Genomic DNA, 120,621 nt, shown 5'->3' on the forward strand with positions numbered 1-120,621 from the left:
GTGAATGATTTAGATCCATTCTTTAGCCTAAATCAACAGTTCATCATAAAAGATAAACTTCGACAGATCTCTCATCTGGAGCTGTGCGGAACGTAACAGCAGCATTTCCATACCGTGGCCCCGTGTTGGTGTGCAGGCCATATCATCCAATCCGGAGAAATGTATTTATCTTATGCTGGATATCAACTTAATCTGGCCGGGTTTTTACGACGGGCGGCCGCAAAACAATGGCAATGAAAATGGTGAAGGTGGCGGAGAGGAAGAAGAAGACGAACACGATGAAGGACATGAATCAGACGGGTCTGAGAACGAGATGACTGAAATATGGCTGCAACCTTCGGCTCCGCAAATTGTCGATGAAATTTACAATGCAATGCGTGAGTGCCAGAGTTTGAATCCGGATCCAGGGGCAGTCAGTGAAGATGAGGATTATATGGAAGCTGAAGAAGATGAGCTGCAAGAGGTGGACGATATGCGGAACTTGCAGTTGGAGGGTAAGCGTTTCATTCTCAATTGTGTAGTTTACTCTGTTGCATGGAAACTAACTGTTTTATCTCCGCGGTAAAGATAACACTGATTTTATTTGTAGACGAGGATAAATTTGCCGACGCTGAGGAATAGACTGCAGTTGGCACCGTTTAGCTATCACGAATAAACCGTCGCCTGGCGATCGGCTGTGGGAGACGACCGTCGTTGGGCGCTCTATCCAGTGCGAGTATTTAAATATTTTGCTTTGAGCTAGTTTTTTAAATGCTATTCCATGTTAGTTCTACAAGAAACAAAAACCATGCCGAATCTGAAAAATATTGAATAAGAATAAAGCAAAACAAAAATAAAAGTTTTGGTTCTTAAGTATACAATCTCGGTTATCAATTTGGAACAGAAGATATGAGATCTGCATTTTAACAATTTTGGCTGCTATAAGACGTACCCGCAAAGCTTTCTGGATGATTAAATTGTATAACAAAAAATAATTGTCATCCACCGTACTTATTGTAACAATATTTGAGAATAATGTATTGACCCCTACGTTAAAAATGAACCTTGAAGGGGTGTACGACTTACTAACTACCACGCCTGCACCATATTCAGGACAAAATTTTAGCTATTAAATAGCTATAATTGTTTAAATTTTAAACAATTTAATCACCATATCTGATAATATTATATTATTAAAATAATTCGAATAGCTAGAATTTCGTCAATATTTAAGAAAAATCTGCAGCCGTCACTGCACAAGAGTCACGGTTTAAGAACATATTTTTGTAAATGTAAACTAAAATAAGATCAAAAATCCCTAGGCTTGGTTGTTCAGCCTTACGGGGTGTACTCCTCCAGGTGGTGGATGGGAGTGTGACTTAAAGAGAATCAAAGCTCTTTTTCTTGGTTTTTTGTAGAGGCTCTGCTCTTTTTGATCTCCCATGTGGGCGAAGTTTGTACGAAGTACGATTCTATATTCTATTCAAGATATCAACTGATTCTTGGGATTTAGTAATTCTCGGGTAAATTTTCAAATAGACCTAAGTGCCAATGAGAGATTCTCTTCGCGTCTCCTCTCTTCCGCTTTTTACGGCGATCCTAATGCATTTTAACACATCAGCTTTGCATAAAACGGTTGCCGGAGTCACTAGTTAGCTAAATGTTTTGAAAATTTCCTTTCCTATGCATTTATGTAGCCGTGAAAGACGGAAGAGGAGAGGAGACGCGAAGAGAATCTCTCATTGTCACTTAGGTCTATTTGAAAATTTACCGAGAATTGAAGAACACCATCTCGCACGCTTACCAGCCCACTTCTCTCGTCTGTCCTCTCAGTCTTTTTTTGCATTTGGAATAAACTTCCTATCAAATTTCTGCAGGTTAGTTATATGTGATTGCATAATTTACCTTTATGGTGTTACGATTATAACCATCTCCACTATTGTTATCATTCCTGCTACTTTCACCTGTATTGTTTTGGATGTCACTATTACTATTATATTCGCACTTCCTTTCATTATTAGAGTGAGTTAATTACTTATTTTCCATGCCTTGTGACTAATCGCGATAACGGTATTCAACTAACAACATAAAACCATCAAGTCGGACGGTAGCAACTCACCGCACATCTCCAAGTAACGTTCTACATGATCCACCTGATCCTTTCTGAGTTACAGAAATGAGCATACCGTTAAAACCGGTTGACTACCGCTACAAGCATTTACCGCCACCGGAAATAATATGAACGAGTGCGGGGCTTCCATGATAACGCATATCTTCTATCTTTCGCTACTTAGTTCTAGTAGTTTATCGATAATTCTGTGCGATAATATTATTATTGCTCTTGAACAATACTCCTCAAAAAAATTATACGGAAATTAACGCAAACAGCTACAATACTGCAATGACGGCATGTAAGGAAACAGCTGTGGCTCATGGGTGGTTGAACAACGCTGGGTTGCCGACCGTGATGACATGGGTAGTTGGAGAGACGACTAGTGTCCATTCAAGCGAGTAGTCAGTTAGTAGTAGCATAGGATATGGGTAGACATAGAATCCTAGAAAAAAAAACTTGTCAATCTCTATTACCACCACTAGGGATCTGGGCCATACCCGCTAATGCTCGAAAATGAGTAGCTAAGATAGGTGGTGCGAAGCCGAGGTAAGTAAATCCGGTATAAAATTGATTCTAAAGTCACATTCCATCATGTTATAAAAAAACAGCCTTGGGTTATAAACGTCTTTAAAAGACTAGACTTGATAGACTTCTTTATCGACAGGCTTCGCAGCCGATTATAATTAAAGTACATGACAATTACAGGACTAGTGCCACGATTCTACTGCTCACTACCTTTTTCTATATTGTCCATATTGAACCTCCATGTACGTGGGTCCAAGCAAAGTCATTAACCCACACTTAGAGAAAAAAGCTGAAACTTTCAGGAAAGTTTTGTTTTAGATCAACTAAGGAAAAACCGCAGAGATGTATTTTTAATTTTGTCCCTATGACCCGCAACGGTACACTGAAGAAATGCAAACGCAGGGACTTATAGGGGGTGGGAAGGTGGCATACAGTTTTTTCATAGCTTTGTCGTTCCGCAGTGGTTAGAACATTATATTCGAGTTCAGAAATACTGTCATTGACGTTCCCGCTTCCACCGGTTTCGCCTTTGCTATCCGAAAAATACCGGACGTGCTTTGTAAACGACGATTACGTGCTACTTAGCGCTAAACTACAGAAAAGAATCTTTGTTCATAATTTATCAACCACCGTTGCTTCTCCCAAAAATCGCAGGGGCGTACCATACCTATTGTAGCAGGCTTTCGGATATAATAACTACGAGCCCTCATTAGCTTTTACGGAATTCCTACAAAATGTACTGTCTCATGAAATACAATTGTGCTAACAAAATATATAATAGCGATACATGTCTAAATCATATAAGGTGACATAGCTCAAAACAAAAAGAAAATCATGCTCATATTATAGATTTTGTTTTTTTTTTGCAAAAAAGACAATTTTACAAGAGAATAGAATCAAAATAATAAACTCGAAAAGATAAGCATTCATTTGCATTTAATGTATATTTCCTACATTAAAATTGATCCTTTCTTTAGTATATATTCTGTATGGGCCATCTTTCGAATCGATTTTTCATGAAGGTTAAAACAAACCCGCCCATTATTCTGTTTAGTGTGCCAGTTTCTTGTCAGCACCGTCTCCCGGCCGTCTATAACTGTATCATCTCGCTTTCGTTCCATATTTACAAATTACAAAAAAACGCACAATTTCTGGGTGAGCTCTGAACCTGAAGTCGCTCCAACAAAAATAAACTGCATAAGCTGCACAACCTCTACTGTTATCAACAGTGCAGCTCATGCGAGCGGTATGATTCTATTATATTTTGCTGGTTTCTGAACAGGAAACAAACTAGGAAAACTGGTGCATTCTCATGAACAAATTAATCAACTGAATAAAATTTATGAAGATAATTGCTGTTCTCTTCAAACATTGTATTTTTTGGAATTTGACATTACTATTACTAATAAAACTAAAAAATAATGTGGAAAAGATGGAATTTCCACTACGCTTTGTTGTATAATTTTAATGTTAATATTCTTACTATAATGCACGGTCGCTCGTTCTCTTGCTCTCATTTTTATATGTAGGGGTGTATGCTGTGTTACTTGTCCCAATAGTATTTGATTTTATAAAATTTAAACCTTACATTTCTTTCTTCCCCGTTGCGGGATCCGCTTGACGTAACCTTGTATAAACTACTTATATATTTATTGACTGTATGCTCCAGTCTGCAGTTTGATAAGTGCTGTATTCTAGGCTTGTGGTTTTGTTTCCGATCTGTGGCTATAGTATCTTCATAATGGTTGCGTACATAATAAACGTTTATTAGAAACGGTACGTCGCGCGTATCCAGAAAGGGAGAAGCAATCACATAAGGGACTGCCGAAACAGTGCACCACAGATTAACCCTCCCGCTTGATATTCGTCGGAGTCTCCGCAAGACCCTTCACTTTCAGTCTATCGGCAGTTTTTAAGAATGTAGGCAACTGCTCATGCGACACGTTCACCTCTCCGGCGTACATGAATTCAAGGATCGCTTGCAGATGACTGTACGACACGTCTTTTAGAATGATGATCGGATGCTTAGAAGGATTCTCCTGTTAGGGATAGAAATGTTTAGATATTTTAGTCGACTTACAAACTAACGAAAAACAAAAATATCATCATGTAGGTATGTATATCTATAACTCCGCCGTCAACACCAAATGTAACCAAATGTTGCTGTGATGTTAGACAGAAGTAACAGGCAATTTTACAAAGTTATCAACATTTATTTATTTAATTTATTTATTTAAACTTTTAATACATGTAGGGTATGAAATGGGGAAGGCAACTAGGAAGAAGCGCCCAACATAGCTCTAGCCATCCCAAGCCCCTACCTAGCGCCTCCACGCGGCCATACCTGGAAATACTTCAATTTGTATAATTGAGTAGCCAAGCTAGGAGGTGCGGGGTCGTGCGGTTTTCAGTTCCTAACCTTACAAATGTAGTTTTAGGCAACCATTAAACCACACGACTTTAATTTCAAGTATTATATGATTTATACTAATTTTTTGGTAAACTAATCTATTTTCAGAGAGCGAAATAAGGCGCTATATCCTTGGCCAATTGCAGCCTGGCTTCTGGTCTAAATGCCATTAGTTCATCCCTGAGGGTCCGGAGTATCACTTAACCCTTATTAGCAAAGATACTCCCAACGACTGTAAATAAATCATTATCTATGTATATGGGAAGCGTTTGGTACGGGAGGTCCACGCTTTCTTCCTTCCCTTGATTTCAAGGAGTTTGATGGAATTAGGTATTTTTTCTAGTTCCACTTGATTCCTTGGAATTCTCTCTGCGGTACATGCTGCGCAGTTGGCCTGGCCGTTGACAAGAAAAATGATTGATTCAAGTAATCGTCATTTTCCAGGATGCCTTCCAGAATTGGCTGCGTTAGTGTGAGATTAGATTAGATTAGATTAAACTTTTAATACATGTAGATTAAGGACTACTCCTTTTCTAACTCAGTTTTACCTATTGTAATTAACTTTACTTAACTACTAAGTTCATTTGAAAACAACGGCGCAATACTTTTTTAATCATTTAGGTCAAATTCCTTCCAATCAGCCAACCAAACCAGGACACTCATGATGGAACCTTTTTCGAGATCGAATTTCTTTTATAACAATTGGTAGTTGGTTCCACCAAATCCTTGCTCGTACAATGATGCGATGTATTGAATTGGGGAAGTAAAAAACTTCTTGTTCTGGTATCTCTAAATGATTCGAACTTGTTTGACAGATACTGAGGCCCTTGACGAATGACTAAACATTTAAATATTTATTTAAACATTTAAATTTCTATAACGGCAGTTTTTGTACAATTAATGACGGCCGCAAGCCGCGAGAGTTCGCCGGCCGCTGCAGAATGGGCAAAATGAGCTCGTAATATCAATTAATTAAAGTCGCTAATTTGAAAAACAACAGGAATCGAATGGTATAGTCCCATATTGCAGACCTTGGGAAGATGTCCATTTTGCTCTATTAACCTCAAAAATCGTGGTGAAAGCTAATTAAATAGTATAAAAACTTAATTAAGGCGATTGAAACTAACTCATAGACCGTGGAATAAACTCCAATAGCACCAATTCATTTGAAAAACATCAGGAGAGTTGAATGTCACCGATTTCGTGCCGTGTGATGAATTCACAAACAGTTCATTTGGTCTGATTCTCTCCTATAGATCCACATAAACACGTACATTTGCTATTGCGTAAAAAATGGGTAATTTTTCAACGAGGAGTGACTTTAGAAAAGTTTAACACAGATCTTATTGACTCTACAGCAGCACCGCCCAGTAACGAACTAACGGAAGTAATTACGCTGAATCAACCTCGTTACCTCGCCGTGTAAGTTTTGCCACAAACGAAGCCCGTTGAATTTGGCTTCGACGTTCTAACGCATCTAAACCAAGCCAACAACAGAGATTGGAATACGGGGGTAAATTTTTCAGGTAGTACTTTAGCAGCCTATGCTGCAGTCGTATGCTGGCCAAAGGTGAATGAGGTAACAGCCCAAGCCAAACTAAAAAAAGTTCAGCGCCTGGCCTGCCTTACAGTTACCAGTGCCATGCGTACAACACCTACTGCAGCCATGGAGGCAATGCTATGCTTACTGCCTTTGCATCTTCATGTGAAGAAGGAAGCAAAGCTCGGCGCACTAAGGTTGCAAAGAAGTAAAACTATACTCGAAAGTGACCAAATAGATCATCTTCGCATACTTCGGGAGTTCAATTTGACACCCTTAGTAACTTCAGTCTCTGACTGCATGGAAGCCAGGCCCAATATGGGCGTTCCATATGAGATGATTGAAACAGATCGCTCAATGTGGAATAATGAAGGGTCTGATCTTCCATCTGGAACTATCTGCTTTTTTACAGATGGGGGTAATATACATCTGTGCAACAATATGCTTGAAACGAAAGTACAGGCATGCAAAAATCGGTATCTTCACGGACAACCAAGCAGCACTACTGACACTCAAGTCTGCCAAATGTGTGTCCAAATTAGTTTGGGAGTGCAGCACAGCGTTGAGGAAGCTCTCCCGCCAAAACAAAGTTTTATTACTTTGGGTGCCCGGTCACTGCGGAATCGAGGGCAATGAATTTACTGACAACCTAGCAAGACAAGGATCATCTCAGCAATTTATTGGTCCTGAACCGTTTCTGGGCACCTCCACATCCGCCGTGAAAGGCGAACTGTTGACATGGGAAAAGCTAGAAATAGCATCCCGTTGGAATCAAACACATGGGCTGTTGACAGGCTAAACACTTTATCTACCCAAACCCTGCAGTAGCTAAAAAACTACTCCATTTAATTCGTAGTAAACCACGCACAATCACGGGACTCCTAACAGGACACAGCCCCGCTCTTTATCATTTAAAGAATATCGGCAAGGTATCACCCGACACCTGCCGCTTTTGTAACTCTGAACCTGTAAATTCAGCGCATCTGCTCTGCTATTGCGGAGCTCTTGCATTATCAAAGCACAACTTCTTAGGAAGTTTCTTTCTTACTCCATATCAGGTATGGAGCCTAAATCCCAAAACGGTAATTGGCGTTATAAACCATGTAGTACAGAATTGGGACACAGGATTACAACTATCCCGCTCAACTCCATCAATGGGTATGAGCGGTCCGTAAACGGTGTCAGGGTGTCGACTCAAATCCAAAAATAAAATTCCCTGACTTTCCCTGATTTTCCCTGATGCTTCAAATATTTTTCCCTGACCCTCAAAACTCGAATATCAAGCTTATTTGGGCGATTTCTGGCTTAAGTTTTTAACCCTTTAGCATGGTTTATGCGAGCTGCTGAAAACTAAAGCTAGATTTCTTCATGTTTTAAGAACACATATCAAAGATTCTTAACCTATTTCTTACCAGCGTTTCGAAAACGCCCTCTTCTTCCCTCTTATGTTTGAGGTATCAACTTGAATCCAAAGAAACAAAGATTGAGAAATAATCTAATCGATCTGTTTTTGCACAAAGCTTAGATGTTATATACAACAAAATTACAGCCGTGTAAACATAACAAATCTTGCTAATTTTCAGTCAGCTCAAACTAGTAACTTTGCCGCTGGAAGGTGGACACATATCTGCGGTTTTTCAGTTAAACTAAAACAAAACTTTCCTGGAAGTTTCAGCTTGTTATCTTTGCTGCAAAAAGTGTGGGGTTAAGGAGATGATTCCCCAAAGATTTTTGGTACAAAAATGTGCGTTTTTCTGGCTTCGAGGTACGGCAAAACTTTAGCTAGATATATTGTTAGAAAATATCTAAATGGCATATATTTTAACCCTCAATGGTGGACAGTATGCGAAGTTAAAACTAAAGCTGTGTGTCATGATTTCGGATTGCAACTATCGAGGCTTGAGAGCAACATTGACTCGAAGGTAGTTCGGTGGCCGGCCGTTCGGTGCGATGACCGTATATGGGTGTTGAGAATTAAGGCAAATTCTTCAACTACAGCTTAATCAACGTATAGTTTCTGTTCTGTTTCTGTTTGCAGCACAAGGTGGGGCAGTTAGAGCCAAGTCTGTCCAGGGCTGAGATAAGGTGGTTGTGATAATGTTAAAAGAATCCGTGCGGATTACGCTAGCTCCATAATGTATTGGTGATTATGGATTAATGGGCGGAAGAAGAGTGACAGAACTTGGCTTGATATAATTGTGTGCTTGGTCAATATAGCATAAGATGGCTTGTACTTATCTTGTTTTCTCCTTCCTTTGTTTGTTTCCTCATCTTGTTCGTAGTCAATCCTATTAAACCTGAAGCAGGCTCCACGCCGGCCGTCCTCTTTATCGTTGTCACCAGTGTGGTCATCTGTGGCTGGTCTCTTGCCTCCCCTCACGGCAACATTATTGTTGCCGTGAGAAGAAGCGATAGAGATCAGGCAGAAAAGAAAAGAAAAGAAAAGAAAAGAAAAGAAAAGAAAAGAAAAGAAAAGAGGAATTTTTTAGTCAACATGTTGATTGCAATTTTCAAGTTAGTAATATCACGAGAATTCTATGTCTGTCCATCACCTATGCTACTACCGACTAACTACTCGCTAGGATGGACGCTACTCATCTCCCAAATACCCATGTCATCACGATTGACCCAGCGCTGTTCAACAACCTATGGTCATTAAAAGCCACAGCCGCTTCTTTATCTACCATCTTTGCAGTATTGTAGCTGTTGGCGTAAATTTTCGAATATTTTGTGCGGAATATTATTCAAGAGCAATATTATCGCTCAGAACTATCGAAAAACTACTTGAACTTCCGAAAAATAGAGCAGATGCGATATAATGGGGACTGGTACTCGCTCGTATTATTCCCGGTGGCATTAATTGCATATTTGTAGCGGTAGTCAACCGATTTGTCGGTATGCTCTTCAGACCGTGGTCAATTGAAATGATTCTGTAACTAAGAAGGGATGAGGTGGATCAAAAAGAACTTCACTTGGAGATATGTATATATGCCGTGTTAGGTCTTAAGTGCAAGCTGTCACTAAAGCAAGACTTAATAAGATGTTAACGACGTTGATAATTCTGTGAGGATGGTATTGAATCGAAAAAAAAATCCTCATACCACGGCCATATATTATGTACTATGACCCCATTTTAGGAAGTGGAAATGATTGAGGACAGCCCTTCGCTATCGCTTGAATCAGCCAGACAATCGAATACCTGTTTTTACTTGAAGAAGTTTTAACTCTAAAAAGATTTAGTTAGAAATGGAATTTCAGTTGAAGTCTGCCAGCATTGGGCAATGGACAGAACAAGATATATATCGAGGCTATAAATCTTTTCGAGTGATCCACTAAGTCCGACCGCGACGACAGCCGCAAGAATGGAGAGGAGCAGGCCGCCGGTGAGTTGCCACCGTTCGACTTGATGGACTCTCCGACAGAGGCTCATCAGCATTAGGAAGGCCCTTGGGAGACAAACAGCGTCATACATGATCATTTTATGTTGTTAGTTGAATACCGTTAACGCGGTTAGTCACAAGACATGCAAATCATTCTAAGAAAGAAAAAAAAATATAATTACATCCAAAACAATACAATAGAGGTGACAGTAACAGCAACGATAGCAATATTAGTAATAATAGTAATAGCATAGGAAACTGATACAGGAAACACAGCTACTGACTATAACTTCCTGCCCATTAATAATTGTAATTTGGCAGCATAGGTATAAGAATAATTGCCGACTCATCATAGAACACTCAAACATATATTCATTCGTACCTATACACCCATGCACACTCATACATGCATACACATGTATACATGTACGTGTGTGTATATTTTTCAGTGCTGTGCTGTCCATAATCGCATAACAGCCACAAATTCTATGGCAATCTCATAGAAAATGTCTCGATTACGCAAATAAAGACATCACATCATTTTTGAACACTCGTTCGTTCTAACTAGCGATACATTTTAATTTTCATGAGTAAGTCAAAATCTCATGAATGGTGGGTAGGATTTGGTTTCAGTTTTCTAGAGAAATTTCTGTGCATACCAGCAATTCATCTAGGGAACCGAGTAAGCCCTCCCGGTGCTTCGGCCCAAACGGATTGAATTTAAAATCAAATCCGTTCGATTTCGCTCCATTCCGCTTTACGAGACACATGCTACACATAAAGCTAAATTATGCAATACTACATACTACACATATATCCAACTTAAACTATAAACATTCTACATGCGGAACTAAGAATTTTTAGGTCGTTTGGCCGAAGTACTCGTCAAACCACCTACCCATGGGAGGGCTACAGCTTAATCAACGTATAGTCACCAACAAATCATAAATTCGATGATACTAGGGACGAATTGAACCGCCCAGTTAGCTTCGGAGACGATGCTGATCTAACAAGCCAGTTATGTTCGAATCTCGGCTAGCCGGTTTTTGTTAGATAGAATCAGTAGGATCGTTGCACTGACCCCGTAATTTTCCTGTACTCTAACAGCCAGCTGCGTAATCTGTCGATAAAGAAGGATAATGTCTAGTAACGGTTAATGCTCAAGACTTTGCTTTGCTTTGCTAGGGACGGATTCTATGACAGGTTCGAAAATAAATCCTTTCGAACCTGTCATAGAATGCGTCCCTAGCCCCCCTAGGGGTGCGCACGACTTGAAAATTCAAGACTCTAGCTCCCAGATCGATCCTGTTTAACGGTCAATACTTTTTGGAAGTCACAATATACAGTCTTTTCTTAGCGACTTTGACCACTATCTCGTCGTAAGATCCACGCAAGGTTATCGAAATCGGCGAAGGCTCGCTCTGAGAGGATGTTGCGTTTCAATATCTAGCGGTTTACGGCATATGACGTTGCAGTGGAGTAACCAGAAAGCTTGATCAACGAATCGCAGAACAGCAGGACGAAAGGGAATAAGACGTAAGTAGGCTGTGGAGGTTCCGCCATGGCGCCAACAACTACGAGGGAAGTGATAGGCACGACGTGGGGAATTCTGCGAGTCACATGACTCAATACGACAATTGTCACTCGCCGTGACTCGCCACGGCGAGTCGAATTGAGTGCTGTCACCTAGGTGACAACCGTGTCACCTTGGTAACAACCCCGTGTCACCTAAGTGACAAACCGTGTCACCTAGATGACAAAGCAAGTCACCTAGGTGACAAAGCGAGTCACCTCATTCGCGATTACTCCAAATTAGTAACGTCACTCGCCTCGCAGAATAAGGGTGAGTGTAACAGTTTGATGTCGAATGCCAGAAAACGACAGATGAGAAGAACCAGGCCAAGAGTCGCATGCTCACTGTGGATCACGTCAGAACAGAGAAACATGTAAGCTTTCTGCGTATTACGTAACCAGCTGAAGCAGTCCCGAAGGTTGCCAACTTGCATAAACGCAAATTCTACAGAACGTTATTGCTCCCGGTAACCCTTAACGGACATGAATCATGGACACTGAAGGAAGATGATCAATGCTTGGGGCTTCTGAGTGTAAAATTCTGCAATTGGTGAAAACGCTGTAGATCGCGTGTAAATAACAGTCTGCATCACGCTTTGTGCTCTTGATGTCTGCACCGTGAAGTGCGTGAGTGCCATTGCCGATTTCGATTTCGAGCACTACAGCGAGTGAAGTCTGACAATTGTACGGCGCAAAACAAATAAAAAATTTACGGCAAACTGAAAGATAATCGAATCGCCACTAGACAGGTAACAAGTTTTAATTCAACCGATCAATCTGCGTATATTTTACACGAAAATTGATTTGATTCCAAAGTTGATCAACAATATTGCCGGATAAACAAAATTTCCCTGATTGAATTTCGAAATTCCCTGATATTCCCTGATTTCCCTGATCCAAAAATGAATTCCCTGATATTCCCTGATTTTCCAGGTTTTTCCAGGAAATCGACACCCTGGGTGTACAGCAATCGGGGCCTGCCACAAAGCAAGATCCTGTTGCAAATACATGCAAATTTCGTTAATTGGGCTAATCTTATCACCGATTTTCACAAAAACTTTCATTAATTGGGCTGTGCTGTGATAGGTAACAGTTCAATTGATGTTCATGGCATCTATTGACTTTATTAGATCAGCCCGATTAAGGAAAGTTTTTCTCAAAATCGGCGATAACCGTAGCCCAATTAACGAAATTTGACTGTACATTGAAAATTGCCTTTAGTAGTTCAAAATAAATGATAAAGTAACCAAAAAGTAGAAAACCGTCAAAGTTCTCCACCAGTAAAAATGATAGGCGAGCCTTTGCCGGATATAGTAGACTTTCTCAAGACAATCTGCTTATACTGTTTTTTCCTTAAACTCAGTAATAGTAACAAATCTTCGGTTTATTCTGTTTATTCACAATACTGTGTGACAACTGCTTTTGTTTTTCAGGTAAGAAACACCTCTTCTTAGGTTTATTCCTTTACCCAATAGCGAATTTGTTTATTCAATCCGGGTTGGATCTGGATGAATTTTATCTGTCAGATAGGAGCAAATGAACACAAAAAATTCATCCGGTTCCAACCCGGATTGAATAAGGTTTTGCACGCGTGAGCATAACCTCACTTCTTTGACGTCTATCAGTGGTTTGTTTACATGGACTTGGAACATGGGTTAACATGTTGAAACTGAATATTGCTTAAGATCTTAACGGAAAGTCAGAAAAGCTCAAAAACTGCCATTTCGAGTAGTTTGGAGGGCGACACTGCTGAATAATACGATTTTAATACGTTTAACTCCAATTTATGCATATCGCGTTCACCTAACAAATAGTAAACAAACCACGAGTGGATGTCAAATGAGTGAATTGAGTTCATTCCGGTTCATTCGTGACGTCACCTTGCAAAACTGGCATCTAGTTACAAACCCTTAGGGTGATTAATGTATTTTGGACAGGCGTTACGCGTGTTCTATTTTGGACATTTTGAATTGATTTTGCCGTAAATCTCCAAAAAAAAGTACGCATAACGCCTGTCTAAAATACATAAATCACCCTAGTCTTCGTAACGATTTCAAACCGAAATGTTGAGATCCTTCAAATCGCTAAAGTAACAGTCGAGCAAGTGTTGTTAGATTTTGGAAAACAGCTTTCTAGGGAATGGGTCATTCTAGGGTATGAAATTTTGGGGAACGGCATAAAGCAAATTAATAATGAAGCAACAGAAACAATTACGGATGCCACTGTAAAGTGTGCTTCACTCTCCCACGGTTGGGGAATGCATGGTTCGTTCGGTAAAACAGGTTTCTACATGCATTATTAGTTAAGTGCAAGGTATGTATGTACTAAAGCATAGTTATAATACACTATTTCATGCATTATTTCAAAGATATTAGATAAATTAAAGTGTTCGAAGTTTGAATCACGTTTTGAGGTGTGATTCAAACTTCGAACAGTCCCGAATAATATCTGGTTTTCCGGGTTTTCCTTCGTGAAAATTGTCTGTCAGCTGCACAAAATCAACTCGCTATAGATGTGATACATTCGAAAATATTAGCAATTGACTACAGAGATACGGATTGAAATTAATTATTGTGTGTAAAAATTTAAATAACACTGTTAGATGGATTTATAAATACAGTGCTTAGGAAAAGGATAGAATTCCACTCATTTAAGTTGAGTGACACTAAAAACATTAAAACTTATCAAAGTAATGTAAATGTTCGAAGTTTGAATCAAAATCGAACTGTAACTTTTTAGTGTTTTTCAATGCAAAATAACATTTAATCCTCATTTTTTAAATTTTCTCACAAAAATAACTAATTTGTCATGCTATCAAACCATGTATGGGGGTAGAATAAAGATGTTTTCGAACATTTTACTTTGAAAAAAGTTTCAGCACAGCTCAAGTGTTCGAAGTTTGAATCAGAACGGTAGACACTTTACTACAAAACCGCGTTTAAGCATGTGCTAAAAAATAAAATTTTATTCTTGGCAATTTTGGCCGCTACTTTATATGGAGCCCTTCTTATGTGCGGCGGTGGAAACAAAACATCTCTTAAAAAATTTACAGATAAATTTGAGATTCTTTTGACGTAGGACTACGTCTTTGTTTACTATACTGGGACTGGGTAGCACTTTGTTAAAATGAAAATAGAAATGTAACGTTTAAATGAAAGATTTCAAATGCTAATAACTACTAAACTACTGAACGAAACTGAACAATTTATATGTCTTTGGATGGATAAAATGACCAGCAATTTTATAGGGGGGGTAAGAGAGCAATTTTAAGAAGGTCGTAAGAGGCGGGCGCTCCTATAAAAATGAAACACAAATTTCCTCGAAACTCGAGAACTAATCAAGCAAATGGAACCAAATTTGGCATGTGGGGGTTTCAGAAGGCAGGATTTTTTCCTACGGTGTACTGAGACCTCTTCCTTTTCTAAGAGGAGGGGGCTCCCATACAAATGAAATACACATTTTCTCAAAACTCTAGAACTAACCAAGCAAATGGAACCAAATTCGGAATGCAGGGGTTTCAGAAGGCAAGAATTTTTTCTATGGTAAATTGAGACCCCTCGCCTCTTTAGGAGGGCGGGCTCCCATACGAATATACAAATTTCCTCATAACTCGAGTACTAATCAAGCAAATGGAACCAAATTTGACATGTGGGGGCTTTTGGAGGTAAGATGTTTTTCTACGGCGTACTGAAACCCCTTCCCCTTCTAAGAGGGAGGGGGGCTTCCATACAAGTGAAATACAAATTTCCACATAACTCTAGAACTAATCAAGCAAATGGAACCAAATTTGGCGTGTGGGGGTTTTAGAAGGCAGGAATTTTTTCTATGGTATAATGAGACCCATCCGTCTTTTAATAGAGGGGAGGGAATTTTTTCTATGGTGAATTAGAACCTTTCTTCCTTTAAGAAGGGGAGATTCTATATAAATGAAATACAAATTTCTTCATAACTCGAGAACTAATCAAGCAAATGGAACCAAATTTAGCATGTGTGGGTGTTTGGAGGCATGAATTTATTTTGAGTTTATTTATTTGGTTTGAGACCCCTTACCCCTGTGGTAGAAGAATAAGGACTCTCATTCAAATAAAACAGAAATTAGTCATTCATAACCATTTCAACCTTTTTGATGCACACAAGTGATTTTTAAAAGAAATCTCTGTCTCAAAGATTGCAGGCGTTGTACTTATGAACCCCCGTCCACGTACACCTGTGTGCAAAATAATAGCAGTGGTGAGTTTAGCATTAGAGTTCAGAAAAAATTGCAATGTGGGAATTTATGTATTTGATAATTATTTGTTATTTAATTATGAATATGTTTTAGTCCACAATTCCTTTCAGCAACGTTTAGACGACCCATTTTGGCTGATTATACGTATATACCAAAAATGAACATACTTTTGTTAAATGTGAATAGATAATATTTATACCTTAAATGGTTTGTTTCAACGGTTATTTTATAATTCTTTTGAAAATTCTAATGAAATTGTGAGCCCTGCTATTGTTTTAGCACAACCCAGGAAAAACAGGTAGACAAACAAAATGATCCATATGCTCAATGAAGACAGTACGACAGTCGGGTACATTTAGTTAGAGATCGTATGCTACTAGCATACAACATCATATAGGTAGCATTCATGTACATGATAGAGTAGAAAAAATATAAACGATTTTTTAAAAATATGAGATTTTCACTGCTATTATTTTGCATACAAGTGTATTTTCAAAGTCACCATTGCATTCAATAAAGAATTGAATCTGAATATTTCGTTCTTCTCTTTTAAACATTCACTTAAACAATGGCACTCACAGATTCTTATAAACATACATATGCCAGAAATGCAGTTTACATAGTCTCTGATCTGATGATCTGATATAGTCCTACGTCACCCTTTCGTACAACCCTTAGGGCTGTATACCTTGTAGTTTTTACAATAACCTTTTACACAACCCAGTTACGAAAAAATGACACAGATAGCGCTTTACTATTAGACTTTTACATTTACGCTAACCCCTCATTAAGCGAGCAACGTACTTCTATCTCCACCAACGCTGGCGGGTTGATTTATGGTTACACACAAATTGTGCCTCTTCCTCCATCTATTGTAGTTAAACCACCTGACGAGAAGTTTAATCTAACTTGTTTACTAACCGGGACGACAAAACTATGCAGGTATTTGCTACTTGCTGCACGTTACGTTGTCCGAGTCCGTCCGCTAGTGTGCTAGCCACGATTCTCAACGCGGCTGTTTGGGGCGGGAAAGGATCCGTTCCTATCGACCAACCTCGTGTTTTTGTCTTGACCCTCAATGAGATCAGATTAAACTTCGTCTAGGTTTAATCGAAACAAATAATTCTTTACGTATTGGACGGGAAGCCCTTGTCACTTTTTTTAGTTAATGTCGAGGTAGTTGAATTTACAAGCGTACAAACTTGCTGTCGTGAGCCTAGGAAGCAAAATCATGCTTACATGTGATTGGTTGATTCGTTAATTCTTGACAGTGATTGATTTTTATGCCTATTTCAATAGTGATTTAAAAAAATTCAATGCATTTGCTAAACCAATTTTAATGCTTGAAAAAATTTCTGATCGATTGATGCAAATATTTCTAAAATCCATCGAAAAATGGCTGAATTAGAAGCGTGCAAAATATAACCACTTTTCGTTACATGTTCTTTTCCCGTACTTGTTAAATGCACCCCAATATAGAAAAGAAAAGCGCAGTTCTACGCTAAAAGGGTCATTTCCATATCGATTTTTTCACAAAATTTGGAATATATTGTTTTTCCAATAACTTTTCAACGGAGTTTGAAGTATCTTGTCACCAAGTATCCGACTTTGTACTCTTCTTTCAACTGCTAGAATAATAGCATAAATTTTCAGTGCCATGCGTCGATGCTGAAATAAATATTCACTGCAGTTGAAATGAGATCGATTTTTGTCTGCGATAATCTTGCAACATACAATAAACTTTGCCTATTAAATATCCGAGAACACGAAAATTCAGTAACTCTAGATAATCCACAATCTCGCTAGTTTTAGGCAAAAATTAATTATCTAAAAAGTTAGTCAATTTGAATTTCAACTTTTCGAAACACTGGTACTGATAGACAAATTTCGAAAACATCCGATCAAATGAGCACTACCGTTGTCGCATCAGCTGAATAAACTTGATAACAAATAAGCATGAGATTCAAGACATTATTCCCGGTTTCGAGTCGTTTTCGATTAAGGATATCAAATTTTCAAATTTTGTTTAATGACAAAATACTCAGAAGAATGGCTTCTGTTAAACAGAGAATATGTTCTTGAAACTCTTATATCGATACAACACTCATCCACGAAAGTATGCAATTACCTCCAAAAGAGATTTGAAATAGGGGCTGCATGCCGATAGTACCATCTTATGAGCTTTGCACGTTTGTCCTTCACACGCCAGTGTCACCTAAAATGAAGGAAAAATATTCTTACGAAATTTGCTTCAAAATCTAACTAAATGTCATACTTACGTCTGTAAAACTCTTCTCGTTGCGTAGATGCCGGAACGAGGTCACCATATTGGTTTGAAAATCATTCCACTTGAGGAAGTACTGTTGTTGATCTGCCATGTTTCTAACTTTTGAATAATTTTCTTCCTATTTAAAAATGAATCTATTATCCTTATCACTGTAGTTCTAAAGAGTAAGGATTGGGAACGCCAAGCTTGTCAGAGGGGTTGAGAAAGAAAACCAAAGGAAAACCAAAAAATAAAAGGAAATCTGAAACGACATGAAAACACAAAAAATAGAGATTTATCATTCAAAAATATAGTGAGAGACTGCTCTCAACAGTTAAACAGCGTAATATTTATAATGTGAAAGGTTGTCAAAAATGGTTGCAAATCGGAGAGCTAAATTATCAAACATTCACAAATCTACTTCATCCGCTGCCATGAACTGAAAATTAATTTACTTAAAATACACACGATACGCTGCACTAGGTTCAAGTCGGAGAAGCCTATCTAACGAGATAGCGACAAGGAGAGCCTCGTAGAAAGTCGGCAAACCGCAAATTGTATTTTGAAGGTGATGGCTGACTGAAGAGAGCTGCAATGTAATATTTTTCCTACATTGCCTCTCTTATGATTCGTCTTCGTGTGCTGATCTCAGACCAAAGCTCGCCTTTCCGCATCAAATCATTCTTTCAATCCAATCCAGACTGCTGCAGTGAAGGCACTAAGGCAGACGCTGAGCAACTAGGATAGTCTTAGTGACTATTTGTCTCCTCTCTTCGTATAAACAACGAAATGATTGAGACAAAATATATTGTGTAACATATTTTTGCCCGTCACAGGGAAAGCGGTGCCAGCAGAATTTAAGTGAAGTGTTTCTAGTTTCACTATACAATTGTTTCAATTGCTGTATGCTTTTGCAGAAAACAAACAATAGAGTTAGAGTAGAGAATATCAGCTAAGTGTAAATTTGTTTGACGGGAAAGCCACTTCTCATGCCAACCTATATAAAAACGACATCCATATAATGGACCTAAGCTGACAACCTCGTTGGATGTATTGTATTGTTAAATTTTGTTAATTTGAATTGGTTTTAGTATCACACAGCCTGTGCCAGGTAGACAATTGATGCGAAATTGTGAAAATAGTTAGTAAATTCCCATGAGAAAGTTGCTTAGAACACTATTTACATTACTCATTCTACTTTTGTTCAGTGTGTGAAGGCGTGGTGCCAATCGTGTTGTCCGTTCGTTCAGACCGTTTTGACATAAAGCCCTATAATATAAAAGTATTGCAACCTGAAATTCCATAGTTTCAGTAACACTGCCACAGGCTTGGCACGCTTTTTTCGCTTCGATTTTGTTATTTTGATTACTGTGCCTCAGCCAAGCAGAATTTAAAAAAATGCTTGGGAAATTTGTAGAATTAGTTATTATCTACAGTATTGCTGAAGGAAGCATTGCTATACCTTTTGTATTTATGGCGCTATAAGGCTGCTACCCCGTTTGTAACCACAGAGCACTCTTTTTGCTACCAACGGCATTGCAGCCCTACACCGGCGTAAAGATAGAACTTTACTTTGTTCATCAATATTGAGATAAATTACTAGCTCTCCTTCCCTCTTTATTCAAATTCTGCTGGCTGCTTGCTTGAGGAACAGTAATCAAAAGCGCAAAATCGAAACTAAAAGAGTATGCCAATCCAGCACTGCCATTTAACAAGCAAGCCAGTAGTCAGTTTATTCTCTAAACGATTTAAAATTTATTACATATTTTAAAGAACATCGTGGAAGTTATGTTCGATTGAGACGTATTTTGCAGTTATATCGGAACGGCAAGTTACTCATACTTGATATTAAAAGGCTTCATTCCGATCCTTTTCTGAGTCGCTGTTTGGTGCGAAACCAACTCTCCGGCGCCGAGCTATTTTTCATTCCAACAGTTAAATGTGGGCACAAATGAAATAATAGCCACATTTTGTTTCTAAACAGTGAAGCAGGTAAGAAATACACGACAGGAGAAAAGAATACATCATTTTTGTATGGGCCCAACATCGAGGGGCTGTCAAAAAACATGTGAAAAAATATTGATAACATAGAGCCGGGTAAAAAATGTTTATGACATTAAACTGCCGCTGGAAGCATATCTGCCCATGTTACAAAACACGAAAATGAGAAAATCGCACTCAAAGTTAAAAAACTGAGTTTTCTAAAATTATTTAGTTTTGATGTTATTATGATAATGTTGATAGATAATGTTGAAAAACTTCACTCAATTTTGTATACAGCTTGAAAACATTTTATATGAGAAGGTATATGCAGCGAGACAAATATGCGTCCATTTTTCCAGTGGGACAAATTGTTTTCAAATTTTTTCGAGTTTTTCTAGTATAAACACCATGTTTTCGATTCATATTATAAAAATACATATATAATTATAACGTTTGACAACAAAATGTCGAAAATGACCAAATGTAACATGGGACAGTTATGCTTCCACTGATAGTAAAGTGCATGCATGATTTTTTTCAGTCTTTTTAAAGCTACATAAAAAATAATTTGTAAATATAAAATAATTTGTTTACATTTTGCTTCCCAATCGAAAATTACTCCGGATTCAATTATTATGTTATTATTTAACTTATTATTTAATGATTGATTATATAAGAAGCGGAAAGACGTCAAAAAGGTGAGGCTATTTTGACTCGTGCGAATGATCAATATATGACGTACCCTTGGTTATTTAGAAAGATCTAGGGTACTTCAAATCATCTAACATAAAATATATTACAGTTGGATTTCGATTTTGGCAACAAAAGTATTCGTTTTTGGCAACACAAGATATTTTGCTTCCAAAAATATGCTTAATCAATCAGTTTCTGCATACATGCTTTAAATGACGAAGAAATGGTGCCCTCAGTATGTTCGTAAAAAAAGTTATGTGGTTTCGAACAATAACATTTTTATTGCCGTATGACTACGTCTTAGCGCAGGGTCTCAATAACTTATTTGCACCGAACGAATAGCTCTTAGCGGACTTTTTAAACATAAAATGGTTGCAATGGTTGATTAAAGATATTTAGTCAATTTCTAAAGCATTTATATTAAATTTTTTTATATTAAAAAAGGGTCTCGATTTTGGCGCGGTTTCGATTTTGGCAACATAGGCGACATGCATTTGTTGCCAAATTCGAAATCCTACTGTATTTCAAGGACTAAAGATCGAAAACAAAAATTAATAACATTAAACACAAAAATATACGATATTTTGGGATAGGGATACTCGCGTCACTGGTTATAAAACTGGCAGCTCTGCAACCTATACGAATGGCCAACAAAACAACCAACAATGCCATGCATCAATAGCAAAAACAGCAGCGATTCAAGTAATGATGGTGATGAAATAGAAATCCAAGGTCTTTCTTTACTTTCCATTATACGAATCACAAGGAAAAAATACCTTCAAGTTCCAAGTTTTTTGCTGAAGGTTTCGATAAGAAACATTCGTTCACGTACACTGTGATAAAAGACATTCTGAAAATTGCATAAAAACGGGAACATTCTCCATTTTCCTTCACATCACGCTTCTAATAATGTTTCTCCTGCTTCTTTTTCCTGGCATCAAACTTCATTATAAAATTTATTTTACACTGAATTCACGGAAAAAAATCATAACACTTGACTAAAAGGCAGAAGACAAAAAAGCTTCCTTTAGTCTTTTTTTACTCAGTGAGCCATTATTGTACAGCTCCTCCTTTCTAACTAGCATGGGACAACCGAATGCATTTTCGAAGCGAAAATAGTAAATATCGCAAACGCATTTTCATCACACTAGCAGCGGAAAACATTAAATATTTCTATGAAATATTCATTTACCTGTTCAAAAGTCGGAAGCGGGCACAGTTTTCGATAATTTTTGCACTATTTTAGCTGCTTTATTTTCACTGGAATTTAACGACGATGACAACGACGACAGCGATGGGACACTAGAATATGCGAACGATTGCAATGAAGAAAAAATGCTCACAGGAACAGTTCATGTTATCTCTCGCATCTCACATCAGCTCCGCCATTCTCACGTGATGTAACTTCAACAAATTCTCTTCTCCGATTACGCGAGTAGAAAAACCGACAAAGTGTGTATAAAATATAATGCGAGAAGCAAGAAGAACGTCAACGTATGCTGCATTTACGTGTACGTACGTATATGTGTTGATGCATCGTACGTAGCACCGGGCAGAAAGATAAAAGAATAATATAAATTATTTTATTGAAGTATACAAATTGTAAATTATAAAACTTTTTCATATTTTTATGCGTAGCATTACTATTTCTATTTGAATTGTAAATAATTAATTCATTCTCACCTTTGGTTCCTCCAGCACGTATATATAAGCGTTGGAAAATGATACTGCGTTTGAATTTATTATAAAGAGATTCATTTAATTATTATTGCTTTATAATTCCTGCTATTTCCTCATAGCTTTGAATGCCATAGTTATGTTACCTCGTATTATTCATTCATAAAAATATACCTAATTCGTTTCGAAAAATATTTTTTTCAATTAGGAAAACTAACGTATGCGAGAGGAGAGTAAAAAGCGCGTGTTTGTTCGCTGGCTCTCTGAGGTATGGCTTCTCTCCGAACTCAAGCGAAGGAAAGTGAGAACAAAAAAAATCGCCGACCTAACCAAACTTGAACTTTTTGAACAACACGGGATAGGAAACTTCGATCCAAAGTAGCTTGATCATTTGTAAGGTATATATATCTGTACTGCCTACTTAGCTTCGAGGTACGATGCTGGTCTAACAAGCCAGTCGTCGCATGTTCGAATCTCGGCTAGACGGTGCTAGCTTGATAGAGTCAGTAGGATCGTTACACTGGCCCCGTAATTTTCCTGTACTCTAAACAGCAGGCTGCGAAGTCTGTCGATAAAGAAGGGTAATGTCTAATGACGGTTTAAGCCCACGACTTTGCTTTATATATCTAGATAGAATTAACAAAAGGACGAATTTCGCAAATATAAACAAAACGAGTGAGAGTTATTTTTTGCTGGACCAGCATAAGAAAATCAACCCTCACTCGGTTTGTTTACGCTTGCGACATTCGCCCTTTTGTTAATTCTTTCTTCATATATGATCAAGACTGAAACGTGAAAACTAGCAGAAATGACACATTCGAATCGGGCAGATAAATTTCGCCTTACGGTTTTTCTGCCGGGTTTCTGTTCGATTTCTGCCAGAGGTTTCGAATAAAAACCGGCTTTGTACCGATTCAGCTTTCCCTCCTTTTTTGGAGGGTAGCAGCAGCGGATTGTAGCAGCAAGAAGCGTGCAATAAACAGGTTAACAATTAAATTATACCTGCTTTGTCATGTTCCATATTATTCTCTTACCTTTTGCCCGAAACTGCAAAACTGATGAGCCAATTTTATCCTGCCTCAAAATGTCACATTTGACATAAAGAGAATCGAGCGAAAAATGAAGACTGTTTCTGTTCGTTTTCTGCCAGGTAGCCGACTTTTTCGTAAGCGGGTTACCACGTTATAAACCTTTGCACGGTGCCTAACCTCAACTCTGGTTTGAAGTTTTTGTGTGGTTTGTTTTGATTCCCTTTGTAACCTAAATTTATTGCTAGTGGGTTTATTACTTGTAATTCGTACCACTTGTTTGTGGAAATCGGAAATGCCCGACTTTTCCGAAGCAGAAAAATGATAGCAGTTCTGCATAACATCTCTTTTTGTCATTTTTGCTTCTGGGTCTTGCGAATAAGTAATCAAAATAAACCCCACAACACCGTCAAACATGGGACGAAAAAAACGCACTGACATCTGCGTGCAATGCTTTATATCCCGCAAATTTTTACAAGCCATAAAAGGCAGTTAAAATATTACGAACACGGATTTTGCTGTTCGCCATTATGGCTCGTAAAAAGTTAGATAGATTACAGAGGCGAAGTGAAAACCGCTAAATTTGGAATCAAAGCGGAGAGTACCATTATAAATAAAGGGAACTCTACGCTTTGATTTAAAATTTAGCGATTTTTGAGTGTAATCCTTGGTGTAATCTATTCAGCTTTCTACGAGCGATAATGGCGGCTATTGAGCACAAGTGGGCACAATCTATTGACATTCATTGCAGGTGCGTCGGGTTCGCCCTGACAGAGTTACTATAGAAACATCCATGATCGTTTGTTGTTCAAATGTGAAGATGTAAACATTGTTTAGTTTAGTAGATCCCACCCCATCGACATCTCTATATCGAGCTGCAGTAAACGTCAGCGACAGCATGTCCGGGGCTCAAAATTTGACAGCGGGCCCAAATCAGACTGCTGGCAGTTGAGTGAAACGCAGTGCTGAATTGCTATCTCATTTTCGCACACACGAGATGTTGGCGGCGAGAACATGGTTGTCTGCCAGGGGCTTGGTAGATCCCCAGTAAACCATTTGGTTTGTATCAAGCCCCTGGCAGACAACCATGTTCTCGCCGCCAACATCTCGTGTGTGCGAAAATGAGATAGCAATTCAGCACTGCGTTTCACTCAACTGCCAGCAGTCTGATTTGGGCCCGCTGTCAAATTTTGAGCCCCGGACATGCTGTCGCTGACGTTTACTGCAGCTCGATATAGAGATGTCGATGGGGTGGTTTGTATCCAGCTTTTTACGCGCTATAATGGTGGCCGCTATAAATTGTGTTCGTAATATGCGAACAATCTTTTTGACAACTCTGCATACATCAAATCTGGCACTCTTCTCTTGCAACACTACCGTGCTCTTTCTTTCGTTTACGTCAAAGAAGGAAAGCAAAACTGTGCGAAATGTAAACAAAACTATTGCCTTCCTTCTTTTGCGTAAACGAAAGAAAGAGCAACACTGCCGTACAGGAGAAGAGTGCCTAGTTTTGATGTATGCAGAGTTGTCAAAAAGATTGTTCACATATTACGAACACAATTTATAGCGTCCGCCATTATAGCGCGTAAAAAGCTGGATACCCAAGTAACAATTTCAGGCTGATCAAACGCTTTTATAGCTGATTTTATTCAACCTGTGGCTGATCTATGGTTTAGGTTTAGAAATAAAAACCTTTTTTCAGCTCTTAAACATCTAAATCTGGTGATTTTATCAAGCTTCAGGCTAATTAATAGCTGCTTTCGAAGCTGCAATGAAGCTTAATAGAAACTTTTTTGCGCTTTTAAATAGCCAATTTGCGCAATGCTGTCAATTCTATTTTTAGAACGAGAAATAGTTTTGCAATCTGCTTTTCCAGTCGCTTAATCAATGCTTCATCAACCTTTATGCAGCCAAAAAAATCTATCTTTAAATTTAAAAAATGAAGCGCGGCCTTTTTTTTATTTTGCTGTAAACATGTTTCGAACGTGATATTTTTAATTTCGAATAACTTTAATTCGTATAAGTAAGCTATAGCTAATTAAAAATGCATGTCTTTTTTTCCGGGAATTGAACCCGCCATCTTTTGATTCATAAGCACTCACAGTATGATCCGCCCCATTTGCATCTGCAGAACAGACAGTGAGAATATCTTTACACCTGAAGCCTAGCCCGCCTAGCGTGAAACAGTCGATAATGTCGATAACGGATAAGCTTTTGCTGTCAGCCGAATTGCGAAATTCTATGATCTGACAGTAAGTGTGCTGTGAGCCGAAAAAAAACTTGGTAGAAGTTTGTAAAGCCACTTTAACACCTCTAAGCAGCCCAAGGGGTCGGTCACTCGGCACAGCCGTTTTTATGTTAGGCGACTTGAAACGAGCCGAACTGTGCCGGTGCTGTACCGAAAGTGCCGAACTGCAAGATTTGTTAAATTCGTTAAAATCTGATAGATCTGGCAACCGTGCGAGATGATTTTGACAACTGGCAGTGCTCCCATTTCATATGTAAAATTGAACCGGACGTGTGTAAAGCCCTATAAATGTTATTTTTTATAAGGCTTTAGAGAAGTGCCGCTTGATATCTCTGCAGTGCCGGGGCACTATGTGCTGAGTGTCCGACCCCTTGAAGCAGCCCTAAAGTAGTTTGAAAGCTGTGAGCCTAATGAAAGCTTCCACTCTACATTTTAACACCTTTAAGCAGCCGTAAAACGGTTTGATGTTTATGGCTGTTGAGAAGCAGATTGTTTAGCAGAAAAATCCACTATTAAGCTTGTTTATGAGCTTTTGGGAGAGAACTGGTTTGAAAAACTTAAAGTAGCTTAAACATCGCTTATTTAAACACCATTTAAGTGCTTACTTTATGCAGCTTTGATCGCCTTAAACCAACCCGTAAACAGCCATTGCTCCAAGGGGTCGGTCACTCGGCACAGCCGTTTTTATGTTAGGCGACTTGAAACGAGCCGAACTGTGCCGGTGCTGTACCGAAAGTGCCGAACTGCAACATTTGTTAAATTCGTTAAAATCTGATAGATCTGGCAACCGTGCGAGATGATTTTGACAACTGGCAGTGCTCCCATTTCATATGTAAAATTGAACCGGACGTGTGTAAAGCCCTATAAATGTTATTTTTTATAAGGCTTTAGAGAAGTGCCGCTTGATATCTCTGCAGTGCCGGGGCACTATGTGCTGAGTGTCCGACCCCTTGCATTGCTCTTGCAATTCAGCTACCGTTGTTACTTGGGTATCTCGATTGCAACTGAGGTATACGAAATCATATCTAAACGAAAAAGTTATATTTCACGCCATATAAGAACATATATGTACCAAAGTGGAGACGATATACGTGCGAAAATTTTGACAACTATTTGTAATTCCATTTTGTGCAGTTTTTATAACACGCAACTAAATACTCCTGAATATATGATATAGATATAATCAAATATTGCAATTGTCTATCCTGCTTTATAATTCACAGTCATGAATTGTATATGAAGACACGCACGACTGCAAAACAACTTATTGTTCACTTCGATTTGACATACTCTAATCATTATATAATTCCAATGTGAAATTGACATGAAAACGATTTAATGTGAACTTTCTATTACGATTTTGTGTTATCTGGGTCAGTTCAAGAGGAACATAGTTCTCGGCATAGTTGAACGGATGCAAACTTTTGTGGTTTGTGGCCTTAATTTCCTGAAATCACCGGCTCAAACTAGGGCTCAAAATATTGCGATTATTATCTAAAATTTTTCTTTCGTTGGTTTAGTTGTGCGCCTAACAGTTGCGCGCAGCTCTGATCTGGTTGCTCGCAGTCAAAGTATCTCTTTTACACTCACACGAAATCTCGTAAGAAACTGTCAACGCAAGAGTGACGAGAAAAGCAACAATATTTCTCTCTCGCTCATCAGCTGAATGCTAGGGTAGCTTGATTCGTGTTTGCCCGTTCAAACATGGATAAATTATTTACAAACGCAATCAGCATTTAAATTTTATCATTTTCGGTTAACGTAAGACATTGTAACTGTGTTGTTTGTAAGTCTGTACGTAATAGATCAAAACAAATGTTATCTAAGCAAAGAATAAGAGCATAAACATTGAAAACTTACACGTGCTTACACTGTCAATAATACATGATTTACCTTTGCGCACAACTATATATAAAGCTGAAAAACGAAATATTTTCTCGGGAAGCACAATACTTTTTACAATCGTGCGAATTAGACACTCGAGTGCACTTAGAGGCAAACATTAAATTCACATAATCTTGCCGTGGCCAAGTCGGCCAGTGTCTCGGCTTGATAAGAAACTTTCCGTTGCGTATTTGGATGTTCTCCTCGAAATTTGCGAAAACTACGAAGCCACAATCCATAAAACTTATTATCTATTCAATTTTGTTCCTCTTTAGCTGATCTGCATAGTTATAATCTGTGTTCGTAATAGTTGAACCACAAACTATACAGACACCACGCGTAGAACAAAAAGCATAAAATCTCAGGGACCAGTTTCATTTCAAGTGAGTGAATCTCGTCCCTTGCATGCCTCACGTATCTCATAGGTCTCTAACACTTTCTATCCCGTTTACTCTACTAGAAATTAAAATATTCACTCGCGATAAAACTCAGCAACCTATGTTTTTCGTCAGTTCATTTATGTGAAGTTACGGGAATTATTTACAAAATGATAAGGTAAGCATAAAATAAAAAATTTTGCATAATCTAACAATTCTCTTCATTTTTCAATAATGCATTAAGCACTGAAGAACAATGGCGTCCTTAATTGTAAAATTACTGGTAGTGCCGAACGGCCGATTAGTGAGAACTGGGTGGTATGATCACCACCTGAAACTCAGTTACCAATATCAATATGAAGGGTTTAAATTTTTTTCTTGTACGGAATAAAAATTGTTGCCATAAATCAAGATGGAAATATGACAGCAATATCAGCGCTTTAGTCAAACGACTGCAGAAATTAGATGTCGAATCGTAGCCGATTCACTGAAGCAATCATACCTACTAGAAACTTGGTTTACGTGGTCTTACCAGACGTTTGAGATGCCGGTGAACTGTTTTGCTGTACCTTGCCCCCAGCTGTCTTACATCAATTTCCGGGGACAAAAATGTTATTTACTAAGGAGGCCAACTTTTATAAGATACAAGATTTATTTTATTTTAAAACGTTCACTATTCAAGACTCATCTTATTATAAAACAGGTGCTCACGTGAAACTTTTGATGTCTATATTACTTGCATCATTGATCTCCATACGAAGTATTCACCTGATATAACATTCTTGTATTCTTACAATCGTCAAAAACAACTTCAACATATGTAACAAAAAAAATTGATCTGACTAGGTAGAGTTCAGCAGGTTGGCTGCAGCAAATAATAAAACAACCCACTTAGTGCTACACTACCATTGGTTGGTATTTGCGATCAATAGCAGCTGACGACGAGACTAAACTCTGCTTTCCAGCCGGGATCTGTTAAGGGTTCAACTACAGAGAATATAGATTACAGAGGCGACGAGGCACTCAAAACTCGCTAAATTTTGAACCAAAGTGCGTGCCTCGCCACCTCTGTAACCTATATAGTCTCTGTAGGTTCAACGAAGGAATCTTGCTATCGGATGCACACGGATGTCCGTTTGATGCGATACTGATTCCATTGACCGATTTTCTAGTCCTGGAATACCAATAGTTTTAAGATTTGACAAAAGAAGAGCGATTCGCCTGGTCCTCCAAATATGTCCAAAAAGTGTTGTCTTCTTCCCCTATGTGGTGCACGCAAAGAAGCAGGAGATTCACCGCTGGATAGGTCTCGTTCTAGTAATACCGTGTACATTTCCGAGAATAAAAATAAATTTGATACATTTTATAACAAAACCAACCAGAATTTTACGTTCCCAATCCTCACTTTTATTATTATCCTGATCATTGTGGAATAGTCAACACGAAGCTTTCACAGATTGACGGATTTTAGCGCACAGGAAAACAGGCTTTATGCGTTGCCATTACTTTCGACCGGTGCCATGTTTTGGTAAGGCAGTGTTTATATTTAGCATAGTTACGAATAACGCTTGTTTAACGTTACCATGCAACCTGTTGATGAACTTGAAAAGTGAGACAAATGAATACTAGTGAAGGGACCGTGAGTGACTTTCTCACGTCCCTTCTGGTACCTGAAAAAATCGTTCGCGTGTTGTCTGTATAGTTTGTGGTTGAACTGCATTCTTGACATTTCCTAAATACATCGCACATTTCCTTTCGGCACCTTCACTGTAAAACTAAAGGAACGTGCGGAAAGAAAACGTGCGATGTATTTAGGAAATGTCAAAAATGCTGTCCAAATGATACGAACGCCATCCGCCATTATGGTTCGTGAAAAGCTGGATATAAGGCCGTATGAATAAAAGAGTTAGAGCAAATTCACCCATAAGATTTACACGGGAAATGCAACCCAGATAACCAACAAGCATTACCATAAGCAGTAAATCAATCGCATATTTATAGCGGCCACCATTATAGCGCGTAAAAAGCTGGATAAATTGTGTTCGTAATATGTAAACAATCTTTTTGACAACTCTGCATACATCAAATCTGTCACTCTTCTCTTGCAACACTACCGTACTCTTTCTTTCGTTTACGCCAAAGAAGGAGAGCAAAAATGTCCGAAATGTAAACAAAACTATTGCTCTCCTCCTTTTACGTAAACGAAAGAAAGAGCAACACTGCCGTACAGGAGAAGAGTCCCCAGTTTTGATGTATGCAGAGTTGTCAAAAAGATTGTTCGCATATTACGAACACAATTTATAGCGTCCGCCATTATAGCGCGTAAAAAACTGGATAAGAGCTGCGTACACTCAAAATATTCTGCACATAACTAACAGAAAATTTCCATATGAAATTATATCCACCTTTTTGCGTGGTTAATGGTGGCTAGAGGGTATAATGATCCACAATGTTTATTTGCTTTTGGGAACTCCGCTCACGTATGCTTGAAAGTTCTACAACAACAATCAAGGCTGGAAATATCAAATCGACGTGAATAAAGTTGCCAAAGGCATGCTAACGTTCTCCGAGAGTTGTACCCACTAGCCGCCATTACGCGCGCGAAAAGGTCGATATGTGATGGGATAGATACTATACATATAGATACTATACGAAAAGTTTTCTCTTGGTTTTCTCCAACCCCATCGCAGGCAACCATGTTTTCGCCGCTAACATCTCGTGTGTGCTAAAATGAGATAGCATATCAGCACTGCGTTTCACTCAACTGCCCACCCCATCGACATCTCTATATCGAGCTGCAGTAAACGTCAGCGACAGCATGTCCGGGGCTCAAAATTTGACAGCGGGCCCAAATCAGACTGCTGGCAGTTGAGTGAAACGCAGTGCTGAATTGCTATCTCATTTTCGCACACACGAGATGTTGGCGGCGAGAACATGGTTGTCTGCCAGGGGCTTGCAACTGCCAGTAGTCTGATTTGGGCCCGCTGTCAAATTTTGAGCCCAGGACATGCTGTCGCTGACGTTCACTGCAGCTCGATATAGAGATGTCGATGGGGTGGTTTTCTCAGTGTAAGTTGCTGTCAAATATTGCGTAAAACAGCAGGGAGTGAGGGCTTCTTGAAATTCGGTTACAAATTGTCATACAAATTTTTGGTTTTTAACATAACGTAATATTTAAATGGCTCCTAAAGCCATAAGATGATTTGAGTGAAAAACACACCCCATCGACATCTCTATATCGAGCTGCAGTAAACGTCAGCGACAGCATGTCCGGGGCTCAAAATTTGACAGCGGGCCCAAATCAGACTGCTGGCAGTTGAGTGAAACGCAGTGCTGAATTGCTATCTCATTTTCGCACACACGAGATGTTGGCGGCGAGAACATGGTTGTCTGCCAGGGGCTTGGAAAAACACGCAAGTTTGGGTTTCGTTGGTTTCGTTAGTTTTCTACACCCCATCGACATCTCTATATCGAGCTGCAGTAAACGTCAGCGACAGCATGTCCGGGGCTCAAAATTTGACAGCGGGCCCAAATCAGACTGCTGGCAGTTGAGTGAAACGTAGTGCTGAATTGCTATCTCACTTTCGCACACACGAGATGTTGGCGGCGAGAACATAGTTGTCTGCCATGGGCTTGTTGCTATCTCACTTTCGCACACACGAGATGTTGGCGGCGAGAACATAGTTGTCTGCCATGGGCTTGGTTTTCTATAGGTGATTGTGTCATTTTGGCATTCAAAGTGTTAAATTTGAGCTAATTTTTAGCAAAATTAGCTTAGCAGCAAAAAGTTGAGAGTTCGGTGCTGTGCAGGGATACCAGATTTGCAGATTTGTCTGCAAATTGCAGATTTTTGGAACGGTCTTGCAGATCATTATAAATTTGCAGATATTTGCAGTTTTTATGACTTTTATTGTTTTGTTGCAGATTTTTGTTCGAAGCCCTTTAAACTTTCACAGACTTCCTAAAAAAGTGTGCAGATTTTCGCAGATTATTTTCAAACCAGAAAATTCGAGTAGCCGGAAAACTGCTCGATTTTTCCGGTTTTCGAGCAGTTGCAGACATTTTTTTAGAAAATATGGCATCTCTGGTGCTGTGCTCTTTAAATGCAATTTTGGCCAGTTCAAGGAAAACTCTGTAAACTGTAATCTAGAAAGTTACTGTGTAAAAGTAAATACATATTTTATTGAATGTATCGGCTGTGACTAATTGCTTTTTTGAAAAGTCCTAATAAAGTAATAACAACAACTAATTGCTTTTTATCAGGTGATTTTTCATTAGGCTCTACATCTCGAGTGCCTGATAGAAAGACCGGCTGCTTGTTTCCGAATATTTTGCCAAACTGATTTAACTTCAAATGGAGGAACAATTTGTAAGCGAATTGAGAAATGTTGGGTAAGTTGAACGGTCTGATCCATAATATTGACATGAAAACATCTGTTGATCAATCTGGCTTGTTGCAGTTACGACGGGCCCTGCCTCGAACAAAACTACGCTTCAGCTGCTATTGCGGCTGGTGCACAGAGTGCGGAATTTCAAGAGCTGGTAATCTGGTTAACTGACGAGATTTGCATTCTCGGTAAGTTAGATGAGAAAATATCGAAAAGTGAAGACGCTAGCACTTTTGTACTGGAACTGTCAGGCTTTCTGAAAGAACTTACCTGCCCGTATGCAAATCTCGTATCGGGCCATGTTTCCGATCGTCTGCAGACATTCGATTCGAAAATGGTTCTCTTAGAATATTTACTAAACGAGTTAATGGCATTTAAGATGATAGAGTCATTGCAAAAACCGAAAGAGAAAACAAATGTCATAACGCTTTTTGAATCACCGACGGCCGCTGCGCTGAAAGATATTTCTATCACCTTCGGTATTGGTAAACCCCCTAACAATATTCCAGCGAAAGTACTTTTCGATAAAATTAATGCCCGTTTAAATGAAACAATTAAAACTGCTGGCGAAAAACGATTAAGTTCTCCACTGTTTGCCCCTAAGAAAAAGTTAACAATGGAGCAATGGAACAAACTTGATAAACTGCAGAAGGACTTAGATACAGAATATGATTTGCGACGTAAGATGCTGCTCACTAGATTGGATGTGACGATTCAAAGTTTTAAATGGTCTACCCGAGTTAAGGGAAAGGAAGGAACTATGTCTGAGCGTTACGCTGAAAAACGAAAACTGCTCGATTCACTGCAGACCGGAGGTCGCGATACAGATCTTAGTGCCCTGCTAGGTGCAAGAGAGACACTGGCAATCATTGAGAAAACCAGTAGCGCTGCTGTACGCAAGAATACTAAGAGTAAAATTCAGCGTCATATTATCGGACGAGTTCCGGATCGTGGTGGGCGAGCATACGAGCACAACCCTCCGCCATTGGAAATGCCATCGTGGCAGACACAAAGAAGCACCGGTGGACCCGGAGGCGGTGGACAACGCGGCGGATTTTCTGGTGGGCGGGTAAGTTCTTAATTGTGTACAGAGTCTAGAGTCGTTGTGGCTAAAACAGTACGAAGTATTAATCTTTCTTCCAATTGAGCTTTATGCTTCATGCACGCATCTCTTAGAAGCTCAGAGTCGAGGTCTAATATAAAATAGATGATGTACAATGGGAGCAGTCCATCTCACCTAATAGCGTGTAGCTTTTTGGGACGGATTTTCATAGTTTAAGCTTTGCCACCTTTATTTCATTACCCTTCATAAATGTAATTCAGGACGGTAAATAACTTTAGGTTTGACTTCCATGTTTTGATTAATTGCGTTTGAATAATCAGAAAGAAAAACACAAGAAACTTACTTTGCTTTTTAATACTACGACCTCATGCAACTATTAGGACATAGCTGTAAGTTCCACACACAGCTTTATGTAGGGACCGTTTAATAATGTAAGTATCGAATTCATTCTCAGGGTGGTCAGCAAAACCGTGGAGGCTGTGGATATCAACAGCAAGGTAGTTACAACCAAGGACACCAGCAAGGTAATTACAACCAAGGACATCAGCAAGGTGGTTTCAACCAGGCTGGAAGTGGAGGCGGAGGCTTCCAGCAGAATCAAAATCGTGGAGCTGGCGGAGGTGGTGGTTATGGAGCTAATAGCCGTGTTCAAGGTGGTTGGTCTCAGCCACAGAAAGGTTTGTATTTTATACTTTCAGAAGCAGACTTATGGTTAGACGGATGTAAACTTTTTCAGATTACAATCAGAGCTACAGCAGTAACAGTAGCGTGAGTGGATATAGCACTGGATCAGGTCGTGGGTATACTAGCAGTGATCAATATAGTAATAGCTCCGCCGGTTCCGGCTACCGTGGTGGCGGTAGCACTGGTGGCTACGGTGATCAACAGTACAGTCGGAACAATAGTTACGACGGTAACAGAGATCGTAGTCATGATAATGAGTACAATCGTGGTGGTGGTGGAGGACGCGGTGGAAATAATGGAGGAGGTGGCCGATCCAACTATAATCGAGGTGGACGTCGTTGAGCAAAAATGATCATTACGTAAGCAACTGTTGCTTTCATACGATTTCTCTATTTACCGAAATTTGTTCTAAACGGAACAATGTGATTCGGATAAGTTTGCTTCCAGGCAGAAGTCTAAGCGAAATATGAGAATACTAACATAAATATAACACGTTCTTTTAAGTGCATGAGCTCGTATTTGACTATACTTGAGTCAAGAAATAAACATGTGCACTTAGACTAATTCGGTGCTACTTTTATTTCATGTGAAATTCCCCCGAAAAATAAAAACATGAAATCTCCGAAGTGTACAACGAATTCATCTACACTGCTATGTTCCGTTTCGGCTGATTCATTTTGGCAGTAAGACTTCAAATTGGAGCACAATACTTGACTTTGGACCGGAGTTGTGCAATGAAGGGCTTTTTTTCCTGTGTGGACTCATCACTGCGACCAGTATGGTTTGATCTATTGTGATATCGCCCGGGTGTTTGCTGTATAACCCGCACTGCATTTATTTTGGCTATAGTCGCTATTGAGTGAGCGATATGCTTATTGAATTTTATGCGTGCTTGTGTGTAATTAGAGTACCCTTCCTTCAATGCTTTTCCTCTACTTTACCCACCTCGTTCCACATGACAGCACTGTCCCCAATTATAGTCATCCCTGGAACAGCTAACCAGTGCATTGAACTATAAGGGTCTCATTTTTGCACTGTCAATAGGCCATATCGGGTTAACATAGAATTCAGCACGAAGGAAGGGTGGTGAGGGGCCTGGGAATAAACCCATGCTAAAAAGTCACTTTGCCATCGGATGGCCTGATTCTACTAAGATTCGAAGTTCGAACCCATGACCATTCGCTTGTCAAAGCAGACTCGGTAACCTTGCGGTTACAGAGCCCCTCCGCAATGAAGGGCTTTGAAGCAACGAACGTCATTGACTGTTATGCCGATGCACATAATGAAATCCAGCTTGCTTCAGATTCTTTCGATGATAAATGCGAATATTGTTGTCAACAATCGGGCTATCGTTGGCTAAACTACGTCACCATGATCCTTTGGGTTTGCCTTTTTTACAATGTCCTAACGCATTCCAATCGGTTAGTTCTCTGCAAATCCCGTTTGCTGTTTTCCTCAAAGTCTCTCCAATCTGCTTCCACCTATGTTCTCGAATTTCTGCTGGTAGCGACCGTTGATGACATCAACGATGGGGTCCTCGTTGGATATCCAGTTGTCAGGCCACCAGGCACGAATGGTATATCGCAAGTAGCAATTGAATTAATAACTGAAGTTTTTGCGATGTCTACACGTAGTGGAATAAGTAAATGAATAAAAAATTATATTAATAATCTTTGTATGTACCATTCACGCGTTGGTGTATTAAATTATTTGCCAATCATAATTACTTTCCTTCGCCCAATCAACGCGATGGCGACTTGATTGGAAGGAAAAAAATTCTACTCCCAAAACAGCTGCTTGCTTTCGTTGCGCGTAGCTATAAAAACCCTTGAGCAACACTCATTCTGTTGGCGACTTTTGGATAGAGTAGATCGGAACAGCTAACGAGCGAGAGGTCTCGACAAACTATAATTTGGAAAGCGGTTGATTGCAGCTAACCTAGCGGCACAGACTAGCGGTGTTGGATCAGAAACAGGTTGATTGCGGCTAACCTGGTGGTGTTGCAACAGAAAAAGGTTGATTGCAGCTAACCTATTGGGTGGCATCAGTAAAAGGTTGAGTACAGCTCATCTAGCGGACTTTCGGCGATTTCCTGGTGCGAGGTTAGCGGATCAGCCATTCATCGCGATGTTGATGTCGTACTGCGACACTACACTGAGATGCACCAGGTTTAGTAGGCGTACAGTAATGAGGATTTAACGTTTCATTTAAAATTTGGGTGTATATAGAGCCTTTAAGCACCAGATGTATCGCAGACCTCAAAGGCACCTTCAAAAGCAATCCTTGATTTGGTCTACTGTCGATATCTTCAATTAGTATCTCATCCATAACAATGAGAAAAAGCAGCGGTAATAACATGCAGCCCTTACACTAGCTATAACCCTTATAGGATCGGACAAGATGCCATTGTGCAACACTCTGCACGAGAACGCCTCGACGAGATGGACTAGCTTATCTGGAACCCTTCTACGCCTAAGTGCGGCTCAGATGTTTTCGTGAATGAGCCGGTCAAACGCCTTTTCAAAGCCAACGAACATTGATATACTCTAGTGAATCCAGAGCGTTGCAACTTACTTTAACCAATATGCATTGGCGGAACCTGGGGGCTTAGCAGCCCCCCCCCAGGAGAGACTTAGCCCCCCCTAGAAAAATTGACTTGGCCGACCGTCGAAAAAAATTCCGGAGCTATAGCCCCCCCTAGAAATGAGCGCTAGATCCGCCAATGCCAATATGCCTTGCATCCAGATCCAGTTGCGCTTTCCCATATTTTGTTGGATAGCATCATCTGGGTTCACAAAGACGAATCAGCTTTGAGCATCTCGGTTGAAATACAGCCTATATCCCTGGTGCTCCCTCTAAGTGGCGGACATTCTGGGTTCAAATCACTTTAATATATATAAATAGAGAAAATTATCCAGTAATCCAGTAAGTATTCGAGTTGGCGCAATTATTGCAATGAACTGTTGGCGTCATGAAAGAGTTCTTCAAAATGTTCAGATCATCAATATATATATTGATTTTATGTGCAACGTAAGAACACTAAATAACGCGATTACTAGACACAACACTTATGGTTCTTACAAAAAAACATAAATACCTTATCCGCTAACCGGTTTCGGGTATGATGCTACCCATCATCAGAGCGGTGGTCGACTGGATACAAAGTAGTAATCTGCTGTTTACTACAGTTTCAACTTCGTCAGTTGAAAGAGCGGTGAGGTGATGAGAGCGTCATCCTCATTCATCAGGGGACGGTCCTCCGTACAGATGTACATCGACTCCCACGCAGTCAAATGAGAAGACTTTCTCACGTTTTTGAGCAGCTTTGCGTTTCCCCAATTGATATTGTGTTTGGAGCAGATTGAGTGCATGGCTGCACTGGAGTCGTTGGGCCGTTCATTCTCCACTGCCTTTCTATGTTCTTTTAGGCGAATTTTGAATTTCCTCCGCGTTTGCCCGATGTACACCGCTGGGCAATCCTGGCACGGAATTTCATAAATTCCTGAGCGTTCGTCGGGCGGAACCTTGTCCTTTTGATTATTCAAAAGTTCCTGTAAGGCATTGCCGCTTTTGTGGACCACATGGAAACCATGCCGCTTAAGTACCTTTCTAATGTGGTTTGTTACTTTCGGGTAGAACGGTAGGCTGATTCTTTGTACTTCTTCTCTTTCAGGCTGTAGTGTAGTGGTATCATGGCGCTGTTTTTTGCAACATATATATGTTTCTGTCGCAAAGCAATGCATGAATCAAAATTATTTTGTATTCAGAGGTAAATACTACAAGCAAATCCATGGCCTCATCATGGGTAGTAAAATATCGCCCCTCTTGGCGGAATTGTTTATGAGCGACTTTGAAGAAAAGCTACAAAGTGAAAAACTTTTCCCACGCGTATGGAAGCGATACGTAGACGACATTTACGCCATAGTGAAGGAACGCTACGTGCCACAAACACTGAGTTGGCTGAACTCACAGCACGAAAAGATCAAATTTACGGTGGAACAGGAAGTAGAGGGAAAACTACCGTTTTTGGACCTGCTGATTACCAGGAAAGAAGACAATACCCTGAAGTTCAGCATTTTTCGAAAACCAACGTCTACCGATCGTTACATTACTACGGACTCGAATCACTTCGGGGCCCAAAAACAAGCAGCTTTTCATTCTATGGCGCACCGTCTAGTCAACATCCCCATGGAGCAGGAAGATTTTGTAGCGGAAAGGGAAAGGATCCAGAAAGCTGCTGAATTAAACGGGTACGACAAAAAGTTTGTGGATAAAATAATCCGCAAACATCTCCGCAAAAAACAGCGCCATGATACCACTACACTACAGCCTGAAAGAGAAGAAGTACAAAGAATCAGCCTACCGTTCTACCCGAAAGTAACAAACCACATTAGAAAGGTACTTAAGCGGTATGGTTTCCATGTGGTCCACAAAAGCGGCAATGCCTTACAGGAACTTTTGAATAATCAAAAAGACAAGGTTCCGCCCGACGAACGCTCAGGAATTTATGAAATTCCGTGCCAGGATTGCCCAGCGGTGTACATCGGGCAAACGCGGAGGAAATTCAAAATTCGCCTAAAAGAACATAGAAAGGCAGTGGAGAATGAACGGCCCAACGACTCCAGTGCAGCCATGCACTCAATCTGCTCCAAACACAATATCAATTGGGGAAACGCAAAGCTGCTCAAAAACGTGAGAAAGTCTTCTCATTTGACTGCGTGGGAGTCGATGTACATCTGTACGGAGGACCGTCCCCTGATGAATGAGGATGACGCTCTCATCACCTCACCGCTCTTTCAACTGACGAAGTTGAAACTGTAGTAAACAGCAGATTACTACTTTGTATCCAGTCGACCACCGCTCTGATGATGGGTAGCATCATACCCGAAACCGGTTAGCGGATAAGGTATTTATGTTTTTTTGTAAGAACCATAAGTGTTGTGTCTAGTAATCGCGTTATTCAGATCATCACTTAAGTTTATTCTGTACGGTCAGTAAGTAATTGAACTGATCTGTGCTTTAGCGGCATTTATTCAGCCTAACAACAGTAAGGCGCCGGGAAATATCGTGCAACAAAAGGATGCCACCATTGACGGCAGTAATTTCTCCGCCTTCAGCTAGGGAGTTGATGCAGGCTATCTTGCCCCGCCTTCAAGCTTAGCAGTTACAGTTCTGCGTATCGTCTCAATGCCAGTTTTCGACTCTTCGTGTTGATAATCCTCCCAGTTTCACTGGTGCCAGTCTATTAGTCTTCGACAATTCCATCTGGTAGCAGCGCTCGACAAAGGCCCTTTTCATCCCAGAATTCTCCAATCGGCGTACAATCAACTTTTTCCTCCCGTCGTTGGATACGTGCAACGCGCATCAAGACATTATGTGCTGGTCTATGGGGAACGGGAAAGTGATCTATCAATGACTGTTGTTAGTTAGTACAAAAGTCAATAACCAGCCCCCCGTTTTCACTCATCTCTCCAGATCTCTACCAGCTCATGGCGTTCTATGCCACGTTAAATTTGCGCGTTATTTGAGTCAATCTTCGCGTTCAAGTCGCCCAAGTGGATTTAGATGTTCCACTTCGGGGTTTACTCAACCACACTGTTCAGCTGACCGTAGAAACTGTCCTGCTCTGCCGATTAGGTTGTTAACCAAACCTAAAGTGCCTACGCCGCTGTTGGGAATGCCATCTTAGAGTGGGTGGAAGCCACTGGTCCCCCTTCCCTGCCTGCATACAATAACCAAGGACTGTGTATTCCAGCCGGAACCGTGTGAAAGTCTTGCAAACTAGAATGATTTGAAACTCAACAATCGGAAAAAATAGTACTTTGGATTGGAAAGAATATGGAATTGTCGATGTATAAATTTCCTAGGAAGAACCGAAGAAATAAAGAGCAGCAAGGACAACATCGTAGTACTGCAGGAGTTTCGTTGGATGGGAATGATGGTACGTATACGTTTTACGCTTAGAGTTCGTTAAACCATCCGCCAGAGCTGCAGTGCTTCAGAACAAACGAGCTCGGTACAGCTTTAAGTGGTCGGTGAGAGGCTGATCAACTCCTTATTTTTATATGCCAGAAGTGCACTGGGTTCAAAAAAATGCCGCTGCGACAGTCACGAAGATTGTCTTTTGTAGCAGGCCCCGATAGCTGTACACAGTTTACGGATTGCTCATACCCATTGATGGAGCTGAGCTAAGTAGGTTGTAAGACTGTGCCCCAATTAGGTATTACATGGTTAATAAAACCAACTACCTTCTTGAGATGAAGTTTTCATACTGAGTATGGAGTTAATAGGTAGCTTCCGAAGACGCTGAATCTGGAAGACGCAAGAGCTCCACAGGAGCAGAGCAAGTGCGCTGAACTTTCTTGTTCTAGATCAACTCCTTAATATGCAGAGAAAGGTTTAAAGCCCGATTCTTCAGCGTCAGTTTCATCAGCGGCACACCTCCCACCTTGAAAGTATATGACTGACCGCTGCCCACGATAATTATTGGGGAATGCAAACCTCAGATGCAGGTCTACTGGACAGGGGAAAGGATTCAAAGTGGTGACTGGACGGTTCGGCGCCTATCAGAAAGAAAACAGCAACGGCCTAGGACTTATCATATGTACACTCAACCCCCGCTAATATGAAAAACAGCTCGTTCAGATTGGGCGAGTTCATTTTTAATCTGAATATTTGGTAACTCTATTCATTTTCACACACGCGCAAGACGCGCACCATATGAAGTTGTTGTTTTGAATACACGAAAACAAACGTTTTGAAAACATCTCAAACATGCGCGAATTCTAAAGGTTCGGTTTGTATAATACGAAATTGGCTCGGCAGTTTCGACTAAAATGAGCTATTTTGAGTGCTGGAGAGAGATAAGTTGCATATGAGCTATATTGCCAAAGCTCCTGAGCAAGAGGAAACGCATTAAGATTTTTTGCTTTTTTTTAATTTACCGGTCCACTTTAACGTCAATTGTGTGTGACGCTTGATCGGTTTTTAATGTGAACGCATTCATACCACCGGGGTACAGATTATAAATGTTCAGATTAAAGAAGGTCATACCAACGGGGGTACACGGTAGTACCTTTTTCAGCATGAAGTAATTTGCGGTTTCGTCACCAACGAGAATGACATTTGCTGAGGATCGCTTATGTAGGAGTGAGAGGGGAGCAAAGAGTGGAGGAGGGGATCCGGGAGTTTGGAATTTGATGTTGTTGATATTACTCCTACTGCAAACAGCCTCAGCGAGGGCCTCAGCTAATGTCAAAAAATCTTTTTATGTGTGCGTGGTGGAATACTTCATAACCTTCGACGTAACGAATGGTTTGACCCAAGCCCATGGCAGACAACTATGTTCTCGCCGCCAACATCTCGTGTGTGCGAAAGTGAGATAGCAACAAGCCCATGGCAGACAACTATGTTCTCGCCGCCAACATCTCGTGTGTGCGAAAGTGAGATAGCAATTCAGCACTGCGTTTCACTCAACTGCCAGCAGTCTGATTTGGGCCCGCTGTCAAATTTTGAGCCCCGGACATGCTGTCGCTGACGTTTACTGCAGCTCGATATAGAGATGTCGATGGGGTGGTTTGACCAGAGCAAACGGATATTAGATGCAAAGAACGCAGCGTGGATATGAATGCTCTTACCTAGTGATGTCCGATTTTCTCAGTTAATCGATTAACGAGTAATCGAATAGTTTTTTATCAATTGTTATTCGACACGATTAATCGTCTGTGATTAATCGGGTAATCGACGAAACTTCGATTACTCGTTGTGTATACTGCCGCTACTCGCATGACAGTCCCATTAATATAGGAAACTTCATAGAAAATGGGACTGTTATGTGAGTAGCGGCAGTATAGGTGGTGGATAAAGCGTAGTAAAAATCGAACACCGTTGCATTGTAACTCTCTTGCTGTTGATAGATTTGGGATTGCTGACGGCAGATGGTTTCCAGTATTTTTAGATAAAAATTCATTGAAATCCTGGTTTTTATTTGTAAAATTATTTTCAATGAAAATAACTTTTTATCTGTATGTTGGATAACTCATCCAACAAAGCTGGTGCGACCAACTTGGGGGTGTATTATTTGGAACTCTAAATCAACAAAGTCCGTTGTGGGAGAATTTCACTGACCTACTTATGTCTTGTATTACGTGCGCTATTGCTTCATTGGATAGCAACAGCTTATAAGTATCGTTCAAGCTTGAAAATGGTATCCTCGCTTTAGTTATTACTGACCTGTCCTGTAAAAACAAGTTGTATCTGTAAACTGAGAAGCAGTTTAGTATGCGGTAGTTGTCGAAATGAATTTTCAAAAAAGCTTTGGCTCAAATCAAATACAGCAATGATGCGCTTGCTTAAGGATCCGTTAATTGGACGGTTCGTTAGCCGAAAAATCAACTATGGGCTATCTCCAACCAAAAAGCAAAACACATCCACATGTACGCGTACCCGTGTGACTATGAGAATGAAAAATAAGTTATTTCAAATAATAGCATAACCGGAAACCAGCGGGACCAACCAACAGAACTAATATTTTAAAAATGATTCACGATGAAAAATGTAAAAAGAGATATTTGAACCTTTTCGTTCTCATGCGAAATGCCACGCATGCGAATTCGATTAGTCTCTGTTTGCCTTGCCAAAGAGAGTTTTAAGTTTGTACGCACTTCACTTAAGGGCCAAACCACCCCATCGGCAGGCAACCATGTTTTCGCTGCCAACATCTCGTGTGTACGAAAATGAGAAAGCAGGTCAGCACTGCGTTTCACTCAACTGCGAACAGTCTGATTTGGGCCCGCTGTCAAATTTTGAGCCCATGACATGCTGTCGCTGACGTTCACTGCATCTCGTTATAGAGAAGGGGGGGTTAAACAGAATGCTGCGTCAGCCCATCCGCCTGCGTTATTCTGACAGTTTTGCAATGGGTTTACTGTCAAATTGACACTGACGGGTGCGTTGATGCAGCATTCTGTTTGGTCCTTTACACGGAATCTCTATGCCGAGTTGTCAAGACCGTCAAAAGTTGCTTGAAAACGGTGAAAACACAAACAGAAATATTTCTTTCTCTTTTTTTCTCGCACATAAAAGATATCATGGATAAACCTTCGCACGGTGCCTAACCTCAACTCTGGTTTGACGTTTTTGTGTGTTTTGTTTTGATTCCCTTTGTAACCTAATTTTATTGCTAGTGGGTTTATTACTTGCAATTGGTACCACTTGTTTGCGGAAACCGGAAATACCCGACTTTTCCGAAGCAGGAAAATGATAACAGTTCTGTACAACATACGAAGGTAAGGTGCTGCCACTTGGATAAGTTTAGTCTATGAATGAAGCAAAAGCAAGATAGGAATTTCTTGAAGAGTGCGAGAAACAGAAAGATCTTAAAGCATTCTTCTCTCACACTCACAAGCATGCACAAAAATCTGAAGATCTGACATCGCTGATGGCCAGTTCCATGAGGGTAAAAGAGAACGTGTATAGCTTCGAAGTCGCGACAAGTTTAATTTAAGCTTTCCGTTAAAATAACCATGTGGGCTTCACATCATTTTGAGTTCAGCAAGCATAAACCTCAAAAAGCAGTATTCGTGTCAGTAATCGATGCGACTGTAATCGATTAGTTCGATTATTGCTCTTTGCATTGAAAGTTGGATTTTGAACACACTTGTCCAGTCACACATTTTGTAGGTGAGAAAAGTTGCCAAAATTTCGTGGGAAAAAAAACATGAATCTTGGTTGATTTCTATTTAAATTCTAATGCTTACGTAGAGTTGCTATCGACGCAAAGAATAATATAAAAATAGTTTCTAAATACATAATTCCACGCATAATTCATAACTTGAATAAATATGCAGCATATATGAAATAAATGAAAAATTAAATACTTTTTGCTTTCCCTACAACTGGTACTGGCGCCACTGCTAAATCAAATGTCAGCTCAGATGGGAGAGTTGTAAATTGTAATGATGGGAAATGTCGGTCAAAATCTATAACGATTATTGATAAAGTTTTGTTATCGTTAATAATTAATTACGATAATATGGCAATATAAGCAAAAATACGTAAGAAATAGAACAAAAATGTTAAAATAATACCAAATCAAGAAGATTTCACTTTAAACCCTCCAATTTTCGATATTCTTCCATGACGATAAAGTTTGATGGTATTATCGATATAAGATTACTAGCGATATTATCAGTAGCACACTTTTCATCACAGTTTTGAAGGTTGCACTTAATAACTGTGCAGTCCAATTGAGTGTGAAGAGCGCAATATATGTTAGGCGTTATTCGATTAGAAATTATTCGATTATTCCATGCTGTAATCGATTACTCGATTAATCGAGCGATTACCGGACATCACTACTCTTACCGCTTTTACAGAACAAACGTCGCCATGAGAAGTGCAGCCTCATGCAGTCTTATCGTTCTCAGGAAACACGGAAATGAACGGTCAGTCGGCAACGGTTAGAGCCATATGGAAAACTTTGGAAAAAAATGAATGTCCGGGAATTCAGTTCTCTGTTAAAATTTTGGGTGGTCAGTTGAACCCATTCGAATCTCGTAGGGGACTCCGGCCTCCCTATCTATCCCGCCTGCTTTTCATTATTTCGCGAGAAGGATTTATAGGGCCAGCGGCAATCAACACACAGGGCCTAGTTTTTAACAAATTGGCTCAATTGAAGTGCTTTGCCGATGATGTGTCTGCTGCCGGCAAAGACCCCTAGACTGTGATTGACCAGTACACCAGACTAAAATGCGAAGCAGAGAAAATTTGGTTGAATATAAATATGTCTAGAACAAAGTACGTATATGTTGGCCGGTGGGATCGAACGTGACAGGGCCCATTGCGGCAGTATTGTAGTAATCGACGGGGATGAGTTTGAGATAGTCGACGTTCTTGTACCTTAGCTCACTGGCAAAGGAGGACAGTAATACCAGCCGCGCGATTAGAAGGCGAATTATCAATGGAATACGTGCCTATTTTATAGAATCCCCAAACATTTGCTGTCGAATAATCTAAACTTTCGTATAAAGTGCGTGTTGTACAAAACGCTAATTAGACCGGGTAGCCTCTATGCGCATTAAACTGGCTTGTTAGACCAGCGTCGTGCTTCGATTGCAATTGGGAGGCTAATCGATAGAGCTAATATGGTTTAGAATTATGGTAATATCACATTTGCCTCACCGCCGCGGGTTTTACTAAAACTACGGTGGACGGTAAAATAATTGCCGGAAAGCAGTACAGAATAAGCAAAGCTGTCGAGTTAGCTCAGAGTAACAACATTGTAGTTACATTCGGTGACTATCAAAAAGGCGTCGTGAATTTTAGTTCGATGTTCACGAACATTCTGGTAATGTATTCGAAGTCTGGCAGACAAAAAACCAGGGAGCAAATGGAGCACACACAACGAATTGTTGAAGCATGATTGTGAAAATCAACTTTTTGAAATAAAATAATCGTGTTGAAGAAAATATGCAGATCAAACGTATTTTTAAAATTTTGAACCGAAACTGTGCTAGTTCTGAGTTCTGATACCAAAGCCGCTATTAAAATTTATAGAAATATGTTCAAAACCTGTATAAAATAACGTATCAAAAATACCGAATTGCATTTCAGAGTAAACGCAGCGCTACAGATCCGTAATCGTCCTTCTGAAGGTTGTTGATGAAAGATGAAAGTAGAAATGCAAGATGGTTCTTATGTTATTATAACCAGACTTGAAAGAAGGTTTCTATCATATCTCCAAGGCAGACACAATATTATCTATTATCGGATCTGGAGGTTGCTTCAATTAACAGAATCAATTTACATGAGCGAATTTTTATTCAATGATATTGACACCGTACCTATTAGTGGCGTACATAAAAAAGGCAGTTTTTGATCAAATTCAGGACCGTGATGCCTTTGTCGGAGGAAATGCTATCTTTAGAAAATAATAGATATCTATTACTTTTCGATCTTATACTTTCCATACACAGCTACATATCTTCTACACTGTACTTGTAAGCTTCCTCCTCGACAGCCTTCTTCTTGCTCTGCATTTCAAACCACTTTTTCTCGAAACCGTTGGACCGATCTACGCCATCCCAACGATAACCAGGACGTATACCGAATCTGTTGTCCATGAAAGAGCCTTTGTATGTAGGTTTTTCAGGACGTCCTTCTTCACGGGTCTTTTCCTTCTTTTTACTGCGTATATAGTCCAACATCGGATCTCCTAAACGATCCTGTTTTTTCAGAAATTCATCCAAATCTTGATCATCTGCATATCTTGCCAAGGGTTTATTCATCTCGTGAGCAGCTTCTTCCAATCGAGCCTTGTATTCATCAACTTGTTTCACTCTGAAATAAAGTAAATTAACAAACAATTCAACGCCATAATTTTAATTTTCCTTATCTTACCCTTTTCCCCATCGACTGTAAACTTCTTTTTTCTTCTCGTCACGTTTACGCTTTTCAAACTCTTTTCGCAGTTCTTCCTCAACATCCTCGCGTCGCTTACCACGTTTTTCGCGAACTACGGTTTTTGCATACCTCCCGGATGTTTCGGCAGACATATTCTCGTAGGCTTCCGCTTCTCTTCGACGGAACTTCTCGTTTTCAATCTTCATAGCCTTGGCATCTTGGAGGCCAGCAATTTTCCCCTCTAACGTGGTAGCCATCTTTTTAGATTTCGTTGCTTCAGATCTAGAATCATAGTCCCTTTCTTTTTTGATACGTGCCACCAATGGAGGGGTGTCCGGTTTTCTTCGCTCTGTTCGGCGAGGGGGACTCTCATCTGAATCTATAACTCTTCTACGAGGAGGACTTTCGTCTGATGAAACAACTTCCTGTTTTATGTGCCTTATATCCGGTGCACGACTCCGCGATTTGGAAACGGTTCGTTCTTTCTTAATAATTTGATCAGAAGCAGCAGTTTGGGAGCGCCTAGGTGGGCTTTCGTCGGAATCACGCCTTCTTTGAGTGGATCTTTCCTTTGAAGATTGCCCTCGCCTTGGAGGGCTATGATCCAAATACCCGCGATGCTTGTTCCCCGATTGACTCCTACGCGGACTGTCGTCTGAACGTCGTCGCATTGATCGGGACCTGTCTTCAGTATATTGTCGATGGGAATTACTACTTGAAGCCTTTCTCGATTGCTCAGAATCATATTCCAACTTAATCCCTCTGGAAGAATTTCCGGCTTTTCTTCTGGGAGGACTTACATCTGAATCAGAGCTTCGAGCATATCTTTTCTTCGGCTCGCCATCCAAAGGTTCTTTTCTCCCCGCAGGACTGCGATCAGCTTTTCTTCTTGGAGGACTTGCGTCCGAATCACGACGCCGTTTTGAACTCTCCCACTCTGATGTAATGGGTGGGTTTCTTTTTTGACATTTCTCCAAATAAGTCTCACTTCTAGTGTTCCCTTTATGTTCGTCGTCAACGGTCAGTTTTTTCCATTTGCTAGTGTTAAAATCTTCCTTTGCCTTTAGCTCCGGTGGACGTTCGTCAATGATACCAACAATTTGTGGTGCCTCTTCTCCGAGAGCAAACAGGTCTGATTCGTCTGCATTTTGCAGCTGATGTGGGTTAGCTACGTCGTCATCGTCGATAATTTTTACACTGGAATGCAAACATAAGTACTCAAAAAAGAATATTGACCGAATTTATGAAACTTACTTCACTTTTCCAGATGCATGTTTTTCCTTCTTCTTTTTCTTCTTCTTTTTATCTTTGTCGTTAGATAGATACCGTTTTAAATATTCTTTTTGGTCAATTTTTGTTTTGGAAAAACTCATTCTGCAAAATTACGTTTAACTTCAATATTACTTTTTGAATTTTTTGGTAAACATAGAATAATGGTTTTATAAACAGAGGGACAGAAGCACAGAATGTGACGATAATGTCAATATACGAAAATTAATGTAATTTTTACTCAAGTGTTAAAATATAAATCTACACCCTTAAAATTTTCTAGCTATTTTTATCCAGCTTTTTACGAGCCATAATGGCGGAGGCATAATTCGAGTTCGTATTATTTTAACAACCTTTTTGACATTTCTGCAGCTAACTGGCATCATTTTTATCTCATTTTGCTTTGCGTTGAAAGAGCTAACATCATCACTATGGGCTCAGGAGTTGTGGGCCCCACTGACAGCTGAAGAGCTAACTTGTGTGAAGAATGGCGAATATATATGACATCTCGTTCACGCTAACGCTAACATGTTTGCATCGAAAACATGGCTGCCTGCCAGCTACTTGCATTTCTGTCTATCTAACTTTTTAAGAGCCATAATGGCGGACGGCGTTCGTAATATTTGAACAGTATTTTTGACATTTCCTAAATAGACCAAATCATCATACCGTCAATTGACAGATACTGGCGCCCTTGTTTACATTTTTGAAAATTTTCCTTTTCGTTTATAGCGAATGTAACGTATGTTTTAATGTTTTACAGGCATAATGGTTTTTTAAATTTAGTCCTAATGCTGTTTAAACAACAAACTTGCCGTTTAACAGCTGAAACTTTTTTAGACTCTGCGGTCTGTTTGTTAACAAGGGCGCCAGTATCTGCCAGATGACGTCACCTTGATTTGGTCTATACGTCGCACGTTTTCTTTCTGTACGTTCCTTTTGTTTTACCGTGATCGTACTGAAAGAAAACGTGAAATGTATTTAGGCTGTGAACCATTTCGCGAAATTTTTAACTTTTTGGTTAAAATTTGACAGTACGATGGTTTTTTGAAAATAACCCTGCTCGGGAGCATGGTTAGTTTTAACCACCCCATCGACATCTCTATATCGAGCTGCAGTGAACGTCAGCGACATCATGTCCTGGGCTCAAAATTTGACAGCGGGCTCAAATCAGACTGCTGCCAGTTGAGTGAAACGCAGCGCTGACATGCTATCTCATTTTCACACACACGAGATGTTGGCGGCGAAAACATGGTTGCATGCCGATGGGGTGGTTTTAACCAAGTTCTGAGATCCAATGAGATATGCCACAGGTGAGGAAAGAGCTTCGATGTGTTTCACTGATTTTTCCTTGAATTTGAAAAATGTATAGATGTTTAACTTATAACAAATTTGTTTATTCAACCCGAAATTAAATGAGATAAATTTTATCTATGAAATAGGAGCAAATGTACACCAAAAATTCATCCAATTCGAACCTGGACTGAATAAATAAATTCGCTGTTATAAAAACATATCTTCATTCTCACCTTATATATGCTCTCATTGAGTAAAACAACTATCAATCTGTCAAATGAAATCTGTGAAATGGTTCGCATTCTGAACGGATTTTAACCAGTCGAGGAGAAATAGCCATCGAACTGTCAAATTTGAACTAAAAAGCTAAAAATTTCGCGAAATGGTTCACAGCCTTAGGAAATGTCAAAAATGCTATTCAAATATTACGAACACAGATTATGCGCTCGACCATTATAGCTCGTGAAAAGCTGGATACAGGGCACATTTTCTTATCTATCGACCTTTTTGCGCGGTTAATGGCGGCTAGTGGGTACACTTTTCGACAATGTTTTTTTGCTTTTGGGAACTCCGTTCACGCATGCTGGGAAGTTCTACAACAACAATTAAGGCTGGAAATATCAACTTGACCTGAATAAAGTTGCCAAAGGCATGCTAAAGTTTTCCGAAAGTTGTACCCACTAGCCGCCATTACGTACGCGAAAAGGTGGATACCGCAATTTTTTGAGGGGGGCTTTGAACAATTATGTCAAAGGCTTCTTAAACGCCGAAAAATACAGGACGTCCTTTGTGAACGACGCCTATGAGTAAATGCATTCAGCGTGTCAAAGTAAATATTACCCATTTTTGACGTTTGAAGAAAATACGTAACTTTAACTCGATTTGTAGTAAAAGTGAATGAGCATATGCAGGTAAATAAATATCAAAAATGTTAATGTTCAATTTACAGACGTACTGACCGCGTGTGTTTGTTGTAGCGGCGTTTGTTGAAAATAGTGGTTTATAAATTACATTATTAGCACATGAGTTAAAAGTTTTATCGTAAAGTGGTAACACACAATATTGATTCTGCGAAATAATTCTTTTTGTTAAAAATATGGGCAAACCAGGTAATTCAATTTAGTGCATGCTAAGTCACGTTGCGGGATAACTGAATGCTTATGATTCCACAATTAATTTAACAAAAATGAAAAAACCGCGGCTTATGTAGATTTTGGTTTCATAGGTGGTAGCCATATATTGAAAATACTCAAAATACGCTAGAAATATACAAATAGCAATGGCTAATCGTTGTCGCGTTATTACGTCTTTCATAACCTCATTTGCTGTTCGACTTCTATCGTTTAGGTTTTTCACCACGAGGCGGCGGCGGAGGTGGTCGTGGCGGACGTGGTGGTGGTGGTGGACGCGGAGGAGGTGGTCCTTCTAGAGGAGGATTTGGTGGTCGTGGTGGCGGAGGCGGTCGTGGTGGTTTTGGAGGCCGTGGTGGCGGCCGCGGAGGTGGTGGACGGGGTGGTCCTGGAGGACGCGGCCGCGGTGGCGGTGGCCGTGGCGGTGGGGCTAAAGGAGGCGGCTTCAAGGGTGGCAAAACTGTCGTCATTGAGCCACATCGTCATGAGGGTGTGTTTATTGCCCGTGGCAAAGAAGATGCATTGGTTACGTTGAATCTAGTTCCCGGTTCGGAAGTCTACGGCGAAAAACGGATATCGGTTGAGGTAATTTGTTCAATTTTCTATACTGATCTATTTATCGACATGTTGATGTCGGTTTCGAATTTAAACGAAGTTACTCATGATGAAAGATTGCACAGGGGTATAGAATTGGCAAATATGTGGCCAACGATGGAACGCTTTCTGGATCCAGGAGCCTGAGGCACACTGGATTCGATGCGTTCCGTTGTAGAACTTGCTTACTGAAAGTCATCTAGCACGTATTTTTGTGCTTTGTTAATGAAATTGCTAACTCTATTTTTCTATTTTTCAGACCAACGGCGAAAAGAATGAATACAGAGTCTGGAATCCATTCCGATCCAAACTTGCCGCCGCTGTTCTTGGAGGAGTCGACAAAATTCACATGCCACCTGGTTCAAAGGTCCTCTACCTTGGAGCTGCTTCGGGAACTACCGTATCGCATGTTTCTGATATAGTTGGCCCAGAGGGTCTGGTGTACGCTGTGGAATTTTCTCACCGATCCGGTCGTGATTTGATAAATGTGGCTAAAAAGCGAACCAATATTATTCCTATTATAGAGGACGCACGTCACCCTCATAAATACCGTATGCTAGTCGGCCTGGTCGATACCGTTTTCGCCGATGTGGCTCAGCCCGACCAAGCTCGTATCGTGGCCCTCAATGCCCATCAGTTCTTGCGAAATGGTGGTCACTTTGTTATTTCCATCAAAGCTTCCTGTATCGACTCTACAGCGGTACCAGAGGCGGTATTTGCTGCTGAAGTTAAAAAACTACAGGCTGAAAAACTAAAGCCACAGGAGCAGATCACATTAGAACCATACGAACGAGACCATGCTGTTGTAGTGGGAGTTTACAGACCTCCACCGAAAAGTACATAGATTTTATTGTTAAGAGTTAAGATTTTGCATTCAAAATTTTCTAGATTTAATGTATAGAAACAAACATTTCTGTTTAGCATTACACGTAAACAAGGCGTTCACTGAATGATTTACGAAAATATACTAAAGGAAATAAAAGTGATTTTATTCTTTTTTCACATTTCCTTCCTTAATGCAATCCGCATCGAGCGGTTCGTGAAGAACCTCTGAAACTTTAATCCAATCGAGCGCTTTAACTAGCGGATCATTTCTAGATGGAGTTTTGTCGTAATTCCAGTAGGTGAACTGTTTGAACGCTCCTCCAAATGTGAATTTACGATCATCGTCACTAGATAACGGTTTTTGAGTTTCCTGCAAGATTACTCCGCTGTAACCATCGGGTAAGTCGAATTGTTTTCCTCGTAGTGGATATCCGCGTAAAGCATTAACGAAAGCTGCAAAGACCAATTTTAGTCAGTCGTTCTTGAATTTGCTAAATTATCTTTTGTACTTTTATCCTCCAGCTGCTCAGTATAGCTATCAAAATACTGCTTCACTTTGGCTGGTCCATCGCCACGAATCGTTGCCGGAATGTATTGAACTTTATGCTGATCCTTTAAACTCGTTTCTATATCATCGCGTTTGATAGAAATATTGATAGACATAACTGCACCTAGGCAAATAGTTTTTACAAGCTACAGCTCTTAGAAACACTAACAGTAGACGGAAAAGTCGAAATTTTCAAACTAAACTATTTACAAATTTCAAACGCAAGCTGCCGTGTGCGGTTTGCGCGCTAGAGCGTATCCAGCTTTTTACGCGCTATAATGGCGGACGCTATAAATTGTGTTCGTAATATGTAACAATCTTTTTGACAACTCTGCATCCTCTGCATACATCAAATCTGTCACTCTTCTCTTGCAACACTACCGTACTCTTTCTTTCGTTTACGCCAAAGAAGGAGAGCAAAAATGTGCGAAATGTAAACAAAACTATTGCTCTCCTCCTTTTGCGTAAATGAAAGAAAGAGCAACACTGTCGTACAGGAGAAGAGTCCCCAGTTTTGATGTATGCAGAGTTGTCAAAAAGATTGTTCGCATATTACGAACACAATTTATAGCGTCCGCCATTATAGCGCGTAAAAAGCTGGATAGCATCAGTAAAGGCCCAGACACAATGCATACGGATTTTACTACGTTGCGGCAATTTGACAGTTTTTCCATGGGTTTTCTGTCAAATATCCGCAACGTAGTAAAATCCGTATGCATTGTGTTTGGGCCTTAACAGTACACCGCAGTCTGTCAGTGTACCTTAGAGCTCTACAAAAGTAACGATTTGCCGATTGTCAGTGAGTAAAGCCCTGCAAAGGTTTTCTTGTGAGGGTTAGGGGCGTTATACCGGGAGATGTCGATGGGCTGGTTATACCGGTTATACCAGAAGATCCACCCCTTGATCCACCCTACCACTATCCTATCCACTACCCTATCCTCACTTTCCACGAGCGATAATTTTGGCTATTGAGCACAAGTCATACATAGAATTAACAAAAGGGCGAATGTCGCAAATGTAAACAAAACGGGTGAGAGTTATTTTTTACTGGACCAGCATAGGAAAATCAACCTTCACTCGGTTTGTTTACGCTTGCGATATTCGCCCTTTTGTTAATTCTATCTTCATGTGGGCACAATCTTTTGACATTCATTGCAGGAGTAGTAGTTTGCGGCCATAATTTCCTGAAAGCACCGGCTCTGGATACTTTTTACAATCGTGCGAATTAAACATTTGAGAGCACTCAGAGGCAAACATTAAGTTCATATGGTCTAGCCGTTGCCAAATTTGCTCTCGAACAGCGTCTGATTCGATTAGCTAACAAAAATATCAGCTTATGCTGCAAATCACTATAAATATGGTAATTTTCCGAAAACAGATTGGAATGTCCATTTTCCTTTAATGGACCCTTTGGGATTTACAATAGGAAAACGACCGGGTCCATTATAAGAATTCATGTGTGTTTCTTATGGAGAGGATCCACTAATGGTGAGATTTTTTGCGTTGGTCACATTTACAACTAAATGTTATAAACTAAAATGTGTGATATGTTTAGTTCTTTCTGTTCTTTGTTATTTATTCTCAGAAATAAGAAGTACAAACTAATAAACACTGAAATCACAGACAAACAGACATAACTCTTGGAAGAAAAATCAACAAAAATTATCGTACCTCACATTTAGCCTGAACACCACCACTATCTATGATCGACATTCCCTTAATATCAAATAGTAAAAGGAGTATCCCTCGAAGCAGCAATTATTTTTTATGGGGAATTCCCCTTCTTTCGTCAAAAAGCGCCACTTTGACCAGAACGGAGACATTCCTTACTAAGCCCAAATTTGAAATGACGGTTTATTCGGTACTAAGAATGGAAAACAAGTGTTATGTCTGTTTCTCTGTGCTGAAATTGTGCCCGAGGGTCCATTATAGGGAGAGGGTCCACTATTGGTAGATATGCCCTATATTAAATATATTATTTAATAAATGTGAAGTGATTCGCCTCGTGGGTGTAAACAAAATTTAGAGGATGAAGGTTTTTAAATACATCACATATGAGGTGCACCTTCGTTTAGTTATCATTTGCGACATTCGCCCTTCTGTTGCTTTGAATTTATGTAAACTTTCCTGGCAACTTTATTACCAGAACGGAGTTCGTTCACAAGTTTCCAGTTCTTTTCATTTTCCCTTTTCTCCGTTTTGCTGTGTAAGTGCCGTACAGTGCAATTTCATTCACCGTCCTGTTCACACGTAGGTTTTTTATGAAACGGACGTCTCTCGGTCGCTCGTTTGCTTCGTTTCACAAAAGTGAAGTGTTCATCATTCTCTACAGTCGTGAAAATTTTTGCTCCTCGTTTTCGAGTGTTGGGTCGTCGTCGTGGTGGTTTTTGGTGTGTCCATAATTTGCGTCCGTACCGGAAACGGTTCGCGATATGTGCGTAGCGATTGTCCGCGGCCCAGTTCAGTGTCTCGGAGTTGATAAAGTGGCATTTTGGGCAGAGCGCAGAAAGAATCCGAAAATGTTAATTGGTCTGTAGGATAGATCCAGACGAGGACGTGTGAACGAGAAAGCAGAGCGAAAGACATCTACACTTACAAACACGTCGACATCGTATGCTGGTACTGCTGCAGTGGCCAGAGTGAGTACGAAGATTGTCTTGTTATTTTTATTAGTCGTCTTGGTTGCTTTGAAGTGATCGACTACATTCTTCTGGTTCTCGATTCAACTGATCCCCCCTCACCTGTACGTTGTGTGGTTATTCTATTCTATTGGCTGACCGACCGAATAATGACGGGGTGGTCTCTACGGTCAAATCTCGGATTGCACTGATATCCCAAATTTGTTCAATCTTGCTTCGAGTAACTACAGTCCGAGCAATTGAAAATTAGTTGTGCACTTGCACTTATTCATCAAACTTATCGCCATTGATTCTGTACGAGATTTGTGATGTTCATTTTAATTGGCAAGCCTGTTTTGTAAATGTAAAGTGTTATAACATTCAATTTATTTAAGATGCAAAACTGGAACGTACAATAAAATAAAGCTATTAACCCATTATGACCCGGAGTATATTTAAATTCCTTATTAAACTTCAGGATATAATGAGTTAAACACTTTAAATCGTGGACTGTATTAAGTCAAAATTGCTTCCTTCAATAGGCTTTGCTTTGTAACTAATGATTTTTATCAATTAGTGAATGTCCGAATTAAATAGCTTTGTGTAAACATAAATAAATAAAATGCAGTTACTGTTAAGTGCAACTTGATAGATACATACATACCAAGATCGCACCCCAAGTTAGCCTCGAAGTAAGATACTGGTCTAACAAGCCTGTTATAGTTAATAGGATTGTTGCACTAGATCTGGCTGCGAAGTTTTCTGCTGAATGAATAAGTACCAAGATTTTTGGCAGGTTGCAAACATATTTTTGTGTAAAAGTGACTGTGCCTAGTACTTTAAAAATTCATCCAATTGATTTGCATATGATGCAAAATACGCTTTGCAACGTGTATGATTGTGGTTGACTCTCTGTTTTCTGTTGTTTTTCTTAAATGCTAGTCATAATATGTGCCAGCAAAATTAACTTGCATATCGTATATTTCTCAAAAGTGATCGATACCGTACAAAAAGCCGGGTACGGTTTACTTGGACACTCGAACGAACCGTTTTTTAATCCATTATATACGGTTCCTTTTTCCGAATTTGTTTCTCGGCGTAAGACCGCGTAATTTAACTGAAGTGATAACAATTTTTGACGTAGGACTATGAATTTGTTTACTATACTGGGACTGGGTAGCATTTTGTGAAAACGAAATAAGAAGTGTAACGTTTGGATGATAGATTTCAAATGGCAATAAAACTACTAAACTACTGAACGAAACTGAACAATTTATATGTCGTTGGATAGATAAAATGACCAACAATTTTATGAGGGAGGTAGTTAGGAGAGCAATTTTAAGGAGGGCGTAAGTGATATTTGACAGATTGATACAGTGGACTGTCGGAAAAGTTAACTCTCTGAAACGTTAATTGTTCAGAAAAGTTGAGCGAATATCAGCTTTCAAGCCACGCTCCAAAAAGTTAATTTTTGCCTTAATTTTTCTGAGAGTTTCAATATATTGGTTGTCCAAGCGTTCGTCCACACACGTGTGTTTACCTTCTATCTTTATTTCTCATTTTTCGGTTTATTGTCGCCTTTCCACAGTTTTATACAGAGTCGCATCATAACTGGGATTAAATTAAACTCTTGTACCGGACAGTTGCAACAATAGTTCAGTACGAGCACCTAGTTACTTCAGGATTATTGATAACATACTGGAAAGGCGCAAACTCAGATTGAATTTTAAATGTAATAGAAGTTACAGCAAGGAACTAAAAATAAGCGCGAACATTATCAAAACGTAGTCGCAGATTACGAAAAAACAAAAGTAGACTAGTGTAACCGGCTTCTTTAAACTTACTTACTTACTTACTTACTTAATTGGCCTAACGTCTTATGACAAGGCCTGCGCAGTATAATTTCTCCATCTGTTTCGGTCCCTGGCAATTGATCTCCAGTTCCGCGGGCACCCAGTGCTCGCCAGATCTCGCTCCACCTGGTCTTGCCACCTCGCTCGCTGTGCCCCTCGTCGTCTTGTTCCTACCGGATTTGATGCGAAAACCATTTTTGCAGGATAGTTGTCCGGCATTCTAGCAACATGTTCTGCCCAACGTATACGTCCAGCTTTAACCACTTTCTGAATACTTGGTTCGCCGTAGAGACGCGCGAGCTCGTGGTTCATTCTTCGCCTCCATACACCGTTCTCTTGCACTCCGCCAAAGATGGTTCTAAGCACCCGCCGTTCGTAAACTCCGAGTGCTCGTAGGTCCTCTTCTAGCAATGACCACGTTTCGTTCCCGTAGAGGATAACCGGTCTAATTAGCGTTTTGTACAGTGTGCACTTTGTACGGGGGCTCAAATTGTTCGACCGCAAGTGTTTGTGGAGTCCGTAGTAGGCCCGACTTCCGTTGATAATACGTCTTTTAATCTCACGGCTGGTATTGTTGTCCTCTGTTGCCAGCGAGCCAAGGTATACGAACTCGTCGACTACCTCGAACTCATCCCCGTCGATTACCACGGTACTGCCCAAGCGAGCCCTGTCGCGCTCGGTCCCGCCCGCCAGCATATACTTCGTTTTAGACGTATTTATCTTCAATCCAATCTTCTCTGCTTCGCGTTTCAGTCTGGTGTACTGATCTTCCACCGCCTCAAATGTTCTGCCGACAGCATCCACGTCGTCAGCAAAGCAGATAAATTGACTGGATTTATTGAAAATCGTGCCCCACATTTCGATCGCCGCTCGCCTTATAACACCTTCAAGCGCAATGTTGAATAGCAGGCAGGAAAGACCATCTCCTTGACGAAGTCCCCTGCGAGATTCGAATGGGTCCGACAAACCACCCGAGATTCTCACACAGCACTGGATCTCATCCATCGTAGCCATGATAAGTCTACTAAGCTTATCCGGAAAGCCGTTTTCGTCCAAAATTTTTCATAGCTCTTGTCGGTTTACGCTATCATATGCGGCTTTGAAATCGATGAACAGGTGGTGCGTGGGGACTCGGAATTCGCGGCACTTCTGGAGGATCTGCCGCAGGGCGAAGATTTGGTCTGTTGTAGACCGACCCTCCATGAAGCCGGCCTGGTAACTTCCCACAAATCTATTGGCTGTTGGCGATAGTCGATGAAAGAAGACTTGGGACAGCACTTTGTAGGTGGCATTCAGGATAGTGATGGCTCGGTAGTTCTCATAATCCAGCTTATCACCTTTCTTGTAGATAGGGCAGATAACCCCGTCTTTCCACTCCTCCGGTAGTCGTTCCGTATCCCAAATCTTGACAATCAGTTGATGCAGACAGCCGGCCAACTTGTCCGGGCCCATTTTAATAAGTTCCGCACCACTGCCATCCTTTGCCGCTGCTTTGTTGTTCTTCAGCCGCTGGATGGCTTCTTTAACTTCCCTTATCGATGGGGGTGGCACATCTTCGTCGCTTGCTGCACCAATGTGGTCACTTCCTCCGCTATCATGGTCTTCCGCCTGCACACCATTCAGGTGTTCATCGTAGTGCTGCTTCCACCTTTCGATCACCGCACGGTCGTCGGTCAAGATACCTCCATCTTTATCTCTGCACCCTCTTCCGGCAGCGCGGTTTCGAGAGATAACGCGTAGTTTTCGGCGACCTCCGGTTGCTTCAGTCGCGCTAGATTATACCGTGGCGGGCGGCGGTATCGTATGTTGTTCACAACAGATAGTTTTTGACGTATCCTTACCATCACTTGGTAGTGATCCGAATCAATGTAAGCGCCCGGATAGGTTCTGACGTCGATAATGTCTGAAAAGTGCCGACCATCTATCAGAACGTGGTCGATTTGTGATTCTGTCTGGTTGGGTGATCTCCAGGTGTACCGATGGTAGAGGTTATGCTGGAAGAAGGTACTACGTATGGCCATGTTCTTGGAGGCGGCGAAGTCGACAAGTCTTAGGCCGTTTTCGTTCGTTTGCGGGTGAGCGCTGAACCGTCCAATCACCGGTTTGAATTCCTCCTCCTGGCCAACCTGAGCATTACAGTCCCCGATGATAATTTTAACATCATGTCTTGGGCAGCGGTCGTATTCACGCTATAACTGCGCGTAGAATTCGTCTTTGTCATCATCGGTACTTCCGAGGTGAGGGCTGTGCACGTTGATGATGCTTATATTGAAGAATCGGCCCTTGATTCTTAATCTGCACATTCGGGGGTTGATCGGCCACCACCCGATCACCCGCTTCTGCATCTCGCCCATCACTATAAAAACTGTGCCCAGCTCGTGTGTATTCTTTAAACTTACTGAAAGGAACTAAGTATTATATCATAAAGGTCTTGCTACATATTTCTTTCCATTACAACTTCCAAATACATAAAAATGTGTATCCCATATCCCAGAATGCATTTTTCTCTTGTGTATTAATCATTTTCAATGATTTTAGGACTATTCGGAAAAGTTAATATTTTGGAAAAGTTAACCCTATAACGGGTAAGACCGTCTGTAGACGGCCTTCGCTTTTGGAGCTCCAGAGCCGCATACGAAATCTGTTTTTAATTGGCAGTATGCGATTTGTGTTCAGAACAGATTTCTTGACATTTTGATACTAATATCATAACATTCTGACCATGCATTCAAAAGTTATCTTTCAAAAACAAAAATTCCGAAAATAATGCGCGAATATTCCCTTTTTTACTTTTGAAGGAAAAGGACATCTAGAACAAAATGATTGACCTAAAAAAAAATTCTATGAGTAAATTTCATGCATTATTTTAATTTTGTAATATATCTGAATTGAAAAAATATCTGGGCAGAGCGTTAGACATGAAAAGAGAAATTGGACTTTTTCTTACCTGGCGCTCCTCCAGATAATTATTTTTGTATGAAAATTGAAACTTAAGGTTTTTTTGTGTGTACTTTCATGATAAAATACTTATTAGCTTGATCGCATCGTTTTTACGGTGTTGCCCGTTAGAGGGTTAATCGACCCATTCCCCAATCGATTAACTTTACCGAGAGTCCAGTGTAGTTTGTTTTGCTCAATGAGAGCATATAAGGTGAGGATGAACATATCTTCTGTAATAGCGGATTCGTTTATTCAGTCCGGGTTGAAATTGGATGAATTTTTTGCCTTCATTTGCTCCTATTTGATAGATGAAATTTATTTCATTTCAACCTGGGTTGAATAAACAAATTCATTAGAGTAAGGAGGGGTAAAAGTGCGATGCGGGTAAAAGTGCGATTCAATGATTTATCTGTGCAGATTCTGAGTAAATTGATTACAATGGCATAGATGGGTGGCTACTTTGACAGCTTGAATCTAACATAAACTTTGGTTGCTTACGAAGCATAGTTGCTGAGTTATGTGCAAATGTTATTTGAGGGCGGTTTTGATGTAATTTTTCGTTATACGACAAATACGATATCAACAGAAGGATATTACTTGTTGAAAATTTCTAGCAGTGTTTTACATCACTCACATATCTGTTTTGAAAAGAATTTACAAAATATATTTCGCTTTTCCATAATCTAACCCCGTCAACCGCTTAGCGGGGTAAAAGTGCGATTCACGGACGAGGCAAAAATGTATAGCTAATTATATACAGCTTTAGTCACCATATTACAGATACTAGAAATGAAAGATCTGCAAAAAACTGTGTGCTCTACAGATGTTGGCCGAAGGAAAACAATGTATTTCCGCTGATGAAACAAAAAACAAACGTTTGGAAAAGTTTCGATCTAACGGAGGCTGCAATACACCAGCGCAAAATAGGAAAGGTGCAAATTGAGAATATTCCTTACCAAAACATAACACAGATTGAAGATAATATGGTTTTGTTAGCTACTGTTGTGCTAATTTCATGGATTCGAGCTTCGCACTTTTGCCCCGCAAGTGGGGTAAAAGTGCGAATCGGCACTTGATCAGAAGAAAGAATTTATTTTGCAAAACACTATTACCGCAGACGATTTATGGTTGAATGTGAAGACGTTGAGTTCCTGCATCACTATAAAATATATTATGTTGTTATCCTTCTTTACATCTCACGAAAATTGATGACAACTTCAAACATCGCACTTATGCCCCGCCCTACTCTATACTATAAACGGAACGGAACGGAAGGACTCAAAATACACGTTTTTGCAGAAGGTTGCAAATCTCTAGGACCTTTCTTTACAAAGCTAAATTTTGAGTATTTCAATAATCGCCTAGAACCATATACTCTTGTAAAATGCAACCAACATACGCTGAATATGAAAAACTTATTTTTAAAGAATTTCCAAAGAAAATGCTCTATAGCTCTGCACTCTATAGAGTTAGAAATGTCATTTCTTTAGCGAAATTCTTTTTCTTTATATTTTCTATAACTTTGCCGAAGAAACCATGTATCTATCTACGAACACAAAAAAATGGACGTGTATCGAGCCACATTAAACCTATGCTTGCCGTACTCTCATTTGGGTGGTTGGAGACAAGTACTATAGTGAACTAAGTGAGTTTTGCCAAAACGCAAAAGTTTGCGCATGCCATATTTTGATTTGATGATTCATTTAATGTTAATAGTTAATGAATAAAATTATTTTCAGATATTTCTTTGGATGCATGATGCATGATTTGAACATTTTGCTCAAAACTTATATACCTTAATCCTTACCCTGAGTAGAATAAAGTCAGGAGTAAAACCGAGAAAATTTAAAGGAAACCTCGTTTAGTATAGATAGTGTGTGCATTGAAGTTTTTCCGAAAATTATCGTTCCGGTTGGGTTGAAGGATTCAAGTATTTATACCCGAACTACCGATTGGAAGAATACGAATTACCATTGAAAGACCCTGTATCCACCTTTTCCTATTCTCTCTGTTTTTCTTCTAATTCTTGTCACATGAATGATGGCACGGGCAAGATCGACAAGGCACAAATCTTCCCCACGATTAAGAGGAACATACTGCTTGAGCCGCAAATGCTGATAGGGTAAGACATGGTAAGAAGGCTCGGCGGGGTAAAACGGACCACATGGAACCCTTACAAGTTTATAGTACTCGACTTAAGCTTTAAGATGAAGCGCTGATTTCATAAATCCGCTTACCCCATTTTACCCCATGGGTTCGTGAAGCTATGGAAATTTAAAGCTTGAATATGCGATAACCCAGCAAGTAAAGGTCCAAAAGATTTGCGGTCTTCTGCAAAAAAGTGTATTTTGAGAGCTTCGATAATTGCCTAGAACATTGTATTGTAAAATGCAACTAACAACATCTAAATATGAGAAACCAATTTTTAAAGAAGTTTTCAAAAATTTTCTCTATAGTTCAGCACTCGATAAAGACAGAAATTTTATTTCTTCAGCAAAGTTGCTTGTTTTTACAATATTTACAACTTTGCCGGAGGAACTATGTTTATATTAAAACAAAAACCTAAAACAAAAAAGTTATTTTTTAATTTTCATTATAGTTTTAGATTAAGAGGGATATTCATACGATCAAAAATGCTGAAGACCATAAATGATAAAATGAAAACAAGAGACACTAGGAAAAAAGTTCCGCTTTTCGCCCTTTTGGACATGAAGCATGAAAAATAATTCAAATACATTACAAAATTGAAATAAAGCATGAAATTCACTCATAGAAAAATTATAAGGTCAATCATTTTGTTCTAGATATCCTTTTTCTCCAAAAGTAAAAAAGGGAATATTCGCGCATTAATTATTTTCGAAATTTTTCGGAATTTTTGTTTTTGAAAGATGATAACTTTTGAATGCATAGACAGAATGTTGTGATATTAATATCAAAATGCCAAGAAATCTATTCTGAACACATTTTGCGTATTGTCAATTCAAAACAAATTTCGTATGCAACTCTGGAGCACCAAAAGCGAAGGCCGTCTACAGACGGTCTTACCCGTTAGAGGGTTAAATGTTGTACCGTATACTTTTTGCTGAGATTCCTGTGGCAGTTCGTGGAAGTGTACAACGCACTCCCGACATGCTTCTTGTTTCGGCGTCATTTTAAGCAAAACAAGGCAAGCATGAACAAAACAAAAATATTAACAAAAAGAGGAGAGAGAGAGAGCTAACACACACATACTCTGATTTTTCTCTGAGCTCGTTTGTTGTTGAGTATAGAGGCCTTAAAAAAATTCCAAAATTTTAGTTGTCACCCGTTATAGACATTTAAAAAACTCGGCAAAATTTGCCGAGATTTGAACAGGGAAGCGTTCGGTAAAAATTTCGGTAGTGCAAATCGACGTTTACGGATCTTTACTAACGTTTGGTCTCATAAAAAAGTTTTACCGAACGCTCGTCAAAATTTTTCCAACTTCGGTGCTTTTTTTAAGTGCGTAAGTCCTTCTTCTTGATCCGATGAATGACATTCATTTGCCTGATCGTTTGACCACTTTGCGAGTCGGGACGAGACCCAATTGGCAATATGCTGCAGCTCATGAATTTATACAAAAAGATTTTTCCGAAATGATAGTAATACCTATATTTGAACAACTGGGGTTCGCATTTAATAATAGAGCATTAATATACTTTTGGACATTAAAAATATTAATAGGTTGGGCAGTTCATGAGGTTACATTGCTAGATATGAAAAATAACGCTTAAGTTTTGTTTTAGAGATAAGGATAGATTACAATCTACCAACACAGCATTGGACAAATAATGAGACAAAAACTTCCTATAGCAATCTTGCGTGATATTGGCCCTCTTGATGGTCCGTTTCTCGGCGTTCAATTGACTGAAGTGTGTTAGTTCGGTTTGATGTAATTTGTTAGTGGATTTTCAAGACTGTTAGCTCTTTAATATTATGACAGTAACAATATGTTCAATTTTGTAAGTTGCAATTATTTTTGTGTTGAACACAACGCAACCTACGTCTTGGACTGAAAGTAACGTTTGATAATCAGCATGACAAGTGAAGAACTCCTTTAATTCTCAAAACAATCCAAATTACAGTAAACAACCGAGTAATCATATTTAGATATTTCAAATCGTACGCAATGTCTTTTAATAGATTGTCCTTTTTTGCTGCATTTCAGAGAACCCGTTTGTGACCTACCGTGACAACATTTCAGACAGCCAGCGAACATAGTCTAGTGCAGATCAGTAGAGGAACAGTGTTCATTCAGCCAGCGGATAGCCAGCAGTACAATTACTCAACGTCAACAAACGGCGGTGTATTGTGTCACAAGACCCGACCGCGGCTGCCAATCAGTGCTGCCATCCCGTAGCACAACCACCCTGAAGAGTGCAGTTTGTTAAGGTTCCCATGTAAAAACGAAACGAAGATAGTACTGTGCGCCTGACTGTGTTGTTTTATTTGATAGTGCGAGTGTCTGAGTTTAAGTCATAAATCGTAAGAGAAAAAAGTCGAAAAGTACATCGAGCTAAGAAATAAAAATGAAAAGTGTACTGCACATTGAAGGCCTTTACTGTTTCTTCCAGTCATGAGAAAGAAACTTTTACAGTTTCCACGAGCTCTAGAGTAATGTCAATAGATCTAAACATCGGCAATTCAAAACAAAAGTAGTGCTTTTTCATGCAACCAGTGAAAATCAGTGCTGTGCTGTGCAAAGTTGGATGTGCTACTGGAAATAAAAGAGAAATGGTTGCTTCAAAGTAATTAGCTAAAATAATAATAAATACGCGAGAAATACACCTATACGTGAGTGCACTAGTGTGCGGTATTATTATAATACTGCGGCGTTTTAATCTGCGCCATACCTATCGACCATTTATTTTGAAGGTTTCGGTGTACCCACTGCCGAAGACGAGAAAGGCAAAAATCGAAGATAGACTCACGGAAGCGCTGGAGAACGAAAAGAATAGCATAGATGCGATAGCGGTACATAAATGCAAAGTGTGATTGAAAACAGGAGGCACAGATTTGCGGCCACCGCACTGTACGAACAGATAGGTGAAAAATGAACAAGTTGGAATATTCGCGACGGAATGGCACTCAGAAGATACGAATCACAAGTAAGTATAGGTATTTTGCATGTGGATTCGAAAGGGGGTTTTCATGGTGCTACGCGTGTATGGGTAGAACTGGTTACCAATGCTTTCAATGTGGAATCTACGATATCGGCCATTCATTCTTAACCTGGCGGTCGTTTGTACCTTACTCTAGTGGTATCTTGCCCTAGCGTAGTGGACATCGTTGTATGCAACAGTAGCATATCCGCAGATTGAAATAAAAAAATATGATTCATTGAAGATTTACTTCGTCGATATAGATATAGAGTCCACTTGTATCATTTGATTGATTTGTCTGTGGTGCACAGCAGAAAATGATAGAAAATATATTTTATGAATCATCTACTTTCTGTGTTAAAGTCTTAAGGAAAATTATACAGAAAATTTACTATAATAAATGCAACACATAAAATTCCATTTGGTGATTGTCTGAAAGTTTTGATAAAAGTATTTTTTAATATTGTCGTATCAGGTATCAGAAATTTTTTTACAATGTTTGAGGGGTGGGGGGAATTTTCAATGATGATTTTGTACTTTTTGATACTGTAATCTGGGAGGAGAGGGGAGCGTTTTACTGCTATATGTACTAGGCCCGAGGGGTGATCTTATATCGGAGCCTCCCAGAGGCATTTCTCCCAGCCGAGACAGCTTAAGACAGCCAATAAAACGCAGTAGCGAATTGACTGGAGATTCCAAGATCAGATAACGTCATATAGCTGATCATATAGCCATGTAGTAGTCTAATTAGCAATAGTGTATAATATGGTGAAAGAGAAATATGTGTTTCATACTTGTTTTTCGGGTATTCATCCGTTCCTCTTACCCTTTTATGATGGATTTTACCATAAGTTAGTAGGAGTTTAATCCAATTAAAGCCATTGCCTTGATTCCTCATAAGCACCCTTGCTTTGGTAGTGCTTCCCCTGGTTCAGCCAAATCCCTAAGTAGCATCAAGACGTTACTAGATCGAGATTCACTAGATCGAGTCTGCCTCGAGCGATCCTTACCATTGCTGCCGCAACTAGGTATTCTTTTTTGGGTTAACGACTAGAACTTTATACTGGGCAGACTTCATAGCATACTGCTGTTCTACAGAACCCAATTTCCCTGACCCATTGAGTCCCATTAAGTTTACAAAACGACAGACTTGCCTTGCGAATGTAATCCCTCAAGTTATATAATATGCAGATGAACTTCATCCTTCCTTCAACTTTTATCGAGTCAACATATGCTCACAGATGAATAACGTATGCTTTATATTTTCGGGTGGTGATAAAAAAACTAAAACTAGCCAACTAGAACCTCGAGGTATGATGGTGGTTTAATAAGCTAGTCGTCGTATGTTCGAATTCCGAATGGGAGAGGCTGTTAGAGTCAATAGGATTGTAGCAACTGGCCCTGCAATTGTCCTGCACTCTAACAGCTGGCTGCGAAGTTTGTCGTATAAAAACAGAAGGTCAAGTTTCGATAACGGAATGTAGCACTTAGGCTTTGCTTTGCTTTGATAAAAACTAAGATAGCTAACTAGTTTGACAAATAAGGTAATTATACTAGCTTACTTGCAAAAAAAATTTCCCCGTTCACGGCCAGTCGGGAGCGAAAGTAGAGCTGCTTTGACATCCCCTTCTCGCTGATTGTCAGCCAAAGTACCAAGAACCCACAACCCAAGACGGTGAATTTGGTGTGTGAAATAAACTGCACCTCGGAGCTCACTTCCTTCGTGAAAGAAGTAAAATACGAAGTGCCCTGCCAGTCGTTACCATCCAGGGTGAGATAGGTCTCGTCGTCCATCACCACCGCTACGTTGCGATTCGCCGGGAAAATCGTCTTATTCAGCCACTGCTGCTGCGTCATTGCCTGCAGTTCCGAGACCGGTGGACGGGACTGCCGCTTCCTGACATGTATGTCCATGTTCGCCAGGTACTTTTTCACTGGCCGGTCGCACCGACCTCGCGGCCAAGCGCACGCAGTGATGTAGCCACTATTCCCTCTGTCTTCCTCTTCAGCATCCTTTGGAGCTTCTTGTCGCTCAGGGTCGTCGGCCAGCCGAAACCGGGTTTTCATTCGATGCTTTGATTGTTGCCCAATAGTGCCAAGATGTCGTAGATGTGCCGGAACGGGGGTATCTGTCAAAGTGCCGCACGATGTCCGTTTTCGACGCGGCGGGGTACCGTTCTTTGAACGTGAACACTTCTAACCGCTTCACTGTTTTCGCCGTCACGGTTAGAGTTCGGCTGATAGAGCTGTAGATTTTTTTGTTGCAAGTAAGCTAATATAATTACCTTCCATGGGAAATTTATCAAACTCAATTAGCTGTCTTAGCTTTTTATCACCATCCGAAAAAAGTCCATTTTTTTAATGCATACATTATTGCCAGTAAAGAACTGTTTTCTAGAAAGCATCCACGCTCCCAACTGCCATCAGCTTAACAATGACTGTTTTGGCAAATACAAAATACATCTTCAAATATACCTTAACCAATAACCAGGATATTCCAGCATTTAACTTTAATTCCAGCATCCGACTTACGAATCCGAAAAACTTACGGATATCCATTATTTTTTTACCTTCTGAAGTAGGGTCTCCCCTTAAGAATAATAGAGCCGCCGGAAAGAACCGACTCCCGGCAGTTCATAAAAACTGGGAAGTAGTCGCGGCCAACTGCCGTATACAGTCGGACACCCATTCGAGATTCGAGCATACAGCGACTGGTATTGAGGCCCAGTGTAGTAACCCGAGGCTAGTTCGGAAGCGAAGGATTTGGTAGGATTTGGGCAGGATTTGGCTTCAATTTTACTGTAAACCCAATGAATGCACCTACAAGATATCCAGAAAATTTACTGGACCCTCCCGCTACCTTGAAAATTGACCAGGTCAGACATGACGTCAGACCTGTTGAACTCCGTTTTCATTTTTACAATACATGGAGCTAAATTACGCAATACTACATTCTACCACTATAGCTGAATTTATTTACATTGAGTTCTACACATCCCTACTAGCACAGTTGTTACAAAACTGTTGAGGTAACCGAAATGTAACAAATTTCAGTCGTAATCCGGTTGCTTCATCAGGTTCATTTACCTAAGGTGTGCTACACGGGATATAACTAACATATAAGCGTTTGTTGGAGGATGCGTGGAACCACCTACCCAAGGGAGGGAGCATTTGAATTTCATTTAATTTCTTCTCCGTATCTGAAGGTTATGAGGTTTTCGAGGTTTTGCACAACGTTACAATCGACATGTTTTGTATATTTACCCATGCTTTCTTTATTTCTGCAACTGTTTTGACTACTTTAGGACATCTCAGGAGATTCTGCTTCTTCACATTTCGATTGACCACAGTTCCGATATATTTGGGGGGCTAAGATCTTTCGGCACGAAATCGACGTTATTTGCCTCCTAGTTCGTAGGACAGTTGTGAGACTTCAGAAGAGGAAGAAGTTGCTTTTGGAGACACACTTCCAAATACACCTGTCTATTCATGGTATCTGTGGTCACGAAAAAGGTGTATTCCGCTTTCCGCATGAACAAATTTCTTGTCAACTCAAACGGCAAACTTTGTTTTCGAAGGTTCTCTGGAACATTAAATTTATGCTTGGAAGTGCAATACGGGTTCCCCGGAATCTGGTTGAAATTCGCTTTCACGTCGTTTAAACGCACCAGTGTGATTTCGTCAGCTTTTGCGTATTAGCCTCGGGTACGGCTTTTTGTCACGGTTCGAGACCTTTGGAACTTTGAATGTACGTAATCCAGCTCGAGTTTTGATCTTCTGCACGAAACTTTGGCTCAGATAAAGTTTTTTTGGCACATTTCGAACAGAAGAGTTTGATTTCCGGTCGAAGCCTTCAACTACGTGCTTGTGATCCTTAACACTATACGGATGATTGTTTTCTTCGCATCTTGGCTTACGATCGACAGTCGAACGTTCTTCAAACCGTTCTATGACACGAGTAACCGTAGAGTTCGGGATTTCCAGCTTTTTACCGATGCCCTGATGTGATAGATTCTTATTTTCGATGTACTTGTGCACCGTTTCACCGTGGATATCCTTTACGTCTTTGGATTTCAAGAACGGAAGCTGTGCAAAAATTCGTTATGCATGCGGTACGACTTCTTCCATTATCTGATCCATCAAGTTTTCTACCGTACGAAGAAAGATGTAAACGAATAAAAATCGAAACTGTAATTAAAAGAAGGGATTTGTAATTAAATGTAATTAAAAGAGAGGGATGCCTCGAGAGCTACCTTTGTTTGTTCAGTTGTTAAATAGTGAAATTGACGCGTCAGAAATTTAGTCACATCGCACTTAGACTTCTGAGAACCTGAGACTTTTTCTGACCAGTATTCCACAGTACTATGTATGGAAAGCATGAACCAGGTCAGGAAATTAGCCGAATATTTAATAGTATTTAACATTTGTTTGATCTTTATCCCTCATCAGACCAACTCAAACAGGCCGTGAAGCAACGCAAAGGATAATACCATTCAAGCAATGATACTCAAAAACAAATTCAAGGGAGAGAAAGTGCTCATTCCGAGAATTCAACAGATTTCAACCGATTTCGAATTCAATTTTACGTAATTTCCGACTCGTCTTGCATTCGCCATGACAATAATTACCAGGTGGAATCCTTGTTTATTTACATAAGCGTTTTTTTTTTTCGTTCTTGAGTTGTAGCTAAATAATTAACGACCGATTATGTGCAGCCGTTTGTCGTTAGTTTTCGGCCATAACTCCAGAACAACAAAAGCGCTATCAGAGAAATAAGAATTATATGAAATAGTTTGTACTTTTGGTAGTTTTGACAATTTAAATTTCGTGTACGCCAGTTCTAAAATTAGAAATGCAATAAAAAAGGCACCACTATGATGAGTTGAAACTAATTTATTTGGTGACCATGCGAATAAAGTGCGCCAATTTGCACACCAATGGTATAAAGTTGTTCCGGATCCGGAACGAACTGCGAACTTGTGATAGAATTGCTTATAGGTAATAACTCAAAGAAGAAAAACGATATGGCCAGTAAGTAGATTAAAGCAGTAGAACTTTGTCGAGGAAATGGTAAGCTAGTTTTGATAAGATAAAACATTTCAATATCTATCGCCAGGGCCACACACAGCTGATTCGATTTTGTCTGGCGTCTGACTGATGACAGACTGGCAAGATTATGGTGTTGCTTTGCGCAATGTTTTTTTGTTCCACGGTGCTTCATGAGTTTTTCCTCGCAGACGGTTTTACGTGACTTCTATTTTTATTGCGCAATTTTTCGAATGATTAGGCGCTTTCACATTTTTTAGAAAATTACTTAATAAGGAAGTTAAATGTCATGTAACCACATTTAATGATTATGAGAATTTGAGCATATCGTTGTTTGTTGAAATATCATATGGTTAGTAGTTGATGCAGCATACTATAGTTCATGCAATATATTTGCACACTGCGAATAAACTAATATAAAGAAATGGCTATGTGCGGGTAGTCCTAATCGCACCGTAATTCCGCGTATAAATTACAAATCAGCCATACATTCGCGGAATGGAATTAATTCGCCATATTTGGAATTAATTAATAACATGAGTTGCTGGATTGCTTCATTCATAATAAGTTCATTGATCTGAAAAATTAGTAATGCTACGATTAAACTGTTTAATGTAATTTCTTTGCTTTTCTTTTTCATTTGCAGTTCTATGCGCTCGCAACCTGGCACGAAAGGATATTTTTCGTAAGTAAACCATGAATAATGAAGAAATTATAAGCTCAATTAACATTAATTTATTGTTTGGAGTTTAATTGAATGACAACATTATTTTCTCCGTATCAGGCAGTTCCAATCTGCTCCAACATCATTTCAACCGATAAGTCTTTCCCAGACAATTCATTACTTTTCTCGTTTCCGACGTCAGCCGAAAATTCCGCATTTTGCATTAGGTTGCAATGTTTCCAACGACCTATATATTTTATTGTCGAGTCTGGTTCACCTTGGTACCGTTAGGAAAATGGAATTCCATGCCATGGGAACGCATTCCGGCCGAGCAATGCCGTCGCGAAACTTTTCGCCACCTTCGCCGTTCTTTCCCGCGTTCATTGTTATTGTTTTAGGTGAGATAGCAAGGGATGTAAATATCTATTTCATTCATCTGAATGGGTGCCACTTTCTGTTTAGAGCATAGAAATCGTTGTTCAGAAGACACCGGAATTAGGCGTGCATTAATTGGTACCGATAGCGACTCGGACGGGTGGCGATCGATAGCAATAATTTACATAAAACGTGAACTGGGCCGAAAAAAGTATTCTAGTGCTTAGTAAGACTTTGATCATTGGATTAAGCGTAGATAGTCGTTCAGTCGATGAATGTTGCCAGGCGGATTTAAATAAATTGTGTCGCAGCTTTTGTGTATAAGTGATATATATCCAGTTACCCAATGAGTTTTGGAATTCAAACTTACGCTATCCATACTGAAGTCTTTTCGTTATAAAAACATGAAGCTAAAAACTTCAATTTCATCGAAGTAATAAAAATAGTTTTATAATGCTAAATGACCGTCACGTCTCATGTTTCAAAACATGTTTACTTAGCTTTCAATGTTGGATTTGGAACTGTTGTCTTAGTTCATGCAATATTTTGGATGATTAGTCAATATGCAAAATGTGCTTTTTGTTGTTATAAAACTACAAGCATTAGTAATGCTGCATTACATAAACATTACACTTCATGTTATTTTTTGCGTGACCTTGATTAGTTTTCAGTCACCAAAGCAATTTTCTTATCATGGTGTGAGCAAAAGTTTTTTACCGCAATGAAAAATTTCGAAAACTGACAAAACTACAGAACTTTTGAACGTTTTTGCGTACACACATACCATTGGGATTGCATTTTGCGAAGGAAAGTTTTCCCGAAAGTCACTGTTTGCTGGTGGAAGTTTATGATGACAATGCTCTACCTGGAGTACAGTATTTTGAGAGCGTTTGAGAGCGTTTTGGGGTAATATCAAAAAGTTCGGAGGTGTCAAATAAACTATCACTAAACTATCACTTAACTACTTATCACAAGGGGCAAAGGGTCGTCATCGACTAAGCACAATATTCGTAGAAGGAAGATCATGTTGTGCATATGATGGGATCGTAATTTGTTATAAGCAACTTTTGTTGAGCGTAGCCCGACCGACACGACAATTTTATTTCAGCAGATGACGTCAATCCCTGAACCCAGGTTGTAAAAGCCATATAAATTTATTTAGAAGCACACGAGTGCGAAGTTCTGTTCTACATGTCATATTCATCAGATGCAGGGATGGAAGATCAGTGATTTTGATAAAATCTGTGAAGGATCGCTACACGCACAGATCACGATCTGAAGTGAAGCTTTAGCGTTGATTACAAGATTTTGTTCTCTATACAGTCTCAGTAGTCGATCACATTGTTACATCTTACCTAGCTGCGAGAGAAACGGTCAGACATGTTGTTTGTATTGCGATTCATTCGATACATAACAACCAATCGTCTGTATCTGTTATATTTCTCAACGCAATCATGCAATGAACATGATCTGACATGAGGTTTGTCATAATCTGTACGGATCGCGACAAAGTGTTGGTCGCTTACAAATAGTGATGTCAACGAATCTGAATCTGATCGCTTCTATGATCTTGATCGCTAGAAGCGATTTTTCCCATCCCTGATCAGATGCTTGCTTGAAATTCCACCTGGCGCGTGATGGGGAAGAGTAGCACTTCGATAGCTATTAAAATATCAAAAACTAACTAGGAGGCATAGGAGTTGTGTACAAAGTTCGAAAGGCACCGAACTGAAATGACAAACAGAACACGGTGGCAAAAGTCGCACTAGCAAGCTGTACAGGAAGTGGTTAACAAAACTATTCTGCTCAGTGATGAATCAACATCAAGGTTGACAGCAGACAGATGCCGGGACTATGTTGTTACTTCTGGCAAGCTTTGCAGTTTTTGGGAATGTACAAACGAAGCAATCGAAATTTATTGAAAAAATTCTTTGTCTGGCAAGCAATTCGCAAATTTGCCAAAATGAGCCAGCTGTTTATCACATCAGCGACCGCCAACCTATAAATTTATCAAAGTACCAGTTTGATATCTCAAAAGGCCCAACACAGCACAGCGGGCAGATCGGCCGAAAAAACGGAACTTTTTGTTGCCGCTGTTTGTAAGGGGTAAAAAATGACTGTTCTTATGTAAAAAATGACTGTTCTTATGTAAAAAATGACTCGAAATTGAATGGTGATGGTTTCGACGCGCGGAAATGTCGAGAAGTACCCCATTTCGCCCCATACGCCTTCGTTTTCTAATAGTTCTGAATGAATCATGTACAAACTCTCTTTAATTTGAGGTTCTGTGGTAAGGGAAGTAGAAGAATTTTAGGAGAAAAGTATGTGAACAATTTTATTTAATTACAACATAATCTAGAAGTCTGATTTCCCCATTTTACTTAAGGATTTTGTGCTATCACTAAAGGTAAAATGCCAATTCGATGCTTTTACCAGAGATTTTCAAGAAAGCATGCCTGTTGTGTAGGTTGAACAAGTCAGAAGATCGAATGACGATCATGTTTTTCACTAAAATGTCGTGATCCAATTTTACTCCATTTATAACTTCATAACTTTTGAACCACTGAACCAATTTTAATGATTTTGGTTTCAAAGAAAAGGTATTTGAATCTACTTTTGAGAATATATATTCGACTGTAACTCAAAGCTTTTCGTACTACGAAAAGGTGAAACATAGAAGAAAGAAAGAAAGAATGGCAAACAACATGATTTTTCGACACCCTAACTCATGAAGAGGCACCCTAAGGGTCAAATAAAAAAATATGGATCTAAAATTTTTCTACTTGGAACAAACACACCGGCTACAATCTCAGATTATAGCTTGGTTCAACCTATGTACCTTCTAGCATTGGACAACAGGAGTCACGACTACTTGTTAAGCGTAGCTACTAAACCCCCCCCCCCTCTCACCTTTCCGCTCTTTCTCTTTCACTCTAAAATTTGATTACTTTCTTCTACCGTCCCTTCATCAATTGTAAAAGAACTACCGTTTTAAAACATGTTAAACACACCAAATTTCAACAAAATCCGAGCACTTTTAAGGTTTCTCATTTTTCTATCAGTAAATTCATAGATTTCAGTACAACTCGTAGGGTAAAACAAAGCAAAATAATTCTTTACACGATATTTTAGTGAAAAACTTGATCGTCGTTCGATCTTCTGTCTTTTTCAACCTGCGAAACAGGCATGCCTTCTTGAAAATCTCTTGTACTATATCTCTTGAAAAGTATCAAATTGGAATTTTGCCTGTAGTACAAAGTCCTTGAGTAAAATGAGGCAAATCCGACTTCTAGATTATATTGTATTAAAATAAAATTGTTCATATACTTTTCTCCTAAAATTCTTCTACTTCCCTTACCGTAGAACCTCAAATTAAAGAGAGTTCGTGCATGATGATTTCAAAACTATTAGAAAATAGGGTAGAATGTGGCAAAATGGGCTACTTCTCGTTGTTCCCGCGCGTTGAGACCATCACCATGCGATTTCTCGTGATTTTTTTTCATAAGAAAAGTCACTTTTCACCCTTCAAAAACAGCAGCAACAAAAAGTTTCGTTATTTCAGTCGATTCTGCCCACTGTGCACTATTTTGGCCAGATTTGGCATTCTGCCACTGTGAACCCTTCAATCACTCGAAAACTTCGTCTTTGCCATAAGTCATCATGAAGGGAATTCTTTGTAAAAGCCCGAAAGTGATTGAAAAAAATTTGAAGAAACTATGGTTAAAAGTGTCTAAACAAGACGGGCTACCACTGCACAGTGGTCCAAAATCGTAAAGACGCGATCATTTGCCATTGCGTACAAACTGCTTTTGCAAGGATGGGGTCTTTAGAGAAGTTTATTAATAAATTATAGTGCATCCTTATACACATTACGTTGTATTGTGTGTAAAAAGTGTTACATTACTTTAGAGTGGCCATGAATCCATCTATTACGGTGATATCAGCTTTCATTTTATTTAATTGCGTCAAAAATAATTTTTCTTCAAAAAAGTTGCAGAATACACTAAAATGAGCAACTTTACTGAATATAGTAGCTAGTTATCTCTTACTGGTTGCAAAATATAATGATTTGTTAAAAAAACACTTAAAAATTAAGATGTTGTGAAATGATTGAAAAATTCGTAATTTCATTAACTCATCTAGGAGGACAGTATAACCAGCAAGCAGTAGATCAATTTTTGGCGTTTTTTACTCAATCAAAAGACCTTCTCCAATTTAATTATTTAAAACAATCCAAGATGTGTGATATTTCCAGAAACTTTCCTGAGAAATTGTTACACCCGTCCCAAGTCATCCGCTCCAGCTGCTACCGCCGTTGCTACGGCGGCGTCACACTGGCGAATTGTGACGAAGCGCTCATTTCACTTTAGCACCATCAAATTTTTATCTATCTATTGAAGTGATGACTGATCTGGGACGGAATGCGATTACGAACCGCTAGAGCGCCAGACACAGTATTGCGGCGTCGGTCGCCCTCGGGCGACAGCAAGGCATCATCGAGTCGGGATAATTTTTAGCGTCGCCGCTCTGTGAATCCTTGGGTGGTTGCTTTAGCGCCACGTTTTCCCCCATTAAATTGGCTCCTTGTATGTTGTATCCTCCTCCAAAGAAGGGGGTTCGATTCAAACTACGCAGTGCACCAATTGGTAGAAATGTGTTGCACGGAATGGCATCTTCAATTCACATAAAAATATGTGCGTTTATCAGTCGTTGATTTCGAAAAGCCGGGGAAACCGTAAACTATTTACTAAATATTATTGAACAATTGCATTTCGATGGAGACAAAGCGTTTCGAACCAAATGATTACTGTCGATGTTAGTTGTTAAACATGGTCTTCTTGCTTCACTGGATATGGGGCTGGTGAATGCAGTTTCTGTGTGTTTCGCGACCACTGTACCATCAGTCGCCGTCGTCGTCGTCGTCGTCGTCGTCGTCGTCGACGTGGACGCCAATTTGTTATATTTCGTCTCGCCGGCAGACTTTTCGTCTCGCGCGCTCGGCCGACGATTTGGCGACAGTAGCGGCGTCGTTTTGGTACACTCACCATAGTCGGTGTGGCAGAATGAACAAAAACAACCCTCCGTAAAGCTCTTCCGTGGCACTTCCATCCACATTGGTGGTGTGGCATATGTCTGTACAATCGTCTAATAGGTAACATGGTGTTCCTTGCCAAGAATGCGGTTGTTTGTCACAACTATCTTCCATCAGTGAGTAGAATGCAGTACGTGAAATATCAGCTATTTCCCAAAATATTTTGTTTTTAATTTATTAAGGTCAACAGGTACAACATCCGTTGTCGTTCCATACTGAATAGCTGCCAATTATTAATCAACATTACTATGTGTAACTATGTGTTTTGTACTATAATTCCCAGCGTGCAACAACCCAGGGCTGTCCTGCTCTGTGTGCTCCGACTTTGCCTATTTTTACTTATTTAGCCGTACCATCTCAGCCAAGGTAAATTTGAAAAAGTTATGAATGGGGAACTTATAGAGCTTATTATTATCTACAAAATTGTTAAATTTAGTACTGCTCTGCCTTTTGCAGTAACAATAGATTAGATTAGAGTAATACATTGAATAGAGTAATACTTCATTTAGCAATTTTGCAGATAATTATTAGCTCTATAAATGCTAATAACTAATAACTCAAAATTTAACTGAAATGATACGGATAAGTGAAATCGATGCACAAAGAGCAGAACAGCCCTAGGTAGAACCAATCCGTGCTTGGAGATCCCATACAAAATTATTTGACATTCCCAAACTGAAATGATTTCTTTGCTTCGATAGACTATATACAAGTGATATTTCTATTAACTAAACTGGCCGTTGAATATAAGCTAAGAAAATTTCAATAACATTTCTTGGCACATTTAAGACGTAGTCATGTTACTACCGAGTGGGAAAGCCGACCGATCCCGCTAACCACAAAATCACGAGATTCACAAATAACCAACATCCAGTGTTTAGTTGAACTAGAGCAGTTGCAATTGAACTGTAACATTGCTACGTTAACATTTGAGAAACATTTTTGTTTCACCGTTTTATCACTCAGAGCTGATATTTCTGAGCTCTCTACCGCCAGTCATTACATTTTTCAACAACAAACAAATTTTACCACGGGTATGACCCTGTCATCTTTGTCACCATTTTAAAGCGCTGCTGGTAGTTCATCTTGTGAAACCCTTTTTGTCTGTATGACGAACAAGAGCTATTTTTTCTTCGTTCGTTTCATCGTTTGCAGCACCCAACCCCACCCACTGGCTGCCGGGGTATTCGCGACCGTTAAATAAATCTGCTGCTTAGCGCCACTTGGCGCACCTTCTCTGTTTCTTTCACTCTTGTGCTGTGGTACACAAACACATGCCACCACCCATCGGTGAGCGTGAATTCGCTTTCGATTTTTATTCACCCGCTCCACGTTGCTCAGTCGTGTGATGTTTTTTTTCTCATTCCTGTATTTTACGCCGATATACAACACTGCTGTGTAGCGTTAAGAGAACCGAGTTCGAAGGTCTATCCTCTGGTCCGATACTGATTGCTTGTTTATTACTGGCTTTTGGCAATTGAACAAAAAGTTTGGCGCACCACTAGTAGCCGCCATGCACGGGTCGAAGGCGGTAACGGTACCGGCTGAGATGTTGAAACTAAAAATGTTTTTCGTCTATATTAAAATAGGTTTGTTTTTGAAATTATTGCAACAAAAATATTCGGCAAAAAAATGAGGATCAAAAAAGACTTTTCTCTCCGTGCACGATACCGCGAATGATTGAATATGGGTTTCCAAGCACGCTTGTTCATCCTATACCCACTATAGAATTCAATTTATAGGTTTTTCATCGCATCACCAAAGACCTACTCCAGGAGCTACCGACAGCCAGTGTATCGTTTTGATGTTGAGTAATCATTGCAGAGAAGAACCGTAAATTTGTAAAAAAAATTAAACACTTGGCGATGGCGATGGCCCGGGTGTTTTGAAGTACGCACGTATGCTTCACACCAGGGTACGATGCTAGCAAAAATTTATCGGAATGCTGTGCCCTTGGTCTTTGTTCGTTGAAAAATGTTTGTTTATGTTTCGAAATCATTCTTATATCAGTGTTCATCTTTGCTAAATTAAGAAAACACTGTTACAGCATAAGTGGACTACTAACATTCATCCATTGCAACATAAGAATGTGAATTCATTGGTTGAGTGGGCTTTCCGAACTGGCAATTTGATGCGCAAATATTGAGTTCTTCGATTAAGATATCAAAGCGAATTATTGGTATATTCATTGGACCGAATTACACAACAGTATATTGATTATCTAAAGAAAAACAAGCTACGTTAGAGACCGTTCTTCTCCATTTGGCATACTAGTCTGGTTACAAGGTATGACACGAGCCTAACAAACCAATCGTTGAATGTTCGAATCTCGACGAGGAGTAACTGCTCGAGTCAACGGGATTTTGTAAGACTAACCTTACCTCACAATGGTCCTATACCCTAACAGCTGGTTGCGAAGCTACATCAAGTCTAGAAGCGATACGCTGATACTTGCAAAGTTTTAGTTGAGTTGAGTAGTTACTACTTGAGCAGCCTTTTTTAATTTGAACTAAAAATTAGTTTTTAGCTGGGCTCAACATGTCCAAACTACTATTGAGCATTTCCACAAGGAGAGGCCAATGCCTATCCCTCCTCTTGTCTCATCCGAAGGTCACGGCGAAGGGAATCTAATTACTTCAAGTGAATAAGCGGACGCACTGGGGCAGCAGTTTTTAATGTCTTACAATCTAGACTAGAGTATAGAATATTGGCAGCCCACACGAGTACTCTGTCGCCTGAGAGTGTTGCCGAGGTTGATCCATCAGACAGCATGGTACCTGAGGAAGAAAAAATTATCTCAAACAAGCTGATGGTCCATGCGGAAGGATCTAAAAACATGAAGGGCCCCGGTTTCGATAGCACATTCATATTAGTTTAACAGAAGCTGAGAGTTCGGCTACTTCCCGTTATTGTGAAAGATAGCAAAAGTCATCCCAGTGTTAAAACCGGGAGAAAATCCTTCTGCTTCCAAATGCTATCAACCCATCAGCTTCCTCTCTGCCCTCTCCAAACTGTTTGAGAAGTCACATCAAAACCGAGTTCTCTCGTTTGCTGATGCGAATGGTGTCTTCCAGGAGAAACAGTCTGGGTTCTGTAAGAGAAGGTCAACCAGCCATCCACTTCATCAAGAGTCACTAGCATAATCCAGCGGAACGGGTATCCAATGCGACAGTAATGACGTTTTTGAATATCGAAAAGGCCCTCCGCAATGTGTGGCATGACAGTCTGCCGTTCATACGCCATCGAAACAAGCTTCCGATGTATAATATCAAGATGATCGGAAGCTATCTATGTGGCAGAGCTTTCCAGGTATCTTTGGATAGTGTCTTTTCGCAAACACTCCGGATGTACCGCAACGAAGTATCCTGGGTTCCATTTTGTATAACATATATACAACTGCCATCTCTCCCCTGGTGTTTTGTCCCAATCGACGACACAGCAATCGTGTTCGTGGGTGCCTGGCTGTTCTAACAGATTATTTTACGAGCTGCAGAATTGTGATAAATGCGGCTAAAACCCAGGCTATCCTTTTTTCAAATTCATAATCTCTGAGACTTATTCCAACTGAAAACGTAGAAGTTAGGTTCAGTCAACATGTCAATAAAATCATCAACTAATGTAGCATAATCATTCGGGTACAAACGATGATATGTAGTACATCAAAACTGACCTTGAGAAATCAGCTGACTGTCTACAAACAAATCATTTACCCAACGATAGAGTACGCGATCGCAATCAGACACAAAGACTGAAGCTCAAGTGTGTACACAGCAAATGTTTGAGGATGATCCTGAATTTGCCCCTCTGAACAAGAACGAGCGAAGTGCATCAGTTTGCTGTGTTAGATGCCTTTGAGACGAAGTTTGAATCGTATGAGCAAAAATACCGAGAGAGGCTCTCCCAGTCCACACATAATATGATTTAAGAATTGAATTTATTAGGTTAAAGCTCACTATTGTAAGTAGGTAGAATTTTATTAATCTATACCTATAAAGAAGGATTTCTGTCTGTCTGTCTGTCTGTCTGTCTGTCTGTCTGTCTGTCTGTCCTGTGTTCCTTATAGAATCAAAAACTACTGAACCAATCGGCGTGAAAATTTGCATGTAGAGGTTTTTGGGGCCAGGAAAGGTTTTAGTGATTGTTAGAGACCCCTCCCCCCACTAAGAGGGGGGGCTCCCATACAAATGAAACACAAATTTCTGCATAACTTGAGAACTAATCAAGCAAATAGAACCAAATTTGGCATGTGGGTGTTTTCGGTGACAAGAATTTATTCTAGGGTAATTTGAGACCTCTCCCCTCTTTATAAGGGGAATTATAACTCCTCTCCCCTTTAAGAGGGGGGGTTTCCATACAAATTTCCTCATAACTCGAGAACTAATCAAGCAAATGGAACCAAATTTGGCATGTGAAGGTTTTCGAGGGCAAGAAAATTTTCTATGTTGAATTAGGACCCCTCCTCACTTTAAGAGGGGGGGCTCCTGTACAAATGAAACACCAATTTCCTCATAACTCGAGAACTAATCAAGCAAATGGAACCAAATTTGGCATGTGTGTGTTTTTGAAGACAAATTTTTTTTCTATGATGAATTGGGACCCCTCCCCACTTTAAGAGGGGGGGGGGGCTCCTATACAAACGAAATACAAATTTCCTTATAATTCGAGAGCTAATCCAGCAAATGGAACCAAATTTGGCATGTAGGTGTTTTTGGAGGCAAGAATGTTTTCTATGATGAATAAGAACCTCTCCCCACTTTAGGAGGGGGGGCTCCTATACAAATGAAATACAAATTTCCTCATAACTCGAGAACTAATCAAGCAAATAGAACCAAATTTGGCAAGTGGGTGTTTTCGGTGACAAGAATTTATTCTATGGTAAATTGAGACCCCTCCCTCTTTATAAGGGGAATTGTAACTCCTCTCCCCTTTAAGAGGGGGGGCTTCCATACAAATTTCCTCATAACTCGAGAACTAATCAAGCAAATGGAACCAACTTTGGCATGTGAAGGTTTTCGAGGGCAAGAAAATTTTTCTACGGTGAATTAGGACCCCTCCCCACTCTAAGAGGGGGGGCTCCTGTACAAATGAAATACAAATTTCCTCCTAACTCGAGAACTAATCAAGCAAATAGAACAACATTTGGCATGTGGGTGTTTTTTTTGGTGACAAGAATTTATTCTATGGTGAATTGAGACCCCTCCCCTCTTTATAAGAGGAATTATAACTCCTCTCCCCTTTAAGAGGGGGGACTTCCATACAAATTTCCTCATAACTCGAGAACTAATCAAGCAAATGCAACCAAATTTGGCATGTGAAGGTTTTCGAGAGCAAGAAAATTTTCTATGGTGAATTAGGACCCCTCCCCACTTTAAGAGGAGGGGCTCCTGTACAAATGAAATACAAATTTCCTCATAACTCGAGAACTAATCAAGCGAATTGAACCAAATTTGGCATGTGTGTGTTTTTGGAGACAATTTTTTTTCAATGATGAATTGGGACCCCTCCCCACTTTAGGAGGGGGGGTCCTATACAAACGAAATACAAATTTCCTCATAACTCGAGAACTAATCCAGCAAATGGAACCATATTTGACGTGTAGGTGTTTTTGGAGGCAAGAATTTTTTCTGTGATGAATTAGGACCTCTTCCCACATTAGGAGGGGGGGCTCCAATACAAATGAAATACAAATTTCCCCATAACTCGAGAACTAATAAAGCAAATAGAACCAAATTCGGCATGTGAAGGTTTTTGGAGGCAAAAATATTTTCTACGGTGAATTAGGATCCTTCCACACTTCAAGAGGGGGGGCTTCTACACAAATGAAATACAAATTTCCTCATAATTCGAGAACTAATCAAGCAAATGGAACCATATTTGGCATGTGGGTGTTTTTGGAGGCAACCATTTTTCCCATTATGAATTAGGACTTCTTACCTTTTTAGGAGGGGGGGGGGCTCCCATTCAAACGAAATACAAATTTGCTCATAACTTTAGAACTAATCAAGCAAATGGAACCAAATTTGGCATGTGAGAGTTTTAGATGGCAGAATTTTTTTTCTGTGGTGTATTACGACCCCTTTCCCTTTTAAGAGGGTGGGCTCCCATACAAATGAAATACAAATTTCCTTATAATTTGAGTACTAATCAAGCAAATGGAACCAAATTTAGCATGCAGGAGATTTTTGAGTCTTGAATTTATTTTATGATAGTTAGAGACCTCTCACCCCTGTGGTAGGGGGATATGGACTCTCATACAAATAAAACAGAAATTTTTGCGAAACTCAAAAACTAATCGAACTCGAGAAATTCGAGACTCTTCCATAAAACATTAGTCAATACAAGACCACAAAAACTATCTTTAGTAACACTAGATCATTCAGGACGAGCCGGTCGCGAGTGTTGCCGGTGACCCGCCGTCGGAAGCGCCGCCCACTGGGGGGCTTGCAAAATTCGAGATTGTGACAAAGATCATCCGAGATTCATGATTTATGTACAACACAGGTTAATTTGTGGCAATACGAAGTTTGTCGGGTCAGCTAGTAAAAAATAATTAATAAAAAATTTTATTAAAAAAATTGGAAAACACGATGAAGTTGGAAATTTTGAGATTAAATTGTACTCATTGAGGAAAAACTGTAAAGTTAAAAAGTTTTAAATAAAATGTAACGCTTTTTTTCTCGGATTCCTTGGGAAATTTCCTTCGAAAATGTGAAAACCGTTTCCGGAGATATAAGCAAAAGATGAAGAAAAAGAAGAGGGTTTGCCAAAACTTGATCTTTTTTTAAAAAAAGGAGCTCCCATTAATCGAGGGAAGGACCAATTGGGACCAAATTTAGGATTTTTACTTCCTGACCTAAAAGAAAACAAACAATCTGGCAAAATTGGGCTCAAATCCGTGACGGACGATTACAAGCCTCTCGGACAGTTCGCATGGAATGACCCTAATACATCATTTTTAGGTTTCAAATTTGCGAACGAGAACGGCGTAACAAAAAATTTTTTGTATGAAAATTTAAACGGAGGAAGAGGCATAATTTATGTCTATAAATAACTCAACGCTTACAGAGGGGTTTTGAAATTTTCTTTCATCCATTCCGCTGTTGTTCAAAAGTTAAGCAATACCTACGATTTACAAGAGCCTGGGAGTGAGTGCGAGTGCGAATTCGGTAATAATTGGTTCCGATTACAACTTGATTCGATCCGCGGATCCCCCTTCCTTCCTGCTTGAAAAATGCGGTTCACATCTTCGCTTTCACGCCTTGTCCCGTTCTGTTAGGATACTATCAACACCTTTGTTTCATTACTTTCTTCTACCGACCCTCCGTCAATTCTAAAAAAACACCGCTATAAAAATTAATTATATGCTTGACCCCATTAAAAGTTCAGGACAAAACACGAATTTGGTCTATTCCATAGGAACAGAGCCTTTCCCCAAACACCCGCGAAGAGAATCGTGGCTTGTAGCAATCAGGTTGAATAAATTGGCTTTTTGCTGCATATTCGATAAGTTTGTCAATTAACGGGTGACTACTAAAATTTTGGAATTTTTTTCTCAAGCTGTCAAAAAAAGACAAATATACATGAAGGAGATCTGATCTACCGAAATTAAAGATACATTATTGATTGTTGAAAAAAAATCAGTGGACATTTGAAAACGGTCCATAATCGGCTGTTCGGCGAAGCTTTCGTTTGACGTCGAAACACGAGCGTTGTACGGCCGTCATGTCAACTTTGCGAATGCATCTCTTGATTCTACCAATCAACTTTTTACAATTCGTGGTTCTTCAGTTATTTTTGTACACAAAAAAACTCAAAAAACTCAAAATGCCGAAGAAATCTTCGATTGGGCGCACTGACACAGATTTTTCGGGTCGTGGTTTTTGGGTACAAATGGGATCGAATGGGTATTCAGGAACAATTGTGTTTTTTGGCGTAATGCGATGATGCTCTATTCGGACAAAACACGTATTGTCCATCTGCATGATGTTTTTGTAGAAACGGGATCTAAATTTTCTTCAAACATTCACGATGTCCTTCTGAGTCCATAATACCTTGCTTGCGAACCATAATACCTTCTACGAACTGCCACAGAAATCTCGGCAAAAAGTATACGGTACCTACAACATTTAAAAAGCAAATTTGTTGCGGCTTCGACTGTTTACCATACCCTATGATGCCCAACAACTATCATAGGGTATGGTAAACAGTCGAAGCCGCAACAAATTTGCTTTTTAAATGTTGTAGGTACCGTATACTTTTTGCCGAGATTTCTGTGGCAGTTCGTAGAAGTGCACAACGCGTTTTTGAAATGCTTCTTGTTTCGACGTCATTTTAAGCAAAACAAGGCAAGCATAAACAAAACAAAAAATATTTACAAAAAGAGGAGAGAGAGAGCTAACACATACATACTCTCATTTCTCTCTGAGCTCGTTTGTGGTGGAGTATAGGGGCCTCAAAAAATTCCAAAATCTTAGTTGTCACCCGTTAGAGCATGGTATTTGCACCTTGCATGCAAGTTAACCAAGTTTCCAATTTAACTCGTTTTTAGTGCCTCTTATTCGCGGTTCGCTTGGTTGAATCTCTAAGCACAAAACCTGCTGGCCTGCAGGTTCTTCTTCTTTAGTTTTAGTTTTCAGAAGGTCGCATAATCAACCCTTTTGCATGGATTATGCGACCTTTTGAAAACTAAAACCAGAATTGACTTCTGATGGTTGTTTACGTCGATATTACGTATTTTCAGAACCCGTTTCACGGAGGCCATATTTTTCAATCAAACACACGTTCTCAAATCGTACGTGACTTCGAATGACAATAGTCGCACCATCTACATCGATGGATCTAGATCAACACCTTTCCACTAGTAATACAATACATTACAGCCATCGAGCACGTTGGCCCCTCTATTCTTGGTGCTAGTGAGGTTCTTGAAGAACACGGATTTCACTGCACAGTCGCCCGGCAATTTTCTCCAGGTGTATGATGGGAATCTCTCCAAGGCAGTGCCTGTGGCTCGTGATTCATACGCTTCCGCCAGTCTCCGCTTTCCGTTTGTACTCCGCCAAAAATAGTCCGCAACGCCTTTCGGGCAAATACGGCAAGTGCATGTATGTCTTCCATAAGCAATATTACTGTCTTAAGGCCGTAGTGGACTACCGGTCTGATTAGCGTTTTGTACATCGTCAGATTTGTGTGGCGGCGTATGCTCCTTGATCGAAGCGGCTTGCGGAGGGAAAAGTAGGCTCGATTTCCAGCTTGAATGCGTCGTTGCATCTCCTTTCTTACTCGTATTATTGTGGGGATAGTTTTCGAATATAAATTTCATCTGTTTTTAGCAGTTTCTAAGTAGTAAAAACTGTTAAATTCAGTATCATTGATTCGATCGGGGATAAAATCGATAATCAAAACTGCAAAATAAATAATATTCCGGTATTTTGTGATGGGGTTTTAAATATTTAGTCTACAACTCTATCGAAGACAGAATGTAAAACCGTCGAGGCATTCATACGAGTTTTTTTAATTACAATATATTTTGCTTTCTAACTTACTTGGAAGGTCTCGAACGTTTTCGCTGATAGACATTATAATTTACATTGATATGTTGCCCTGACATAAATATGAATATTACAACAGCAAATAAACCTTAAAGTGAAGATAAAATAGAAATTGGCTCAGAAAATACATTGACATACGAAGGCAGGTAAACACGGAGCGGCTCGGGCAGAATGGTGACAATTGCGCTATAATCAACGGTTATCAATTGTGTAACTAGCACTGGGTGTACAAGCAGCTGTTTATTTACTGCCATGCATAGTCATAACACGTAGTACATCAGTGATTAAATATAAATTGCATGCTAAATTAAAATGCTCTAATATGTTCCGCTAATATTAGGGATTACGTCAAAGCAGTAGTAGCGTTAAGGAAATGATTTATTCGGATTTTTTCTCTAAGCAAATAACGAGATTAATAGAGGATAATTAACTATTGTTTTTTATGTAAACGCAGATCCGAGCTTGTAAACATTCATCGCTGAATGTTTCGATCTCGAAAAGACACGAACGAACAATTTAACTGCATATTCGACAAACAACGGCCGGTGTCCAGATTGGAAGCAAAAAAGCATTCATCACTCACGAACATCATTTACATTAGTGAGTGTATTGTGCGTTCGTAAGTTTTTTTTCTACTCATCGCCATCCCATTGCTTTTTTCAGCGGTTGACTGGGTTAACTACACGGCTAACTATTCACCGCGACACGCTTTGTTGCACTTCCGGCGCTGTAACGTTTCGGTTTGTGTATAGCGTATGGCGTGTAGAGATATCTACCGGCAAGTTTCCCATATTGTTCCATTCAGGCCAGCTGACGGGCATGTACATTTTTAATGTGCAGTAAAACGAGTGTATTCTCGTTGTCAGTTATGTACCACTGTATGTATGAATGAACAATCATACATTTGTGTGAAGCCGCCGCTGCTTCTTTTATATCGAACTTAGTCTGGCCTTACCACCAGCGCAGCGGCCGTGATAACAGTGAAAATCAGAAGCTTTCGCTAGTTCAAGAACTTTGCAAAACGGTTCAATCTAAAATATATGCAAACTAGGACGTTGCACTGGGAATTTTCTAAAGCAATTTTTACACGATTTTAATATAACGCATAATCGTTAAAACTTGTGAAATTTTGCTTTGATTTTGTGTGCTAAGGTGATTTGCCAAGTTTACATAACTTTGATTGCACCATTCTACGACTGATTTATGCGAAATGTAATTGTGATTGTAGCAAAAGTCTATGGGTGGTTTTACGAATTACGGCATAACTATTTTTCCCAGGTTGATCCGAACTCGTAAGGCTTTGCGATAATATATCCCGAACCTTGACTGAACCCCAATGTATTTATAATGAATGATTTCATCAAACCCGTTCCCCTATCAGTGTAAGGAAGGAACGTGCTGCTTCAACCACAAATACTGATACATAAGTTGAGGTTAAAAAAAAGACCAATTCCTGTAATGTGCAAAATACCTGCAATCACACCAATTCGGTCACTTCTATTTTATTATCATCAACATCATCACCACCGCCATCATCATCAACGATCATCTCTCTGTCCAGCAGTAAACCAAGCGGAGGCCACGACCGTCACAGACCAATCAGTTCGAAATCGGCACACAGACACGCTTTCGGTGCACCGTGGGCTAGAGCTCGTTGTGGGGGAAAATTTCATGTGAACAAAGTTCCAGTGGTGGCTTGAAATAAATAACCATTTATTTCCTATCTAGCCTGCGTATTGTTTAGAATATTTGATGTGCCGTACTGTTGGTTGTAATGTTGGTCCGTCTCCTGGGGTGCACCACCTATTCGCTCGAGTATGCAGTTTCTGTACGGCTTCTTATAAGCTCTACTCATCGCACACGGACTCTCTAAACTGGCGTCAATTGGTGTGATGAGCAGGCAAACAATAGCTATGTTATGGTATGCAAATCGGTCAAACATATAATGCTGTCGCATTTACCGGCTGTGCACGGTGCGCAATGGCTACTGTCCTGAAGAAGTCTCTACCAGCATGTAGGGGCGGTTAGGATTATTTAAAATGAATTCATTACTTTCTAACCTTATTTCGCTATGCTGCCCACCGTCGCATGTTAGTCGTATGTTGATTTTCATCACTTTTGCGTTAAATAGAGCTGTAATTTTAAGAACATGTCGAACATGTTCCGTTAGCCATTACCAGGGTCACTAAAAATCTGGTATAGGCTATACTTGGCTCACATCTGGCCATACAGGACATCTCCCTACACAAAAATTCATTAAAAGCCAGATTTTCTTCAAACTTTCTAGAAATAAACTTCATCATTAAGGTTAGGTTTCTACTTTATTGCTCAATTGAAGCTCCTTTCCATAACTGAATGCTCAAACTTTGCCCTCGACCCATAAGGTTTTGGGCAATACTGAGGTTTAGGTATTTTAGGTAAGTCTGGCCTTCATGACGGCTCAAAACCTCTCAATCGAGCGAAGTTCGATGCGTTGACGTCTTTTGTTATACCTAAACTACATTGTTATCTCTGTAACGGTATACACTGAAGTCTTTTTTTACACGGCTTGTTTTATAAGATTACTCAAGAACGGTGCAACGGAGGGACCATTTACAAACTATGTGACGACTGTCGGGCCTCTCCCAAATGTATTGAGAAATAAATGAATAGTCCCAAAGTTGCCCTGTTCTTAATCATCTAAAAACAAACCGTGTAAAAAAAGTACTTGAGTGTAACACCGGCCGTGTGTAATGGCAGGTTGCCAAATCCGATTAGAACAGCGTGTAGCGTTTATGACACAATGTGAAGGGCAGCAAATGGGTTTTCTGGACGCACTCGTCCCGCTAGATTTTCCCTTTGTAGATTCCTGTTTTGATGTACGACTGGCTCATCTTATCACACCCATGGATGGCCTGCCAAACCGCCGAATTTGTTCACCTCCTTTATCTTTACAAAATCAACAAAATTGGTCAGCCTAGAGGTGGTGGTCGGGTATGTAAACTTGAATACCCGAACCCGACCTGTACCGAATCAAGTGAACCAACTAAAAACCCGCACCCGGTCAGAACAGGCAAATTTATTTTTTTGATACCCGGTTCCAGCCGGAATCTGTCGGGTACGGGTACGGGCAAGGTTACCGACCATCTTTAGAGTTTAATTTGTCCAATAGTGATACGCGACCCGACTCATACCCGGTTAAAAAAAAAAAAATAAGAACCCGACCCGAACTCGAAAATATTTTTTTTTCAATACCCGAACTCGGCGGGTACGGTTTCGGGTGCGGGTTTCGGGTTAATTTTCCGCTACCCGACCATCTTTATCAGCCATTTTGCTTGGTCATTTTGACTTTTAAAATTTCAGTTTGATTTTTCAAGTCAGAAACCTGAAAGCTCTCACTGACAAAATTTAAGCCTATAATTATAAAGTTCAACAGGTATTGCTCGCCATTTTGGATCAGCCATTTTGAATTTTACTTTTTTGGTAGTATTTTTGAGATCAGCAGCTTAACATACTCGAAATCTTGGTATTGTTTTGAAGTGCTGGCTTAAAATTTTGAATTTCCGACTACTGCGCGGCGGCTAGCCCTTACGTTCGCCCGGGTGGGAGGGAAAGGAATACAGTGGTAACCTGATTTTATCACTTCCCGATTTTGTCATGTTTTTACCCGATTTTGTCACGCTTTTGATTTGTCAAACTGAACTATTTTACTGCTTAGATTTCATATATTATTGCTTTTAGGATGTATAGTGTGCAGTAGCGTAGCAGTAATTGGAACCTTAGAGAGAAAAAGGAGGGATGGGCTGTGCATTTTAGTACTAGCAGGGATGATTCCTCCTCAGAGGAAAAAAAGAGAAGAGAAAAATTCAAACTGTGCTCAGTCTTCAACGCGATTTATTCTTCTCCGTTTCATTTTGACTTTTCTCTTTCTTGCTGAACGCGGTTGTATGAGCAACCACACATTGCGCTACTCATTGAGGAACAACAGAATGTTAATATGTACAGAATATGTACACTTTGAATACGTTGATGCGGTGCGCTGACGTATGACAACTACGAGTAGTTTTAACATGGGTAGTGCGTTGAGAAAAAACGACGATTGAAAATAGCGGTCATTGCCATCAGAAAAATATTAATCCATTAATGCAGCAGTTGGATCATGATTCTTACAGTATATTGCCCGTGAACGCAACTGCATCATATGGTTATAGGCATGTCACAACGGCAACAGTGCGAAAAATGTTATTTAGATATGGCAACATTGGAATTCCCATGCACTTGCCTTTTGACGCGCACCCAAAGGGAAGTCCCACTATAAACAAAGGTAATTATCCGCTAAGATTCAAAATTTAATGACTTTTGATTGCCTTGACGCCTCTGAGTCTATAGTTGCTGAATGCGCACCGGTTGTTTTGTTTTCACGCTTACTGCTGTAGCTAGCGCGAGAACCGAGAGCGAAACCGAAAGTTTCTCATTTAAAGAGCGCAATAAGAAGTTTTTCTGCGCGTTAGTTTTTCTCTTTCTGTCTAGTCTGTTTCTCCTTGTATGGATTTATTTCTCATTTCTGACAGAAGTTCTGCTCATTGTGTTGAAAAAAAGTTGCACTTTTTGCACAATGAGTGAGGAAATAACAAGCCTAAGTAGTAGTATTACGGAAGGAACTGTGTTGTAAAATGCATAATAAAAATATATGCAGCATGTAATTGCGAGGCTACCCTCAACGTACATTGGTCTGACAAGCTATAGTCATCGCATATTCGAATCTCGCCTGGGAAAACCTGTTAGTCACAACACAAGGATCATAGTACGAGCCCCGCAATTGTCCCGTGCTAACATTCGAATAAAAAATTGGAGGGTTAAATTTTGGAAGAAAGCGGAATACACTCGAGTTTTTGTTTGCACAAAAATGCATAGTTTCTTAAGGGTAATATTTATGGAGAAGTAATTATGATATGCATTGTATTTTACTAATAAACTTCTCCAAAGATACCACCCTCAGAAAATTACGCATTTTTTACGAAATAGCTAGTGTTTGCTTTTTTTGTGATTCGGCACTACCGTGGTTATCCCATTTAGTTCAGAGCACATTAATTTTATTGGTTTAGTAGGTCCCGTTTGGTATGGTCGGTTTGGTAACGCGAACTCAACTACAAAAAGTAATGTGCTCTAAACTAAATGGGATAACCCCAATTCGATTCTGCGGACTTCTTTACACGAAATTATTAGGTTTTTGAGTTTTGGTTTCCCCGAGACTAGCTTGGTATAGCCCAATAAGTGTAAAAAATGTTAGAAATAGGGGAAAATGAGCAAAATGGGGCACTTTCCATTGACAAACAGAAAAGGGGTGGGCACCACGCGATTCTCCGGAAAATTTCACATAAGATCACCTATATTTTATCAGCATGCAGACCGTATCTTAATTGCGTCTGTTTTTTCTCTCGTTTTTGCCCCTATTGGGACGGTAGGGGAAGTAATGAATTTTTTTTTGGAATGGAGGGGAAAGAGCAGAAAGGTGAGGGAGGGGGGGAGGGCGTTAATGTAGGTGGGTTGACGACTACTTGTTAAGCGTAGCTACCAATAACCCCCCCCCCTGACCTTTCCACTCTTTCCCCTCCATTCAAAAACAAAAATTCATTAATTCCCCTACCGTCCCTTCGTCAATTGTAGAACCACCGTTTCGAAAAAATATTGTGTGTTAAAACACTGTGGAAAGAACTGTGTTTAAAAAGTTGATTATCGTGGAGTTATTCTTCACAACTATAATAGCTAGAAGGTTACTTTCTTTGGCAAAGTTCTCTATAATGATATTCTTAAAAAATTTGTGGAACATTGTTTTGCTCTTTTTCTTACTGCTTCAAAAATAACTTTTCTATCTTACTTTTAGGGGGATTAATCATAGAATCGTTCATACCATAAGAAAGAGCTTTCTACGCTGAGAAATTTCTCCAAACAAAGTTAACCAGTATAATCAACCATCTTGGCACAATTAAAAAAACGCGTGTTTTGATAGCTTTGGGACCTGTAATGTGAAAAGGTGACAAATGTCCACAGAGAGGTAGAAGAGAGTGCGAAATATCTTAAAAACGATCAGAATGAAATATAATAAAAATAAAAAGATAAAAATTGACAAAAATACCCAATTTTGTCACTGTCCCATTTTTGTCACCCCTAAATTCATCATGGGGGTGACAAAATCGAATCATTGCTGCTCAATGCTTTTTTTTCTAGAAAACCAGAGAATTTTCTGCATCTTCATAAATGTTCCGGGAAAAGAATTGTAGTTAGTAGAAGGGGAAACAGATTAGGATTCATCTTAACGCAGTTGGAAGCCAACAATTTTAACAGAAACGGGCAGCTGGCTGCTCACGAGATGTTTGACTGGCGAGTGGGCTATGCGGAAAGTAGCGTTCGGGAGTGTGTAGGTAGCACAATGTCTGCACCGAGCAACGGCGGCTGTTTGTCTCACGCTTGCGTGAGGGGCGTAAGCGTTGACTGCTATCACAGAACAGAAGTGGAAGTCCGAACGATTCAGCGATCAAAACTGGTTAGAGAGCCCTTTTTGTTTTTATTTTTCTTTGGGAAGGTTTTCGCATAGAAGCAAATAACAGCAATATCAGCAGAATGCTTGCTGCCAATCGCATAGCAGCTTTCACATGCTTTCGTGTACATTCGTATGCGTTCGTGTGTTTTCGTGGAAAAAAGTGACTCGTTACCGCCAGGTTCGCTGGTATCTGTAGAAAGTGGATTTCTACTTCCATTTCTGTTCTGTGCTGCTATGCTTCTCATACTTGCTACATACTTGCTCGCGGGAGAGTAGGCATCGTTGGTTTCTCGCTCGATTTGCAACATTGACGAAGATAATGAATAAGACCGCTCTTCGCTCGTGGCACAGCATGTTCAACAAGGATTCGGTAAGTCAACGGGATGCGGCCAAAAATTTCCGCTGTTTGAAGTCATGCATCTGCAAGACTCTAAGGAAGGAGGGAATAGTGTGTTGAAAGAAATTCAGATCCCCAGAGTACCCTGACAAGCAAATTCAAATCGTGAGAAAGCCTTATACTGAATGACGGAAGCTACATTCCTCTATGGAAATTCCAGATGCCCGGAAACAATCTCAAATCTGCTGCTTCTCTAAGGCGATATAGAAATACACGCATGTTGTACATACATTGCAATATCCGATAAGAGAATTTCGAAGCCAAAATATAGCGTATGTGCCAAAAGACTATAGTCCGACAAACCTACCGCAGTGCCGTCCTGTCGAATTTTTTTTGCTCTATTGAGCTCTATTATACACAATGATCCTCCCAGTTGGCCTCAAGGTATGATACTGGCCTAATAAGCCAGTCGTCGCATGTTCGAATTTCGGCTGAGAGAGGCTATTAGAGCCAATAGGATCATAGCAGCTGGCCCTGCAATTGTCTTGTACTCGAACAGCTGACTGCGAAGTCTGTCGTATAAAAACCAAAGCAAAATTTGAATGGTGTTTTTTTATCCGACCCATTCTCCTCATTTTTAGTGGCACTCGTTATCCAACGAGAAAACAAAAACATTTAAAAATGAGTTTTCCATAGAGACACAACATTTTAAACGGAAATAAAACACAGGTAAATGGTCTTTATTGCCATGGCTGTATTCGAAATATCATTCTTTGTTATTTTTATTTGAATACGATTTCCGGCATATCGGCTGGCTAGGAGAAAGTCCAATTTTTGATCACTTTTTACAGCAATTGAGGCCGTGTGTATATCACTAATGACGTCGCAAATATTATCAATATCTTCCAAGGTGTCAATCGTCTGAGGTTTATCGGCATAGACCGGAGACTTCACATAGCGCCACAAAATGTTCCGACGGTGCTAAATTGCATCATCTTGAGGGTCAATTTCGGGGCCTTTTACGCTAAATCAATCATTCGCCGAACTTTTGGTATGGCACCGTCTTGTAGGAATCACACCACCTTCACATTGGGGGCACTGAATTGTGGCATAAACATTTGAGTTTTTGTAGAAGTACGAACTGCATTCGCAGTCATACGCGTCAAACGTATGTTCGTGTTTCCAGGTGCTGGAGTTTTTGGCTCGCTATAAAGGAATTTCAGACAAAACCAAAATCCAATCATGTTTTCTAACTTTGAAACTTTTGCGAACGCCAGCGTGTACGAAAATAATTTGATATGATTTTATTTAATTTACAACTTTTTTAGAAATTTCCAAATCTTTATCTGCTGCTATCGTTGTGTTAGATGATTCACAGGAAAGCCGAACGCGAAAGAATGAAATAAACGCTCTGTTTGCAACGAACCTGAACATTCTTCATGCCTCTTTTGTGCGTTATAGGTGCTAATTTCATATTGACAACATACCTACGTTGATAGATTTATAAACTGGAGCTGGTTATCTAGAACGTTTTATGTTAGTTTATTTTGGCTTAAATACTAGTTTGTGTTATCTTATCGTTATGAAATTAGTCATAGATCAACCTCGTGTTTTGTCTTGACGCTTATGAGGTCAGGCATTTAATTAATTTTTTTTATAAAGTTAGTTTTTACAATCGACGTAGGGGACGATAGAAAACAGTAATGAAACAAAGGTATTTATAGTACCAAACAGAATGGGACAAGCCGTGAAAGGAAAAGAGCGGAAAACTAGGAAAGGCAGGATCATTGAAGTACTGTTTAGTTAACTATGTACCGGTCTGATTCAAACTAAGAACAGTCTTAAACTTCGAACCCTTCAGAATAAAATGCTCGTTTTTTTTTTTTTTTTTCCTGTATGGACTCATCACTGCGACCAGTATGGTTAGATCTATTGTGATATCGCCCGGGTGTTTGTTGTATAACCCGCACTGCATTTATTTTGGCTATAGTCGCTATTGAGTGAGCGATATGCTTATTGAATTTTATGCGTGCTTGTGTGTAATTTGAGAGTACCCTTCCTTCAATACTTTTTCTCTACTTTACCCAACTCGTTCCACATGACAGCGCTGTCCCCAATTATAGCCATCCCTGGAACAGCTAACCAGTGCATTGAACTATAAGGGTCTCATTTTTGCACTGTCAATAGGCCATAACGGGATAACATAGAATTTAGCACGAAGGAAGGGTGGTGCTGGTGAGGGGCCTGGGAATAAACCCATGCTAAAGTCACTTTGCCATCGAATGGCCTGATTCTACTAAGATTCGAACCCATGACCATTCGCTTGTCAAAGCAGACTCGGTAACCTTGCGGCTACAGAGCCCCCCAAAATGCTCGTTAGTATCGCTAATATGATAAAATATTATGCTTATTGTACACCACCATGTCCGGTGAGGTATGACACTGAACTGTAGGACTCTTTGTAAGAAATATGCAGGCGCTGGAAAAAAGTAAGAACACAGATTTTAACTCGGTTCGCATACTCTTAGCGTTTCGTGCAAGAGAAGTTGATTTTTCGTTTGCCTTATTTTACTAGTTTTAGAACGTTTATCTTCCTATTTCACGATTATTAGATAAGTGCAAGATGTGTATGTAGTAAAGTCTTTTTTGGAAAGGGTGTGTGGAAGTGTCTGATGCGAAGAGTGATTAATTGGACGAACTAGTAAACATTCGGGTACCAACCGAAACAGCGTGGGTGCGAGCCCCACCTGCTATTGCACAACCCAATATATTATGCGTTTACGCGTTAAAGATCTTCTGAGCAACCTGGTGCAAAAATATCGAAATTGATCAGAAAATTTCTGAGTCATTAGCGTACAAAACCTAGAAACCTTTCGTGACACTCGCATTTTAAGATTTTTTTGAATGACCTTCCCTGAGCGTACTTCAACGTCAAAAAATATTGTTTCTTTTTATGTTCGACGGTCGATTCGTCATATGCAAAAGTACTATCCCAATAGTAGATAGGTACATTCAGAAATGCATTTGAGCTTTCTTTTCAGCGTGTTGTAGTTTCTTCTCAATGTATTTTTCAATATTAACCTACTGCAGACAGGTATGTAAATTCTACTTGTCATTTTCGTATAAGGCACGGTACATTAGTATTCAGCTGTGATTCCAAACTCACTGCCAAACCAGCAGTCAATTGCATAGTGCGGACACAGCACATTGCACTGGCGTTGGATAGACGTTTGAATTCCTTCTGTGCATGTGGGCGTGTGTATAGATGTTTTGCGGTGTTTATATTAATCTGCTGTAGGTCGCTACGTTTGCAAACCAATGCCGGTACCGTCCCGTTTACTCGATATGACGTCGCTGCAGATATTTTTTTTCTGCTGACACTTCTCTTTGTCATAATTTGATATTATGCGCACAATTACGTGTCAGCCGAAATCGCTGCACGGTTGACGGTTAGTAGTTCCTTTTGCTTTCTTTAGCGTTTAGTTCAGTCAGCGGGAGAGGTGTTACGCATACCGGATGATTATGACAAGACTGTATTGTTGAAATATAACTCTTCCTTGGAGCGAGATTGAGCGTAATTAGGTGCGAGCGCTATATCTACTGTGTGCCATGCAGTCGCGATTTCAATTTGTTGTGACATTCGTTGTATGAACATGCTTCGTGCTGATAAAAAGGCGGTTGTGACCAGCAAAGACAAATAATCACGTAATTTAAACAAATATTTTTTGCTTCCGTGTGTGCATACTACGGTTCTAGTTTGTTTTATCATTCTTTTGATGATTATTGTTATGCAAAGTGGTAGCGTTATATAGGTGACTATAGAACTATGCCAATGATCGCATCAACAAGGACAATACTAAAAATAAAAATGATGCATTGGTTATAATAAAAATAATAATACTAGAATGTGTATAGCACAATATGAAAAATGTACAAAAAACACTCAATAATAAACACTAGTTCAGTAGATCGAGACCGCGGCAGGTCTCCGGTCCGAAACGCTCGGTATACGTCGTATCAGTGATATTTATTCGATTGACCGAATTTTATTAAAACGTTAAACATTTATGACCTGTGTTTTGTCACCGTAGATTAATAACCGATTTTTATTTTCTCCCCTCAGGACTGCCGCATCCGTTCGCAAAAATCCAAGTCGATGGAACTCCTCAGGAATTCAAAACGGAAATATGCAAGGCGTCGCTGGAACCCCGGTGGCAATCTCACTACGATCTGTACCTGGGAAAAAACGACAACATTACGATAACGATTTGGGATCACCGTAAGGTACAAAAGCGGCAAGGCTCTGGGTTTCTGGGCTGCGTGCGTATTGTGGCCGGTACAATTCCAAGGCTCACCAACGCTGGATGTAAGTATTTGCTAATGGCTGGACGGATGTTTGAGAAATGTTTGAGCAATAGGCATTTTGTCGCAATGTTGGTCTACCAATGATGTTGGTCTACCAAAAACACCATCGTATTTTTTGCTGAGAAATCCTGTTGCAATTTATCAACGCAATTGTTCATTACATAAGCTTTTATTGACTGCGAAGTTTGTATAATCACAATTCTATTTATTTTTTCATATTATCTGTTTATTTGTTAATGCAAATGTAGTACGCATGCAATAAGGAAAGGTTGATCCGTCAACCGAGTGTTTAAGGTCATTCCTTTGACTAAAAAGGATGCCAACTGGAGTGCAATGAATTTCATCTCGTTCAAAATCGGGATTAAATTACATTAAATTACGGAACTCTGTAAAGGCAATTCGTTCTGACTCCACGAGCACCACCGCCATTGCACCATCGAATGATCGGAATCGGATACTGGGACGCGACGGTTCTGGTATCTTGGAAGCTGTTGTATTTCCTGCCACAGTCGATTTTTTTCTACCAGCGCACATTAGTCGCACATCACCGTGTGTGCTCGCAAAGTCCTTAACGCTGATCTGTCTACTAACTCAGACCCGCTTGACGTAGCATACAACTCTACGCAACTGTTCACCGTAAAAGCCCAGACACAACGCATACGGATTTTACTACCTTGCGGATATTTGACAGAAAACCCATTGAAAAACTGTCACATTGCCGCAACGTAGTAAAATTCGTATGCATTGTGTCTGGGCCTTAACTCTACTGAAATCTGTGGCTATTCCAGGGCGCTATAACTTCGGTATTATGGTAGCCCCTAATTTCCCGAAATTTCAGTAGTATGATAACTCCTATAACAATTGTCCCGATGACGCAGCCTCTGTTTCCGACCCCGTGCCTGATCGGCAACTGAACTCTTTCAGTCCATTGTTGATTTACTACCAAAACGTGGAGGACAGAGACCGTAAAGAGCTAGAACAACTATTCCGAGTTAATGAGATGCACAAGTTCTATGAGAAGCTGAACCAATCTCGTAAAGGATATACACCGAAGCCTGATAGGGTAGGGACGAGGAGGGAAACCTGGTCACAAACAACAAATGCAAGGTGGTTGACAAGTGGAAGCAGTTCTTCGATTGACGATATGACAGAAGAAGACGAAACTAAAATTAACCTTAGCAGCATTCTGGCTCCCGGATTCGGCGAGAAGTCGGTCAGCTGAAAAATAGTATTTTCAAGAAATTGGGAGGAGGAGAAGCTGCAGCAGATTTGGACGGAAGGTGTGCTTTGTCCCATCTTTGCTCTTTAAGCACTAGCCTGTGTGCCTGTGAATTTCAGGGCAGCATAGCTATGGCAGATAATCACGAGAACGGGTTTTCGGACAAATTGACTGAAAACAGCTACCATGGTGTGATTGATGTACTACGTGCTTGTTTCGGCGGCACTCTCGAGTCCCTTCGAAACGAGCAGAGGGTTGCGGTAAGAGAATGGACTGTCCTCTACTGGTTTTCGCATTGAAACGAGAGGAGCGATCTTCAGCAAGAGTAGCCAACTCATAGCCTTCGCATCAATGCGTCGAAAACCAAATATATGGTAGGAAGAGACTCCATAGAAAGCAACGTTTACCTCCCACGGACAGTGACTATTGACGACGATGAACTGGAAGTGGTTAATGAGTTCATATATTTGGGATCTCTGGTCACCGGGGAATAATACCAGTAAGGAGATCCAACGACGCATATAAGATGGAAATCGATCCTACTCTTCCCTCCGCAAGACGCTTCGATCAAGGAGCATACGCCGCCGCACAAAGCTGACGATGTACAAAACGCTTATCAGACCGATGGTCCTCTACTGACTTGAGACAGCAACTTTGCTTTCGAAGGACTTATGTGCACTTGCCGTATTTGAACGAAAGATGTTGTGGATTATTTTTGTCGCAGTGCGAATGGAAAGCGGAGAGTGGCGTAGGTGTATGAACCATGAGCTTAAGGTACTACTTGAAGAGATTCCCATCGTCCAAGTTGAAAGTTGAAAGACTACGGTGGACCGGCCACGTCGCAACGATGCCGGACACCTGTGCAGTGAAATCCATTTTCTTCAAGAAATCAACCGGCACCAGGAATAGAGGAGGTCAACGTGCCAGATGGCTCGATTAGGTAAAAGCCGCTTGTATATGTGTCGAGAAGTTCAACAAATTAGCGACGAGTAACCCAGGACCTTTCCAATGGGCAGGTGGCTAACTGTGTTCTAAGCCGATACACAAGCAATTCTAGAATGTACGACTGTGTGCTTGCGCAAGAATTATAGACATTAAAATATAATTAATATAATATATTATATATTATGTATCATGTCCGACAGCCAAGCAGCTCTAAACGCTCTAAAGTCGGCGACATGCGCATCAAAACATGTCTGGGAATGTGTTCAATCACTCCAAAAATTGTCTTGTTGTAACCAAGTCAACTTGTACTGGGTCCCACGCCACTGTGGAATCGATGGAAATGAAAGAGTTGATGCGCTCGCAAGACTCGGATCATCTCATCAATTCGTAAGACCTGAGCCCTTCTGTGGCTTATCTGGTTCTGCTTTAAAAATGGAGCTAAAAGCATGGGAATGTACGAAAGTAGAATCAAATTGGAATAATACTTTCAATGCTAGGCAAGTCAAAACGGTTTATCTCTCCAATCATTTCAATGATTCGCAAAATCCTGGAGCTTAATACTGGTGTTATAATAGGGTATTGTCCGAGCCGCTATCATCTGAAGCTTAGGAGAAAACTTTAAGATGATATAAGTATGTCGCTTCTGTGGCATAGAAAAAGAAGACTCGGAACACCTGTTATGCCAATGTTCGGCAATTCTTAATTAAAGATTAAGGTGAAATTAGTCGTCATCGATTCTGCAAATTTGAAAAGCAGTTTTTTGTTTGAAACAAAAATTTTGTTCTTAAAAATATATTCACCGTGTTCAAATTGGCAAGAAGCAGTGAATACATGTCTATAAAAAGAACCCCGTTTTTGGGCCCAAAAACTGCTTGCGAAATTGGACTCCGACGAAAAGTTAATGACTGCTAGTTTCCCGTTAAGGTTCTTGAACAGTGGGCTGTTAGAACGTTCTGATATTTGGAGAATAACTCCCAGCGAAGTAGTGCAGTTCATTAGAAGTGCTTCACTGGCCTGGACAAATGCTATTAGTCAAACAATGACGATCGCTACTGATAGTGGTGCGTCATCTTGACAATACAGTGGACTCTCGGAAAAGTTAACTCTCTGAAAAGTTAATTGTTCAGAAAAGTTAAGCGAATATTAGCTCCCATGCAACACTCGAAAAAGTTATTTTTGCCTTAACTTTTCTGAGAGTTTGAATTTTTTGGTTGTCCAAAGCGTTCCTTCACACATGTGTGTTTTCCTTCTATCTTTATTTCTCATTTTTCGACTTCTTGACGCCTTTTCACAGTTTCATACAGAGTCTCATCATAACTGGGATTTAATTAAACTCTTGTACGGGACAGTTGTAGCAACAGTTCCATACGAGCACATACTTATCTTAGGACTTTTGATTCAATGTATGTTACTGGAAAAACGCAAACTCATATTGAATTTTAAATGCAAAAGAAGGAACAGCAAGGAACAAAAAATAAGCGCGAACATTATCAAAACGTGGACTACGAAAAATCAAAAGTAAACTAGTATAACCGACTATTTACTGAATTTTACTGAAAGGAATTAAGTATTATTTCATAAAGATCTTGCTACATATTTCTTTACGTTACAACTTCCAGATACTTAAAAATGTGTATCTTGTATCTGAGAATATATTTTTTGCTTTTGTGTTTATCATTTTCAATGACTCTTCAATGACTTTCAATGACTTGGACTACTCAGAAAAGGTAATATTTCGAAAAAGTTAATCGACCTATTCCCCAATCGATTAACTTTTCCGAGAGTCCACTGTATAGCTATAATAAAACGGGAGATATATCACAGTAGATCAAATAAATGGTTGCAGTGATATAAATATCCAAAATGAAAATAAACCAGGGCCGACTACAGCGGAGAGTAATTTTTGATATGACAAAAGTCACTCCGGCTCTATGCTGCTAGAAGTAGAAAAAGACGCATAGATGTCGAACCAGAACTTTTTGTTTTATTGTTGTGTCAGAGTAATACTTCTATATAATCTGTTTACCATAAAACTTGACAAGAAAATTCACTCCCAACAGGTATTCAAAATCGTTTTTTTTTTGTTTTTAGATGCGATCCTAACCAACAAAGCAGCAGAAAATCCCGTGGTGAAGATCTCTTGATCGCTTTGCTAACCATTCTGCTTTGTTTGGTTACCGAGGCATCTGAGTCTGTTATTACGCCGGCTTGGCCGCATACCGCCACGGGCAACCGCACATTTTTGTCGATACAAACGTGCAAGATCTTCCCTGTGTGCATTGCAAAGATCTCGCTACCAATCATTAAGCAATACTTTAACGATGTGTATAGTGATTTTCGAACCTGCAACCGTTTTTTATAAAAAACGAAAGCTTAGATGGTACATTCCGTTTTCGGATCTCGATCTTTCATATTTTAATCAACAGACTTCACAACCAGCTATTAGAGTACCGGACAATTGTGGAGCTAGTACTACGATCCTATTGAGTCTAACAGTTTCTTTCAGTGAAGATACGAATATACGACATCTAGACTGGACTGGAAAAGATTTAACCGTCTCCTGTATAAACAATATAGCATATTCTTTAAATACACGGAAACCTTCGCAGAAATCTCGGAGAAATGTTTTGGTCGTTTGTCAATTCTACGAAATCCTGAAAAAGTGATCCTTTGTTTTTGCTAGACCTCTTTCACTATCGTTTAATGTTCCAATTTCGCAGGGTAACTTGCAAACCAATGGAAATAATCAGCTATGTCCCCTGATACATACGTAACGTAACGTAACATACAAACAATGCTCATCACCCGTGTCTATCAGCATTTGTGGTTTGAGTAGTACGGTCCTCACCGTAAGCTTGGCGTAATGATTAACATCTCGTTTGCAACATATCTGGTGTACCGCAGGGGAGTAGCCTAGGATCACTATTCTGTTTTCTTTTTATAAATAAACCTATCTGTCAAATGGCTATCGGCCTCTTCATGGCGACGATGTAAAAATCTTTAAAATATTTAAGACGGACTCCGACGGTGTAGAACTGCACCGTCTGGTAGACGAATTTAAAGATTGGTGCCCGAGTGACACGGTTACCGGTAGTATTTTAAAATGCTTCGTCATTATTTTCTTCCACGGTAATAATCCTTTTTGTTGACCACTGCTTTGACTGATTTTTGGAATACTTTAGAGCGATTTCTTTTTACTACCAATGAAAACTAGAAAAAAGTTAACCGCTTAGTTGGTTTCGAGGTACGACGCTGGTCCAACAAGCCAGTCGCCGTATGTTCGAATCTCGGCTAGGCGGTGCTGCTAGATAGAGTCAGTAGCATTGTTGATCTAGTCTTGTAAAGTCGTCCTGTACTCTAATAGTCGACTGTTAAGTCTATCGATACAGAGGGGTCAAGTCTAAGAAAAGACGATTGAGCCCAAGGCTTTGCTATTTAAAAACAAAAAAAAAATGTTCAAGGTTATGACAGTGGTCGTCAATCTTTTGGAGAACATTAAGGATGATTTACCTATTCTAAACAGGCGTTACGTGTACTATATTTCGAGTATTTTCTGTAAAATCAAATGGAGATGTCCAAAATAGCACAACAAAAATATAAATACACATCTAACGAAATGGTATTAATGTAAAATGTCGCTTATTTTTTCAGTTCAACGATTAGATCTATGTAAGGCTTCACAGGATGATACGGATCCAGTTAAGGGCCAGATTATCGTTTCGCTTATGTCCCGAGATGGTACCACGGGTGGTACTCCGTTAGCGATAGTCGGTCCCGCCGGGGACGTTCGCGGTCCGGATGACGACGAAGAAATCATCCAAGACGAACTACCTGCTGGATGGGAAGAACGCGTGACGGCAATAGGCCGTGTCTACTATGTGAATCATGTCACTAAAACAACCCAGTGGTCTCGGCCAACGGAACCGGCCGGTTCGGTACCAGCGGCGTTGAGCAACGGTAGCAGCAACAATAGCAGTGCCGATTCGATTCTTCCGGGACCCTCGAAATCGGCTACAAACAACAGTATCAATAGTATTCAGTCGAATGATTCCGGCAGCCGCAGGCATTCAGCAGAGATACTACTCAACAACTCTAACAATAAAGAAAACTGCAATCTTGAGAAAGAACGCACGAAGGACCTGGAATCTGGAGTGAATGTAACGAATGGGGCTGTAATTGCGCCGGGAAAGGGTGGAGGATTTGGACTTCGGCTTGAAGCAAAAAGTCCCGTACGAAAACAGAACGAAACAGTTCTGATAACACCCAGCTCTAGCACGAGTCCACTCAGTGAGATAAACAGTCCAGTAACAGCGAAGACAACAGCAGAACTGCCATCGCCAAGAGCATCGTCCACTGCAAGGTTAGTTTTATGGTGTTTATTATTTTGTATGTCTCCGTAACATAATTGTTTGTAGGGATCCACAACCGCTAGCAGGACTTCCAAATGCAATAGGCTCACTGTCAATAGATCCGCCCAACACGCGAACGCCACAGCCAAATGGCAATATTCCAAATCTGCACAGCAACGTGGCGTCTAGTAGCATTAACACCAATAATAGCAACAACGGAAATAGCACAAATATAGTCAGCGGTAACGCAAATTTTATAAACTCTCCCAGTTCTGGTTCCAGTAGTACCGGTAACGGAGTTTTGTTGAATGGTATTGGGTCTAACAATAACAGTACCAGTAGTACATGTAACGGTACTTCACCCACTCATGGTGTCAGCACTAATAACAATGGCTCGCTACAACCCGACCAAGTGCCTTCGTTTCTGCCCTCTACAAGCAACATGACGAATGGTAACAGTCGCACAGCACCAGAAGGCTCATTAGAATCATCGACCACACCAGGGAGATCACAGCCACAACCTCAGCAACCGTCATCTGCAACGAACAGCAATGAGGGCAGCCGAGAGTCGTCAGCACTACGAACCCGTCGTTCCTCTCGTAACACAGACGAGCCTTCTTCACGCAGGCGCTCGTCTAGAACCGCTCGACCACCTCTTATAATGCCACCGCCCCAGACACGAGGCAGTGTACCAGTGGTACGACCTGCCGTCGATTTACCTCCTGGATACGGTAATTTATTAATGGCTAGCTGACCCGACAAACTTCGTATTGCCACAAATTAACCTGTGTTGTACATAAATCATGAATCTCGGATGATCTTTGTCACTTCTCGAGTTTTGCAAGCCCCTCAGTGGGCGGCGCTTCCGACGGCGGGTCACCGGCAACACTCGCGACCGGCTCATCCTGAATGATCTAGTGTTACTATAGATAGTTTTTGTGGTCTTGTTATTGATTAATGTTTTATGGAAGAGTCTCGAATTTCTCGAGTTGGATCAGTTTTTGAGTTTCGCAAAAATTTCTGTTTTATTTGTATGAGAGTCCATATCCCCCTACCACAGGGGTGAGAGGTCTCTAACTATCATAAAATAAATTCAAGACTCAAAAATCTCCTACATGCTAAATTTGGTTCCATTTGCTTGATTAGTACTCAAATTATAAGGAAATTTGTATTTCATTTGTATGGGAGCCCACTCTCTTAAAAGGGAAAGGGGTCGTAATACACCACAGAAAAAAAATTCTGCCATCTAAAACTCTCACATGCCAAATTTGGTTCCATTAGCTTGATTAGTTCTAAAGTTATGAGCAAATTTGTATTTCGTTTGAATGGGAGCCCCCCCCTCCTAAAAAGGTAAGAAGTCCTAATTCATCATGGGAAAAATGGTTGCCTCCAAAAACACCCACATGCCAAATATGGTTCCATTTGCTTGATTAGTTCTCGAGTTATGAGGAAATTTGTATGGAAGCCCCCCTCTTAAAGGGGAGATGAGTTACAATTCCCCTTATAAAGAGGGAGGGGTCTCAATTTACCATAGAATAAATTCTTGTCACCGAAAACACCCACATGCCAAATTTGGTTCTATTTGCTTGATTAGTTCTCGAGTTATGAGGAAATTTGTATTTCATTTGTATAGGAGCCCCCCCTCCTAAAGTGGGGAGAGGTTCTTATTCATCATAGAAAACATTCTTGCCTCCAAAAACACCTACATGCCAAATTTGGTTCCATTTGCTGGATTAGCTCTCGAGTTATAAGGAAATTTGTATTTCGTTTGTATAGGAGCCCCCCCCCCCTCTTAAAGTGGGGAGGGGTCCCAATTCATCATAGAAAAAAAATTTGTCTTCAAAAACACCCACATGTCAAATTTGGTTCCATTTGCTTGATTAGTTCTCGAGTTATGAGGAAATTGGTATTTCATTTGTACAGGAGCCCCCCCTCTTAAAGTGAGGAGGGGTCCTAATTCAACATAGAAAATTTTCTTGCCCTCGAAAACCTTCACATGCCAAATTTGGTTCCATTTGCTTGATTAGTTCTCGAGTTATGAGGAAATTTGTATGGAAACCCCCCCTCTTAAAGGGGAGAGGAGTTATAATTCCCCTTATAAAGAGGGGAGGGGTCTCAAATTACCCTAGAATAAATTCTTGTCACCGAAAACACCCACATGCCAAATTTGGTTCTATTTGCTTGATTAGTTCTCGAGTTATGCAGAAATTTGTGTTTCATTTGTATGGGAGCCCCCCCTCTTAGTGTGGGGAGGGGTCTCTAACCATCACTAAAACCTTTCCTGGCCCCAAAAACCTCTATATGCAAATTTTCACGCCGATTGGTTCAGTAGTTTTTGATTCTATAAGGAACACAGGACAGACAGACAGACAGACAGACAGACAGACAGAAATCCTTCTTTATAGGTATAGATTGTTTCTCATATCTTCTAACCCCCTAACCCGTTTTTCCCTTTACAGAAATGCGAACCACTCAACAAGGACAGGTATACTTTTACCACATACCGACGAAAATTTCTACTTGGCACGATCCACGGATACCGCGGGACTTTGATACACAAAATATTGCCCCGGAAGCGTTAGGTCCGCTGCCACACGGCTGGGAGCAGCGGAAGACCGCCTCCGGACGCGTTTATTTTGTGGATCATAACAACCGTACAACCCAGTTTACCGATCCTCGCCTGAATGGACATATTCTACACATGATACGCAAGCAAGCACAGCAAACTCAACCAACACAGCCAACAACTAGCGGAACAAATGCCTCCGGTCCAAATGGTTGTCCATCGACACCGGCGACGGCTGCCCTTAGCTCTCTTTCCGGAGCAGGTCCACAAGTTTCGAACGGATCTGCGGTTGTTTCGACTGTTTCTGGCAGCTCACGACCAATGGTAGGACCAGAAGCAAGCGTATCCGGTAGTAATGGCTTATCGATGGTAAATTGCAATGACAATCATTCAAGGGTTATATTACATAATTATTTTATTTTCAGGAACCAACACCTCATCGGACACCTCCTTGCAATTTCGCTGATCTACCACAAGGTTTGCTGGACGGTGCCGAACTGTTACCCAAGTACAGGCGGGATCTACTTGGCAAGATACGAGCATTGCGCAACGAGTTGCAAACACTGCAGCCCCAATCGGGTCACTGCCGGCTGGAGGTGTCTCGACAGGAAATTTTTGAGGAGAGCTACAGGTAGGTAGTGTGCGGAGGAATCAATTTATGCGCATTTTTGACAGACAAGCAATTCCACAACTCTACGTGTCATTTTTTTCCAGACTGATCATGAAGATGCGACCAAGAGAAATGCGCAAACGACTGATGGTAAAGTTTAGGGGCGAAGAAGGATTGGATTATGGCGGTGTAGCTCGGGAGTGGTTACATCTTTTATCTCGAGAAATGTTGAACCCGCAGTACGGCCTTTTTCAGTATAGTGGTGACGATCGGTACTCGTTGCAAATCAATCCGGATTCTGGTAAAGTTGTTCAAAGTAGTACCAGTAATTCATACTAATCAGTTCACAATCTTCTAAAATACTTCAGGAGTAAACCCGGACCATCTGTCGTACTTCCATTTCGTGGGACGAATACTTGGCATTGCAGTGTTTCACAATCACGTACTGGATGGAGGATTCACACTGCCGTTTTACAAGCAGCTGCTGAACAAGCCAATAACATTGAATGATATTGAGGATGTCGACCCGGACTTGCACCGAAGTTTGACTTGGATGCTGTGAGTACAAATAGTCGCTTAAAACTGATATAAACTTAACTAGAATGGTCAAATATTGCCTGTTATTTGTAGGGAAAATAACATATCCGGGGTGATAGAGCCAACGTTCAGTGTGGAAAACAACAGTTTTGGGGCTGTGAAGGTACACGAGCTGAAACCAAACGGTGCATCATTACAAGTTACCGAGGAAAACAAACGCGAGTACGTGAAACTTTACGTCAACTACCGGTTTATGCGTGGAATTGAACAGCAGTTTCTAGCTTTATCGAAAGGTATAGCTCCAAAAAAGTATACATATTTACTGTATTATTGATAAATTTTGATTATAGGATTTGGCGAGCTTATACCAAGTCAATTGCTGCGGCCATTCGACGAACGAGAATTGGAACTGGTAATCGGAGGAATCAGCAAAATTGACGTCCACGATTGGAAGGCTAACACACGGCTGAAACAATGCACACCGGAAACCCCTCAAATTATATGGTTTTGGCAGGTTAGTATAGAATTCATTATTAGACCGGTCTAAGTATTTCAAAATTGATTAACATTTTCAAATTTTTTGTTGTCCTGTTAACAGATTGTGGAGTCCTACTCGCCGGAAATGCGTGCCCAGTTATTGCAGTTCGTAACGGGCTCTTGTCGAGTTCCATTGCAAGGTTTTCGTGCCCTGCAGGGATCTACTGGCGCTGTTGGTCCGAGGTTGTTCACCATTCATCTTACGGCAGATGCACCACTTCAGAACCTTCCAAAAGCGCACACCTGTTTCAACAGAATCGATCTTCCGATGTACGATTCCCATCAACTAATGTACGACAAGCTCACGCAGGCCGTCGAGGAAACATGTGGGTTTGCTGTAGAGTAGAAAAAAATCCATTCAAGCAGTTGACGTGCGTCGGTGGGTTGATTTATTTTTGTGTTCCAAAGTTATTGAAACTAATTTGAATAATTGGCTACTGGTAGTGGAGTGGATGATTCAATTTGAATTGGAAATACAACATGAATTACAGAAATAGAACACTTTTCCTCTTTCAGCAGAGTACAAGAGGTATTAATGAGTTCTCTAACAAATTAACCAGCGATGCTGTGGAGTGATCTTCGACTAGATCTGAACAAAGATCCGCTCGAATTGCCATTCGTGTATGAAAGCATTGTTTTGGTCAAAAATTTTTATATAGTGAAGTTGGCTTCACGTAAAAAGTTTTTACGGAATAACGTGTTCCAACAGTCGTATAATTTTTCCTTGTATTTGAAACAACTAATCAAGTTTGAAATCAAAATCAGTCATCGGCAGTGATTCAAAGTAGATAACTCAATTTTTAGCCGTTATTAGCAATTGTTACATAGTTCGGCCACATACATATTAGCTCAAAATAAGGTGAAGATAATTTGTCACAAATTAAAAAAAATCGCAAACCATAATAGAACTTCCATAAACTTTTGATATATACTTTTAACTTCAAGTTCAGCGAGAGTTTGCACCTGTTTGGAACCTATTTTCCTATCAATTTTGTAGAAAAGATATCGGTTTATCGGTACGAGTGATATTTAGCGACTTTTAAATCTTATATCGAAACGAAAAATACGGTAAATATTGAGATTATTATCTTATTAGTAGATATAAAAATATCAACCCAACGTTTCGGAAATGTTTTCAAAAGATTTTTTGACCAAATAGGCAAAGCAAAATAAAAAATAAACAATATTTAAATAATAACAATATCTTTCAATTCAAATCATTACAAGATAACCAATGGACCGGTGGTTGAGTGATGCAACGATATTTTGTTAGACTTGTTGATTAGCACTAAAATATAATGGAACGGAACCGCTGGAGTTGGTTGGTATTGCGTTGCGCATAAAAATCACGTTCTTAGTTGTGAACTATCAATTTTAAAATAAGATCCAAATGGTCCATGTGTACATATACCTTTTAGTTGTAGCGATTAATTACTTCGAACAGTTAACGCGAATGCTGGGTTAAATATATTATATAGCATAGGTCGGTAGTCGCTATCCCAGCTGTAATCGAATATGTAACATTGTTCGCACCTTCCCATCCCATTAGATAGATAGAACTCTAATACGTTTAATTCAACCATGAGAAACATAATAAACGTTTCATTCGTTCGTAGTAGCTTTTTGATTATTCTGAATCCGTAACTAATCACGAACGAAACGGGCATAGGTAGACCTATTTGGTTTCTAGGGAAGGATATGTTTGTATGAAATTTGTCGGCACGAAATTTTTCGCCCGCTATTTGCCGCTGTCTATAACGGATAAAAATAGATTGTAAACGTGCTGCAATTTTGATTGTTACATATGAATTAAATTGTAGCACGTTTTTATAAATCGAATAGGGTTCAGCATTAACATGTGCGAAAGTTATGTTGGTCAAAATGTAATCGATATAGTTAAGAAAGAAATACAACGTATATAAATATTATTGTAAATTATATTAAAACATTTTATACAGTTACGCAACTGTTGTTTGTTGTAATAATGTCTCAACATCTAGGGTAGCACGGGGTAAGATGCCCATTAAGGTAGCTCACTATCAATATATCCGAAGAAATCTACACCAAAGGGCTCCAACTCTCGCTAAGTATCTTTTACAGTCTTTTCTATAACCTGTAGGTATGCATATTGGGTGCTAAAAGTTATAACGCATATCAAATATCACGAGCAAAAATTCGTCGATTCTTGGGAATTTTACCAACCTGCGGGGCAAGATGACCATCTTTTTCAAAAGCTATTAAACCTGCATTGTATTTCACGTATAATCCAAATAATAAATATTATGGATTCAAGCTGCTCATAAAGTATTTTAAAAATTTATTTGAATAATTTGGAGTGTTCAGTTAACCATAAAAAAGTTGCTCATTGAATGTACGTATTCCTCTGTGTCCATTATTAGACAGAAAAATGTTAAGCAATGTATTTTTATTAAAAACAAATAAATATGCTTGTTTATTCCGTTACAAATATTTTATGCGCGATTGTTGCTGACTTAAGATTATGGGTATGCAATTCAGGGTAGCAATCTTGGTGTATAAAGCGGTGCGCATTTTGCCCTGCAAGTAGATGTATTTTTTAACAATAGATATACCAGCATTTTAAATATACCTATTTATACCAAAACCAGTCAAAATGACTGGTGGATAAGAAACGGTTGGTGAACGATTAAGTAATGTGCAACACAGACCCCATAGTGGTCCTTAGCCTCTTATCCAGCAACATCTATCTCCACCTCCTTGTGGTAGGGAAACCAACCTGTTTTGGACCTCGTCTGCAGCTGTACATAATTTGGACACTTCCATTTGATTTTGCTGTAAGTGTCTAAATTATGTACAGCTACAGTTGGGATCCAAAATAGGTTGATTACCCTACCAGCCAGAATACGAGCAACCTTAGCGGAGATGTGGTAACCAACGCTGATGGAAACTAAGGTCGTATACCGACAGGCAAAGAGGCACTGTCTTGTCTCGGCACCATACGATGGCAGCCCCATCATGAGACTCGGTAGCATAGCCCTAGTAAGGTGGGCTTTTTATAATCTAAAATAATACAAAAAATCAGAGGGGTTGTGTACAAGACACGACCGCATATATAGGTGACGCAGGACTACGTAAGTCTCTTTGTAGTGATAGTAGCATGTATTCATGCTGGTAATCATTCCGTTCCGTATAGTTACTATATATATAGTTAGGCGGATAGAAAACCAGGCGAATTGGCAACTCTGATTTTTGAAATTAAATTTGAAATTATGGAGAAATGTGCAGGTTTTTACGGAAAATAATCGCTAGAGGGTGTTGAAAATGACTAGTTCTATTAAAATAAAGTGTGTTTATTAACATTAGTCCCACAATTCGAATTTTGAAAAACGTTTGGCTCCGCTTTTGACGTTTATTTGGCTCCCGATATTTGTATCCGCCGAACTATATATATAGTAACTATAGTATACATGCTACATGCAACATATATACATGCTACATGCGTTGTATGTAACATTTATCAAAGTAGTAACATTGCATACGTTCAATTCTCAAAAGATTGTGCAATTGAAAACAATTTAACAAAATCAAGAATACAAACTATTAATTTGCTGCTACCTTACTGAAATTAGAGATTGTTTTTATTATCCATGGTTTCCCACGTTGAAGGGATTTTACCTATTCAATCCTATTTTATCAACAGCACATCTTTTCACTACACTTCTAATGAAACGGCAAGCATGTGTATTCATACAGAGCCGTATTTTAACCGAACACTACAGTTGTAGCACATTTTTCCAACACAGATATCAAATTCGCCGAGGTTTAATCGTTTCGCAGTAAAGAATCTGCGATCTGTTGGGAGAACGAACTTGTGTCATTTTTTCTGGCACACTTCCCTAACACGGACATCAAATTGGACTAGATTTAATCGCGTTCGTACTAAATCTGTTGGCACAAGGGGGCTTTGTCACTCTCTCTGGCGTACTTCCCAAGCAAGGACATCAAAATGGTCGAGGTTGAACCGCAGTGTTAAGATATCTTGTTGAAATGAGGAAAACTTTGTCACTTGTTTTAGCTTACTTTCCAAGCACAGATATCAAATTGGTATAGGTTTAGATCATCGTAACGAATCTTCCAACCAATCACGAAGCGAGAATTCTGGTAAAACATAGGTTCATTATTTTCAATTTTTCAATAGTTCAACATCAAGAATCCATACTTTTCTTCATTTGGGTCAATTCTTAGAAGATTTTCCGATCGATTGGTGTAAGAATATTGAAAATCTATCGGAAAACCGCTGAGCAATTAGCGCTCAAAACCTTTCAATTTTCGTGACGCTCGCATTTTTCGATTTTTTGGAATGACACCCTATCTCAAAACTTGCCGTAAGACGTAGTCCTACGTCAAAATCAAAAAAATTCAACTCGGAACATTTAGCATGGACCAAGGCGATGAAACAAAGATTTGAAATGGATGCTTCCTACCTGGAACTGTAAATCACTAAATTTCGTGGATGGCGACAGAATGTTGTTCGTTCAGTTAGAACCGCAAAAGTTCGGTATTGTGGCACTACAGGAGATCTGTTGCAAAGACGAGAAGGTGTGGGGGATCCGTGGCGGCAAGGCCTAATTTTGCCCGAACGATGGAGCAACCAACGAGCTTCGCAGTGATGTGCAGAATACAGGATCGCGAGAGGATGTGTGTTGAGGATAATAGACCGTTTCTTCAACTACACCATCAAAAACATGCACTGGTCACACGAAGGTAGACCCGACGACGAGAAAAAAAGCATTCGATGTCCAGCTGGGACAGGGAAGCGATGCATCAACTTTGCAGCTTCCCGAGGCCTGGGGATCAGAAACACATTCTTTCCCCGCATAGATCTACAAAACCACCAGGAGATCACCTGACCGACTAACATTGAACCTAATCGACCATATTCTCATCGAAGGCCGGGTTTTCTCGAACATCACCAACGTATGCTCCCTACGGGGTACGGATATCGACTCAGGTATTACCTAGTAGCAGTACACGCGCGCTTAAAATTATCGACGGTATATACCTTACGACAAAGCCACCCTCCTCGGTTAAAGATTGGGTAATTAGACAATCCGCAAGGTGCTGAGAACTACGCGCGTACTACGCGCCTTCTTCTGTGGCCAGGTGCTTTAACCCTCAAAGATAAATGGAGATACGTTCGGCCATCAGTGAGGCCGCAAACGCCAGAAGGAGAGCTAGCACCACTATTTCAGGCTAGTGAGATGCGCAAGTTCTATGAGAAGGTGAACCGATCTCGTAAAGGATACACACCGAGGCCTGACATGTGTAGGAACGAGCAGGAAAACCTGGCCACAAACGAGCGCGAGGTGGTTGGTGAGTGATGGCAGTTGATAGGGATCTCCATTGCGATATAGCAAAAAGAAATGGAGCAAAAATCAACGTAGGAGAGCCTATAGGCGTTTCGACTCCGATCTCAAAGAGATCCGGCGAGAAATCGGTCAGCTGAAGAATAGAACCGCCGAAAAGGACCGACTCTCGACAAAACTCTACAAAAATGGCCAAGAATCATTAGCCCCCACCAACTCGCCACGGCGAGTCGAGTCACCTAGGTGGCAACCGTGTCACTTAGGTACCAAACTCCTGTCACCTAAGTGACAAACCGTGTCACCCAGGTGACAAAGCGTGTCACCTGATTCGCGGCGACTCCAAAATAGTCACGTCACTCGCCTTGCATAATAAGGGTGAAAGTTGATGCATCTTTGTCAGCTCAGATGATGCATCAGCTTTTCAGCAATATTGTTCAGAGTCCCTAAAAAGGAGACCCAACTGAATGCGGTAGCTGCCGTGGCATTACGTTGCTCTGTATTACTCTCAAAGTACTCTGTAAGGTAATCTTCAACCGGGTTCAGCAGAAGGTCGACGCTACGACGATCATGTGTAGATAACGCTCCGCATTATTTATTTATTTATTTATTTATTTTATTTTGTTATTCATCTGACCTTTAATGGCCTACATGAAGTGTAGGGTGGGGAAAAGCTCACTTGAGGTGGTCCCAAAAGATCTTCCTCAAATGTGCATAAAAACCCCACCGTCTTTTAATGTGCGTCACAATACATTTGATACATAAAATTATTATATTACATAATTATTACATTATTATAGCATTACATTGTCATTTTTTAAAAAATTAACATGAAAAGACAAACTATAGTAAACCACTCTCTAATAATCTACGACGATACACGGATGAAGTTTCATTGAAACTGAACAAATCAGCATATTGGTTAAACTGACGGGCCATTGCTGAGATTGGTGAGAAGGCAGCATATTGGGTGGTCTGGAATTCCACCTGAAGCATAGTTCTTGGTCGCAGGACTCTAGAAGGTGCGTAGAAACCGATTTGCGATAACAGATCCGGAGCATCGTACTCTGCAGTAATCAGTTTTACGATGAAAACAGCTTGCGATGCTCTTCGACGCTGATCTAATGTTTTGATGCCCAACAGACGACAGCAATCTTCGTAGGAAGGCAAGTTGTGCGGATCATTCCAAGGTAGATTCCTCAGGGCGTAACGGACGAATTTGCGTTGAATGCTCTCTAGTCTATTAATCCATATGGCCTGATACGGGCACCAAACAACACTGGCAAACTCTAGTCTTGAACGGACTAGCGAACAATATAGAGCTTTAAAGCATAATGGATCATCAAACTCACGAGCTATTTTGAAAATGAACCCAAGTTGACGGCTAGCTTTCTCAATAATCCTTGCGATGTGAGGTCCGAAGGACAGTTTTTCGTCTAGTATTACTCCCAAATCCTTTACCTGCTCGACTCTGCTAAGTTTAGCTCCGGCAATATTGTAATCAAATCGGATTACATTTTTCGTACGATGGTAACTGATCACGCAACATTTTTCCACGCTCAATAACAATTGGTTTCTATTACACCAATCAGTAAATCGATTTAACAAAGTCTGCAGTTCCATACAGTCTCCGATTTGCCGAATTGCAAGGTATATTTTCAAATCATCAGCAAAGAATTGTCGTCCGCCTTGGTCAAGGCTCAGTGCTGCATCGTTTACAAATATTGAGAATAGTAAGGGACCAAGATTACTACCCTGCGGTACACCTGAATGATTCGTAAATGTAGCAGACTGGCAATTTCCAATCCGTACGTAGAGTTGCCTATCAACGAGATAGGATTCCAGCCAATTGCAAATCCTCTCGGTACAGCCAAGTCTCTTCAGCTTGCACAGAAGTAGTTTGTGGTTGACAGTGTCAAACGCGGCTTTTAGATCAGTGTATATTGTATCAATCTGTGCTTTGGAACTGATATTTTTGATGCAAAACGACACGAAATCAACAAGGTTTGTTTCCACAGAACGTCCGCGAAAAAATCCGTGTTGCATTATACCGATATAGTTTCGGCAGGCAGCAAATAATGTGTTGTTCACGATAGTCTCAAAAACCTTAGACTCCGCACACAAAGAAGTTATTCCTCTGTAATTTGTTGCATTACATTTGTCACCTTTTTTAAAAACCGGAAACATGCAAGATTTCTTCCAAGTAGTAGGGAACTTTTGTTGTTGAAGCGACAAGTTGAATAAGGATGTTAGCGGAACTGCCAAGACATCTAAACATTTTTTCATTAACGCTGGTGGAAGCATACCAGGTCCGGGCGAAAAAGATGACTTCAGGTTACTAGCAGCAGAAATGACTGTCTGCTCGCATATGCTGAATATGTCCATTTCCAGCACAGCAGATGGTACGTTTGACAGAGCCTGCTCTACTTGCGAAGTAGTGGTCAAGTTCCAGTTAAAAACGCTTGAAAAGTGTTGCGCAAATAAGTTGCACTTCTCAGCAACCGAGGAAGCATTATCATCGTTAAGCGACAAAGTCGAAGGAAGACCACTTTCTTTCCTCTTGGTGTTAACAAAGCTCCAAAACTGATTCGGATTCCGACGTAAATTTTGCAGAGCCCGGCGAACATGGCGATTATAAAGAAACCTGTTGTAAGACCGATACTTATTGCTGGCACTGGTAAAACTGCGCTTCAGAATCGGGCAACGACGTGAGGTGTAGGCACGGAGAGCCTTCGATCTAGCTCTTTTCATTCTACGGTGTTTTGCGTTAGACCAAGGGGGATTCCGCGGGGGCAGCCGAGGGGGTACAGCAATGTTTATGCATTCGCTCATCATCTGGTCGTAAAAATTCACGGCGTCATCGACTTCAGCAAAGTGCTCAAGAGAACCCCAGTCAATTTGCGATAAAAGATCCCGTAACAATTCAACGTTTGCTTTACGATAGTCAAGTTGATTTGGATCATGCAGTGTTGGGCACCGCTAATTCGCTAATTCGCTAACCGATACAATTTGCTCGATAATCGTGGAAATTTCGCTAACCACTAATCGCAAACTGCAAATTAACAGTTACTGTTTATTTTTGAACATATCGCAATAACTTGCATTGTAATCTATCGCTGTACAAATTATTTGTAATTTGCATTTATTACATGGCTTTTCTTAATTTACCTAAGATCAAAACCTATTATAATGGATAAAATGCTTTACAGCTTATTAATTTTAAAATAGACAGCGGCATTTTATTTGGAATCATGGCCCAGTAACATTTCGGCTAGTCTGAGTATAAATTATAAAGTATAACTAGCATTTCTCGATTGGTCGGTTAGCGAATTAGCGAATTAGCGGTGCCCAACACTGGGATCATGTATGTCGATGAATTGTATTGGCCGACGAGTAGTTAATTCCACGCAGAGGGCAGGGTGAAATGGGTCAGGAGCAACAATAGTTTCCGGTGCTTCAGAAACGCAGCAACTAGGGCAGCAATCCTCATTCACGAAAACAAGATCCAAACAGCGTGATTGGTGGTTACAAATAGCGTTTAATTGCCGGAGTCCCAAAAACGCAATACCGCCAAGCAACATACGACTAGCAGAATGACGATTCAATTTGGTCAGCAGTAGCATAGCCTTGCACACAGCTTTTCCATGCTAGACCAGACTGGTTGAAGTCACCCAATACCAACAAAGTATCACACGTTCGCATTCTGGCGAAAGCGGACTCAAACACACTCAGCTGATCCTGTATAATACTGCAATCGGCCCGTTTTTCGGGTGGGACATAGATAGCCGCAATGAACAAATTTTTGGTTCCTGTAACTATTTTAACCAAAAGCGTTTCGAGTCTTAGTGGAACTAATCCGACGATTTGACAATTAACGAGAGAAGTCGAGACAGCAATTAGCACGCCCCCTCCACGCAAATGTATGCTGTTGTTTGGGTTGCGATCGTTCCGGAAGACGGTGTAGTCATCGCCGAATAATTGTAACGAATTGAAGCGACTATCTAGCCAAGTCTCCGTTAATACGTATACGTCGTAGTTGTTTTCCAAAACGGCCAGATAGACTCGTCGATTTTTGTCCGGAGTCCTCTTGTGTTCTGGTAGAAAACTCGAAGTTTAGTTTGATCGTCCGTAACCGTTTCGGGAACCAGAGCAGGAGTCATTGGCTGGAAAAGTGGAAATTCAAATGCGGGTACATTGAATTCTTCCTCGTGGTACTCGCCTGTGACAAGGGTAGTAATACCCTCGCCGTCAGTTCGAATGCACCTTGGTACATTACAAGAAATATCGGTATTTAGCATCGACAGATGAGATTGAAAGGTAGTGGTATTGCCTTCAATAATGAAATTTGCTCGGTGATTGATATCACTGATATATTTGATATATTTCGAATGAAAGTTGTTTCGAACGAAATTTCCGCCAGCAAAATCAAATGGGCAAAACATCTCGTTCGAAGCAAGTCGAAAGAAATAAGGACTCGTTCGAAATACAGAATAGGGGTGAAAATATTCAATAGATGCACGAGCTTGAGAAAAATGCTTCTTGTCCAGGCTTCAGGTTGGTCGAGAATATGAAAATTTTTATTTCGCCTATTTAAGGCCCAGACACAATGTATACGGATTTTACCACGTTGCGGCAATTTGACAGTTTTTCCATGGATTTTCTGTCAAATTTTCGTAATGTAGTAAAATCCGTATGCATTGTGTCTGGGCCTTCAGACCACTAAACGCATTTTGCTGTTTTCACGGAAACGCCAAAAACGGTCAGCATAAATCTGGGAATATTTGTACTGCGCGACAATTTATTTATTTATTATTATTAATCAACGGGCTCGATTTGGCCCCAATGATTGTCAGGGTAACATATAAATAGTCAAGTCGAATTAAGTGAATAAAATGCTATCAAACGTATACAAACAGATCTTAAAATAACTGTATCTTCTTCGAGGTTTACCTCTCCCGAAAAAAGCGATCGAATCTTCCCTGTAGTATCTGTCGCGGCAGATGAAAGTCGAATAACGACGATACTTGATTAAAGGTCCGCTGCAGATCGCCGATGCGCCGTTCATGCTGTAATTAATGCGACGAGGTGGCAATCAATGGCAATGCAATGCTGACATTGTTCCGCAGCACTCGTGGGGTTTCTCCATGGCAGTTTTCGCAAAGCGAATCTAAGAAATCGACGCTGAACGGACAGCGTAGTTAGGATTCCAAACAGACAATCAGTATTCCAGAGCTGACCGCATCAACGAACTTACGGCAGCGATTTGAGGCAGTATATGTCAGAGAAATTTTTCGCGATCCTAAAGACAAAGCCTATCTTGATCTTGAGGCTTCAGCGACAACATACGAGATATGATGATTGTACGTTAACTGCGAATCTAAGATAACGCCCAAGCCTTTAATATGCGAAACACATTCAATAGAGGTTTTCCGTCAGATCATACCCCTTCTTTTCTTATTTTTTCTCGAAAGTACTCCCAATACGAGTGATAATGGTGCAAAAATATATTTTTTTCGTTGACTCTAGAATTTACTACGATTTTTCAAACAATGTAAATTGCAAGAATGGTGAGTTTCTTTTCACCAAATCACGAATGTTGAGTTTTAAAAAATTCGTTTCGGCTGCACTGTTTATTAAAATTTTCAGATTTTCTGGCAGCATTGCACAACAGATATTGACATATGTGTATCAGCGGTTGAGTGAAAAGGACAAAACGAATGAAGCTAATGATTACCTTCTTTTTCGTTTCGTGCGTTGCTTGCCACAAGAGTAAAGAGTGGCATAAATGGTTTCGAAGTGGTGAAAATAGAGGACACTGGTACAAAAAGGCATGTAATACATCCGAGAAGTGACGGGTTGAAATATACGTATTTTAGTTTTTCATTTTTACAGTAGTTAGAGGTTTTAATAAAGAAAGTTTTATATGGGTATAATTTCTAAGAGTCAAAACCGAACATTTAGTGGAAAAAAAAATTTTGACGGAAAACCTCTATTACTGTGCCCTCGAGCTCGTAACGAAACAGGATCGAATCTTTTTTACAGGAAAATGTGATTGCTGAGCACTTCTCCAGGTTTACTATCATACAGTTCACGTCACACCAAGTGGCAAAGGCCTTGAGTTGATTTTGAAGAAAGTGACAGTCAGTCGAGTGGATCCGGAAGTACATTTTTAGACCATCTGCATACGAGAGTCGTGAGCCCTTAATGACCAAATTAACGTCATTGAAAGCAAAGCCTAGGTGCTATATTCCGTTATCGAAACTTGACCTTCTGTTTTTGTACGACAGACTTCGCAGCCAGCTGTTAGAGTACAGGACAATTGCAGGGCCTGTTGCTACGATCCTATTGACTCTAACAGCCTCTCCCAGCCGAGATTCGAACATATGACGACTGGCTTATTAGGCATCATACCCTGAGGCCAACTGGGAAGCAAACGTCATTGAAATAAAGCAGAAAAATCGGAGGACCTAGGTGGCTTCCTTGAGGTATACCTGATGAAGCTGGATAGCTATCGGATTGATAATCTCCAACGGCAACCACCAGCTGTCGATCGGTGAAATACGAGCGAAACCATTGCAAAAGAATTTAGAAACCTGCTGAAAATACCCTCCCGAAAATGAAAATACTCATGTTCAAAGTGGATTGAGTTATTTCGACCTAGTAGCAATATATTTGACGATAATGGTTCAGGTTCCAGGGGATCATCTGGGACGTGTGCTAGCGGTCGATTGTTGATCACCTCACACAAAGTAGTTCGCAGCACTAAATCCGTTGGATGACTATCTCGCAGCATTGCATTAAGAGCGCAGTTTACAGAGTGGATCAAACACTCCCAGCCACCTACAAAATGGGGAGCAGCAGGTGGAATATGGGCCCTATTCTGTAAGTCACGCCGAGCAACTCGGCTCGACTCAGTCACTGTCAAGTGTCGAGTGCAAGAAGAACGGGCAGCATAGCGGCTCAATGCAGGACCAAAACAAAGCTAGCTCAAGCGTCACTTGATAACCGTTTAGTCACTAGCTTTTTGGCGGTGGACTCAGTCGAGTTACTCGACAAAATCGGGTCGCATGTGACTTACATAATACCAAAAGTCGACTAGTCGAGCAAAGTGACACTCGACGTGACTTACAGAATAGGGCCTGATGGCGCTTGCCAGAAGGGTTGATTCCCGATAGATGGTCCTACGTTGTGTCTGATGGTGTTGTATGAACTTCGGTCCACCCGGAACTCGAATTATCGCAAGTGGCTATGAGGAACTGTTACGTAGTAGACGTCCGTAGTAGTTCCGTAGGTGATTTCGGATCACGGGTGGCAAAGAGAATCACTTTGGTATCACACTTAATTTATTTTAATGGTATTAAACTTAACGATGACAAACAATTTAGGGTTTCAGTTAACATTTATTAAATAGAGAGATCTCTTTAACGACAACTTATTTGTATGCGATATCGAAGGTGACTGAAGGCTAACTGCCGAGTGGACAGATCGGTCGGGTAGACGATCAAGTAAATGTGGCTGCCAGAACGGCTAGAAAAACTCGCCTATTGTGCGCCCGTTAGCACCAGCTGCGAAGTGAGAAGGCGAAACCTCACTCCGTGCTGCCAGAGCCAACAGGGCCCTATATTTCCACTCAATGCCTCGTACGCTTAAATAACCCTTAAATAATCTGCGGCTGATTCAGAATTCTAATCAGGCATCATTCTCGGTTTTTTTACTCAGTAGATGCTCATTTGACTACAGCGCCTCAAATAAACAGAATTCGAAAAAGTAGTGTAAAGTCTCTGGTAGTGAACATTGACAATTCCACCAACTTCACAGCAGCGGAACAACAGGTTGAGCAGGTGGACGCCTTTCAATATCTTGGTAGCCAGACAACGCTCGATACAGCCACATGAACGAGGAAGAGCAGGGGTTCCTTTGCACAAAAACTGCAG

General features: G+C 40.1%; 8 protein-coding genes across 14 annotated transcripts in view; 5 read left to right on the forward strand and 3 right to left on the reverse strand.

Moving 5' to 3' along the window:
• Positions 1-838, forward strand: part of LOC128737417 (methylosome subunit pICln) — a 1,128-nt gene extending 290 nt beyond the window's left edge. For 2 of the 3 annotated variants that reach the window (XM_053832046.1, XM_053832048.1), the window contains exons 3-4: positions 67-494; positions 590-838. In XM_053832046.1, coding sequence (XP_053688021.1) covers positions 67-494; positions 590-621 — 460 coding nt within the window. In that variant the 3' untranslated portion in view covers positions 622-838. Of the gene's footprint in view, positions 1-66; positions 495-567 lie in introns of all 3 variants that reach the window. The other variant, XM_053832047.1, reaches the window with a different exon arrangement.
• A 2,494-nt stretch (positions 839-3,332) lies between these two features.
• LOC128738789 (longitudinals lacking protein-like) lies at positions 3,333-22,560 on the reverse strand. 5 transcript variants are annotated; one of them, XM_053834166.1, is made up of 5 exons: positions 22,373-22,560; positions 21,882-22,188; positions 18,027-18,275; positions 17,876-17,962; positions 3,333-4,656 (listed from the first exon to the last, which is right to left on the reverse strand). In XM_053834166.1, the coding sequence occupies exons 3-5, from the start codon at positions 18,123-18,125 to the stop codon at positions 4,462-4,464; spliced, it is 381 nt and encodes a 126-aa protein (XP_053690141.1). In that variant the 5' UTR covers positions 18,126-18,275; positions 21,882-22,188; positions 22,373-22,560; the 3' UTR covers positions 3,333-4,461. The 5 variants fall into 5 exon arrangements, with proteins under 5 accessions (XP_053690141.1, XP_053690144.1, XP_053690143.1 ...); XM_053834169.1 differs by lacking the exon at positions 21,882-22,188; XM_053834168.1 differs by lacking the exons at positions 21,882-22,188; positions 22,373-22,560 and adding an exon at positions 18,626-18,709.
• A 9,456-nt stretch (positions 22,561-32,016) lies between these two features.
• On the forward strand, positions 32,017-34,566 carry LOC128736889 (protein FAM98A-like). The gene is made up of 5 exons (XM_053831388.1): positions 32,017-32,070; positions 32,167-32,295; positions 32,364-33,360; positions 33,809-34,031; positions 34,091-34,566. The coding sequence occupies exons 2-5, from the start codon at positions 32,258-32,260 to the stop codon at positions 34,378-34,380; spliced, it is 1,548 nt and encodes a 515-aa protein (XP_053687363.1). The 5' UTR covers positions 32,017-32,070; positions 32,167-32,257; the 3' UTR covers positions 34,381-34,566.
• Positions 34,567-37,839: 3,273 nt separating this feature from the next.
• On the forward strand, positions 37,840-38,859 carry LOC128735666 (uncharacterized). The gene has a single exon (XM_053830151.1). The coding sequence runs from the start codon at positions 37,840-37,842 to the stop codon at positions 38,857-38,859; it is 1,020 nt and encodes a 339-aa protein (XP_053686126.1).
• A 6,993-nt stretch (positions 38,860-45,852) lies between these two features.
• On the reverse strand, positions 45,853-47,824 carry LOC128737059 (BUD13 homolog). The gene is made up of 3 exons (XM_053831608.1): positions 47,695-47,824; positions 46,438-47,637; positions 45,853-46,377 (listed from the first exon to the last, which is right to left on the reverse strand). Exons 1-3 carry the CDS (start codon positions 47,811-47,813, stop codon positions 46,014-46,016), a joined length of 1,683 nt encoding a protein of 560 aa, XP_053687583.1. The 5' UTR covers positions 47,814-47,824; the 3' UTR covers positions 45,853-46,013.
• Positions 47,825-49,959: 2,135 nt separating this feature from the next.
• LOC128734565 (rRNA 2'-O-methyltransferase fibrillarin) lies at positions 49,960-51,700 on the forward strand. Its single transcript, XM_053828828.1, has 3 exons — positions 49,960-50,114; positions 50,353-50,720; positions 50,989-51,700. Exons 1-3 carry the CDS (start codon positions 50,102-50,104, stop codon positions 51,571-51,573), a joined length of 966 nt encoding a protein of 321 aa, XP_053684803.1. The 5' UTR covers positions 49,960-50,101; the 3' UTR covers positions 51,574-51,700.
• Positions 51,701-51,709: 9 nt separating this feature from the next.
• On the reverse strand, positions 51,710-52,558 carry LOC128734566 (uncharacterized). Its single transcript, XM_053828829.1, has 2 exons — positions 52,064-52,558; positions 51,710-52,007 (listed from the first exon to the last, which is right to left on the reverse strand). The coding sequence occupies exons 1-2, from the start codon at positions 52,215-52,217 to the stop codon at positions 51,718-51,720; spliced, it is 444 nt and encodes a 147-aa protein (XP_053684804.1). The 5' UTR covers positions 52,218-52,558; the 3' UTR covers positions 51,710-51,717.
• Positions 52,559-54,378: 1,820 nt separating this feature from the next.
• On the forward strand, positions 54,379-109,285 carry LOC128734303 (E3 ubiquitin-protein ligase SMURF2). The gene is made up of 13 exons (XM_053828420.1): positions 54,379-54,740; positions 63,699-64,638; positions 70,325-70,363; positions 96,341-96,583; positions 102,398-103,106; positions 103,162-103,826; positions 105,555-106,030; positions 106,087-106,292; positions 106,376-106,572; positions 106,640-106,829; positions 106,902-107,101; positions 107,159-107,322; positions 107,407-109,285. Exons 2-13 carry the CDS (start codon positions 64,584-64,586, stop codon positions 107,689-107,691), a joined length of 3,429 nt encoding a protein of 1,142 aa, XP_053684395.1. The 5' UTR covers positions 54,379-54,740; positions 63,699-64,583; the 3' UTR covers positions 107,692-109,285.
• Positions 109,286-120,621: the final 11,336 nt, after the last annotated feature.

This window comes from Sabethes cyaneus, chromosome 2 (genome assembly GCF_943734655.1).
Source record: "Sabethes cyaneus chromosome 2, idSabCyanKW18_F2, whole genome shotgun sequence".
Classification (NCBI taxonomy): domain Eukaryota; kingdom Metazoa; phylum Arthropoda; class Insecta; order Diptera; family Culicidae; genus Sabethes; species Sabethes cyaneus.

What these genes read in the sequence shown, in the direction of transcription:
- LOC128734303 (XM_053828420.1), top strand. Translation starts at nt 64,584, where the DNA reads ATGAACAAGTTGGAATATTCGCGACGGAATGGCACTCAGAAGATACGA. An exon ending in AAGGCTCACCAACGCTGGAT is followed by an intron (nt 96,584 to 102,397) that starts GTAAGTATTTGC and finishes TTATTTTTTCAG; the next exon opens with TTCAACGATTAGATCTATGT. An exon ending in CGATTTACCTCCTGGATACG is followed by an intron (nt 103,827 to 105,554) that starts GTAATTTATTAA and finishes TTCCCTTTACAG; the next exon opens with AAATGCGAACCACTCAACAA.
- LOC128735666 (XM_053830151.1), top strand. Translation starts at nt 37,840, where the DNA reads ATGGGTAGTAAAATATCGCCCCTCTTGGCGGAATTGTTTATGAGCGAC.
- LOC128734565 (XM_053828828.1), top strand. An exon ending in AAAAACGGATATCGGTTGAG is followed by an intron (nt 50,721 to 50,988) that starts GTAATTTGTTCA and finishes TCTATTTTTCAG; the next exon opens with ACCAACGGCGAAAAGAATGA.
- LOC128734566 (XM_053828829.1), bottom strand. Translation starts at nt 52,217, where the DNA reads ATGTCTATCAATATTTCTATCAAACGCGATGATATAGAAACGAGTTTA. An exon ending in TGAGCAGCTGGAGGATAAAA is followed by an intron (nt 52,008 to 52,063) that starts GTACAAAAGATA and finishes TGGTCTTTGCAG; the next exon opens with CTTTCGTTAATGCTTTACGC.
- LOC128738789 (XM_053834169.1), bottom strand. Translation starts at nt 18,125, where the DNA reads ATGGCAGATCAACAACAGTACTTCCTCAAGTGGAATGATTTTCAAACC. An exon ending in ACGAGAAGAGTTTTACAGAC is followed by an intron (nt 17,963 to 18,026) that starts GTAAGTATGACA and finishes CCTTCATTTTAG; the next exon opens with GTGACACTGGCGTGTGAAGG. An exon ending in ATTTCAAATCTCTTTTGGAG is followed by an intron (nt 4,657 to 17,875) that starts GTAATTGCATAC and finishes TATCCCTAACAG; the next exon opens with GAGAATCCTTCTAAGCATCC.
- LOC128736889 (XM_053831388.1), top strand. Translation starts at nt 32,258, where the DNA reads ATGGAGGAACAATTTGTAAGCGAATTGAGAAATGTTGG. An exon ending in GCGGATTTTCTGGTGGGCGG is followed by an intron (nt 33,361 to 33,808) that starts GTAAGTTCTTAA and finishes ATTCATTCTCAG; the next exon opens with GGTGGTCAGCAAAACCGTGG. An exon ending in TTGGTCTCAGCCACAGAAAG is followed by an intron (nt 34,032 to 34,090) that starts GTTTGTATTTTA and finishes AAACTTTTTCAG; the next exon opens with ATTACAATCAGAGCTACAGC.
- LOC128737059 (XM_053831608.1), bottom strand. Translation starts at nt 47,813, where the DNA reads ATGAGTTTTTCCAAAACAAAAATTGACCAAAAAGAATATTTAAAACGG. An exon ending in CATGCATCTGGAAAAGTGAA is followed by an intron (nt 47,638 to 47,694) that starts GTAAGTTTCATA and finishes TTTGCATTCCAG; the next exon opens with TGTAAAAATTATCGACGATG. An exon ending in TACAGTCGATGGGGAAAAGG is followed by an intron (nt 46,378 to 46,437) that starts GTAAGATAAGGA and finishes ACTTTATTTCAG; the next exon opens with AGTGAAACAAGTTGATGAAT.